Source organism: Muscardinus avellanarius (assembly GCF_963383645.1).
Source record: "Muscardinus avellanarius genome assembly, chromosome: 16".
Lineage (NCBI taxonomy): Eukaryota > Metazoa > Chordata > Mammalia > Rodentia > Gliridae > Muscardinus > Muscardinus avellanarius.
The window spans coordinates 3,989,442-4,125,399 of record NC_137802.1 but is presented as its reverse complement, the minus strand read 5'-3'; the positions used below and the strand labels follow the sequence as shown (position 1 = coordinate 4,125,399).

The following is a 135,958-nucleotide window of genomic DNA, read 5'->3' as shown; positions in this document are numbered from 1 at the left end:
CTCAGCTACTACTTAGGCCCTTTGCAGATCATTGAGACCCTGTTTCATAAATAAAGAATAAAAAATAAGGCTGGGGGAATCGTCTGGAGATAGAATGCCCTGGGGTTCCATCACCAGAACTGGGGAAAAAAAATCGGGTTGGGGGTATAGCTCAGAGGTAGGATGCCCTGGGTTTCATCCCCGGTACCGCAAAAAAGTAAACAAATAAAAAATTTAAAAAGTGTCGGGCGTGGTGGCGCACGCTTGTAGTCCCCGCGCTTGGGAGGCTGAGACGGGAGGATCGCACAGGTTCGAAGCCAGCCTCAGCTACTTAGTGAGACCCTGTTTCTAATAAAATAGAAAATAGGTCTGGTAGCATAGCCCAGAGGTAGAAGGCCTCTGGGTTCCACCCCCAGTACCACCAAAAAATAAAAAGAAACAAAAAGAAATAAATAATGCAGTCCTGGTGGCCCACACTTATAATCCCAGTACTTGGGAGGCCGAGACAAGACGATCGCAGGTTTGAGGCCAGTCCCTGCTACGTAGCGAGGCCCTCCACAACTTAGCGAGACCCTGTGAACAAATAAAATTTAAAAATAGGGTGCCCCAGGCGTGGTGGCACACGCTCGTCATCCCAGCACTCGGGAGGCTGAGACCGGAGGATCGCGGTTCGCGGACAGCCTCAGATACTCAGTGAGGCCCGGTTTCAAAATAAAGAATTAAAAATAGTGCAGGAATTGTCGTTTGGAAGTCGAATGTGCCCGTGTTCCATCCCCAGACCCGCAAAAAATTTTTTTTTTAATGGCTGGGGGTGTAACTCACAGGTAAGACATCCTCGGGTTCAGCCCTCAGTACGTTCCCCCCAAAAATGGCTCGAACTAGATATGCCCTTAGATGGAGAATAAACTTCTCACACACTAGGAACCAGTTTCACCGGCGGTTTCCAGTCCTGGGTTTTGTCGGCGTTTCCCGCCCCCTGGCGGACGGTCCTGGAGATTTTTTTCCCCAGAAGGAAGCTCCTGGCCAGCAGCGTCCGTGGCAGGGACCCCGAGTCCCGGGCTGGGATTGGAACCCCAGACAGCTTTACCAAGACCCTCGTAAGGAAGAGGCCGCGCAGGTGGCGCCGCTGTAAACCCACTGCTTAGACGGCTGAGAAAGAAGACACGGGCTCGAGCCCAGCCTCGGGGACTTAGCAAGACCCTGGTTTTTGTTTTTTGTTTTTTGTTTTTTGGGGTTTTTATTTTGCGGGTCTGGAGATGGAACCCAGGGGCATTCTACCTCCAAGCTACAGCCCCTGACATATATATATATATATATATATATATATATATATATATATATATTTTTTTTTTTTTTTAATTTATTTAATTTATTTTTTTTGGTGGTACTGGGGGTGGAACCCAGAGGCTTTCTACCTCTGGGCTATACTCCCAGACCTATTATATATTTTATTTGGAAACAGGGTCTCACTGAGTTGCTGAGAGCCTAAGTAGCTGAGGCTGGCTTCGAACCTGCGCGATCCTCCTGTCTCAGCCTCCCAAGCGCGGGGATGACAAACGTGCGCCACCACGCCCGGCTCTTATTCTTTATTTTGAAACCGGGTCTCACTGAGTTGCCGAGGACCTCACTAAGTAGCCGAGGCTGTCCGCGAACCGCGATCCTCCAGTCCCAGCCTCCCAAATGCTGGGATGACGAGCGCGCGCCCCCACGCCCGGCTGGCCTGGGCAATTTAGCAAGACCCTGTCTCACAACAAGAAATAAAAAGGGCCGGGTGTGGCTCAGCGGTCGGCACTTGCCTGGCCTGTGTGGGGCCCCGAGCACCCCAGCCCCACAGGGTTACGGGAAGGAGAGTGGGGAGAACAAGGCTAAGGTCCAGGGCAAAGTCTAGAACCCGGAGCGCTGTAGGAGAGGGTCAGGGGACAGGGCGGTGGAGAAGGCGCTAGCTCTTCCCGAGATCCTGGACCCGGCACCTGCTGACAGGGCGGCCACGCGCCCCCAGACAGGCGCTGACGGGCCTTCCCCACGCTGCGGGGCTCAAAGTCCAGGGCTGGGGAGCCACGGGTGTGACGCCCGCGCCATCCCGCTTTCCCACCAGCCAGCTGCTCCCCACCCTGGGCTCCTCCCCCAGGGGACACTGAGCCCCAACAAACCGCACGCACCCTCTCAAAGGCTCCTAGACATTCTTTACTGGGGACCCTCGACAGCCGAGCTCGGCAGACAGACTGCCAGGGGGTGGAGGGCAAGTTCTGGTCAGTAGACATCAGGCGGCGGTCAAAAAAAGCGGGTCAAAATGGACAGACCCGTCCTGGGGGGCTTGGAAGTTTTCCCGTCTTTCTTACACTCTGCAAGCGGAAGAAAAATCACCGGAAAGAACCAGATCAGCAGGGAACCCCCAAACGGCCACGACACGCCCACAGAGCCCTCCTGCGGGAGGCAGGGAGGCCAGAGTCCTCCCTCCGGGCACTGTGTTCGAGGCCCACGCGGTATCATTTGTCTGACTTCAAGTCCAGGTGTTGCGTGGGGAGGGGCGCCCACGAGGGCTGCCTGGCGGCGGCGGCCTCCTCACATGGGCGTGTAAGCGTGATCACGTGTGGGTGCCTGCTCCTCCAGCTCCAGCCCCGGGTTGCTCTCCCCGCCCAGCTGGGCCCGATTCTTCTTCTTCTTCTCTTTCTTCTCCTTCTTGTCTTTGCTGTGGGGAGCACAGGCCATGATGAGAAGCGGGCTCTTTGGCTGGACGGGCTCTCGCCTGTGCCGGGCGTGTGGCCAGGGCTTCACCGGTGGCGCGTGGGGGCCTCGCGGGAGCCTGGCCGGAGCCTGCCCAGCCGTGAGCAGCAGAAACAAGGCCCGAGCGCTCCACGGACGGAGGAGGGCCAGCCACGGAGGCCGGGTGGACGCAGGGTGGGTGGATGGGTGGATGGATGAATAGATGGATGGGTGGATGGATGAGTGAATGGGTGAATAGATGGATGGATGGGTAGATGGATGGGTGAATGGATGGATGGATGGATGATGGATGGATGGATGGATGGATGGATGGGTGGGTGGGTGGATGGATGGATGGATGGATGGATGATGGATGGATGGATGGGTGGATGGATGGATGGATGGATGGGTGGGTGGATGGGTGGGTGGATGATGGATGGATGGATGGATGGGTGGGTGGATGGGTGCTGGGCGTGGAGGAAGCCACCCCTAGGAGCACTGTTGGGTGCTGGGTCCTCCCGCACGTCCTGGAGCCCGGTGGGCTCTGAGGGAACCCCTGCCGCCCCGCGCAGGCCCAGCAGGCAGGCTGCCCCACCCCGGCCCTCCCTCTTGGTCCAGCTGGGGGCCTTGGCTCGAGATGGGATCCTGCCCCCCGCCGGAGCCGCAGCAGGGAGCCGGGAGCGAAGGCTGGGCGTCAGGGATGCCTAAGGTGACTTCAGCCCGTGGTTACGGTGAGAGAGAAGAGAAGCGGGCTAGTGAGCAGAAGGGGAAAGGCCAGGGTGGACCAGAGCAGAGACCGAAGGAGGAGGGGAGCCGCAGACGTGGGCCGGCGGTCTGATCAGAGGAAAGGGAGGCCGCCCGCCGCGAGGGCCCCCACGCCCGCTGCGCCCACCCTCGTGCCCTGGACTACCTGGGCTCCGGCTCCGGCTCCGGCTTGGAATCCCTCCTGATGGAGGCCACCTCCTCCTCGTCCTCGGCCCTGCAGACGCGGAGAAAGCAAGCGGGAGGTGAAGACGGTCAGCCCGGGCCCCTCCCTGGGCTCCCGCGGGCAGTGAGGACGGGGCGGCACCTGGGTTTGGAGCACCAGACGCGGTTGGCCAGCATGAGGACAAACACGATGAACAGGAAGACGACCACGGCCGTCAGGCCCAGGAGCCAGGGCTGCATGCGGCCCGCGGAGGCTGTCGGGGTGCGGAGGGCTGAGTGCGGAAGGCCCGGGCGCGGGCGCTCAGACAGACAGGGTCTTGGGAGAGTGGCGAGGCCCAGGGAGCCCGGGGTCCCGGGGAGGAGAGGGGCGCGGGGCGGAGGGGCTCAAGGGAGGGGCCTGGAGGCAAAGAAGGGGAGACCCAGCCTGGCGTGGAGGCGCGTCTGTAATCCCAGTATTTGGGAGGCTGAGACAGGAGGATCTCAGGCTCGTGGCCAGCCTCTTAGACTAGCTAGTGAGACCCTGTTTCGAAATAAAATAGGGCTGGGGGTGTAGCTCAGAGGTAGGATGCCCCTGGATTCAATTCCCAGTACCACAATAAAGTAAAATAAAATAAATAAGAGCTAGGCGTGGTGGCACGCACTTGTCACCCCAGTACTGGGGAGGCAGAGGCAGGAGGATCGCGGTTCGCGGACGGCCTCAGCTACTTAGCGAGGCCCTCGGCAACTCAGTGAGACCCGGTTTCAAAATAAAGAATCAAAAATAAGGATGGGGGTGGGGGTGGAGCTCGGAGGTAGGATGCCTCTGGGTTCCACCCAGTACCGCAAAAAACAAAATAACAAAATAAAATAGGGCTGAGGGTGTAGCTCAGAGGTAGAGTGCCCCTGAGTTCAATCCCCAGTGCCACCCATGTACACACACGCACACGCACGCACACGCACACGGAAATGGCTCAGATTGGAGAAGAGCCCTGGGGTGTCTGGGAAAGCCGAGAGGCTCGCAGATGAGCTTAGGATGGGGCTCAGCGAGGGGGCCCTGGGGGAACTTTGGGCCCAAGAGGGGCCTTCGCGCACCCTCAGGGTCCTCTCGGAGACCCCGGTTTCTCCTCATGGAGAAGGGGGCGAGCCCCCCACCAGCCCCTTCCCACGCCCCCTGCCGGGAGCCGGGGCGCCTACCCTCCTGGGCCCGGGCGGGCGAGAGGAGCAGGGCTGCGAGCACCACGAGGGTCCCCCGCGCGTCCATGGCGGCTAGAGAGCGCGGCCCGCGGCCCGGGGATAAGGCGGCCGGCCCCACCCTCCCTCCAGGAGGGCAGCTCAGACTCTGGACCCCGGTTAACAATTAACTCAGGGCGTCGCCCTCTGCCCCCCAGCCCGACGGCCTCGCCCGCCGGGGCCTGAACCCACGGAGGGCTCGGGCAGCGCCCTGGTCTCTGGCCCAGCGCCCGCACCTCAGGGCTATTTCCTTCTTTGACGCTGGGCAAGATGTGGCCGGCCTTGTTTTGACCCAGCCCCGCCCTCCCTTCTTCTCCCTTTTATTTGTTTGTTTGTTTGTTTTGCGGGTCTGGGGATGGAACCCAGGGGCATTCGACCTCCCAGCTACACCCCCGCCCTATTTTTCTTTTTATTATTTATCTATTTATTTATTTATTTTTGGAGGTAAGTTCTTTATACAAAGGCCATGGACACCATGGACCACAGGCATCTGCTGCAGGTTGCATGCTGGACAGCAGAGTCTGGGGAGGGGACAGCTGTCGGGGGAGACGCCGCACAGGCCCCGGGGCTCCAGCACAAACCACAGACAGAAGGCAGAGCGCACACACGATGACAGGAAGGGAAGTGGGGCTGGAAGGGCCCTGCCCTCTCCTCCGTGTCCTCCAGGAGGCCCCCGATCCTGGCGCTCAGATTCCAGCCGTCCATCCAGGAGGGCCTGTGAGTTCAGACAAGCCCAGAGTGGCTTGCTCTCTGTATATGTAAGCCGAGTCAATGAACTGCCTCAGAGTGGACAGGGCCAGCAGTGAGATGGAAATAGGACGTTTATCAAAGTACTAGACACAGCTTGGCACACAGAGGTCTTCAATAAATAGCCAAGAACATTTAGCTCAGAGAGGGACTTTCTCAGAAGGCCAAGATGTGAGATCACTTCCCAGGAAATTCTCAGGGCAAAAAATATGGAACGCTTCACGAATTTGCGTGTCATCCTTGCGCAGGGGCCATGCTGATCTTCTCTGTATCGTTCCAATTTTAATATACGTGCTGCGGAAGCGAGCACTTATTCTTTATTTTGAAACCGGGTCTCACTGAGTTGCAGAGGACCTCGCTAAGTAGCCGAGGCTGTCCGCGAACCGCGATCCTCCCGTCTCAGCCTCCCCAGGGCTGGGATGACGAGCGCCCCCACGCCCGGATTTATTTATTTTGGAACAGGGGTCTTAGTAGGTCGCTAACTCTAAGCCGCTAAGGCTGGCCTCAACCCCTCAATCCTCCAGTCTCAGTCTCCAGAGTATTGGGAGTGCAGGTGTGCCCCGCCACACACAGATCCAGCCTGAACACGTGTGTGTGTGTGTGTGTGTGTGTGTGTGTGTGTGTGTGTGGTGCTAGGGAGTGAACCCAGGGGCATTCTACCTCTGAGCTCCATCCCCAGCCCTGTTTTTTATTCTTTACTTTGAAACCGGGTCTCACTGAGTTGCGGAGGGCCTCACTAAGTAGCCGAGGCTGTCCGCGAACCGCGATCCTCCGGTCTCAGCCTCCCGAAGGCTGGGATGACCCGGCTCCAAACTGGACACTTTATACTCTTCCCCCCACCCGGCTCCTGGCCCCCGGGGCTCCCGGGCAGCTCATGGGGTCCCTGGCCGTGCCGTGCACGCCCCAGGCCCGGGTGCGCAGGTTGGCCGGGACGGGACGCCCTGGGCAGGGCGGGGCCCAGGACCTTTGACTTTGCCTCGGTTGATTAGATAGAGCGGACCCAGCTGTCACGGCCCGGGCACGTGAAATCAAGGCCTGGAGCCACCGCTCACGTGTTTATGGCGTGCCGACTGTATACCCGGCGATTCCTGTCTTCCAGGGGCCTGAGGGAGCGGCCGGGCCCATGGCCTCGGCACAGGCTGACTCGGGCTGCCTGGTCTCCGCACAAGCCGGGCCCGCCACCAGCCACGCGTGCAAACACTAAGCTCCTGCTGTGTGCAAGTCTCCAAGGGAAGGGAGCCTCCGGGGAGCCGGGGTTCTTGGTCACCTTTGGAAACCAGAATTCCCCGGCCCGTGGCCTTGTGGGGCTGGCGTTCCCGGCTCAGTCACTCAGCCGGGCTTTTGTGTGTGTGGTAACGGGACGGAACCCAGGAGCACTTGACCTCCGAGCCACACCCCCTGCCCTACTTTTCATTCTTTATTTTGAAACAGGGTCTCACTGAGTTGCCGAGGGCCTCACTAAGTAGCCGAGGCTGTCCGCGAACCGCAGTCCTCCGGTCTCAGCCTCCCGAATGCTGGGATGACGAGCGTGCGCCACCGCGCCTGGCTGCTTGGCTCATTTTATATATTTGCTGATTGATTGATACTGCCATCCTCCTGTCTCAGTCTCCAAGCACTAGGATTACAGGCATGCACATTCATTTATTTATTTGTTTATTTATTTGCACTGGGGATTGAACCTTGGGGCATTCTCCCTCTGAGCTACACCCCAGCCCCATTTTCCCCCCACCCCCATACTAGGGATGGAACCCAGGGGCATTCTACCTCCAAGCTATATCCCCAGCCCTATTTTTTATCCTTTATTCTTCTTATTATTTTGCTTTGTTTTTGTGGCACCGAGGATTGAGCCCAGGGGCACCCTACCTCCCAGCTATACCCCAGCCCTGCTTAATTTTTTTTTTTTCATTCTTTATTTGGAAACAGGGTCTCACTGAGTTGCGGAAGCCGAGGCTGGCTTCGAACCTGCGCATCCTCGCGTCTCCGCCTCCTGGGCCGCCAGCCGGCTCCAGCTCTCCCTCCCCCAGCGCCCGCAGACCCCGGCGGGGGAGCCCGTCCGGCCTGAGACCCCCCCCAGCAGGGCCAGGTCGGGGCGCCGGCCTCGCTCAGTCCTCCCTCCGGAGGGGGCCTCGCCCGGGCGGGTCCCTGAAGACCACCGAGGGCCGGCGGGGGTCGCGGGCCGGGGGCTCCGCGGGGGCGTCCTCCTCGCCGCGCCAGGCCAGCGCCAGCTGCAGGTCGAGCTCCTCCAGGTCCTCGGCGGCCAGGCTGGGGCGCAGCTCGCGGGGCGCGTCCTCCTGGTCCGGCTTGGGGCCGAAGGCCCAGTCTGCAGGGGGCGCGGCTGAGCACGGGCGCCCCCCGCCCACCCCGGGCCCTCGCGGCGCCCCCCAGCCCACCCCGGGCCCTCCCTCCCGGCGCCCCCCGCCCACCCCGGCCCTCGCGGCGCCCCCCGCCCACCCCGGGCCCTCGCGGCGCCCCCCAGCCCACCCCGGGCCCTCCCTCCCGGCGCCCCCAGCCCACCCCCGGCCCTCACGGCGCCCCCCAGCCCACCCCGGGCCCTCCCTCCCGGCGCCCCCCGCCAACCCCGGCGCCCCCCGCCCACCCCGGCCCTCGCGGCGCCCCCAGCCCCATCCGCAGAGGGCGGCGCTCACCCGCCAGGTCGTGGGCCAGGTCTTTGATGAGGTGCCCGACGATGGCGTAGGCCACGGCCAGCACCAGGATGGAGGCGATGAGCAGGTACAGCGCGTACCGCGGCAGGCGGACGGCGTCCAGCGGCGGCGGCCGGTACTCCTCGTACATGGGCGGGGCCGCGCCCCAGCCCTCCGCCTCCGCCATCGCGCCCAGGGTGACCCGCGGACGCAAGTGTCACGGGGCTTGGAGTAAGAGGATTGGGGGCCTCGGCCACCATCTGCTCGGATTACTCGGCCGCAAATCACTTCCGTCCACTGCCGCCCCCCTGGCTCCCTTCCAACCGCGGGGGGGGGGGGTCTCTCCCTGCCCCAGGGCCTTTGCACCTGCGGAGCCTGCTTCTAGAGACTCCCACCAGACTCTTCAGGCTGCTTCCCCCAGTGCATTTGTTCGCGAGTATTTACTAAGCAGCTTCTGGGACCTTCTTTCTGCTTTTTCTTTCTTTCTTTAGGTACTGGGGAGTAAACCCAGAGACGGTCTACCTCTGGGTTACCCCCCACCCCGGCCCTTTTTATCTTTGTTTTGTTTTGTGGCACTGGGGGTGGAACCCAGAGGCCTTCGACCTCCAGGCTGTGCTCCCAGACCCATTTTATATTTTATTTGGAAACAGGGTCTGAGTTGCAGAGGCTTCACTAAGAGGCTGAGGCTGGCCTCAAACTAGATCCTCCTGTCCCAGCCTCCCCCACGCTGGGATGACTGCCTGGGCCTTTGTTACTGTTTCTCTGTCCAGGCGGCGGCTGTTACTGTTGCGGCCACGCTGCTACTCTGTATCCGCAGGGAGCGCCGGGCTCTGGTCAACCCCGGGGGCGTCCCACTCTCCCGAGCAGCCTGTGCTCGGGAGGCTGAGACAGAAGGATCGCAGGTTCGAGGACAGACTTAGCAACTTAGCGAGGCCCTCGGCAACCCAGTGGGCCCCCGTTTCCAAATAAGAAATAAAATCAGGCTCAGGGTGTAGATTAAAGGTAGAGTGCCTCTGGATGCAAGCCCCAGTACCAAAAATAAAAAAATAAATAAAAACAGAAGAGTATGTGACATTGGAAGCATGTGCGCCCGGGACCCTGGTGGCTCAGCTCCAGGCCCTGAGGTCTCGGTCCTGCACCACCCGCCCGGCGAGGACGAGACTTTATTTATTTATTTGCGGTCTGGGGTGGAGCCCAGGGGCATTCTACTCTACCCCAGCCCTATTTTTTTGTTCTTTTTATTTGAAGCAAGGCCTCAGAGTTGCGGAGGGCCCCACTCCGGAGCCGAGGCTGGCCGCGGACCACCCCCGCCTGCTGGGCTGCCGAGCGGGCGCCACCCTGGGCTGGGGGGGGGCACCCAGGCAAAGGTCCAGGGAGACACCCGGGCGGGGGCCCCGGGGGCGGTGGGGCCAGGGTGGCCTCTCTGTGAACCTGCAGAGCCGAGGCCGGGGGCGCAGGGCCAAGCACAGCCCAGCAACCTGCCGACCCGCTTCAGAATGAAATAACAATGAAAACAATAATAGCAGGACCGAGGCGGCCTCCGGCAGCTCCTGCGCCCAGTCCAGTCAGGGAGGGAGGGGCGGGGGGCGGTCAGTCTACTGATGTATTTTTGCAGCACTGCGGACGGGACCCAGAGACACGCCACCTCCGAGCTACACCCTATTCTTTCTAAAATCGACATTGGGGCACTGAAGTCACGCATCGTAAGGTCAGCCCTGTTATCTTGAAACAGGGCCTCACTGACTCGCAAAGGGCCTCGCTTAAGCAGCCGCAGCTGGCCACAAACCCGGATCCTCGGCCTCGGCCTCCCGCGCGGGGATGACGAGCTGAGTGCGCGTGAGTGCGCGTGAGTGCGCGTGAGTGCGCCGCCGCCGCGCCGGCTAGGGATCGCGCTTCAGGGAGAGTGAGCTGGCCGGGCGGGGCGGCGCTTGCGACCCCCCCACCCCGCGCTCGGGAGGCGGAGACAGGAGGATCGCACGGGTTCGAAGCCAGCCTCAGCTACTTAGTGAGACCCCGTTTCCAAATAAAATATAAAAAAAGGTCTGGGAGTACAGCCCGGAGGTAGAAAGCCCCTGGGTTCCACCCCAGCACCACCAAAATAAAATTAAGTGAGCTAGCCATGGTGGTGAACGCCTGCAACCTCAGTACTTGGGAAACTGATAAAGGAGGGTCACAGGTTCAAGCCCAGCTTCAGGAACTTAGCGAGCCCCCGAGAGTCTATTAAAAAAAAAAAAAAAAAAAAAAAGGAAGAGGAGGAGGAGGAACCGGTCGCTGCCCCGCTGGTGGCGCGCGCTTGCAGTCCCGGTCCTTGGGAGGCTGAGAGGGGAGGCCTGCAGACTCCGGGCCAGCCTCAACTACTTGGTGAAGCCCTCGGCAACTTGGTGAGACCTCGTTTCAAAATAAAAGAATAAAGAACGGGGCTGTGCATAGGGTAGAACTGCCCCTGGGTTCGATCCCCAGCGCCGCTAGATAAAGTAGAACTAGGCTGTAGCTTACAAGTAAAACCCTGGCTTCAATCCCCAGCGCCCAAAGTAAATAACTGAGCTTCCAGCCCCCCCAGGCGGACCGCGCCCCGTCTCCTCATGGGCTAAAGCGGCCACGTGACCAAGGCGGCAGCCAATCCAATGGCCAGGAGGCGCAGCAGGCCCGGTGGGCCCCGGCTCTGGCTCTGGGGGGCGGCGCGGGGTGGGGGGCGCAGCATCCTCGGAGTCGGCTCGGCAACAAGGCTTTAATCCGCGCTATGGCGGCGCCCGCAGGCGCTGCAGCGCGTCGGCGTAGTGCAGGCCGGCGCCGCGCTCGTGCGCCCACACGTCCAGCGCCACCGCGCAGCTCTCCCGCACCACGCGCTCGGGGTCGGCGGCGTGCGCCCGCAGTGCGGGCAGGCAGGCGGGCCGCGCGATGGCGCCCAGCGCCTCGGCGCACTCGTGCCGCACCATGGCGCTCTCGGCCGGGCGCGCCAGCGCGGCGGCCAGCGCGGGCACCGCCGCCTCGTGCTGCAGCTGGCCCAGCACGTAGCCCACCTCGTGGCGGAGGAGCGCGCTGCCGCAGCGCAGGCCTGCGGGAGGGACGGAGGGAGGGAGGGGAGCGGGGTCAGGGCGAGGAGGGGGCGGCCGCGCCACCTCCCGCTACCCGCACCCGATCTACTTGTTACTTTTAAACAAAAAGTTGCTCAGGCTGGCCTCGCCCTGCCGTCCTCCTGTCCTGGCCTCCTGAATACCGGGACTGGAGCTTACCCGCCACAGGGGCTCCCGGGCTTTCTGAGGCCTCCGTCCCCGGGTGGCCTCCGTCCCCAGGTGGCCTCCGTCCCCGGGTGGCCTCCGTCCCCAGGTGGCCTCCGTCCCCAGGTGGCCTCCGTCCCCAGGTGGCCGGCCCTCGCTGTCCCTGGGGGCGCCGCGCCCTCCCACGGGGCCCCGGGGCCTCCTCACCCTCGGCGAGCGCCAGGGCCGCGTCCCTGCCGCCGGCGTTGCGCAGGGCGAACATGGCGCGGTAGCGGTCGAAGAGCGGCCGCGCCTCGTCCAGCAGCGCCTCCCGCAGCCGCCCCAGGTCCTGCTCGTCGGCCGGCGGGGCGGGGTCCACCGAGAGGTAGGGTCCAGCTGCCGGCTCCCCAGGGTGCTCCTGCAGCCACTCCAGCCGCCCCACGGCCAGCTGGCAGGTCTCCGCCACCTGCGGGAGGATGGCCGGAGCGCAGGGCTTGAGGGTGGGCCCGCACCCGCCCACCCCTGCCTTCAGGGCTCAGCGAGGGCGGGGGTGGGGGTGACAGGGCAGACATAGACTAGGGACAGGAGTCAGGCGGGGACGCCCCTAAGTGGAGACAGCGGGGAGACCCCTGAGCTCGGAGGGGAGCGCAGGCCAGGCCGGCGGGCTTAGGGCTCCAGGCTGCCGAGGCCGCCCAGTCCCAGGTCTGGTGGTGATGGCGGCGGTTCCGCAGATGGGCCCAGGGGCATTCTACTTGCGGGGGCTGTCCTTGGGGCCTCCCAGGTGCAGGTAGGGCCCCACGCCCTGCTAACTGGCCGCAGTTCTGACAAACGTGGCGGCCCCCTCCCTCCTGCCTGGAGCATCCCTGGATGCAGTTTCCCTGGCAACCGGGGGTCCGGTCTAGGGCTGGTCGAGGCCGGCTTACCTCCACCACGGGGTCGGTGGAATACTGCTTTAGGAGGTCCAGGACTTCCGGGTTCCCGATGGCCCCCAGGGCCTCCCCTGAGAAAGGCAGCGAGACCTCACGCTGATTGGGGGGTTAGCGCAGCCCCGCCCCTGGCAGAGCGGCAGGACCACGCGGCCCGCCCCCGGCCGAGGATGATTGGAGCAGCCGCTCACACAGGCTCCGCGCCGTCCAATCACATCCTCCTCCTCCCCAGCCCTGAGAGAGGCCGCAGTTTTGGGCCCGTGGGCCCACCCAGCCTGCGCGCCTCGGAGCTGGAGCTGTGAGAGCTGTCTAATTAATACTTGGGGACCGAGGGGAGCGCCAGGGAAGGCCTCCCTGGGGAGACACCTGGGGGGGGGGCAGGGCAGGGCGGCCGGGCAGACGACGAGGCCACACACGCCGGGCCCCGCGCGGGCGACCCGGCACTTGGAAGGGGCAGGGGGATCGCCGGTTCTGAGCAGCCTCGGCCACTTGGCAGGCCATGTCCAACTAAAAGCTAAAGGGAAGGGAGCCGGGCGTGGCGGGCACGCTGGACACCCTGGACACCGGGAGGCCGAGACCGGAGGGGCACGACCGACAGCCTCAGGGGCCTCCACAACTCAGTGAGGCCCTGTTTAACAAGTAACAAGCCGGGCGTGGTGGCGCACGCTTGTCAGCCCCGCGCTTGGGAGGCTGAGACAGGAGGACCGCACGGGTTCGAAGCCAGCCTCAGCTACTTGGTGAGGCTCTCAGCAACTTAGTGAGACCCTGTTTCCAAATAAAATATAAAATAGGTCTGGGAGTGTAGCCCGGAGGTAGAAAGCCTCTGGGTTCCAGTACCACCAAAAATAAAAATAAGATAAATAAATGAAAATAAAGAACAAAAAATAGGGTTGGAGGTGTAGCTCAGAGGTAGAATGCCCCTGGGATTCCGTCCTCAGTACCGCAAAAAAATAAAATAAAATAAAATAAAAGGCTGGAGCTGTCACGTGGAGGTCAAACACCCTGGGTTCAATCAATCCCTGATACCAAAGGGGGGAAAAAGGCCTGCCCTGGGGACACTGCAGACTGCACTCATCTTTTCAGATTTTCTCTCTTTAGGTATCGGGGATTGAACCTAGGGGGCGGTCTGCGTCTCAGTTGCACCCTCAGCCCTATTTGTTTTTTGTTTTAGAACCAGGTCTTGCCAGGTTGCAGAGGGCCTCCCTACAGGCTGAGGCTGGCCTCGAGCCCGCGGTCCTCCCGTCTCAGCCTCCCAAGTCCTGGGGACAGGCCGGCCCTAGTACTGAGGTTACAGGCCTGCACCGCCCGGGCTCAGGGGCAGCCGCGGCTGTGCCCTGTGCCCTGTGCCGTGACGGCGACGCAGGGCCAAGGGCGCGCAGGCCCGGGGCTCACCTGCCTCGTGGCGCACCATGGGCTCCTGGCTGGTGTCCTGCAGCACGCCGACCAGCACGGGGATGGCGCGGGCGTCCTGCATCTGGCCCAGGCAGTAGGCCAGCTCGTGTTTGAGCAGAGCGGAGTCGTCGCTGAAGGCCCGGCTGATCCAGGCGATGGCGCCGGGGCCGCCCAGCCCCCGCAGGGTGAAGAGCGCCCGGAAGCGGACCTGCAGGGGTTGCTTGGCGTCCACCAGCACCTGCCCGATGGCATCCAGCTCCTGCTCCGTCACCATGGCGCCCAGGTCCTCCGCAGCCTCGTCCTAGCTAAACCTGGGGGCTCAGGGGCCGAGAACCTACAACAGAGAAACGAGACCCCGGCTTAGAGCCGCAGAGGTCGGAGCCATTTGTTACACAGCTCAGGTAACTGATGGGGCATCCTTTCTGTATGCAAACTAGGCACATCTCCTCCAGGCTTAGGACCCTCCTACAGCCCCGCCTTGGGCCAGCTCCTTGCCAGCCCCCAAGGCCCTCCGTGGCGTGCCCTGACCCTCCCTGCCTCCCTCCTCCTCCTCCAGCCCTTCAAGCTCAATCCTGCCCCAGGGCCTTTGCACAGGCTGTGCCCGCCACCAGGAACACTTCCCCAAATGCCCCCCAGGTCCTGTCCCTGGGTCCCAAATATCCCCTCCACAGGAAGCCCCCGGCCGTTTACAAAGTCAACCTCTCACTTTAGTTTTCCTGCTCTGCTCCGTTTTTCTTCCAAACACATGCGAGCACTAGATACTATGGGCTTTTTGGTTCAGAACCTTATGGAAGGTCCTGGCCCTCACCAGAGCGGAGGCCGGACGGCAAGGGCTGCGGCCTGCCTGCCTCTGGTGCTGGGGATGGAACCCAGGGAGGCCGCACCTCCAACCCGCTTACTTGTTTTTATTTTTTAGTTCTGGGCACTACTACAGCCCTAGGCCTCTTTCCTTATTTTGTTTAGTTGTTGTCTTGTGGTAGTAGGGATTGAACCCCGGGGAGCTCATCTCCAAGCTACACCCCCAGCCCTGTTTTTATTCTCTATTTTAAAACAGGGTCTCACTGTGTTGCCGAGGGCCTAAGGAGCGGAGGCTGTCCACCAACCCCGATCCTGTCTCAGCCTCCCAAGCACCGGCATGGCAGGTGAGCACCACCACTCCCGGCTCCTCCCTGTTTTATAGGCAACACAGGCCTGGGTGCTTGGGCGGGGCTTGGGCCTCAGGAAGTCGCTTCAGAGTCAGGCTCTAAACCACAACCGCTCTGTGGCAGGGACAAACTGAGATGAAAGGGCTCCGCCAGCAGGCGCGGCTGGGCGCATGCCACTCGGCGACTGGGGCCGCGCGGGAGGGTCACAGGCGCCAAGCCAGCCTGGGCACGGTGGTGAGACGCCATCTCAAAATACAATGTAAAGAGCCGGCCAGGGGGTGCGCACCCACGACCCCAGGACTCGGAGGACGAGACAGGAGGGTAGGTTGGAAGCTAGCCTCGGCATCTTAGCAAGACCCTCTTTCAAAATTAAAAAGAGCCGGGCGCGGAGGCGCACGCTTGGCATCCCCGCGCTTGGGAGGCGGAGACAGGAGGACGGCGCAGGTTCGAAGCCAGCCTCGGCTACTGAGTGAGGCTCTCAGCAACTCACTGAGACCCTGTTTCCAAATAAAATAGAAGCCGGGCGTGGTGGCGCACGCTTGTAATCCCAGCGGACAGCCTCAGCTACTCAGTGAGACCCGGTTTCAAAATAAAGAATATAAAATAAGGCAGGAGGTGTGGCTCGGAGATCGAACGCCCCTGGGTTCCAGACCCATACCCGCAAAATAAATAAATAAATACATAAAATAGAAAATAGGTGGGGGAGTACAGTCTGGAGGTAGAAAAGCCCCCGGGTTCCATCCTCAGTACCACACACACACACAAAAAAAAATCTAAATAAATAAATAAAATCGGGGTCTGAGCCGGGCGTGATGGCGCAGTTTGTAATCCCAGTACTTGGGAGGCTCAGGCAGGAGGATCGCAGATTCGAGGGCAGCCTGGGCAAATAGTGGGGCTCTCACCTACCTAGAGAGGCTCTGTTCCAAAATAAAAATAAAAAATAGGGCCGGGGGTGTAGCTCGGGGCGGTAGAATGCCCCCGGGCTCCACCCCAGTACCGCAAAAATAAAAATAAAAAACCTCCGCTAACCAGACTCGCCGCCCCAAAAGGGCTGTCCCGGAGACGACGTCCTCCAGGGCCCCCAGGATCCCCTTAGCGTCGACCCCGAATCAGGGAGACTCTCCCGAACATCAAACGGCCCAGAATCCCTCGAGGTGGCCCCAGCCCCGCGCACCCCAAATTCAGGGCACCGTGAGTTCCACAAGGGGTCCCCATAATAGACGGGGCACCCTAAAGCCCGGCACGACCCCCGCCCGCCCCGCGGTGCCCACCCCGAGCCCGGCCTCACCGAGCTCCGGCCCAGCACCGGCCGGCGTCCCCGGAGCCGCCATCTTGGCGCCTCCCACGTGACCCGCTGGGCGGTACCAACGCCCCGGCGGGGGGGACGCGCCAACGTCCGCCGCGGCTGGGGGAGACCCCGACGCCCCAAGAAAGTCCAGTGACATCAGTAAAGATGAGAAAGATTCAGCAAACCCGAGAGCTTTGCTCAAGCAAGGAGAAGGGCAGCGTTTATGTCCCCCAAGGAAAGAGTCCTCCCGGCCTCCCCACCCGGCAGGAGGAGCGGGAATGGTTTGCGCCGATTCTGCGCAGAGCGAGCGAGGGCGACCGGCGAGGGACTGCGCATGCGCAGAGCCTCCTGAGGGCGTGGCCGGGCCTGGGGGCGTGGCCACCGCACCCAAGCTGAAGGAAGGCGGAAAGGAAGGGTCGCAAAACGGAAATGAGCCGGTGGCTCCTACGTTTCTTCGTTTAGGAATGAGTGGGCGCTGGAGAGCCGGCCGCCCGCCGCCTCGGCCCCGGGAGGCTCACAGTCACGGTGTGCGAGGGAGACGAGGAAATCAGAGGGAGGCTTTTGAAAAGGAGGGCTTGCACACACCCGTAATCCCGGCGCTGGAGGGCGCTGGGAGGACCGCAGGGTCCGGGCAGCCGCAGCTACTCAGCGAGGCTCTGTTTCCAAATAGAAAAGGCAGTCGGGCTGAGCTTGGAGGAAGGAAAGGTTTGGGTTCCATCAGCAGTCCCCCAAAAGGAGTGAGCAGGCATGATGGCTTGAGGGTGTGCTGGGCGAGCCCTCTCCCGGCGACATCTCCAGCCCTTTGTATTTTCATTTTTATTATGTTTTTTGGTGCTGAGGACGGAACCCAGGGGTATTCTACCTCCGAGCTACGCACAACCCAGCCCCATTCGATTTTGATTTTGAAACAGGGTCTTGATAGGTTGATGAGCGTCTCACTGCTTGCTGAGGCTGCCCTCGAACCTTCGGTCCTCCTGGCTCAGCCTCCCAAATGCTGGGATTACAACCACGCCTGGCTTCCTTTTTATTTTTCAATTAAATTTTTTTTTTTTTTTAAGCCGGGCCTTCAAAGAAGGTGGCACACGCTCGTCATCCCAGTACTGGGGAGGCTGAGGAAGGAGGACTGTAAGTCTGAGGCAAGCCTCATCAACTTAGCGACAGCCTGTCTCAAAATCAGAAATAAACTGGGCGTGATGGCGCGCCTTTGTAATCCAGGCATTCGGGAGATCGCGGTTCGCGGACAGCCTCAGCTACTTAGTGAGGCCCTCGGCAACTCAGCAAGACCCTGTTTCAAATAAAGAATAAAAAATAGGGCTGGGGGTGTAGCTCGGAGGTCGAATGCCCCTGGGTTCCATCTCCAGACCACAATAAATAAATAAATAAATAAATAAATAAATAAAAATAGGGCTTGAGGCATAGCTCAGAAGTAGAATGCCCCTGGGTTCAAACTCCAGTGCCAAAAATAAATAAATAAATAAATAAATAAAGCCAGGCATGGCTACACTTGTCTTTTGAGACAAGAATCATTCATTCCTTGCACAAGTGTTTATTCAACACCTAATGTAGCCGGGCGTGGTGGCGCACGCTTGTAATCCCAGCATTCGGGAGGCTGAGACCCGGAGGATCGCAGTTCGCCGACAGCCTCGGCTACTTAGTGAGGCCCTCTGCAACTCAGTGAGACCCGGTTTCAAAATAAAGAATAAAAAATAGGGCAGGGGGTGTAGCCCGGAGGTCAAATGCCCCTGGGTTCCATCCCCAGACCCGCAAAAAAAACCAAAAAAAAACACCTAATGTGTACTGGGCATAGTCCTCGGCACAAAACGCAACTTGCCGCAGCCCCTGTCCTGGAGGTGTGTGTGTGTGTGTGTGTGTGTGTGTGTGTGTGTGTGTGTGTGTGTGTCTGTCTGTCTGTCTGTCATTGTCTCCCCAGGCACTGGGATGTCGGGCCTGCGGCAGCGCTGACACACCTTTCCAGCTCAGGCTGATGTTTACAAAAAGCTTCGGGAAGGCCCAGGGCGGCGCAGACTCTGCGAGGCCCCTGGGCAGGGTGCCAGGTGTGCTGGGCCCCCAGGATGCCGGGAGGAGACAGGCCCAGGGGTGCAGGAAACAGATACCGGGAGCCACGCCCCAAAGCAAGGCGCTGGAAGCCTGCGTTCCCAGCCTGCAGGCCTGTGAGGCCCTGATGGCAGAAGGGAGGTCGGGGTGAGAGCCCAGCACCTGCGCCCGCGCCCCACTCCTCTGCCCACAAAGGTGCCCAGGGCCGCCCTCGCTGCAAAGGCCCTGGGAGAAGAGCCCTCCCGGGTCTTCCCGCTCCGGCGGTGGTCGGGAGCCCTGCAGGTCCCCTGGCTTGTGAAAACAACACTCCAATCTCCGTCTTTCAAAACATGCCAGTTCAGCCGGGCGTGGTGGCGCACGCTTGTCATCCCCGCGCTCGGGAGGCTGAGACAGGAGGATCGCGCGGGTTCGAAGCCAGCCTCAGCTACGTAGTGAGGCTCTCGGCAACTCAGTGAGACCCTGTTTCCAAATAAAGTATGAAATAGGGCTGGGGGTGTAGCTTGGAGATAGAATGCCCCAGGGTTCCATCCTCAGTACCGCAAAATAAGTAAATAGAAAGAATAAAAAATAGGGCAGGGGATGTAGCTCAGAGGTAGAATGCCCCTGGGTTCCATCCCCAGACCCACAAAATAATTAATAATAATAATAATAATAATAATAATAATAATAATAAAGCCGGGCGTGGTGGCGCACGCTTGAAATCCCCGCGCTTGGGAGGCTGAGACAGGAGGATCGCGCAAGTTTGAAGCCAGCCTCGGCTACTTACTGAGGCTCTCAGCAACTTAGTGAGACCCTGTTTCCTATAAAATGGGTCTGGGAGTACAGCCCGGAAGTAGAAAGCCTCTGGGTTTCACCCCCAGTACCACCAAAAAAAAAAAAAAAAATAATAATAATAATAATAATAAAATAATAATAAATATAAAATAATAAAATAGGGCTGGGGGTGTAGAGTGCCCCTAAGTTCCGTCCTCAGTACCCACTACACACACACACACACACACACACACACACACACACACACACACACAGGGCTGGGGCATAGCTTGGAGATAGAATACCCTGGACTCCAGTGTCCAGTACCAAAACAAAACCCAGTACACCGGGCGCGCCTAAGGTCACCTGCTCAGGGCGCCGAGGCCCACCGACCCCATCTCCCAGGGACCCGAGCCCAGCCTGGCCGAGGCCGGACCTGCCCAGGGTCCTGAAAGGCCCCTCGGCCTGGCTGGGCCGTGCGATGCGCACGGGCTCCGGCAGGGGGCGCGACAGCCCCCGGCGCCCGGGCTGCAACCAGGGTCCCGGCCCTCCGAGCTCTTGGGAGTGGGGAGCAGGGCCGCTGGCGTCTCCGCGGCCACCCCAAAAACAACAGCAATCAGCCGCAGGAAGAGGAACCCGGCGGCGGGTGAAACAGGTACCTGAGACGGGCCACGATGGGACTGGCCAGGGGGTCTGGGGCCTGGGGGTCGGGGAGCCCCTGGTCCAGGGGTGCCTTCCCAAGCTGAGGAGGGGCTGCCAAGCACGTGCCAGGCTGGGGAGGGGGTCCTGAGTGCTCTCGGATCAGGGACACTTTCTGAGCCGTTTTTATTTATTTTTATTTATTTATTTATTTATTTTGTTATTACTGGGGATTGAACCCAGGGGCGTTCTACCTCCTACCCTATTTTATTTATTTATTTATTTATTTTATTTATTTATTTTTTTGGTGGTACTGGGGTTCCTGGAAGCCCTTCTACCTCCGGGATACACTCCCACGGGCTACACTCCCAGACCTATTTTTTAACATTTTTATGTGGAAACAGGGTCTCTTAAACCAGTGAGGCTGGCTTCGAACCTGCGCGATCCTCCTGTCTCCGCCTCCCAAGCGCGGGGATTACAAGGGTGAGCCACCACGCCCGGCTTTTTTTTTTTATTTATTTAATTTTTGGTACTAGGGATTGAATCCAGGGGCATTCTAACTCTGAGCTGCACCCCCAGCCCTATTTCTTTTACTTTTTTTTTTTTTTAAACAGGGTCTCACTGGGTTGCTGAGGCTGGCCTCCACTCCGCATCCTCCTTTCTCAGACTCCCCAGTGGCTGGGACGACAGGCAAGCACCGCCCTGCGTGGACGTGTGTGTTTACTGCTCTGGCAGATCCCGAGGATTCCTGCTGTGTCATATGGCGGTTCTATGTTTAACTTTTTGAGAAGCTGCCAGGCTGGGCACACGGGCAGCCCGGTTTTACAATCTCACCAGCCGTGTAGGCAGGCTCCCGTTTCCCCATCACTGGCCTTGCCAGTGCTCACTCGTTTTCTTTTTACGTTTATTCTGATTTATCTTGTTTTGAATCTTAGCCATCCTAGCGGGCACGCACCGGAATCTCAGTGTGGTTTCGCTTTGCGATTTCCCAGTGTCTAGCGATGGTGTGTATCCTCACCGACCGGCTGGTTACCGGCCATCTGTGAGTCGTCTCTGGAGAAGTATCTGAAATACCTGTTTAGATCCTTTGTTCCTCCCCCTCCCTTGCCACACAAACTATTTGTTTATTCATTTATTTATTTATTTGGTGGTGCCAAGGATGGACTCCTGGCTCTTTGTATGTGTGTGTGTGGGTCTGGGGATGGAACCCAGAGACATTCTACCTCGGAGCTACACCCCCAGCCCCAATTTTTATTCTTTATTCGGAAACCGGGTCTCACCGAGTTGCAAAGGGCTGTAGCTGAGGTTGGCTGCGAACCAGGATCCTTGGCCTCAGCCTCCCAAATGCTGGGATGACAAGCGTGCGCCGCCACGCCCGGTTCTGGTTCTGTTTAGTCTTTATTTTGAGCCAGGGTCTCATTAAGCTGCGGAGGGCCTAAGTAGCAGAGGCTGGCCGTGCACCTGCGATCCAAGTGCGTGCCACCACGCCCGGCTATAGATATACGTATATATATATATATTTTTTTTTTTGAAACAAGGTTTCACTAAGTTGCTGAGGCCGGCCTTCAGCCTGAGCTCCTCCTGCCGCAGCCTACCAAGGACTGGGACCACGCCTAGCCAATCTGTGCCTTTCTAAAACCAGGGGCCGAGTCTTTATAGATTTATTTTTGCTTTCTATCTATCTGGACTGTCCCCTGCTGTACCTTTAGGGGTTGGAGGCCTCCCCAGAAGAGGGACAATAAACTGTGGTTTAAACAGTAGGGTTTGCCGGTGCTGGGGCATTCGTGTTCAGTCCGTGCTGCGACGGCACCTGGCTCCGGCGGACCCCGCCTCGCGCCCACCCTTGGGGGCCCAATTCCGCGCCTGCCCCCCGAGAGGGGCCGCGCGCGCCCCCGGGCCGGCGAGCCCGGCCTTCCCGCTCCTCGCCCGCAGGCTCGGCCCGCCGCGGGGCTCCCTCCGGCCGCGGTTGCCCTTGGCAACGCGTGGCGCCTCGCTTCCTGTATTGATTCGAATCCCGAGAGACGTCACGTCCTCCCGAGATGCCCCGCGCGCGCGCCGGCGCAGCCGCGCCGAGTGGGCGTGGCGGGGGCGTGGCGGGGGCGTGGCCGGCCCGGCGCGCCGGCGTGGGGCGCGGGGGCGTGGCCGCGGGCGGGGGCGCGCGCGGCGCTGCGGGCGCGCGCGGCCAGGGAGGGAGCCGGGAGGCCGCGGAGCTGCGAGCGCCGCCATATTAGGCACCGCGGAGCCCGGGGAGCCGTGCGCGGCGGCCGCGGCGGGCCTGGCCGAGCCTCGGGGGCCCGAGGCGGGCGCGGCGCGGCGCCGGGAGAGGCGGGGCGAGCGGCGGCCGGCGGGCGACGGGAGCGAGCCAGGTGAGCGGCCGGCGGGGGTCCCGCCCCCCGGGCCGGCGGGCCGCGACCCGCGGACCGAGCCACGGCCGGAGCCGCGGCTGCCCGAGGCCCGGGCGCCTCCGCGTCCCCGGCGCCCCCGGCCCGGCCCCTGCAGGCCCGGCCGCGCTCGCCGGCCCGCGCCCACCCTGCCCTTTACAATGTCAGCACCCCGGGGCCCGGCTCCCATCGCGCCCCCCGAGCCGCGCCGGTGACCTGTCAAGCCCTGGTCTTGCAGATTCGGCCTCTGCCAACCCAGATCGCCCCCAGCTCCAAACTGACCCCCAGAGCTGAGCCTCCTGGGGCTGCCTCTGCCCAATGAGATGCAGCCCGAGCCCTGGGGACCCCTGGGTGCCGGGACCTCGGTCGCCCCGTCGCCCGCGCGTGTTGGGTGCACCTGGCTTCCCACAGGGACCCGGAAGCGCCCTTCCCACCGGCGTGGAGGTATAGGAGGCCTGGCCCCACCCAGCCCGCCCATTTCTGCTGCCCACCCTCCCCACGGGGCAGCCAACATCAGCCACCCTCCCAGCGTCCGGTTCTGTCCTTTCAGCCCGGACCCCGCCAACACCGGAGACATCTAGTCTGTGCCCCAACACCCCCCGGCCCATCTGAACTCGGCTTTGTGTTTACCTCCAAACACAAGCCTGGCACCTCGGCTCGGCATGTCCCTGTGCCCGTACTCAGGTCCGGCTGCCCCCGCTGACACCCTGGACTTCCCTGCTTGGCGACCCGTTCCCCTGTTCCCAGGCCCAAGACCCTGCCGGGCGCAGAGGTTCAGCCTAGACCCTGTTGGGTTTTCCCACCGGAACGCAGCGCCTGGTTCTGGGCACCTCTCTGCCTGGGACACAGAGCAGCACCACCGACCCCAGTGCGCCCAGCGGTGACCTATTAGTCTCTGGCTGGTGAGGCCGCGCCCCCCACCCCCAAATCTCCGCATGCTTTGGATGAGAGCGGTTTGCCTAGTGAAAAGTCAGTGTGCGGGATACACAAGGCCACCTCGTGGGTCAGGACAGGAGGCCGGGGCTTTGAGGAACAGGGGTCACGGCCTGGTCTCTTGTGAGTGGGGCTGGGCACCCCCCGTGGAGGCTGAGGCTGGATGTCCCCCAGGGCCGACCTGGGGGGGTGTGCCATACTCCTGAGGTCAGCATCCAGGCCGGCTTTCTCCTGGGCATAGTGGCCTGTGTCTGAGTTGGCAGTGCCAGTCAGTGTGAGCAGAGGCCCCGGACGCCGTGTGGGCAGCGTTGGGCCACCGGGGTCTTGTGAGGACTTGGAACTCTCCTTCCAAAGACCAGGCCCAGTCCTCCGACGCCTGCGGGAGGGATGATGGCTCTGCCGGGGTCGGGGTATCTCAGCAGTGTTGCGCTGACCGACCCATTGCGTCTGTGACTGTTGCCCACGGGAAACCTGCAGCTCCGTGCTCCGGCCGGGAGCGGCGGTCATTTGGGGGTAGGGACAGGAGTGCCTAGAACCAGACAGGAACCCTCGGTAGGTCTTCTCGGGTGCGTCTGCGTGGACGTTCAGACCCCATCTCCTGTTTCAGTGGGAAATCTGTGCTGTTACTAGTTACTGGCGTTTCTAGCAGGCTGAGTTTTTTGTATGTGGGGGTCTTCCAGGTTTGGGGAAGTCTAATGGGTTGGCGAGGGGACCTTTATCTGGGTCACATTTTTTTGTGCGTGTGGTACTGGGGATGGAACCCAGGGGCCTTCTACAAGCTCCAGGCTACACCCTCAGACCTATTTTGTAGTTTATTTGGAAACAGGGTTTTACTAAGTTGCTCACTTAGCGGCAGAGGCTGGCTTTGAACCTGCGATCCTCCTGTCTCAGCCTCCCAAGGGCTGGGATGACAAGTGCGTCACCATGCCTTCGCTAGGTCAACTACTATTGGGGATGGACTCAGGAACACTTTACCTCTGACCTACACCTTTAGCCGCTTTGATGTATGTATGTATTTATATGCTTATTTGTGGTACTGGTGATTGGGGGGGGGGCATTCTACCTCCTAACTACGCCCACAGCCCTGTAGGGTTTTTTTGTTTTGAAACAGGGTCTTGCTAACTTGTTGGGATTTATTTTTTTATTTTGAAAGAGTCTTGCTAAATTACTAAGGCTGCCCTGGAAGCTGCCGTCCTCCTGTCTCAGCCCCCCAAGGCCCTGGGGTTACAAGTGTGTGCCCCCACCCCGGCGCTCTCGGGGTCACCCGCAGGGATGGGGTCAGAGTCCCTCTGCTTGGAGAGCCGGTGCTGGGGTCCTGGCTAAGGGGTCTGGCCTTTTAGGAACTGACCACATCACAGCGGCTGGGATGCCTTCCTCTCCCCTAGCCGGGCCAGTTCTGCCTCCAGGGGACACATGGTGCTGTGGGGGGGTGGTGGCTGTCACAGTTGGGGAGCTCCTGGCCTGGAGAGGGCGGAGGCTGAGGATGGGGCTCGGCACCCATCCCACCCCGAGGAGCTGCCAGGCTCCCGTGTCTGAGAGCCGAGGAGAGGCCCACGCTAGAGTCCAGACTGCGAGCCGCGTGCGGAGGCCGGCCCTGTCCACTCGTGTCCACTGGCTCCGCCCGGGCACGGCTCAGTGTCCCCACGTGGCTGGGACTCCCCAGTGCCGACTGAGGAGGTGGGGGAGCGCGGGTGTGGGGAGGCAGCGCCAGGGTCCCGCTTCTGCCCCCAGCAGCTCTTCTTGGTGGGTGGCTCAGCGCCTCCTACCCATCAGCTCCGCCCGTGGCCGCCCACATGCCGCCCTGGGTGGAGGAGACCTGGACGCCTGTCGGGCACGAGCCCGGGTGAGGGCCGGGAGGGGCCGCCACAGCCACAGACGCGGTTCCCGTGACCCAGCCCGGCTTCCTCGGGCCATTCAGGCATTCCGCTCAAACACTGGCTCCCCAGCCCCCCAAAATCAATTTTATTTTATTTTATTTATTTATTTATTTTTTTTGTGGGTTTGGGGATGGAACCCAGGGGCATTTGACCTCTGAGCTACATCCCCCGCCCTACTTTTTATTCTTTATTTTGAAACCGGGTCTCACTGAGTTGCAGAGGGCCTCACTAAGTAGCTGAGGCTGTCCGCGAACCGCGATCCTCCAGGTCTCAGCCTCCCGAGTGCTGGGATTACAAGCGTGCGCCACCACGCACAGCTTCCAAAATCAATTTTAGAGGTGAGCCCACCGTCTCCTGGTTTCCTGCTCAGCCTGGCGCGCCTCAGGCTCCTCCCCTGTGCCGCCTTTTTAAGTCGTGGTTTAGTTTTTATATTTTTGAGGGTAGCAGCTTTAAGCAGCTGCAGTTCTCAGGTTGGGGGCTGAGATGGGAAGAATGCGGGCTCAAGGCCAGCCCCAGCCACATAGTGAGGCCTCCGCAGCGTGACAAGACCCGGCTTCAAACTAAAAGTGGAGCCGGGCGTGGTGGGCACGCTTGTCATCCCTGCGCTTGGGAGGCGGAGACAGGAGGATGCGCAGGCTCGAGGCCAGCCGCGCTGGCTTAAGGGACGCTGTTTCCAAATAAAAATAGAAAATAGGTCTGGCAGTGTAGCCCAGAGGTAGAAAGCCTCTGGGTTCCATCCTCAGTACCACCAAAAATAAGTAAATAAAAATAAAAAGAGGACTAGGGATATAGAGATAGAGCAGCCCTGGCTCCAGGGCCCCGTTTTACCCCTTAAAGAAAAGGGGGGGCTGTACAGTTGGAGCCGGGTGTGGGGGCGCACGCTTGTGATCACAGCACTCGGGAGGCCGAGACAGAAGGGTCTCGGTGTACGGACTGTCTCAGCTACTTAGGCCCTCTGCAACTGAATGAGACCCTGTTTCAAAGTAAAGAATCAAAAATAGGGCTGGGGGTGCAGCTCAGAGGTAGAATGTCCCAGGGTCTGCCTCCAAGCTCCACCCCCAGTAGCTGAGGCTGACTGATCCTCCCGTCCCAGCCTCCCAAGTGCTGGCTTTCAGGCCCGGCCGCCCCTCTGTTTCCTCTTGCGGTGCTGGGGTGGGCCTGGGGCCGCACGTGGGCCCAGCGTGGACCACCAAGCGATCCCCACGTGCGCCTTCTGCGCTGGTCCTCTCTGCTGAGCGTGACCCCCTAGCAAGTTGGGCCTGGGGACCCCAGCGCGAGGGCAGGGAGGCGCTGGTCTCTGGCCCTGGTCAGTATCCTCTCCACCAGGGTGTCTGTCCCCTGGGGGCCGTGGCGAGGGCTGGCGTGTGGCTGTCACGACCGGGGAGCCCTGGTACAGAGCCGGGGAGGCCAGGCCAGCTCCTCGCCCTGCAGTGCGGAGAGAGCCCTGCTCAGAGCGCCGGGTGGGGGGCCTGTCACCACGCCCCAGGGCTGGGGAGGGCGGGGGTAGACATGTTGCTGGCGGGAAGGCCAGAGGGTGCGCCCCTCTGGCTCCCTGGGGCCCCGCGGCCTCCAGTGTCTGACCTCCTGGGGTGGGAGGCTGCAGTCCTTGGGGGTCTCGGTCCGAGCCTTGGCTGTGGGTGGCTGGGCTCCAGTCCTGCGACCCCTCCCCACATTTCCAGTGAACAGCTGCTGGGCCGTTGTCCCTGACCCGGAGCCTTCCGTCCTCGGGCTGGTCTTGCAGGGCAGTGCGGGAGGAGGCGGGCGTGGCGGCCTGTGGCCTCCCCGGCCGCCCATGGGTGGCCCAAGCGGGGCATCTACGTGGGGCTGTGAGAGCCGTGGCCTCTCCTCCCAGCCTCCTCCCTCAGCTGCTGCTCTGGGACACGCCTGGTGCCTGTCCATAGCCACGGGAGAGGAAGAGACGAGGTTCCCAGAGGCGGCTGCCCCCAAGGCGGCTCGAGCATCAGGGCCGTGACTCCCTGAGGGAGGGTGTGGCCCCAGCGGGTGCGAGGCGGTCTGGGGTCTCCAGCCCGCAGCCTAGGAGACGTGGCGGTCTGCGTGTGGAGGGGCCGGCAGACAGAGGGACGGGGCTGCTGGCAGGCAGAGCCGCGGCGGGCCCTGGGGCGCAGCGGCAGTGTGTCTTACAGGACCCCAGTCCTGGGCGCGGGCGTTGGGCGACTCCCCTTCCTTTGGTAGGACCGTGGCGGGCTGATGGGGAGCGCTGGGCGCCCGCTGCCCGCAGACACTGGGTGCTTCGCCGCAGCGGCTGGCGGGACGCGGGCTGCAGAGGCCCCAGCGTGGCTCTGGGCCCTGACGACTCCCTGACCAGCCACTGCTGACCCCGGGCTGAGGCTGCTGACCTCGACCCTGTCCCCAGCCAGGACCCGGCCAGCGGTGCTGCCCCCGGACGGTTAGGCTCAGGAGGCGCGGGGTGCGGCTGGGCCTCGCCTGCCCGTGTTGCCTGGGCAGCCGGTGCCACTGCAGGATTGAGACCCCCCCTCCGTGGCTCTGCCCCAGGGACATCCCCAACGGGGGGCTCCCGGCCTGGAGCGGGTGGCCTGGGACCCCCCCACACCCCGCACAGCGCACCAGGGGCCTGGTCCCGCGGGGCGGCCCCTGAGCCCGGGCCCTCCTGGGGCGCATCGCCCGCTCTTCCCCCAGGAGAGCCGGAAAATAGCAAAACACCAGGGACCAGACTTTCAAGATAAGCAGGACCTGGAGGGAGCTGGAGTTCGGCTGAGGGCCTCCGGGGCAGGGCTCCGGGAGCTCTGCGGGCGCTGGGCCCGCGCACCTGCTGTGCGTGGAGAGGGCTCTGCATCGTGGTGGCCTGGCAGGAAGGCGGGCCGCCCCAGGCCTGCTTCTTGGTGGGCGGGGGGCTCCTGTGTGCAGCATGGCCACCTCATGGGGGCTGAGCAGCACCTGGCCCCATCCCTGGGCTGGGGGCCCTCTGGGATGTGGCCCGGCACGCTCTGGGCAGAGCGGCCAGGGTGGGCACCCTGGGGTCCCGTGGATGGGGCCGAGGAGGACGGCAGCGGAGCCCTCGCCCTCCGGAGGCCAGGCGTGGTGTGCACAGGAGAGGGCCGCTGGGCAGCCAGAGGCCGGCGGAGCCCGCGGCTGCAGGCCTGGGGGAGACGGGCAGGGTCCTCCGGTCTTCACTTCAGGCCCTCGGGTGAGGAGGGGCGCAGGTGGGCACCCCGGGTGGCCCTGGCACCGCCAGACCTGGGCTGGGCCGCCCTCCGCCGGCCTCCCTCCCTCCCACGACGTCCAGCCGCCCCGTGACAGTGGCCGCGCCCCGGAATCACGCCCGGCGCTGCCGTGGTTAGGGTCTTAAACAGCTGGAGCTGAGACCGGAGGATCGCGGGCCCTCAGCCAGCCTGTTACTTAGTGAGCCCCCTCCCCCGCAACTTTGGGAGACCCTGTTTCAACATAATAACCTTTTAAAAACAGGGTTGGCGCGGGCGTGGTGGCGCATTCTTGTAATCTCAGCATTTAGGAGGCTGAGTCGGGCGGGTCATGGTTCGCGGCCAGCCTCATGCTAAAGCCCTTGCAACTCAGTGAGACCCTGTTTCAAAATAAAGAATATAAAATGGGCTGGGGGTGCAGCTCAGAGGTCGAACGCCCCTGGGTGCCATCCCCAGTACCGCAAAAGGAAAAAAAGAACCGCTCCCTCCCAGCAGAGCCCCCTCGGCCCTCACTGGCTGCTTCTCCCACCCGGTACTGAACGCACGGCGCAGGCCCCGCCGGCCTTCCTCGGCCCCTGGACCGCAGTGTCCGGCGGCCTGGCCACCGCTCAGGGGGCCAGCGGCAGCGACATCCCTGCTCACGGGCCTAACGCTCCTGCGGACAGGCCTCAGCAGCAGAAGCAAGTCGGGCTGTGCGTTTTTGCGTCCTGAAAGCAGTTCCTGGCTCTGTGGCGTTTGGGGCCGAGATGGAGCCGGGCCCTCGCTCGCACTGGGCCTGTGCTGGCCCGGCCCGCACGCCCGCCCTCGCCTTTCTGGGCTTCCAGGTGCCGAGACTCGAGTTTAGGGGCCTCTGCCTCTGAGCTGCACTCCCTGCCCTGTTCACTTTGAAGCAGGGCCTCACTAAGTTGCTGAGGCTGGCCTCCAACCTGCCATCCTCCTGTTTCAGTCTCCCACATACTGGGATTATAGGTGTCTGTCACCGTGCCCGGCTCCATTTTTTTTTTTTTTGGTACATTTTAATTATACATCACACTGAGAGCTATTTATTTATTTTGGTAGTACTAGGGACTTTCTACCTCCAGGCTACACCCTAGCCCTATTTTATTTACTTATTTATTTATTTATTTATTTATTTGGTGGTACTGGGGGTGGAACCCAGAGGCTTTTCTACCTCCAGGCTACACTCCCAGACCTATTTTATACTTTATTTTGAAACGGGGTCTCACTAAGTTGCTGAGAGCCTCACTAAGTAGCTGAGGCTGGCTTCGAACCCGCGCGATCCTCCTGTCTCCGCCTCCCAAGCGCGGGGATTACAAGTGTGCGCCACCACGCCCGGCTCTATTTTATAATTTATTTGGAAACAGGATCTCACTAAGTTGCTGAGGCTGGCCTCCAACCTGCGATCCTCCTGTCTCAGCCTCCCAAGTACTGGGATGTCGGGTGTGCAGGAGTCCTCACCTGGTTGCATGGCTCTAGCCGGCTGCATGCTCTGGGCAGGGCCCGGGTGGGGTGGACGTGGATGGCGGTAGGGGCCCAGCCCAGGGCGGGTGGCCTCCAGCAGGGCCCTGGGTGTGCAGGGCCGCACAGGGACACCTCGGACTCTGTGTGCGCTGGTGTCTGCGGTTCACACCCTCCCTGGCTCCACAGGGGTGAGGGTGGGAAGGAGCCCTCCGCCCTGGGGGCCTCAACAATAGGGTGCGGGGTGTAGCTCAGAGGTAGAAGGCCCCTGCGCTCCAGGTTCCATCCCAGTCTGTCTGTCTGTCTGTCTGTCTGTCTGTCTCTCTCTCTCTCTCTCTCTCTCTCTCACACACACACACACACACTCACACACACACGTTGGCCATCTTGGTGCTACTTGAAGAAGGAATTCGTGCTCTTGGTTCTTGGATGGAGCTTTTTAGGGGCATCCTTTGCTTTTTGACTCTCTGTGCTCAGGCGAGGGCTGATGCCAGGCAGAGGAGACCGAGGAGGGGCCAGAGGCCTCGTGTCCACCGGGGCCAGGACCCCCACCAGACGCTGCTGCTCGACACCCCACCCCGTGACCCCTGCTGTGGCGTGCACAGCAAAACTTCATGTACAAAAGCAGGGGGTCGCCAGCCGCACTCGGGGGGCCGAGACGGGAGGGTCGCGGTTTGCGGCCAGCCTCAGCTACTTAGGCCCCGGCAACTCAGGGAGACCCAGTTTCCAAATAAGAGTCAAAAATAGGGCACGGGTGTAGAAGTTTCCGTTTGCAGTACCGTGAAGGGGGAAAGACCCTGAAGCTGGGGCCTGTGGGGCCGTGCCCTCCCCGCCTCGGCCCAGCTGCCCGCCCCCTGCCGCTCTGCAGCCCGCAGAGGGCCGCGGCTCGTGGAAGTCGGTGGCCCGGCCTCGGTGGGGCTGCGCGCTGACCGCCCGCTGTCCGCCCTCCCTCCCGCAGGCCAGCCGCTGGCGGCCCGCCCCGCCCCGCCATGGACCAGGACTACGAGCGGCGGCTGCTGCGGCAGATCGTCATCCAGAACGAGAACACGATGCCCTGCGTGAGTGGCCGGCCGGCCTCCCCTGCCCAGGGCACGGCCTGGCCGCCCTTTCCCGTCTCCCCTGACTCGTTTCTCGGTCGCGGGCCGCCGGGCGCAGTGACGCCGGCCAGCAGGCCCAGCTCTGGCCTGCGCCTGCTCAGGGCGGCCCGGCCACCCCCGGTGGGAGACGGACACGCAGGACCTGGCCCCTGGCCTTGCTGGTCTGGGGGGCTCCCGGTTCTGCAGACTGTCTTGTGTTGGGGTGGTGGGGTGAGGGCCCGGGAGGCTCTGGTCACCGAGGGTGGAGAGGAGCCTCGCGTGTCTGCGGCCGCGCTCCCGGGCCCGGGGGGCCTCAGGTTGCAAGATGGAGCCCGGCGGGCCTGAGCAGCCTCGGCCTCTTCCAGGTGGCGGAGATGCGGCGCACGCTGACGCCGGCCAGCTCCCCCGTGTCCTCCCCCAGCAAGCATGGGGACCGCTTCATTCCCTCCCGAGCCGGCGCCAACTGGAGCGTCAACTTCCACCGCATCAACGTGAGGCCGGGCGGGGCCGGGCGGGTGGGGAGGGGGCGCCGACCCGGGCTGCATCCTCCGCTCTCCTCCCAGGAGAACGACAAGTCCCCCAGCCAGAACCGCAAAGCCAAGGACGCTACCTCGGACAGCGGCAAAGGTGCGGCCCGCCCCGCCCCGCCCCCTGTGGCCACGCCCAGCACCACCTCTGCGGCCACGCCACGCCCCCTGCGGCCACGCCCAGCACCACTGCGGTCACGCCCCCACTGGCCCGCCCCACCCTGGTGGCCCCGCCCCCCTGTGGCCACGCCCAGCCACAACTCTGCAGCCACGCCCACCCCTGAGGCCCTGCCCACGCGACACGCCCACATCCCACCTCTGCGGCCCCGCCCCCCGCTGACCCGCCCCTCCCATCCCCCGCGGCCCCGCCCCCGCTGACCCGCCCCGCCCATCCGACCTTGGCCCCGCCCCCCGCTGACCCGCCCCGCCCATCCCCCCGCGGCCCCGCCCCCGCTGACCCGCCCCGCCCATCCCCCCGCGGCCCCGCCCGCAGACGGCCTGGCCTACTCCGCCCTGCTGAAGAACGAGCTGCTGGGCGCCGGCATCGAGAAGGTGCAGGACCCGCAGACGGAGGACCGCCGGCTGCAGCCCTCCACCCCCGAGAAGAAGGGCCTGTTCACGGTGAGCGCGGCGGGCGGCGGCGGGCCTGGCACCCGCTCGCCTGGGCCGGCCGGGGCCCTGGGGCTCGGGCGCAGCTCACTCGAAGGTGCCCCCCAGTACTCCCTCAGCACCAAGCGCGCGAGCCCCGACGACGGCAACGACGTGTCCCCCTACTCTCTGTCCCCCGTCAGCAACAAGAGGTGAGCCGGCGGCGGGGCGGGGGTCGCCGGCGGCGGGGCGGGGGTCGGGTCGGGCAGCGGGGCGGGGGTCGGGTCAGGCGCGGGTGCACCCGGCGGGCTCTGTCTCCAGCCAGAAGCTGCTGCGGTCCCCGCGGAAGCCCACGCGCAAGATCTCCAAGATCCCCTTCAAGGTGCTGGACGCGCCCGAGCTGCAGGACGACTTCTACCTCAACCTGGTGGACTGGTCCTCGCTCAACGTGCTCAGCGTGGGGCTGGGCACCTGCGTGTACCTGTGGAGCGCCTGCACCAGCCAGGTGGGCGCCGGCGGGCGGCGGGCGGCGGGCGGCGGGCAGCGGGCGGCGGCGGCTCACCCTCGCTGTCCCCGCAGGTGACCCGGCTCTGCGACCTCTCCGTGGAGGGCGACTCGGTGACCTCCGTGGGCTGGTCTGAGCGGGTGAGTCCGGCGGCTCCCTCCAGGGGCCCGTGGGCGGCACCTGCCAGCTGCCCGCCGGGGCCACCTGGCGCGGCCTCCAGGCGCAGCCAGATGAAGAGTAAACGGCCGGGCTGGGGCGCAGCTCCCGGGGCCAGCGCCCCAGGGTGCCGTCCCTAGTGCTACAGGAGGGGGCTGGGCAGAGATGAAGCCAAGCCGCGCCTGCTGTCGCCCGCAGGGGAACCTGGTCGCGGTCGGCACGCACAAGGGCTTCGTGCAGATCTGGGACGCGGCCGCCGGGAAGAAGCTGTCCATGCTGGAGGGCCACACGGCGCGCGTGGGTGAGCAGCGCCCCCCGGCCCCGCCCCGGCCCCCCGCCCGCGCCCTCACCGCCGCCCTCTGCCCCCAGGGGCTCTGGCCTGGAACGCCGACCAGCTGTCCTCGGGCAGCCGCGACCGCGTGATCCTGCAGCGCGACATCCGCACGCCGCCCGTGCAGTCGGAGCGGCGGCTCCAGGGCCACCGGCAGGAGGTGTGCGGGCTCAAGTGGTCCACGGACCACCAGCTCCTGGCCTCGGGCGGCAACGACAACAAGGTAGGCCGGCGGCGGCGGCGGCGGGCGGGCGGGCGCCCGGGCCGGCCGGGCCTCGCCAACCCTGCCCTGCCCCCAGCTGCTGGTGTGGAGCCACGCGAGCCTGAGCCCCGTGCAGCAGTACACGGAGCACCTGGCGGCCGTGAAGGCCATCGCCTGGTCGCCGCACCAGCACGGGCTGCTGGCGTCCGGCGGCGGCACGGCCGACCGCTGCGTCCGCTTCTGGAACACGCTGACGGGGCAGCCGCTGCAGTGCGTCGACACCGGCTCCCAGGTGTGCAACCTGGCCTGGTCCAAGCACGCCAACGAGCTGGTGAGTGGGCGCCCGCGGGCGGGGGCCGGGACGCGGCGTGGTCAGCGCCCACCCACCGCCGCCCTCGCCAGGTCAGCACGCACGGCTACTCCCAGAACCAGATCCTCGTGTGGAAGTACCCGTCCCTGACGCAGGTGGCCAAGCTCACCGGGCACTCCTACCGCGTCCTCTACCTGGTGAGTGGCGCCGCGGCCGCGCTCCGCCAGGAGAACCCGCGCTCGGCCCGGCCCGGCCGCGGCGCCACGGACACGGCGGGGCTTCTGTCCTCCGCAGGCGATGTCCCCTGACGGGGAGGCCATCGTCACCGGTGCTGGGGACGAGACCCTGCGCTTCTGGAACGTCTTTAGCAAAACCCGCTCGACAAAGGTAAAGTGGGTGGGAGCCGCCCGCCGCCCGCGCCCACGGCCGCCCCCAGCCCCCAGCCCCCAGCGCCCCCCTGTCCCCGCAGGAGTCCGTGTCGGTGCTGAACCTCTTCACGCGGATCCGGTAGAGCCGGCGGCCGCCGCGCAGCTGCACGGAGCCCGCGGCGGGAGGGCGGGAGCGGGCCGGAGCCCCCGCAGTCATTAAACGCCTCGTTGTGACCTGTGCTCCGGTACTTGGGGGCCGGGCCTCCGCCGCACCTCGCCGCCGCCGGAGGACGCGGACCCGCCTGGAGGCGCCCGGCCCGCGTGCATGTGTACATATGTATTTGTGACCCTCGGGTTTGTCTCCGTGTTCTGTCACCGGGCCACAGCCGCCGAGGCTGCGGGCGGCCGCGCCTGCGGGCGGCGGCCATTGAAGTGTGCATTCAGACTGGTCCAAATCTCACTTTGGTTTAAGGGTCTTTTTTATCAAGAAAGCGAGCGTCCGTCCCCACCCAAGTTGCCCAGGTGCCCGGGGCCGGCCCGGCCACTGTGGCCTTGTTGTCTGCGGGTCGCCGCCGGGCCTGGGGCGAGGGCGGGGTGGCGCTGGCATGGCCGGCGGGGATGCTCTGAGCAGGTCGCGGGTGCGAGGAGGGGCGCGGAGGCGCGGGTCTGGCGGTGCGGCTGGAGGAGGGGGGTGGTGGGTGTCGGGAGCGAGGTGGGCAGGTGGCGGGCAGGTGGCGGGCGTCCCGCGGGCTCGGACCGGCCGGCCCCTCGTGCAGGGAGCTCCCGCGGGAGCCGAGGCCAGGTGGGGGCCTGTGGGGCCCTGGACGGGCGAGGGGGACGGGGCGGCCCGGGGGCGGCGGGCTGCGCGGCCTCTGCCCACCCGGCGGGCAGGGCCAGGTGAGCTGTGCACGGCAGGTGCTGGACGTTTACTGGGTTTGGGTTTTGTTTACTTTTTTTATCGTGGTAAAATAAACATACACTGTGCTGACGTGGTGAGCAAGTCGGTGCTTTAGTGCGTTGAGAACTACCCCAAGTTCCAGAAGGTTCTGTCATCTCAAAAGGAAGCCCCTAGGCCGGGCGTGGGGACGCGCGTTCATCCTCCCAGCATCCGGGAGGCTGAGACCGGAGGATCGCGGCTCGTGGACAGCCTCAGCTGCTTAGCGAGGCCTCCACAACTCAGTGAGACCCGGTTTCAAAATAAAGAATCAAAACTAGGCTGGGGCGTAGCTCGGGGGCTGCATGCCCCTGGGCTCCATCCCCAGCACCCCGGCCTGATGCCCAAAGCCGCCCCGGGGCCCTGGTCCCTGCCGCCCCCCACAGGCGGGGCACACGTAAGTCAAGGGGTTGGAGACCCCCTCCCAGCTCAGCAGAAGCCCGGGTGGGGACGGGCAGCCACCACCCGTTGCCGGGATGCGGGCGGCCTTTGTCGCTGTCAACAATGGCCCAGAGGCCTGGGGGCGGGCGCCCGCGGGCACCCAGAGGCAGACATGCAGGCCCTGAGGCGGGAGGCTGCCCGGCCCTGCGTCCCCCTGGGGACCCTGGAGGTGGACTTCCCGGCTCCGCTGTACAGGTGGGTCCTCCGCCCTCCCTGGCAGCCGGGCGGGTGGGACGGGGGCGCCCTTGGGCCCATCCACACCCCTGAAGGCGGCCCAGAGCAGCTCGCGGGCTCGCCAGGAGGCTCTGGACCAAACCCCAGCAGGCAGGGCAGAGCCGGCTGCTGCCCTACTCCTCTCCTCGTAAAGACGTGGCGAGCTGGCGCGGTGGGCACGCCGTGGTCCCGGCACCTGGGGGCTGAGGCCGGAGGGTCACAGGTGCGCGGCAGCCTCAGCTACGCAGTGAGGCCGCCACGGTTGGTGGGACCTCCTTTCAGTATTTTATTTCTGCGTGTGTGGTATGGGGGATGGAACCCAGGGGCATTCTAACCTTGAGCTACACCCCAGCCCTATTTTTAGTCCATTTTGGAACAGGAGGCCGGGCGTGGTGGCGCACGCTTGTCATCCCAGCATTCAGGAGGCTGAGACTGGAGGATTGCAGTTCGAGGACAGCCTCAGCTACTTAGTGAGGCTCTCAGCAACTTAGACCCCGTTTCCAAATGAAGTATAAAACATGGGTCTGGGAGTATAGCCTGGAGGTAGAAAGCCTCTGGGTTCCACCCCAGTACCACCAAAAAAAAAAAAAAAAAAAAAAAAGGAGAAAGTGGGGTAAGATAAGGGGCACACGCCCTGCCCTGCCTGCCTCGGAAGGAGGCAGAGGACAGGTGTACAGACAGCAGGAGGGAGCTCAGAGCCACCCCTGCGGTCTACACCGCGCCTGTGTCTACACTGCTGCGTGGTCTGCAGTGCGGCACTAGGGATGGAGCCCAGGGCCGCACACACCCGCTGGCGGGTGCTAAGTTCTGGGCCATAACCCAGCCCCTAATGTGTGTTTGCCGGTTTGCAGCACTGGGGTTGAACCTGGGGGTGTATGCCTCCGAGCCACACCCCCAGCCACTTTTTTATTTTTATTTTTTGCGGGTCTGGGGATGGAACCCAGGGGCATTCGACCTCCCAGCCACACCCCCAGCCCTATTTTTTATTCTTTATTTTCAAACCGGGTCTCACTGAGTTGCAGAGGGCCTCGCTAAGGAGCTGAGGCTGGCCGCGAACCGCGGTCCTCCGGTCTCAGCCTCCCGCGTGCTGGGATGACACGCATGCACCGCGCCTGGTTTTCATCTTTTGTTTTGGAACAAGGTGTCATAGGTTGCTGAGAACAGCCGCAGCTACGTAGTGAGGCCCTCTGCAACTCAGTGAGACCCTGTTTCCAAAGAATACGTAAAAGTCAGGGCTGAGGGTGTAGCTCCGAGGTCGAATGGCCCTGGGTCCAAGCCTGGGTTGCTGAAGCTGTCCTCAAACTAGGATCCTCCGTCTGAGTCCCACGTGCTGGGGGGCAGCTGTGTGCCCCACCCTGGGGCTGCCGGCAGCTGTAAGAACCGCAGGGAGATGGCGGCACTTTCCCAGCTCCTGCCGCCCCAGGGCCTTTGCACGCGCCAGGCGCCTCTTCAGGGGTCCCTAGTGCCCAGGACAGGCCTCCCCGGCGCAGGCGAGTCGCCTTTCGGGTCTCTGGGCGGGAGGTCAGCCCGGCGGAGCCCGACCCCAGGCGCAGGGTCCGCAGGACCTCGGGCCAGCGCCGGCGCCCAGGCTCAGCCCCTCCCGCCCGCAGCGATGACCACCTGTCCCTGGAGGGGCCCCGCTGGACGCCGGCCGTCAGGCAGGCCACGCGCTGGAAGTTCACGCCGTCGGGGCGCGACGCGGCCGGCCAGGCCTGGTACACCGGCCTGACCACCGCGGACCCGCGCGAGGCCTGGCCCGACCGCCCCGGCCGCGAGGCGCACGCGCGCTGGCGCGGCTGCTACGACCACCGGCGGCGGGGCCTGGCCCCGGGTGAGTGCCGCCCCGGCCCGGCCCGGCCCGGCCCGGCGGGGGGCGACGGCCCGCCCCGCCCGGCCCGACCTCCGCTCCCGCCCGCAGCCTACGCGCAGCGCCTGCGGGAGGCCGCCTGGCACGACCCCGTGCTGCCCGCACAGTACCGCAGCGCGGCCGCGCGATGGGGCAGCGCGCTGTGGAGAGACCGGCCGGTGCGCGGCCAGGAGTACGGTGAGGGGCCGGGGGAGGGACGCCGGGCCGGGGGCGGGGCATCTGGGCCGGACTGCTGAACCCATGGGGGCGGGGCTAGAGGTGGGCGGGGCTAGAGGTGGAGAGGGACTGCCGGGGTCGGTGGGCGGGGCTAGAGGTGGAGAGGGACTGCCGGGGTCGGTGGGCGGGGCTAGAGGTGGGCCGGCCGGGTTGGTGGGCGGGGCTAGGGATGGGGCGGGGCACCTGGGTCGGGCTATTGAATCCATGGGGGCGGGGCTAGAGGTGGGGTGGACCGCCTGTGTCGGGTGGGCGTGGCTAGGAAATGGGGCGGGGCACCTGGGCTGGGTTGCCGAGCCAATGGGAGCGGAGCTAGAGGTGATGGAGAGGAGTCACCAGAGCCAGAGGGAACCGAACTAGAGGAGAGGGACCGCCTGGGTCGGGTGGGCGGGGCTTGGGATGGGGCGGGGCACCTGGGCAGGGTGCCCGGGCCATGGGGGCGGGGTTAGAGGTGGGGCGGAGCTAGAGATGGAGAGGGGTCGCCAGAGCCAGTGGGGGAGGAACCACCTAATCGGGTGGGCAGAGGTAGGGGCAGGGCATCGGGTCGGGTGGGCGGGGCTGCCCGATCCAATCGCAGCGGAGCTGGACCGGTGGGGGCGGGGCCAGAGGCGGGGCGGGGCCTCCTGCTGCAGGCGGAGCTAGGGGTAGAGGCTCAGCTACCCGGGCCGGGTCCAGCTGGGAACGGAGCGGCCAGCCGAAGCCAGGGACCTGTCCGGGATCCCCTGAAGCTGGGGATGGACAGCGGGGTCACCTGTAGCTCGGGAGGGCGGCGCCCTTGACAGGGAAGTGGGGCCCCTGAAGCGAAAGCCTGGCTGGGGAGGCACCTGGGCGGGAGGGCTGCCAGGTTGTGCGCGGCGGGTCCCGCCCGCAGCCCGTGGCCGGCGGAGGGGCCTGACCCGCCGCCCCGCCCGCAGTGGTCAGCAGAGGCCGATTCCCGGCGGAGCCGCCCTGGGCCGCGTCCGACTACGTGCCGCACCTGTCGGCGCCGCAGCGCCCGCGCTACACCACGCAGAGCTACCGGCAGTGGGGCCTGGACCCCCGCCCCGCCCCCCACCAGCGGCCCCCGCCCGGCTACGCGCCCATGTACTGATAAAGGACCTGCTGCCGCCGCCCTCGGCCCGCTCCGCGGGGGGGCTGCGTTGGGGTGCGCTGGCCACGGGCGGGGAGGTCAGGTCGGGCATAAAGGGCGCTAGTGACCAAGGCCAGGGGCCCCGGGGCCCCGGACAGCGCAGCCGCACACAGGCACACGGAGCCAGGCCTCGCAGGGGGCTCTTTATTGGCCCCTCGCAGCGTCCTGAGTCCCAGGCAGCCCTGCCGCCCGCCTCGCCGGGTCCAGCCCCGCGCCCTGTTCTCCTGGTGGGGTCAGGTCAGGCTGTTCTCGGGCCCTGGCAGCACCCGGGGCCTCCTGTCCACCCCGAGGGCTGGGAATGGACTGGAGCTGGGCCCGGGTCACGGGAGCCCGGGGCCCACGCCCCTGCGCACCGGCACAGGTCAGCAGGTCCCCCACCCTCATCCTGCGGGACAGGCTGCCCCGGGCCAGCTGGGAGCGGGGGAGAGCCAGGCAGAGGGGCCTCCGGGAGCCATGGCAGGTGCGTGAAGGTGGTCCAGCGCACAGTTCCCAGAGGAGGGGTCAGGGGCGGTCTCCAGGGTCCCCTGTGAGGAAGGGCGAGGGTGGGTCAGTGGGAGGGCGCCGCCGGCCCTCCCCACCGCTCACCGGGTGCTGGGGAGGAGGGGCGTGACTCACGGTTCCGCAGGCGGATGGGCCAGACCATGAGGCTGCTCAGAGCCAGGGCGGCCGCCACCCCGACGCCACCGGTCACCGCCACCATCACCCAGTGGTAGAACTCCGTGCAGGCGCTGCAGCAGAGCTCCGAGCTGGGAGGGAGGGCAGAGCGTCAGGGGCACCTGGGGTCCCGCGGCCCAGCGGCGGGGACCACCTCCCGTCCTGGCCCTTGCAGGCCCAGGTGGGACCACTTTGTCCCCACCCACCCTTCACAGTATGTCCGGAATCAGCCGGCTCCTTCCCACCGTCAGCTCCAGCTGGTTCTAAGCCAGCATCACCCACCTGGACCAGCCCAGTCCCCTCCACCTGGCCCCAGCTCCCGCGCTCCCCCCAACAGCCGCCAGAGGGCGCGCCCAGCACCGGCGGCCTGGCCCTCAGCCCTGAGAGCCCCACCTCCCTCCAGCCAAGCCAGTACTTGGGAGGCTCACTGAGTTACAAAGGGCCTCACTGAGCAGCTGAGAATGTCCTCCCCCCGCGAGCCTCCGGTCTCACTCAGTGAGACCCTGTTTCAAAATAAAGACTAAAAAACAGGGCTGGGGGTGTAGCTCAGAGGCCAAATGCCCCTGGGTTCCACCCCCAGTACCGAAAAAAAAAAAAAAAAAGAAAAAAGAAAAATTAAAAAGAACAGCCTCAGCCGAGCAGCGAGACCTCAGCTCGCCTCCAGCCCAGCCCACGGAGAGCTGCAAACCACGGGTCACCAGAGAATCCATGTTTGTTGAACGGTCAATAACTGCCCCATGTAAGGACTGGGCAAGTCCCCCTGGCCTGTGGACCCCTCCAGGGGTGGGTCCTTGTCCTCCGCTGACCCCAACCCCTCAGTACCCGTCCCCGACACTCACGAGCAGGGGTGCAGGGTCTGCACGGTCATCACCGCCAGCCCGTTGGCCACCTTATCTGAAAAGCTCATGGCTCCGTACACGAAGGCTCCGCTGTGCTGGGGGACACGGCAGGGTCAGCGTGGGGGGCTCTGGTCACCACCGCCCGGGCCCTGCCCACCAGCCCTACCGTGTGGGCGCCGATGAGGTCGGCGGTCATGGCGAGCGAGGTGACCAGGATGGTGGCGCAGCCCGCGCCCAGCAGCACGGCGGCCCCGTACACGAGCGTGCCCAGCCGCTCGGCCAGCGCCACCCACGCCGCGAAGGCCAGGATCACCAGGAGGCCCGCGAAGTAGGTCAGCTGCAGAGGAGGAGGCGCGGCCGCGTCAGCGCCGAGCTGCCCACGCCCGGCCTGGGCCTCGGAGGGCACAGTGCCTCGGGAGCCCCGGAGCCCTGCAGAGCCCCCGCCCCGCACAGCAGCTGCCGAGATGTGGCCCCTGGCGTCCAAAAGGGGAGTCCAAGCCGGGCGTGGCGGCGCACGCTCGTCATCCCAGCATTCGGGAGGCTGAGACCGGAGGATCGCGGTTCGCGGACAGCCTCAGCTACTTAGTGAGGCCCTCTGCAACCCAGTGAGACCCGGCTTCAAAATAAAGAATAAAAAATAGGGCTGGGGGTGGAGCTTGGAGGTAGAATGCCCTGGGTTCCACCCCTACTACTGCCCTGGGTTCCATCCCTACTACTGTAAAAAAAAATTAAGAATAAGCCGGGCGTGGTGGTGCATGCTTATAATCCCAGTACTTGGGAGGCTGAGACGGGAGGATCGCAGGTTCGAAGCCAGCCTCAGCTACTTAGCAAGGCTCTCAGCAACTTAGTGAGACCCTGTTTCCAAATAAATATAAAAAAGGTCTAGGAGCATAGCCCGGAGGCAGAAAGCCTGCAGTACCACACACAAATAAATAAAAATAAAAACTAGGGCTGGGGGTGTAACTTGGAGGCAGATTGCCCCCGGGTTTTTCCCCCTACACATACTGGGCTCCTGGGACCCCCCAGGCAGTCCCAGAGCCGGGGCCCAGGGCCCGCCCGCCGCGCCCGCACTCACGTTGCGGCCCAGGCGCCTGTTGACCGGCTTCATGAAGAAGGAGGAGCAGAAGCCGCTGAGGTACATCACCAGGGGGATGGTCGCGATGAACCTCTGTGGGGAGGCAGGTCAGGCCGCGCCCGCCCCGCCCGGCCCACCCCGCCCGCGCGCTCACCTTGGGCAGGTGCAGGGAGTAGGTGAGGTACATGGCCATGTAGGTCTGCGACAGGTTCACCACCAGCCGCGTGCTCATGTACAGCAGGCCCACCTGCGGGCGACCCCCAGGCGCGGTGGTTAGAAATGGCCCTGGGGGGCGGGCCGCGGCCACGGTGGGGGAGGGCAGGGGCCAAGTCGTGTCCGCGGGAGTACCCGGTAGGGGGGGCAGGGGCCGTGTCCACGGTAGGGGGCGGGCCGTGTCCACGCTGGGGGCGGGGCCGTGTCCACGGTAAGGGGCGGGGCCGTGTCCACGGTAGGGGGCGGGGCCGTGTCCACGGTAGGGGGCGGGCCGTGTCCACGCTGGGGGTGGGGCCGTGTCCACGGTAAGGGGCGGGCCGTGTCCACGGTAAGGGGCGGGGCCTGTCCACGCTGGGGGGCGGGGCCGTGTCCACGCTGGGGGGCGGGGCCTGTCCACGGCGGGGCGGGCCTGCGGTGTGGCGGCGCACCTGGTAGAAGGCGGGCTCCCGCAGCCAGTGCCTCCAGGGCAGCGGCGGCCGCGGCTCCAGCAGGGCGCTGCGCTCGTCGGGCTCCGGCTCCGGCTCCGGCTCCGCGCGCGGCCGGCGGCCCTCCCGGGTGCCCAGGTGGAAGAGCAGCGAGAAGACGGCGCCGACGCCCACCACCAGCAGGGCCAGGTTCTGGGGGCGCGAGGGGTCAGCGCGGGCCGGGGCGCCCCGGGGGGGTCCCCGCCCGGCCCCCACTCACCCGGAACACCGGCACGTCCTGCGGCCCCAGCTGGCCGCCCGCGCCGAGGTCCGCGGAGGAGCCCTGCAGGTGCAGCAGGAGCCAGGCGGCGCCGAACACCGCGAGGTTGGCCACCACCGTGAAGGCGTACCTGGGGGCGGGGCCTCGCGTGAGACGCCGGGGCGGGGCCTCGGCGGGGCCTCGGCGGGGGCGGGGCCGCGGTGTAGCGTGTGACCCCGCAGGGCGGGGCCTCAGTGTGGGCGGGGCCATGGTGCAAGGTGGGGCCTCGGTGTGGGCGGGGATCATGGCACGGGGCGGGGCTTCGGCGTGGGCGGGGCCTCGGTGTGGATGTGACCCCAGTATGGGCGGGGCCTCAGCATAGAACGTGACCTCGGCGTGGGCGGGGATCATAGCACAGGGCGGGGCCTCCGCGTGGGCGGGGCTTCGGCGTGGGCGGGGCCTCCGCGGAGGGCTGTCTTCAGTGGGATGGGGGGGCCTTAGCCGGGTGGGCAGGCGGAAGCCCTGGGGCCACTTCCTCTGCACCCCGCGCAGGCGCCTTCAGCCCTCTCAACCTCCACAGGGGAGCCCTGCTGCCTCGGTTTCCCTTGCCAGTACCTCCCCAACCGGCTTAGAGCCCGGCTGAGGCCACGGCGGTCTAGCACCGTCTGTGTGCCTCCTGCAGGGAGCCCCTGGGTCGTGCCAGGACTCAGTTTCCTTTTCTGCAGCAGAAACAAAGCCCCCGCGGGCGTCAGGAAGCAGCTGGCAAGCCCTGGGCGTTGCTCAAGGCGGCCCGTCCTCGGCGCCCACATCAGTCTCAGGCCGCGATGGGGAACCCAGAGCCCGGGCGGGGCGGGGGACAAACAGGCCCCGGAGCCAGAGCAGGGCTCCCCGGGAAGGCGCCACTCAGGCCCCGCTTGCAACCCCAGCACGTGGGTACACGGAGACGGGAGGATCAGGGTTCACGGCCAGCCTCGGCTACTTGGTGAGCCCCCCCACCCCCGCAACTTAGTGAGGCCCTGCTTCAAAAAAGAAAGAAAAAATATGGCTGAGGGTGTAGCTCGGAGGTAAAATGCCCCTGGGTTCCATCCCAGGTACTGGAAAAAATAAAAAAATAAAAAAATAAAACCACCAGGGCCTCACTAAGCTGTGACCCTGTGACCCCCCTGTCTAAGCCTCCCAAGTACTAGGATTACAGGCTTGTGCCACCATGTCCAGCTTGAGTCCTATGGCATTAAGAAAACAAACTCCAGCTGGAGGGGGTGTTGCTTAAAACAGTTGTAGCTTGAAGGTAAAACCCCTTGGGTTCAATCCCCAGTGCACACACGCGTACACACACACACACACACACACACACACACACACACACACACCACACACACAATGAGGCCGGGCGTGGCGGCGTAAGCTTGTAATCCTAGCATCTGGGAGGCTGGAGACGGGAGGATCGGGATTCCCCGACAGTTTCAGCTACTTAGTGAGACCCTGTTTCAAAATAAAGAATAAAAAATATGGCGGTGGGGGGGGAGCTCAAAAGAAGAATGCTCCTGGGTTCCATTGTCAGTACTTCAAGAAAAGTAAATTAATCAATTAATTAAAATAAAAAGGTAGCCGGGCGTGGTGGCGCACGCTCATCATCCCCGCGCTTGGGAGGCGGAGACAGGAGGATCGCGCAGGTTCGAAGCCAGCCGCGTGTGTTGGCTTAGGAGACCCTGTTTCCAAATGAAAATGTAAAAATAGGTCTGGGAGAGTAGCCCGGAGGTAGAAGGGTTTCCAGGAACCCCAGTACCACCAAAATAATAATAATAATAATAATAATTATTATTATTATTATTATTATTATTATTATTAAATAAAAAGGTCTGGGGATGTAGCTTGGAGAGAGAACAGTAGAGTCCCCTAAGCTCCATCCTCATACCACCACTAAAAAAAAAAAAAAAGAAAAATCAAAACTTCCCCAGCAATGACAGGAGTAGGGAAGGGGACCCCAAAGGCTCAGGAGACCCGGCTCCTGCCGACCCCTGAGCAGGCCCGCTCGGCTGCGCGCTGCTCCGGGGCCACACGTTACGCGGCGGCGCTGACCGATGCACCGCGGCCGGTACCTGAGGGCCGTGAGCTCCACCTTCTCGTGGTCGCTGGTGGCCAGCTCCGGGATGAGGCTCAGGTGGGCGATCTGCGTGGCGGCCCAGCCGAACTGGAAGACCACGATGAAGGGCGCGTAGTAGAGGAGGGCGGCCCACTCGGGCGTGGCCTCCCCGCAGCCCAGGCACGGGCTGAAGATGAACGGAAAGGTCAGCAGCACGCACGCGGTGCCTGCGGAGGGCGGGAGGGAGGGCGTCACCGCACGGGTCCGGGCCTGGAAACCCCACCCCAGGCCGGCCGGCTGCGCATGCCCGTCACCCCAGCACCCGAGAGGCTGCGACCCGAGGATCGCGGTTCGCGGCCAGCCTCAGCCACTTAGTGAGCCCCTCGGCAACTCAGTGAGACCCTGTTTCAAAATAAAGAATGAAAATATACGGCTGGGGGTGTAGCTCGGAGGCAGAATGCCCCTGGGTTCCATCCCTGGTACCGCAAAAATAAATAAACAAATAAATAAATAAATAAATGCCGGACGTGGTGGCGCACGCTTGTAATCCCAGCATTCGGGAGGCTGAGACTAGAGGATCGCGGTTCGCGGCCAGCCTCAGCTACTTAGCGAGGCCCTCTGCAACTCAGTGAGACCCGGTTTCAAAATAAATAATAATAAATAGGGCAGGGGGTGTAGCTCAGAGGTGGAATGCCCCTGGGTTCCATTCCTAATACCACAAAAATAAAGAAAGAGGAAAGAAAGAAAGAAAGAAAGAAAGAAAGAAAGATGGAAGGAAGGAAAGAAACCTCTCCGACCCCCAACACACACACAAAGTCGTGTAGCAGGGTAGGGGTCAGCAGCCCCCAGGCTCCCTTGTAGCTTAGGGGGAAACAGGCAGAGAGCTAAGGTCTCCCTGAAGTCACAGAGACAAACAGGACAGAGCCGCCACCTGCTGGAGATGGGGAAACTGAGGCAAGGGAGGACGCAAGAGTCCAGAGGTCACAGACCCTGATCCCTGCAGAGGGCCAGGTCTTATCCTAGGACCAGGAGCGGGTGAGGGGCAGGAAGAGCCTGAGGTCACAGGGCCCCTCCCTGCTCCATCCACCCTCTCTCCCTCTGCTCCAACCAAGCCAACCAGGCTCCATCCTGCCCCAGGGCCTTTGCACAGGCTGCCGCCCTCTGCCTGGAATGCTCTGCGCCCTTTACATCTCTGCAAAACCAGCTCCCTTTTGCCCCTGGGCTCAGGGCGAATGTCTCCGCTTGAGGGAAGCCCTCCCTGATCAGCCCGGTGACCGCTGGGCCCTGCTCTCTCCCCTGACGGCCCTCAGCCTCAATCTCTGTGGCCCTGGCCCGCTTTCCTCCTGGTCGCTTTTGGGCAACAGAGGTGACCTCATCCCCACTGCCCACGGCCTCCTTGTGATGGGGAAATGAAACCAGACCGCCCTCGGTCCTTACAAGAAACCACCGTTTCTCTGGAACGGGTGCCTGGAAGGGGGGGACCTGGACAGATTCCTGGGGACCCGGAGGCCGCCGCTGGGCAGGACAGGAACCTCGGACTCTAGTCAAAAGAATGCGCCTCCCTGGCCAGATTCCGCCCTGCGGCTGCCCCGACTTGGGTTAACCATTGTCGGGCCGGCATGCCTGGCTGGGGGATGTCGGCAAGTGACTCTACCTCTCTGGACTCCGGCTTCCAGAACACAGAGATAACGGCAGTTCTCACCTCTTAGGGCTGCCGTGGGGGTAAGAGCCAGTGCGCGCAGCCGGGGCTCACGTGGCTTCCTGCGGCCTGGAATGCCACCGCGCCCCCGACTCCTGCTCGTCCTTCAGGACCCCAAAGCTCAGGCTCCCTCTGTCCTCTACGCCTAGCCCTAGACCACACGACGGTTCAGGTCTGGCTCGGAGAGTCCGCTGGGGTTTTGCTAGAGGAAGGGGCGGGTCCATCCCCGGCACCTGTCTGACCCACACTCACCAAATGAGTTGACACCAGAAAGGCCTGCGCTGGCTTCCTCTCCAACAAAACCCATGGTTCTTTATTTCGTTTTATTTTGCGGTACTGGGGATGGAACCCAGGGCCATTCTACCTCTGAGCTGCACCCCCTGCCCTATTTTTGATTCTTTATTTGGAAACAGGGTCTCACTGAGTTGCCGAGGGCCTCGCTAAGTAGCTGAGGCTGTCCGCGAGCCGCGTCCTCCTGTGTCAGCCTCCCCAATGCTGGGGTTACACGCGTGCGCCACACGCCTGGCTCCAGCCCTATTTTTCTTCTTTCTTTAATTAATTTTTTTGTACTGGGGATGGAACCCTTCAACCTCTGGGCTACACTGCCAGACCTATTTTATATTTTATTTGGGTCCCTTAAGCCAGCGAGGCTGGCTTTGAACCTGCGCGATCCTCCTGTCTCAGCCTCCCAAACCCGGGGATTATGAGCGTGCGCCACCACGCCCGGCATTTTATTCTTTATTTTGAAACCGGGTCTCACTGGGTTGCCGAGGGCCTCACCAAGTAGCCGAGGCTGTCCGCGAACCGCGATCCTCCGGTCTCAGCCTCCCGAGTGCCGGGATGACGAGCGTGCACTGCCATGCTCAGCTGATCTGCTACATCTTGTAAAAAATATCACTCCCAAGGGCCAGGGTCAAAAGATTGCCCCTGGGGGCAAAAAGGCTCCAACTTCACCTCACTTCCAGAAAACCACTGCCAGAATTCCAAGGACTGGACGGAGCCCTGCTGCCTTTTTTTTTTTTTTTTTTGTACTGGGGATGGAAGCTACACTCCCAGCCCCAGTTTTTATTTATTTTGAAACAGGTTCTCAGAGTCGCAGAGGGCCTCCCTAAGTAGCTGAGGCTGGCTTCAAATCAAGATCCTCGGGTCTCAGCGTCCCAAGCACTGGGATGCAAGCCAGCGCCACCATACCTGGCTATTTTATTATTATTCATTATTATGGTACTGGGGATGGAACCCAGGGGCATTCTACCTCTAAGCTACACCCTCAGCCCTATTTCTTACTCTTTATTTTGAAACAGGGTCTCACTAAGTTACAGAGGGCCTCACTAAGTAGCTGAGGGTGGCCACAAACCGCGATCCTCCAGTCTCAGCCTCCCAAGAACTGGGGTGACAAGCGTGCGCCACCTCGTCCAGCTTCCCAGCCCTATTTTTTATTCTTTATTTTGAAACAGGGTATCACTGAGTTGCAGAGGGCCTCGCTAAATAGCCGAGGCTGGCTGCGAACCTGTGATCCTCCGGTCTCAGCCTCCCAAGTACTTGAAATCACCATTGAAATCACCAGCAGGTCCTGAATGCCAGGACCGAGTCAGCAGAGACAGTCAACCGAGTCAGCAGAGACAGTCAACCGTTAATCTCCAGGCCCCTGGGGTGGGGAGAGGAGACCCAGCAGGCCGCTCCCAGAGCCTTATCAGAGCCTTATCAGAGAGCGCAGGGCAGGACCGCCAAGCCCTGAGGGCCCGGCCTCCTCCCCTCTCCTGGTGTCTCCACAGCCAGCCCCTGAGGGTCCCCACGCCTGGCCAGACCTCAGGCTGAAAGAGCACAGACCCCATCCAGCTCTCCAACCCCCAAAGCACCAGGGATGCCCCAAACAGGGCCGGACAGGGGTGCTCAGGGGAAACCGAGACACGGGGGGCTCTGGACAGCCTGAGCCCCTCCCCCAGACACAGCTGTCCTGCAAGGTCACCCATCAAGGCAGGCAGGGCGGTCAGGCGGGGTCAGACAGACAAGCAGAAAGTGCTGGGCGGCCGACCCAACCCGGAGAGGGTTTGAGATTCCCGGGGTGGGGGGGTCCGACAGGAGGATCCCGCAGACAGACGGCTGGAGGGGCCTCGCAGACAGACAGACAGATGGACGGATGCAGGATGGGGTGGAGGCTGGGACACTGGGCAGGTGATCTGACAGAGATCGGTTATGGGACCGATGGATGGGGAGGCTCGGGCCTTGGGACAGAGGATGGGGAGGCTCCGGGTCCTGGGAGAGAGGGATGGGGAGGCTCGGGCCTTGGGGCAGACGCTCCGGCCTTGAGACAGAGACGGATGGGGAGGCCCGGGCCCTTGGAGCGGAGGACAGGAGGCTCCGGGCCCTGAGGACAGAGGATGGGAGGCTCCGGCCTTGGGGCGGAGGATGGAGGCTCCGGCCATGGGGAAGAGGACTGGGGCGGAGGACGGAGGCTGGGGCCCTGCGCACAGCGGGGAGGCCGGGGCCGGCGCTTACCGACCAGGTGCCAGGCCTTGCGCGGGCCGTAGCGGACGCAGCGGCCGGCGGCGCGGTCGGCCTCGTAGCCCACCAGCGGCGTGCACAGCCCGTCGGCCACCTGGCCGAGCAGCAGCAGCAGGCCGGCGGCGCGCGAGCTGTAGGCGCGCACGGAGTGCAGGTAGAGCAGCAGGTAGGTGAACCACATGGACGCGCACAGGTCGTTGAGGAGGTGGCCCACCGCGAAGCTCAGCCGCGCGCCCAGGGGCAGCGGCGCCGGCCCCGCGCCGGCCGTCGGGGGCCCGGGGCCCATGGCGGGCGGGGAGCTGCGCGCGGGCCGGGCCGCGTCCTCCGCGCCGCCCAGGCGCCTCTGCCGCAGCCCGGCCCGCGGCCCCGCGGAAGAGGAGCGGAGCGGGCGGGAGGGCGGGGCCAGCCCGGGAGCGGCGGCCGTCTCCCCCAACCAGAACCGCGCGGCGGCACCAGGCGACCAATCACCGAGGCGCGGGGCGTGGCCTCTGCGGCCCGGCGGCCCTCGGCGCTGGGCGCCCGCGCGGTCCTAGCGCCGAGCGGACTTTCTCGGGGGCCGGCGGGGCGCTCGGCCGCGGCGGGTCGGGGGCAGATGGGGAGGCGGGGACCCCTGCCGCCCACCCGGGCGCCCGCCCGGATCTACCCCGACCTACCCGCAGTGTGACCGGGGTTAAAGCGGACCCGGGAGGACGGGGTGGGATGGAGCGCAGGTGGGCGGGCTCCGGGGTCCGGTGACTTCCTGGGCCCCAGCGAGCCAATGGGAAGCGGGGGAGACTCATTAGTGCTAATTAATTAGTTATTACGGATAATAATGGGGATCCTCGTTACTACGTCTGCGGGCTTTTAATGAGCGCTGACGGTGCCAGGCGCCGCGGGCAGGCTCGCCCGTCTTTACGAGCCGAGGAGCGCGGAGGGCGAGGTGGTGCCCGGGGCGCCGGGCGGCCACCCCGGGGTGCCCCGGCCCCGCCGGCCTCCTCCAGCCCAGGACCTGCGCCAGGACTCAGACACCAGACCTGACAGGGATTGCACTCAGAGGCGCTCGACCACTGAGCCACACCCCGGCCCTTTTTATTCATTTTTTATTTATTTTATTTGCTGTTCTGGGGCTGGAACGCAGGGGCATTCTACCTCCGAGCTACAACCCCAGCCGTATTTTTTTATTATTTTTATTATTTTTATTATTATTATTATTATTATTATTATTATTATTATTATTGTGTGTTACTAGGAGTGGAATCCAGGGGCTTTTCTACCTCCGGGCTACACTCCCAGACCTATTTTCTATTTTATTTGGAAACAGGGTCTCACTAGGTTGCTGAGAGCCTCACTCAGTAGCTGAGGCTGGCCTCGAACCTGTGATCCTCCTCTCAGCCTCACAAGTACTGGGATTACAAGCGTGTACACCCTGCCTATGGGGACCCACTTCTAAGAGCTAAAGTCCAGGCAGCCAGGGGGCGCAGAGCCCTGCCAGGAAAGAGAAGAGATAAGAAAGGGGTGATGGTAAGGAGAGATAAGAGTTTCAATTCTTTCTTCCAAAAATCAGGCTCACCCCAGACCTTTAGACATAGCCTGGCTATTAAACTGGGCGTGGTGGCGCACCTCGACATCCCAGCATTTGGAGGCTGAAACAGGAGGATCTCGGCTCGCGGCCAGCCTCAGCTACTTAGTGAGGCCCTCTGCAACTCAGTGAGACCCTGCTTCAAAATAAAGAATAAAAAACAGGGCTGTGGGTGTAGCTCGGAGGTAAAAATGCCCCTGGGTTCCATCTTCAGGAATGCAAAAAATAAGTAAATAAAGTAATAAGAAAAAATTGGCCGGGTGCAGTGGCGCACACTTGTAATCCTAGCATTCAGGAGGCTGAGATGGGAGGGTCGCGGTTCGCAGACAGCCTCAGCTACTTATTGAGGCCCTCCACAAATTTAGTGAGACCCCGTTTGAGGCTGGCTTCGAACCTGCGCCATCCTCCTGTCTCCGCCTCCAAAGTGCGGGGATTACAAGCGTGGGCCACCACGCCTGGCAAAACAAGATTTTTTAAAAATAATATATAGGCTGGGCGTGGTGGCCCACGCTTGTAATCCCAGCGCTTGGGAGGCTGAGACAGGAGGATCGCACGGGTTCGAAGCCAGCCTCAGCTACTTAGTGAGGCTCTTAGCAACCTAGTGAGATCCTGTTTCCAAATAAAATATAAAATAGGTCTGGGAGTGTAGCCCGGAGGTAGAGGGCCCCTGGGTTCCACCCCAGTACCACCAAAAAAAAAAAAATACAAAATAAATAAATAGCAGGGCTGGCGGTATAGCTCAGAGGTAGAATGCCTCTGGGTTCCATCACCAGTACTGCAAAATATAATAATAATAATAATAATAATAATAATAATAATAATAATAATAGAAATAGCCTGGCTTAGATGTGCGTGCTGGCGCACGCTTGTAATCCCAGCATGCGGGAGGCTGAGACCTGAGGATCGCGGTTCGCGGACAGCCTCAGCTACTTAGTGAGACCCTCTGCAACTCAGTGAGACCCGGTTTCAAAATAAAGAATTAGGCCGGGCGTGGTGGCGCACGCTTGTCATCCCCGCGCTTGGGAGGCGGAGACAGGAGGATTGCGCAGGTTCGAAGCCAGCCGCGCGCGCTGGCTTAGGAGACCCTGTTTCCAAATAAAAAAATGTAAAAATAGGTCTGGGAGTGTGGCCCGGAGGTAGAAGGGCTTCCAGGAACCCCAGTACCACAAAAAATAAATAAATAAATAAATAAATAAATAAATAAATAAGAATTAAAAATAGGACTGGGCGTGGAGCTCAGAGGTCAAATGCCCTTGGGTTCCATCCCCAGACCCTCAAAAAAAGAAAGAAGGAAAGAATTAAAAATAGGGCGGGGGTGTAGCTCAGAGGTCGAATGCCCCTGGGTTCCATCCCCAGTACCGCAAAAGAAAAATAAATAATAATAAAAGAGGGCTGGGGGTGTAGCTTGGAGGTAGAAGGCCCCTGGGTTCCATCCCCAGCACCACAAAACACACACACACACACACACACACACACACGGCTTCTCTACGCAGCTGAGCCCGGCCTCCAAGCTGCGACCCTCCTGTCTCAGCCTCCCCAGCACTGAGCTGAGGAGCCTGGGCCACCACACCTGCGTCTCCAGAAGTTTTCCTGGCTCGGTGGCTCCCGCCCTGGAGCCATCCTGTACCCCAAACCTGGCAACACCTGGCGACGTCTTTGGTAAGGACTGAAGGGCCCCACACGTTGGGTTGGGACCAGACAGCGGGCAGAGGTTTTCCCACCCATGGAGGCCGGCCGCTGAGGACACCCCGCGCCCTCTGTGGTGTGGGGCTGAGGCAGGGGTCTGCTGGCTGGGATTCACCGCGCTGCCTTGCAACCTTATCCCCAATCCCTGTTGTACAGAGAGGGAAACTGAGGCCCGGCGGCTTTCCTGACTTCCTGCCACTGCCAGGGTTCGATCGTGGCTGTGCCTGCGCCCAGCCGCCCTCAGATCTGAGGAAGTCCTCGGGGGGCCCCTGCCCCTCACCGTGCCCGGGTCAGAAGGGATGAAAGCGGGCGCCCTCCCCCTCGAGGCTGGACCTCGGCCACCAGGACATCCGATCGCCGGCCAGGGGAAGGGGGGCCGCGGGCTTGGCGTCGCCGGGGCCATCAAAGGCTTCCAAGCATGGCTCCCTCGTGACCCCCAAAGCCTCTGTGTCCGTCCGGTTATCTTTCCTATCCCCGGGGGCCTGGGCATTCATCCCTCCTCTGGAAGCGCCTTCTCTGATCTTTACCCCCAAAGCCAATCCTGTTTTTTTTTCTTCTTCTTCTTCTTTTTTTACCCCCAAAGCACGAGTCCCCTCCACTGGCTTCAAGAGTTTGGGCCCTTCTCCCCCTCAACTGAAGCTTTAATCTGACGCTGTCCCCCCGCGCGTGGCTGGGAATTAGATATCTTGGTGGCCCCCAGCCAGCCTCAGGTTCAGGGTGGGGGCAGCCACCCAGGCTGGCTTTGATCCTCTCTTGACCTGGACCCAGGAGGACAGGGCGGGGTGCTGGTGCCACCAGCCGGAGTTCCCCAGGGACCATGGGGCGACGTTTCGGCTCCTTACTTTTTTTTTTCCAGCACTGGGGATGGAACCCAGGGGCATTCGACCTCTGAGCTACACCCCCGCCCTAATTTTAATTCTTTCTTTCTTTCTTTTTTTCGAGGGTCTGGGGATGGAACCCAAGGGCATTGGACCTGTGAGCTACACCCCCGCCCTATTTTTCTTTCTTTATTTTTTTCGAGGGTCTAGGGATGGAACCCAGGGGCATTCGACCTCTGAGCTACACCCCCAGCCCTATTTTTTATTCTTTATTTTGAAACAGGGTCTCACTGAGTTGCAGAGGGGCTCACTAAGTAGCTGAGGCTGGCTGCGAACCGCGGTCCTCCGGTCTCAGCCTCCCAGATGCTGGGATTACAAGCGTGCGCCACCACGCCCGGCTCCCCAGCCCTATTTTTTATTCTTTTTATTTGGGGGGTGTACCGGGGATGACACCCAGGGGCATTCTACCTCTGAGCTAAACCCCCAGCCCTTGCCGGGCGTGGTGGCGCACGCTTGTCATCCCCGAGCTTGGGAGGCAGAGACAGGAGGATCGCGCAGGTTCGAAGCCAGCCGCGCTGGCTTAGGAGACCCTGTTTCCAAATAAAAATATAAAAAAAAAGTCTGGGAGTGTAGCCCAGAGGTAGAAGGACTTCCAGGAACCTCAGTACCACCAATAAATTAAATAAATAAATAAATAAATAAATAACCCCAGCCTTATTATTATTATTATTATTATTATTATTATTATTATTATTATTATTTTTGCAGGTCTGGGGATGGAACCCAGGGGCATTCTACCTCCGAGCTAAACCCCCTGCCCTATTTTTCATTCTTTACTTTGAAACAGGGTCTCACTGAGTTGCAGAGGGCCTCACTAAGTAGCCGAGGCTGTCCGCGAACCGCCATCCTCCCGTCTCAGCCTCCCGAATGCAGGGATGACGCACGCCCGGCTGAGGGCCGCAGTTTTTCTAGGCCCCGCACACATGTGCACAGACGGGTCTGTGGCTACGTAAGTGCACTTGCTGTGAAAGTTCTCATCCTCCCCAAATTCCCAGGCTGCTGACCTCGCCCTCCAGACCTCAGAATGTGACCTTATTTGGAAATAGGGTCTGTGCAGACGGAATCAGCTGTGATGATATCATTGGGGTGGGGCCTGATCTAATATGACTGGTGTCTTTATAAAAAAAAAAAAAAGGGGAAATTCAGACATACAGTCCACAGGGCGCGCCATCATGTGAAGACACAGACCAGGATGAGTGTTGCTCCCCCAGCCCCGGGACAGCTTTTTTTTTTCCCCTCCCTGTACCGGAGTTGGACACCCTAAGCCTACGCTAACCACTAAGGGGCACTCCCCAGCCAGGAAAGGTTTTGGTGGGCTTTGTGTGTGTGTGTGTGTGTGTGTGTGTGTGTGTGTGTGTGTGTGATTGGAGCCCAGGGGCATTGTACCTCTGAGCTATACCCCTAGCCCTGTTTTATTTTATTTTTTTTGGTGGTACTGGGTTTTGGTGGTACTGGGGATGGAACCCAGGGGCCTTCTACCTCTGGGCTACACTCCCAGGCCTATTTTATATTTTATTTGGAAACAGGGTCTCTTAAGCCAGCTGAGGCTGGCTTCGAACCTGTGTGTTCCTCCTGTCTCAGCCACCATGCCCGGCTTATTTTATTTTATTTTAGCAGATCAGGGGCATTGGACCTGAGCTACACTCCCAGTGAGATTATATTATATATGTATATGTATGTATATATATGTATATGTATGTATGTATTGGTGGTACTGGGGTGCCTACAAACCCTTCTACCTCCGGGCTATACTCCAGACATCTATTTTTGTACTTTTTTATTTGGAAACAGGGTATCACTCAGTAGCTGAGGCTGGCTTCGAACCTGTGCGATCCTCCTGTCTCCGCCTCCCAAGCACGGGGATTACAAGCGTGCGCCACCACGCCCGGCTTTATTCTTTATTTTGAAACGGTCTCACTGAGCTGCAGAGGGCCTCACTGCGTAGCTGAGGCTGTCTGCGAACCCGAATGCTGGGATCACAGGCATGCTATTTATTTTTTGCAGTACTGGGGATGGAGTTCAGGGGCATTGTACTTCCAAGCTACACCCCCAGCCCTATTTTTAATTTAATTAATTAATTTATTTATTTATTTTGCAGTACTGGAGATGGAACCCAGGGGCATTCTACCTCCAAGCTACACCCCAGCCCTATTTTTTATTCTTTATTTTGAAACAAGGTCTCACTGAGTTACAGAGGGCCTCGCTAAGTAGCTGAGGCTGTCCCGGAACCGCGATCCTCCAGTCTCAGCCTCCCGAATGCTGGGATTACCAGCGTGCGCCACCACACCTGGCCGTGCTATTTTTATATTATTTATGTATTTATTTATCTTTGCAAGTAGTGGGGCTGGAACACAAAGGCATTCTACCTCCGAGCTATATTCCCAGCCCTATTTTTTCTTTTTTCTTTTTATTTATTTATTTATTTATTTATTTATTTATTTTTGGTGGTACTAGGGGTGGAACCCAGAGGCTTTCTACCTCCGGGCTACACTCCCAGACCTATTTTATATTTTATTTGGAAACAGGGTCTCACTAAGTTGCTGAGAGCCTCACTAAGTAGCTGAGGCTGGCTTCGAACCTGCACCATCCTCCTGTCTCCGCCTCCCAAGCGCGGGGATTACCAGCGTGCACCACCATGCCCGGCTTTTTCTTCTTAATTTTGAAACAGAGTCTCACTGAGTTGCAAGGGGCCTCACTAAGTAGTTGAGGCTGGCTGGGAACCGCGATCCTCCTGTCTCCGCCTCCCAAGTGCTAGGATGACAGGCCTGCGCCAAGACCCCCCCGGCTGCACTATTTTTATTTTACAGGTTCACGCGTCTCTCTCACAACTCGCAAGAGCTGTCCTCAAAGTGGTCATCCTCCTGTCTCAGCCTCCCAAGCGCTGGGATTACCACGCCCGGCTTATTTTTATTTTTGAAACAGGGTCTCTCTCGATGGGTGAGACTATCACTACTTGCTGAGGCTGTCCTCCAACCTGGGATCCTCTTGTCTCCGCTCGGGATTACAGGCGTGAGCCACTACACCTCGCTCTTTTTTACAGATGTTCCCAGCCCAGCTCACAACCCCAGTCCTAGGGGAACCCAGGTCTCAGCTTCGCAGCATCCCACCCTTGGGTCTTGGACCCATTGCACAGGATGGAAAACCTCGGCCTCAGGGGAGAGTAGTCCCTGAGCACTTAAGTCCCAGACTCAGAGCCCACAGGGGCGACAGGGGCCCGAAGTTGAGTGAAGAAACAGGACAAGCCCCCTCCCTAACCTTTGGAGGATGCTAAAAACTGGTCCAGCTTGCTCTGGAACCTGAACCTGGGCCCTAGCAATCTAACCCCGTCCCCATGGCAACTGGGGCGGGGCCCGACCCACATCCTCAACCCGGATCCGGCAGGGGCGGGGAGGCTCGCCTTCAGCCCGCGAGGAGTGGGTAGCGCCGCACCTACTGGCCCTTTAAGAGGCTCCGCCCCGAGAGGCCTCCAAACGCCCCGGATTGGCGGCGCTGGGATCCGAGCGCGGCCGCGCGCAGCCGAACTTGACGCACCGCCCGAAGTCTTCCCTCCCCCACCTCCCACGCGGCTCAAGAGTTCTCACAGCCAATCACCGGCGGGCGCGCCGACCCTCATCTACATGGACACGCCCCTGCGCGAGGCCGGGCCCAATCGGACGCTGCTCCCGGGGTCTCATTAGCATACCGGGGCGGGGCGTCCGCCCGGGGCGGGCTCGGGGCGGTTGGTTGGAGCGTCGCCGCAGTCGAAAGGTCCGGGAAAGTTTCTTTGGAGGTGAAAACAGCCGCGGAACTCGGGGCGCTGCGAGGGCGCGGGGGCCCCGGGGCCGGGCCGGGGGGCCCCGGGACCGGGGGTGGGGAGCCGGCCGGCCCCTCGGGGGCGAGCGCCCAACAAAGGATCCCTGGGGCGCCCGCCCCCGGCACTCCCGCCCCGGCCCCGGGCCCGCGTCGGGTGGGCGGCCCGCCATGGGCTCCGCGCTCACGCCGCCCGCGCCCGCCTTCCAGGTCCGGCCGGCGCGGCCATGTCCCACGGCCCCAAGCAGCCCGGAGCGGCTCCCGCGTGAGTCGCCGCCCCTCGGCGGCCCCCATCGCGGCCCCCTGCGCGCCCCGCCCCGCCGCCCCCTGCGCCGAGGGTCCCTGGGGTGGGCGCGCCCGGGCGGAGGTGACCCGTGCCCCCTGCCCCAGGCCGGCGGGCGGCAGGGCTCCGGGCCCGCACGGGGCCTTCGTGGTGGCCGTCAAGCAGGAGCGCGGCGAGGGCGCCCGGGCCGGCGAGAAGGGGTCGCAGGAGGAGGAGGTGAGCGCGGGGTCCTGCAGCCAGAGGCCCCGCCCCCGGCGGGAAGCCCCGCCCCCGGCGCGGAGGCCCCGCCCAGGCCGGGTGCCTTTCCTCGCGGCTCCGCCCACAGCCCCCATTTCCACGGGGAAGCGGGGTCCCGCCCGCACCTGGCGGAGGCTCTGGCCCCGCCCACCCCGAGCGGGGCGGCACCTTCCCCACCCGAGGCCACGCCCACATCCCTGCCAGCCACGCCCCTCGCGCCTCTGATTGCTTCTCCCGGCCGGGGCCCCCTCCCCCCCACCTCCGGGGTTCGGACCCCTGACCGGGTGGAGCCTCCGGCCATCCCGCCGTCCCTAGCCCCGCCCACCGGCCCGCGCCCCGCCCACCGGCCCACGCCCCGTGCGGTCCCGCAGCCCGTGAAGAAGCGTGGCTGGCCCAAGGGCAAGAAGCGGAAGAAGGTCCTGCCCAACGGGCCCAAGGCGCCGGTGACCGGCTACGTGCGCTTCCTGAACGAGCGGCGGGAGCAGATCCGCACGCGCCACCCCGACCTCCCCTTCCCCGAGATCACCAAGATGCTGGGCGCCGAGTGGAGCAAGCTGCAGCCGGCCGAGAAGCAGGTGCGGACCGCAGGCCGCCCCCGGCCCGCCCCGGAACGCGCCGCCCCGGAGCAGCTGGCTCGCAGGTCCCAAGCTCAGGAGCAACGAGGTCTCTAAGGATGCAACAGGCGGGGCCACTTTTTTTTTTTTGCGGGTGTCGGGGTGGAACCTCCCCATTCGACCTCCCAACTACACCCCCTGCCCTCGTTTTTTTATTCTTTATTTAGAAACAGGGTCTCACTGAGTTGCCGAGGGCCGCACTCAGTAGCTGAGGCTGTCTGCGAACCCGGATCCTCCTGTCTCAGCCTCCCGAGTGCTGGGATGACCGGCGTGCGCCACCACGCCCGGCTAGAATTTTCATTTTGTTTCGTTTTTGTGAAACCTTTTGATTCCTGAATTCTGGTAATGAGTTTAAAAACTGCAGCCAGGTGTGTAATCCCAGCACTTGGGAGGCTGAGACAGGAGGACCGCAGGTTCGCGGCCAGCCTTACTTAGTATGGCCTTCCGCAACTTAAGTGAGACCCTGTTTCAAAAGAAAGAATAAAAATTGGGGCTGGGGGTACAGCTCGGAGGTAGAACGCCCTGGGCTCAAACTCTCCTCCCACAAAGATAATAAGGAACAGTAGTGCTGAGAGCCGTGCAGGGACCAGAGTGAGCCGTGGGGCTCGGGTGGCTGCCGGTGCCCAGGGCAGGGAGGGCATCCATGCGCTCCCCTCCCAGCGGTACCTGGACGAGGCGGAGCGGGACAAGCAGCAGTACATGAAGGAGCTGCGCGCCTACCAGCAGTCGGAGGCCTACAAGATGTGCGCCGAGAAGCTGCAGGAGAAGGGCGTCAAGAAGGGTGAGTCAGGACGGCCACACACTCGGCCCCAGCCGTGCGGCCAGGACGGGGGCCGCTGACCCTGCGCCCTCTCCCTCCCAGAGGACACGGGCTCCGGGCTCATGAACACCCTCCTGAACGGACACAAGGTAAGGGGGGGCGTCTGGGGGCCTCCCGGCCGAGGGCTGGCCCCCCTCCAGATGTGCAGACACCTGCAGCCCGCGGGCAGCCGCCCCAGGCTGTTAAGGGTGGACAGAACCCAGCGTTGGAAGGCTGAGACGGGAGGTTCGAGGCCGGCCTCAGCAATTGAGGTTCTGTTTCAGAATTTATAAGAGCTGAGGGTCAGCTCCGTGGTAGAAGCCCCTGGGTTCAGTCCCCAGCGCCAAAAACAGGAGGTTCCTGAGTAGGGTGTCCCCAGGAGACGCCCGGCCGGACGGCCAGGGCCAGGGCGCGCTCCCCCTTCCTCCAGGGCGGAGACTGCGACGGCTTCTCCTCCTTCGACGTCCCCATATTCACCGAGGAGTTCCTGGACCAGAACAAAGGTGGGCAGGGCGGGGCGGCCGTGGGCGGGGCGCCCCAGGAGCTGACCGCTGACCGCTGACCGGCCTGCAGCGCGCGAGGCGGAGCTGCGGCGCCTGCGCAAGATGAACGTGGCCTTCGAGGAGCAGAACGCGGTGCTGCAGCGGCACACGCAGACCATGAGCAGCGCGCGCGAGCGCCTGGAGCAGGAGCTGGCGCTGGAGGAGCGGCGCACCATGGCGCTGCAGCAGCAGCTGCAGGCCGTGCGCCAGGCGCTCACCGCCAGCTTCGCCTCGCTGCCCGTGCCGGGTGCGCGGCCCCGCCCCCCGCCGCAGGCCCCGCCCTCCCGCCGCAGGCCCCGCCCTTCCTGCCCCGACCCCGCCCCTCCTGCCGCAGGCCCCGCCCCCGACACCTCCCCTCGGCCGTGTCCAACACCCAGCTCGCTAGCCCCGCCCCGCCAGTCATGAGGCTCCGCCTCCGCGCCAGAGCCCCGCCCCGCCGCCTCCCTCCCCCGGACTTCGACTGGTGCGCTGGCCCCGCCCCTTGGCCGCCAGGCCCCGCCCCCAGCCCGCCCCGCCCGGCCCCCAGCGGCCTCTGACGCCCCCGCCCCGCAGGCACGGGCGAGACGCCGACGCTGGGCACCCTGGACTTGTACATGGCGCGGCTGCACGGCGCCATCGAGCGCGACCCCGCGCAGCACGAGCGGCTGATCGTCCGCATCAAGGAGATCCTGGCCCAGGTCGCCAGGTGCGTGGGCGCCGGGGGCGGCGCGGGGCGGGGCGGGGCGCGGGCGCGGGTCCCACCAGCCCCCTGCCCTGCAGCGAGCACCTGTGAGGAGGCGCCAGGACTGCAGGCCTCGCCGAGCCCGGAGAGAGCCGGCCGCGGGGAGCCGGACCCGAACCTGCGGCCGAGCAGGCGCCGGCGGACAGCGGCCGGCGCGGGACCGAGGCCGCCCCCCTCCCGCTCCCCCCACCCTAAAAATAAAGACCAGCGGGTTGCATTCCGAGGCGGAGCGCCGTGGCTTTGGGGCCGTGGGTGGGTGGGCGGCGTGGGACCCCAGGCCTGCCCTCTTACCTCTGATGGCCTCTGCCAGGAGGGGAAACTGAGGCCAGGCCTCGCCCCTGTTCCTGAGCAAGGTGGGGCCCACGCTCCAGGACGTGGCCGGCACACAGGGCGTCGTGGCACCAAGTCCAGGTACCTGGGAGGCCGGGACAGAAGGGTCACAGGTTTGAGGCCAGCCTCAGCTACTTAGCGAAGCCCTCTCTACCTCAGTGAGACCCTGTTTGAAATACAGAATAAAAGCCAAGCCGGGCGCGGGGGCACGCTCGTCATCCCCGCGCTTGGGAGGATCGCGCGAGCTGGCTCAGGAGACCCTGTGTCCAAATAAAACAAAAAACAGGTGTCTGGGAGTGTAGCCCCGGGTAGGAGGGCCTCCAGGAAGCCCAGTGCCGCCAAAAGAGAGTAAAAGCCCGGTGTGGGCGCACGCTGGTCATCCCAGCACTCGGGAGGCTGCGACCGGAGGATCGCGCAGGTTCGAGGCCAGCCTCAGCTTCTCAGTGAGGCTCTCGGCAACTTAGACTGTTTCCAAATAGAAAATAGGGCTGGGGGTGTAGCCCGGAGGTAGAAAAGCCCTCGGGTTCTGTCCCCAGTACCGGGGGGCTGGGGGGTCATGGCGGGACCCGGCCACTGGCACATCCTTCAACCAGTTTTCCAGACTGGGATTCCAGTCGGCTTCCGGGCCCAGCGACTTGTACCCAACATCAAACCATGTGAGCCATTTTGCCAGGTTTGGGGAGGGCGGGGGTGGGGACAGAGACGGGTCCAAGCGGGAGGGGTGTGTGTGTGCGCGTGCGTGTGTGCGCGTGCGTGTGTGCGCGCGTGTTCCCGCGTGACGCAGGGATGGGGACGGGGCTGTCGGGCTGGTGCCGTCTATAGAAAATACTGGGACGAGGCCCCGACAGCCACGCAGGGAGGAGCCTCAGATACCTAGTGAGACCGCGTTTCCAAATAAAGTATAAAATAGGGCTGGGAGTGTAACCTGGAGGTAGAAAAGCCCCTGGGTTCCACCCCCAGTGGCACAATTAAAAATTAATAAAATTAAAAGACATGTTTTTGCAGTCCTGGGGGTGGAACCCAGGGGCATTCGACCTCCGAGCTGCACCCCCTGCCCTATTTTTTATTCTTTATTTTGAAACCGGGTCTCACTGAGTCGCAGAGGCCTCACTAAGTAGCTGAGGCCGTCCGCAAACCGCGATCCTCCCGTCTCAACCTCCAAAAGCTGGGATGACAAGTGTGTGCACAACCACCCCTGACTCCCCAGCCCCTTTTTATTTTATTTTGTGGTACTGGAGATTGAACCCAGGGGGCACTCTACCTTCAAGCCACACCCCCCAGCTCGGTTTTACTTATTGTTTATTATTTATTTGTTTATTGCGTGTCTGGGGATGGAACCCAGGGGCACTCAATCTCTGAGCTACACCCCGTCCTATTTTTTTTTATTCTTTATTTTGAAACAGGGGCTGAACTTAGGGGCATTCTGCCTCTGAGCTACACTCCCAGCCCTGTTTTTACTTCTTACTTGGAAACAGGGCCTTGCTAGATTGCTGAGAGCCTGGCTAAGTAGCTGAGGCTGGCCTTGAACCTGTGACCCTGCTGTCTCAGCCTCTGCAGCACCAGGTGGCAGGCGTGTGCCAACACGCCCGGCTAATTCCAGGACCTTTCCATCGTCCTCCAAAGAAGCCCCATCCCTTTTGTCACTGTTGTGAAAGGCCCCAGTAGACTGGGCCCCATTACAGCCTGGCGCCCAGCCTCCCGCTCCCAGGGTCCGCGCTGTAAGACCTGCCCGAGCCCCTGGGGCCGCCGGGTAATTGAGCCGACTCCTGTCTGGGGGGTTGCGAGGCGCCCAGGTGCCTCCGGGATATTTTTACGCCTCCTGTCGGGTGGACGCGGGCACTCCCCCCGCACCTGAGCTCCTGCCGGGAGGACGCGGGCACTCCCCCCGCACCTGAGCTCCTGCTGGGAGGACGCGGGCACTCCCCCCCGCACCTGAGCTCCTGCCGGGAGGACGCGGGCACTCCCCCCGCACCTGAGCTCCTGCCGGGTGGACGCGGGCACTCCCCCCGCACCTGAGCGTCCCCCGGGTTCGGCTCACGGCTCCGCGAGGGGTCAGAGGACACCCGAGCGTCCCTTGTCTCCGGGGAAGCCGGTTGCCGGCGAGGGCACAGGCGTGCAAAGGGCCTGGGGCAGGGGCTGCGTCCCGGACGCAGAGAGGCCTCGGGCCGCGGAGGGCGGGGTGCGCTGACGGCACCCCTGGGTCCCGGGGCTGCGAGGAGCAGGCGCACCCGCAGAGCCGCCCTGGGGAGGGCGCACCGGCCGGCACCCGCCCCCGCCCCGCCGCCCCGCCCGCCCGCGCCGGTGTCGCCTTCCCGCTCGGCTCGGGTTCCCGGATCCCCTTACGGTGGCGGGCGGGCGGGCGGGGCGGCAGGAAGCCTGTCCGCGCGTCGTCCGCGTCCGTCCGTCCGTCCGCCGGCCATGGACGGCGCCGAGCCCCCCGCCGCCCGCGCGCGCCCGCGCCTGGTGTTCCGCACGCAGCTGGCGCACGGCAGCCCCACGGGCAGGATCGAGGGCTTCACCAACGTCCGCGAGCTCTACGCCAAGATCGCCGAGGCCTTCGGCATCGCGCCCACCGAGGTGAGCCGGCCCGGCCTGGGGGCAGGGGTCCGCAGCCCTGCGAGGCCGGACGCCCCCCCGGGGGCCGAGGGGCTAGCCACGCCTGGGGGGGTCCCCGGCCGGCCGGCATTTCCCCCGCGGGATCCTGGGGATCCTGGGCCGGGATCCGGGCTCCGGGGCAATGATGGCCCTCATTCCCCTCCCCCCTTACTTGTGTACTGGAGAGTGAGTGGGGGGGGCTTTCTGCCTCCGAATTACACCCCTGGCCCTAATTAATTTTTACTTGGAAATAGGGTCTCACAGCCGGGCTGCTGGCGCACTCCTGCGATCCCAGTTCCTGGGAGGCTGAGACCGGCCCGTCGCCAGGTCCCTTTTAACAAATAAAAATAATATGAAATATAGGTCTGGGAGTGTAGCCCGGAGGTAGAAGGGTTCCATCCCCAGTACCACCGAAAAAAAATAAAAATAAAAATAAAAATAGGGCAGGGGCCGTAGCTCAGAGGTTGAATGACTCTGGGTTCCGTCCCCATTAGCAAAACAGACAGACAAGTAAATAAATAATAGGACTGGGGGTGTAACTCAGAGGTAGAATGCCTCTGCCTCTGGGGAAAAAGAAAAAAAATAAGAAAAGGAAAAAATGAAAGGAAGAGCCGGGCGCAGTGGGCACGCTCGTCATCCCAGCCCTGGGGAGGCTGAGACCGGAGGATCGCGGTTCGCGGCCAGCCTCAGCTACTTAGTGAGGCCCTCGGCAACTCAGTGAGACCCTGTTTAAAAATAAATAAAGAATACAGCCGGGCGTGGTGGCGCACGCTTGTCATCCCCGCGCTTGGGAGGCAGAGACAGGAGGATCACGCAGGTTCAAAGCCAGCCGTGCGCGCTGGCTTAGGAGACCCTGTTTCCAAATAAAAATGTAAAAATAGGTCTGGGAGTGTAGCCCGGAGGTGGAAGGGCTTCCAGGAACCCCAGTACCACCAAAAAAAGAAAGAAAAAAAAAAGAAAAAAAAGGGCAGGGGATGTAGCTCGGAGGTCAAATGCCCCTGGGTTCCATCCCCAGTACTGAAAAAGAAAAGAAAGAAAGAAAGAGAAAAAGAGAGAAAGAAAAGGAAAAAAAGAAATAGGATTTAAAAAAAATATTTTATCTGGAAACAGGGTCTCACTGAGTTGCTGAGAGCCTCCCTAAGTAGCTGAGGCTGGCTTCGAACCCGCGCGATCCTCCCGTCTCGGCCTCCCCAGCGCGGGGATGACGAGGTGCGCCGCCACGCCCGGCTCTTTTTTGGACGGCTGCGTGCCTCGGTTTCCCCAGCAGGCCTCCATGCCATCCCCCTGGCTCTGGCACGGCCGGCAGGGGGCTCACCCCGGCCCCCCTCCCCCCCAGATTTTGTTCTGTACCCTGAACAGCCACAAAGTGGACATGCAGAAGCTCCTGGGCGGCCAGATCGGGCTGGAGGACTTCATCTTTGCCCACGTCCGCGGCGAGACCAAGGAGGTGGAGGTCACCAAGACAGAGGACGCGCTGGGGCTGACCATCACGGACAACGGCGCCGGCTACGCCTTCATCAAGGTGCGGGCCGGGCCGGGCCCGGGGCGGGAGGCGCGGGCGGCCCCGGCTGTGCGTCCGTCCGTCCTGAGCGCCCGTCCCCGCAGAGGATCAAAGAGGGCAGCATCATCAACCGCATCGAGGCCGTGCACGTGGGCGACAGCATCGAGGCCATCAACGACCACTCCATCGTGGGCTGCCGCCACTACGAGGTGGCCAGGATGCTCCGGGAGCTGCCCAAGGCCCAGCCCTTCACGCTGCGCCTGGTGCAGCCCAAGCGGGCCTTCGGTGAGGACCAGGGCCGGGAGGCTGGGGGCCCGGGGCAGGCTGGAAGGTTCTAGAGGTGGGCTGGGGTCTCGCGGGGGGCCGGGCGCCGGCCTGGGCTCAGTGTCCCATGCAGCGGCGGCAGCGGCGGCGGGGAGGGGAGTTCTCTCTGGGTTTGGTGACTCGCACCTGTCATCCTAGTACTTGGGAGGCTGAGATGGGAGGATCACGGGTTCAAAACCAGCCTCGACTGAGACAGGAGGATGGCACGTGTTCGAAGCCAACCTCAGCTACTTAGTGAGGCCCTGTTTCCAAATAAGAAATAAAAATAGGGCTGGGGATGTAGCTCAGAGGTAGAAAGCTCCTGGGTTTCAATACCCAGCACCTAAATAAATAATAAATAAATCTGGGGTTTAGTGCCAAGATCCCTGGGCTCAATCCAGAGTACAAAACAAGGTTTTGTAGCCGGGCGTGGTGGCGCAGGCTTGTCAGCCTCGCGCGTGGGAGACAGAGACAGGAGGATCCCGCAGGCTTGAGGCCAGCCGCGCTGGCATAAGAGACCCTGTTTCCAAATAAAATATAAAATAGGTCTGGGAGTGTAGCCCGGAGGTAGAAGGTTTCCATCCCCAGTACCACCAAAAAAGAAAAGGGTTTGTATTATTTATTATTATTATCATCATTGTGGTACTAGAGATGGAACGCAGGGGCCTTCTACCTCCTACTTTTTTTTTTTTGTCTTTTTTTTGGTGGTACTGGGGTTCCTGGAAGCCCTTCCACCTCCGGGCTACACTCCCAGACCTATTTTTTACATTTTCATTTTGGAAACAGGGTCTCCTACGCCAGCACGCGCGGCTGGCTTCGAACCTGTGTGATCCTCCTGTCTCCGCCTCCCAAGCGCGGGGATTACAAGAGTGCGCCACCACGCCCGGCTACCTCCTACTTTTTATTCTTTATTTTGAAACAGGGTCTCACTGAGTTGCGGAGGCCTCACTAAATAGCTGAGGCTGTCCGCGAACCGCGATCCTCTGGTCTCAGCCTCCATAATGCTGGGATGACAGGCGTGCGCCACCGCGCCTGGCTCAAAAGCAAGTTTTTTGTTTTTTTTTTTTTTTTTTTGGTACTGGGGTTCCTGGAAGCCCTTTACCTCCGGGCTACACTCCCAGACCTATTTTTATATTTTTATTTAGAAACAGGGTCTCCTAAGCCAGCGCGCGCGGCTGGCTTCGAACCTGCGCGATCCTCCTGTCTCCGCCTCCCAAGCGCGGGGATAACAAGCGTGCGCCACCACGCCCGGCTAAAAGCAAGTTTTTAGATGTATCTTGTGCACGACGGGGCTCCCACACGGTGTCAGGATGGGGTAGGATGTTTCTGGACTGTGGTAGGTGGGTTCTGGGGGTGGCGGGCGGGCACGGCACAGGGAGGTGCCCGATGCCTCGGCGCCAGCTGGGGCTTTGGCCCTGGACATGGTGAGGAGATTGTGCTAGAATTTTTTTCTTTTTCTTTTCTTTCTTTTTTTTTTGTTTTTTTGTGGGTACTGACAAATCCAAGGACATTCTTCTTCTGAGCTACATCCCAGCCCTATTTATTTATTTATTTATTATTTATTTATTTTGTGGTGGCGCTGGGGCTGGAACCCAGGGGCCTTCTACTTCTGGGCTATAATTCCCCAGCCCTATTTTATTTTTTTATTTGTAACGAGGGTCTCACTACGTCGCCAGAGCTATCCCCGAACCCGTGATCCTCCTGTCTCAACTACTTAGGGCGGCCCGTCACAATTAGTGAGAGCTTGTTGAACAAAGAAAGCAGCTGCCGGCTGTGGTGGCCGCGCTCGTCATCCCGGCTCGGGAGGCTGAGACGGGAGGATCGCGGTTCGCGGCCGGCCTCAGCTACTTCGCAACTCAGTGAGACCCTGTTTCCAAATAAAGAAGAAAAAATAGGGCCGGGGGTGTCGCTCGGAGGTCAAAGGTCTCTAGGTTCCATCCTCAGTACAGAAAAAAAAAAGACCCAGGGTTCAATCCCCGGTACTGCAAAATAAATATACATACATACATACATGCATACACACACACACACACACACACATATATATATATAATAAAAATAAGACTGGGTTTAGCTCAGAAGTAGAATGCGCCTGGGTTCAGTTCCTGATACCATAAAATAAGAGGAAGGAGGAGGATTAGGAGAAAGGAGGGGGAGGAGGAGAGGGGAGGAGGGAGGGGAGGGCAAGGGAGAAGGGGCAGGGGAGGGGTGTTGGAGGGAGGGGAGGATGAAGGGGAGGAAGAGGAGGGAGGGGAGGAGGGAGGGGAGGAGGGGGGAGGGGAGGAGGGTGAAGGGGAGGAGGGTGAAGGGGAGGAGGAGAGGGAAGGAGAAGAGAGGGGAGGAGGGAGGGGAGGAGGAAGGGGAGGAGGCAGGAAGAGGACAGAAGGGGGAGGAGGTAGGAAGGAGGGAGAGGAGGAGGAGGGAGGAGGGAGGGTGAAGGGGAGGAGGGAGGAAGAGGAGGGCAGAAGGGGGAGGAGGGAGGGAGAGGAGGAGGAGGGAGGGAGGAGGAGGAAGGGGGGAGGAGGAGGGAGGGGAGGAGGAGGAAGGGGGGGAGGAGGAGGGAGGGGAGGAGGAGGAGGGTGAAGGGGAGGAGGGAGGGGAGGACACCTACGAGCACCCAGCGCCCGGCTGGGAGGTTTACAGGTCGCGGCCCTTCGCTGTCCCCCTCTGTCCCCAGATATGATCGGCCAGAGGAGCCGGGGCGGCAAATGTCCGGCGGACGCCAAGGTGAGCAGCGGGCGGGAGACGCTGCGGCTGCGGCCCGGGGCGACGGCCACGGTGGAGGACGCGGTGAGTGGCGGAGGGCGCTGGGTGTCCCTGATGGTGAGTGGCGGAGGGCGCTGGGTGTCCCCGACGTGAGTGGCGGAGGGCGCTGGGTGTCCCCGACGTGAGTGGCGAGGGCGCTGGGTGTCCCCGACGTGAGTGGCGGAGGGCGCTGGGTGTCCCCGACGTGAGTGGCGAGGGCGCTGGGTGTCCCCGACGTGAGTGGCAGAGGGCGCTGGGTGTCCCCGACGTGAGTGGCGAGGGCGCTGGGTGTCCCCGACGTGAGTGGCGAGGGCGCTGGGTGTCCCCGACGTGAGTGGCGAGGGCGCTGGGTGTCCCCGACGTGAGTGGCGGAGGGCGCTGGGTGTCCCTGATGGTGAGTGGCGGAGGGCGCTGGGTGTCCCCGACGTGAGTGGCGAGGGCGCTGGGTGTCCCCGACGTGAGTGGCGAGGGCGCTGGGTGTCCCCGACGTGAGTGGCGGAGGGCGCTGGGTGTCCCCGCCCGGGTCCGGCCTCACGCGCGCCCCCCGCAGCCCAGCGCGTTCGAGGCGGAGGCGGCGCGCAGGGTGGACGACCTGCTGGAGAGCTACATGGGCATCCGCGACCCCGAGCTGGGTAAGGGGCCAGGGTAAGCCGGGGCCGGGGGCGGGGCCGGGGAGGGGCGGGGCTCCGGGAGGCCACGCCCTCACCCCATCCCGCTCCCCCCCAGCGACCACCATGGTGGACACGTCCAAGGAGACTGCGAGCGTCCAGGAGTTTGCGCGCTGTTTAGACTCCGTCTTGGGCGAGTTTGCCTTCCCGGACGAGTTTGTGGTGGAGGTGTGGGCCGCCATCGGAGAGTCCAGGGAGGCCTGTGGCTAGTCTGCCCCGGGGCCCAGCGCAGCCCCAGCCCGGAGCCCAGACCCCCGCCCCAGCCGCCCCAGCCCGAGCCTGAAGCCCAGCCCTGCTCCAGAGCCCGGGCCGGGTGCGAGAGCCGGCCGAGCCCAGAGGTCAAGTTCATCCCTAGCCCCCAGTCCGGTCCCGAGCACCAACCCATCTCTGCAGCCCGGCGGGGCTCCAGAGGGCAGTCCAGCTCTGAGACCAAGCCCACACTTGAGGCTAAGCCGTGCTCCAGAGCCCAGGCCCGCTGGGAGACAGAACCCCTCTCCAGATCCCAGCCAGGCGCTGAGGCCAGGCCCAGCTCCAGAACCCAGCCCAGCTCAGAAATAAAACCCTGTTCTAGAACTCAGGCCAGCTCAGAGATAGAGCCCCCCTCCAGATCACAGCTAGGCCCTGAGGCCAGGTCCAGCTCCAGAACTCAGCTCAGCTCAGAGACCAAAACTTGTTCTAGAACTCAGGCCAGCTCAGAGATAGAGCCCCCCTCCAGATCACAGCTAGGCCCTGAGGCCAGGTCCAGCTCCAGAACCCAGCTCAGCTCAGAGACCAAACCTTGTTCTAGAACTCAGGCCAGCTCAGAGACACAGCCCACCTCCAGATCACAGCCAGACGCTGAGGCTAAGCCCAGCTCCAGAACCCAGGTCGGCTCCAGAACCCAGCTCAGCTCAGAGACCAAACCCTGTTCTAGAACTCAGGCCAGCTCAGAGATAGAGCCCCCCTCCAGATCTCAGCCAGGCCCTGAGGCCACGTCCAGCTCCAGAACTCAGCTCAGCTCAGAGACCAAACCCTGTTCTAGAACTCAGGCCAGCACAGAGACACAGCCCATCTCCAGATCACAGCCAGGTGCTGAGGCCAAGCCCAGCTCCAGAACCCAGGTCAGCTCCAGAACTCAGCTCAGCACTGAGACCAAACCCTGTTCTAGAACTCAGGCCAGCTCAGAGATAGAGCCCCCCTCCAGATCACACTCAGGCCCTGAGGCTAAGCCCAGCTCCAGAACCCAGATCAGCTCAGAGACCAAACCCTGTTCTAGAACTCAGGCCAGCACAGAGGCACAGCCCACCTCCAGATCACAGCCAGGCCCTGAGGCTAGGCCCAGCTCCATAACCCAGCTCAGCTCAGAGACCAAACCATGTTCTAGAACTCAGGCCAGCTCAGAGACACAGCCCATCTCCAGATCACAGCCAGGTGCTGAGGCCAAGCCCAGCTCCAGAACCCAGGTCAGCTCCAGAACTCAGGTCAGCACTGAGACCAAACCCTGTTCTAGAACTCAGGCCAGCTCAGAGGCACAGCCTGTCTTCAGATCCTGGCCAGGCTCTGAAACCAAAGCATCTTCTAGAATTCAAGCCAGCTCAGAGATAGAGCCCCCCTCCAGATCCCAGCCAGGCCCTGAGACCAAGCCCAACTTCCGAAACCAGCTCAGTTCTGAGACCAAATCCTGTTCTAGAACTCAGGCCAGCTCAGAGAGAGAGCCCCCCTCCAGATCACAGCCAGGCCCTGAGGTCAAACTCAGCTCTGAGACCGAGCTCAGCTCCAGAACCCGGGTCAGTGCAGGGACCAAGCCCTGTACTAAAACCCAGCTCAGCGCGGAAACCAAGCCAGTCTCTGGAGCCCAGGCCAACTCTGAGACTGAGCCTGGCTCTGGACTCCAGCCGAGGCCTGAGAGCCGGCCAAGTTCTGGAACCCAGACAACGTTAAATATCCAGCCCAGTTTGAAGATCCGTCCCAGTTCTGGAACTCAGTCCAGCGCTGAGGCCAAGCCCGGCTGTAAAACCCAACTGGGCTCCAGGACTCTAGATGGCTCTGGGGCCCCGCCCCACAGAGCCACACAGCTCGGCTCTGCAAAGCCAGTTGGGTTTGGAACCCTGGCGAGATTCAAACCCAGCTATGGAGCCCCGGTAAGCTCGGGATCCACAGATGGCTCTGAAACCCGGCCCGATTCAAGAGCCCGGCCCGGCTCAGGAGGCCAGACCCACACTGACGCCCAGTCCACACCCAAGACGCAGCCTTGCTCTGAAGCCCAAGCGCTCCCAAGCACCCGCCCTCGCCCTGCATCCCAGCGCAGCCCCAGCAACGAGCCCCGCTCTAGAGAACAGGCCTCGGCCGCAGCCAGGCCCGTCTCCAGAGCACAGACCCGCTCCAAGACCTCACCAGCCCCTGGTTACGGCTCCAGAGTTCCACGAGACACAAAGCTCCGCTCTCCCTGCGGAACGCAGACCGGCTCCAGAATGCAGTCAAACTCTGGGACACAGACCGACTTCAAGACCTGGCCCAGCCCCCGAGCCCAGGACAGGTCAGGAACCCCATCTGGCCCCAGAGCTCAGCTCAGCTCCGGAGCAGGAGCAGAGAGCGATCCCGAGAAAGCATCCAGCTCCGAACCACAGTCGGCTGCCGAGATCCAGCTGAAACCCAGAAGCCAGCCTAGTTCAGGGACACGGACCATCGCGGCCACCAAGCCAGGCGTCACGACCCTGTCTAGTTCGGAGAGCCGGTCTGGCTCCAGGACCCAGGGCCCTCTAGGAACTCCACCAACCTCTGGGCCTGAGCCTGGCCCTAACACCCTCCCAGGTTCTAGACACCCGCTCCAGAACACACCCCAGGCCAGCTCTGGAAGCCCCTTTAGTCCTGGAATTGCAGCCACCAGTTCTAGAATCCAGCTCAGCTCAGAAGCCCAGCTCAGTCTGGGGCCCGAGGCTGGCCTAGCCCTGAAAGCCATCAGCTCCAGCACCCAACCAGACGCCCGGCTCCAGCCCATCCCCGAAGCCCCCCTAAATTCTGGAAACCAGCCCGTTTCTAGAAACCACACCAGCTCCAGAACGCAACTCAGCTCCAGAAACGGGCTCTGCCCACAGCCCAATCCTGAGCCCGCCCCAGCTGGGCCTCAGTCCCCAGGCACACCCCCCAGAGCCCCAGTCCCGGCCCCTAGCAAGGCCCCCAGGCCTCTGCCGCAGCCCCACGATGTGACCCAGGGGACCCAGGCCAGCCCTGGCCCTGGGCAAAGCCACCCCACCACCTACCTGGCCCCCCAGCCCCGGGGCCCCTCAACCTCCCAAAAACCAGCCCTTTTCCCTAAGCCCCAGCTGGGACCCCAGAAGGCGACGCCACCCAGGGTGCCTGTCCTTCCTGGTTCTCCCAGGACACGCACACAGCCCCGGGTGCCCCCGGCGCAGCGGCCTGGCCCCTCCGCACCCCGACCCGGCATGGGACGCTTGGACTGACATCCTCAGATCCTGCGCGCCCCCCCCCCGCCCCGCCCCAGACCCAGCAGGTGGCCTCATCCCGGCAGTGGAGGAGGAGGGCCGTGGAAAGGGATCCATTTCATTATGTCTGGCTTGGGAGGCAGGCGTAAGGAGACCCCGGGCAGGCGGGGAAGGGGCCAGGGCGCTGGCTTCTCTCCTCGAGGGTGGGCCACCATGAATAAAGGCTCCTGCACCCCCGCATCCGCGTGAGTCATTGGGGGGTCGGCGAGGGGTGCATGCTACTCCTAGGGCTCGATGTGCCCGGACTTTAGTACTTTTTAAAATTTTCGGTACTGGGGATGGAACCCGGGGGCATCCTACCTCCGAGCTACACCCCCAGCCCTATGTTTTTAATTCTTGATTTTGAAACAGGGTCTCACCAGTTTGCCCAGGCTGGCCCTGAACCTGCGATCCTCCTGGCTCAGCCTCCTGAGTCTGTGGGATGACAGGTGTGTGCCACCGCTCGCAGCGAAACATTTTTATTGATACCAATTATTTATTTATTTATGTTGGCACTGGGAATCGACCCAGGGCCGTTCTGTCCCTCGACACGCCACCAGCCCTTTTTCTTTCGAGACAGGGTCTCCCTAGATTGCTTCACGCTGGCCTCGAACCTGCGATCCTCCTGGCCCAGCCTCCCCAGTAACTGGTTTACAGGCCCGTGCTACTGAGACCAGTTCTTTTTTTCTTTATTACTTTTTTATTTTGAGACAGGTTCTGGCTCAGTTGCCCAGGCTGGACTTGAACCTGCGATCCTCCTGCCTCAGCCTCCGCGAGCTTTTTCTCAAGGGCAGAGTAGAATTAATCCCAGAGCTCCACTCAGACTTTTCAGGAGAATCCCGAGACAGACGCCCCTCTAGGGCCCCCAGCCTCCCTGCTAGGAGGCGGGGCAGCATTTGAAGACTCAGCCGGGCGCGCGGGGCGCACGCTCGTCATCCCAGCACTCGGGAGGCTGAGACCGGAGGATCGCGGTTCGCGGACAGCCTCGGCTACTTAGTGAGGCCCTCGGCAACTCAGTGAGACCCGGTTTCAAAATAAAGAATAAAAAATAGGGCAGGGGGTGTCGCTCAGAGGTCGAATGCCCCTGGGTTGCACCCCCAGTACTGCAAAACAAACAAACAAACAAAACTCCCTAGGTCCACGGGAGGAAAGTGACGGGGGGTGCGGGCTGCGAGGGTTGGGGCGGCAGTGGGTCCCCCCCACATTCCTTCCTTTCCGGGTAGCCCCTCTCCTCCCCAGGTCCGGGTCAGCTGGCGCCCTTGGGGGCCCCAGCATCGTGTCTCCGCAGGGTTCTGGAAGAATCTGGATCTTCCCCAGTCTGACACCTCGGTGATGTCACCCCAAACTCCAGGGTTGGCTGTCAGGGGTCCGGGGGTCAAGGAGGCGGCTCCCAAGGGCCCAGGACCTCAGAGACCGAGGACAGAGGGGAGGCCTGGGGGTCCCCGGGGCTGATGACAGAGTCCCCACCTGGGCTCCCCCGGCTACGGCAGCCGGGTGCCCGGGCCCCGCGGCCGCAGGGACAGCGCCCCGGGCGCGCGGAGCCGCGGGTGGAGGCGCCGCAGCACGGCGCGGCGGAACAAGATGTACACCCAGGGGTCCAGGATCTGGTTCCAGGTGGCCACGCGCAAGAAGATGAGCAGCTGGCGCTCCGTGGCGCGGGGCAGCTGCCCGCCGGGGCCCATCGCCGGCGGGGTCCGCAGCAGCGTCTGGCCGATGAAGACCTGCGAGGGCCCGGGGTCGGTGGGTGGCAGGCCCCGCGCCCGCCCGCCCGCCCCGTGACCCGGGGGTGCCCGGCCCGAGCCGCTGCTGGCAGTGAGCTGGCACCGCGCCACGCCGCCGCCGGGCACAGCGCCGGGGCGTGGAGTCAGGGCTCGGCCGGCGTCCGGATGCCCATGGGGTCCATCCCCGGTACACACGCACACACACACTGATGTCAAAATTAGGATCATGTGGCTGCATGTAACTGTACAGTATTAGATACACACTATGTAATTACATTGTGAAATAATGTCATTATTATAATGGCACAATTTGTGTAATTTTATGATTTTATGCATATTTTATATTACTTTAAATAATTTAGACTTGTTCGTGTGTGGTACTGAGGATTGAACCTAGGAACATCCACCCTGGGCCACGCTCCCAGCCCTAGTTCTTCTTATTTATTTATTTATTGGCACTGGGGATGGAAGCCAGGGGCACTCTACCTCTGAGCTACACCCCCAACACTACTTTTTAGATTTTTTTTTGTGGCATTGGGGTTTCTGGAAGCCCTTCTACCTCCGGGCTACGCTCCCAGACCTACCCATTATATATATATATATATATATATATATATATATATATATATATATATATATATATATATATTTTCTTTTCTTTCTTGCAGTACTAGGGATGAAACCCAGGGCCCTTCTACCTCTGGGCTATACCCTCAGACCTATTTCATATTTTATTTTATTTTATTTATTTATTTATTTATTTATTTATTTTTTGCAGGTCTAGGGATGGAACCCAGGGGCATTTGACCTCCGAGCTACACCCCCAGCTCTATTTTCTATTATTTATTTATTTATTTATTTATTTATTTATTTTTGGTGGTACTGGGGTTCCTGGAAGCCCTTCTACCTCTGGGCTACACTCCCAGACCTATTTTATATTTTTGGAAACAGGGTCTCTTAAGCCAGCGCGGCTGACTTCGAACCTGCGCGATCCTCCTGTCTCCACCTCCCAAGTGCGGGGATTACAGGCGTGCGCCACCACGCCCGGCTCTATTATTTATTTTGAAACAGGGTCTCACTGAGTTGCCGAGGGCCTCGCTAAGTAGCCGAGGTTGTCCGCGAACCGCGACCCTCCCATCTCAGCCTCCCGAGGGCCCAGGGCCGGGGACGCGGGGGGGACCGGGCGGCGGGCAGCACACTCACCAGCAGGGGTACCCAGCAGACACTGGCCACGACCATGATGCCCAGGAGCTGCCCCATCATCTCCAGCTCGCTGTCGCGCGGCCGCTGCGCGGCGTCCTGGCCGCGGCAGACGCGGCAGAGCTGGAGCACGCTGACAGTGTTGAGCAGGAAGGACAGGGCCAGCGAGAGGCCGCCGAGCAGCGCGAAGAGCAGCCCGAAGGCCACGTCGCCGCGCTGGGCGCCCAGCGTGAGGAAGCACCAGGAGCCGGGGTACTGCACCGAGTAACGGCCCAGGCCGAGCAGGGGCAGCAGCCCCAGGCCCAGCGCCGCCGCCCACAGCGCGGCCACGGTGGCCCGCGCCCGGCCCGGCCCCACGGGGCGCGCGAAGGGCCGCGTGATGCCCACGAAGCGCTCCGACGCCATGGCGGCACCCAGCAGCAGAGGGCACAGGCCGAAGAACACCATCACCACGCCCATGAAGCGGCACAGGCGGCAGCCCGGGTCGGCGGCGGCCCAGTCGAACAGGGCGGCGTGCTGGGAGACCACGATGGCGCCGGTGACCAGCAGCCCCAGCAGGTCGGTGAGCACCAGGCCGCCCAGGAAGGTGAGGAAGGAGGAGCGCGTGCCCCCCGGCCGCGCCCCGGCCAGCACGGCCAGCGCCAGCAGGTTGGAGGCCAGGCCCACCGCGCAGAAGGACGCGGCGAACCAGGGCGAGGCGATCAGCCGCCGCTCCTCCGGGGTGATGTTGCTGGCGCGGAAGCAGGGCCCCAGGTCGCTGCTGTTGGAGGACCACATGGCGGCCGAGGCCCCCGGGCGGGTCACCAGCCTGGCATCGGGCACGGGCCGCAGGCGGACGGGCACACCTGGGGACGGAGAAGGTCGGCGGGTCACTCACTCGGCATTTTGTAATCGGACTCTCGGGAACTCCTAAGCTACCGTCTACACCCCAGGTCAAATATCCCTCCCTCGCCGGGCGCGGTGGCGCACGCTTGTCATCCCCGTGCTTGGGAGGCCGAGACAGGAGGATCGTGCAGGTTCGAAGCCAGCCGCGCTGGCTTGAGACCCTGTTTCCAAATAAAATATAAAATAGGTCTGGGAGTGTAGCCCGGAGGTAGAAGGGCTTCCAGGAACCCCAGTACCACCAAAACAAAAACAAAAACCCAACAATATCCTTCCCTCTTTTTTTTTTTTTTCCTTTTTTTGCTATACAGGGGATAGAATGAATCCAGGGTCATTCTACCTCAGAGCTATATCCCCGGCCCTATTTTTTTATTCTTTCTTTTGAAATAGAGCCGCACTGAGTTGCCGAGGGCCCCACTAAGTAGCTGAGGCTGGCCGCGAACCGCGATCCTCCGGTCTCAGCCTCCCAAGCGCGGGGATGACGAGCGTGCGCCACCGCGCCTGGCCAGTAAAATTATCTTAAGCATCGTTCAGCGTTCCTGGGAGGCCCCTCTCGCTAGCCTGGACCTCACTCTGTCCCGGCTTGCGGCCTCAGTTTCTCTTCCGGCAATGGGGTGAGTTATTCCACAGCACCCTTTGGGGGAAACTGAGGCCCGAGAGCCAGCTAGGTGGTGAGGGCCTTCCTGTCGCCACCAGCAGTCCTGGCGTCGCCCGCGGGCGTGATCACGCTCTTGGCCATCTCTGATTTGGATTCCCCCTGGGACAGGGCGCCCCCTCCCTCGCCGGCTGGTACGCGCCGTTTCTAAACATTCCCGGACACCGGGGCGGTGCCTCGGGCCACTGGCCTGGCCTGGGCTCTGCCTGGAGCGACCGCTGGTCCCTCTGCAGTGTCAGGATGGCCGGCCCCCACCCTCGTGCGGGAACCACACTCGCCCTGGGCGCACACCAGGACCCACTCTACCTGTTTTGGTTTTTAATATTTTTGGAGTACTGGGGATGAAACCCAGGGGCATTTGACCTCCAAGCTCCACCCCCAGCCCTAATTTTATTCTCTTTTTTTTTGCGGGTCTGGGGATGGAACCCAGGGGCATTCCACCTCCGAGCTACACCCCCTGCCCTATTTTTTATTCTTTATTTTGAAACAGGATCTCACTGAGTTGCAGAGGGCCTCACTAAGTAGCTGAGGCTGTCCGTGAACCGCGATCCTCCGGTCTCAGCCTCCTGAAGGCTGGAATGACAGCCGCGTGCTGCCGCGTCCGCCCAAGGGATTCTCTTGGTCTGCCCCCCACACACACACACCTGTGTCTGGGAATAGGGCTGTGGCCCAGAGCCCTTGGCCTGGGGGGAGCCTGGAAACTGGCGCTATGTCTTTCTGGCTGTGGCTGGTGGTTTCTAGTTTCTCCTCCACCCTTCTCTACTCTGGCTTCAGGTGATAGGGGCTGTCTCGAGTTTCCCAGGTGAGTGGGGCCGCAGCAGGACGCAGCGCAGCTTCTCATGCAGGCCAGGGGTGGTGGCAGGGATCCCTACCATGGAGGAGGCCAGAAACAGTGCTGTGTGGCCCCAGGAAGAAGAGACTCCCTCTCTGGACCTCACGGAAGGCATGAACGCCAGCTTCCACCCCGATGCTTCTGATAAACTCACGATTTCTCCTCTCCCGCTGGGCGTGGTGGCGCACGCTCGTCAACCCAGCATTCGGGAGGCTGAGACCTGGAGGATTGCGGTTCGCGGACGGCCTCAGCTACTTGGTGAGGCCTCTGCGACTCAGTGAGACCCTGTTTCAAAATAAAGAACAACAACAACAACAAAAATTGGGCTGGGGTGAAGCTCGGAGGTAGAATGCCCCTGGGTTCCATCCCCAGTAACACACATGCATGCACACGCGCGCGCACACACACACAGACAGAATTTCTCCTCAGGAATGTAGAGGTTCGGAGTCAGGGACCCAGGGTCTGGAATGCTAATGAGTGAGTTGTCTGTCTCCTCTGAAATCCAGAAAGGCCTCGGGATTCTAGAATTCCAAGGGGCTGAGGGATGGGAAAGGCCGGGCTGCGGGTTCTGAGATCTGCCTCACCCGGCTTCTCTGGAGGGGCTGGAGCTCTGTCCCGTCTAGATGGGCGCTGGCGGGCCGGGGTGGCGGCGCTGGAATGTGATGTTTGGATCCCGAGGGCCAGGCCCCTCCCCTGCTGAGCATGGACCCGGCGGCCGCTCCTTCCCGGCGCCCACAACCATCCATCTCTGTACACAGCCCTCTGCTGCTCGGCCGGGCCTCAAGCCCAGGCGGCCTCAGGCCCGCTCCGGCTGCCGAGCCCCACAAGCGGCATCCCCTTGCTGAGCCTTGGTTTCCCCTCTGTGCTGCGAGGACCCGAGGGGCGCCCCCGGGCTTGCTGGCATTCTTGTGGCTCTGCCCGGCCCTGGCTGGCTGCTGCCCCAGGGCCTTTGCCCCTGCTCTGCCACAGGCTGGAGCAGAGTCCTGTAGCCAGGACCGGGTCTTCTGCATTTTCTAGGGCCTCTGAGCACCTAGGAACTGGCACCCCCCCTAGCTGAGGGCTCCCCCCAGGTGCTCCACTGCCCTGGCTTTGTATGTATGTGCGTGTGTATTTATTATTTAGTGGTACTGGGGCATTATACCTCTGAGCTGTACCCCCAAGTCCTATTTTCTCTTTCTTTCATTCATTTTGGTGGTACTGGAGACAGAACTTTTCTACCTTCCAGGGTATTCCCAGACCTATTTTATATTTTTATTTGGAAACAGGGTCCCCTTAAACCAGCGGGGCTGGCTTTGAACCTGTGCGATCCTCCTGTCTCCGCCTCCCGAGTGCGGGGATTATAAGTGTGCGCCACCACGCCCGGCTTTATTCTTAATTTTGAAACAGGGTCCCACTGAGTTGCAGAGGGCCTCACTAAGTAGCCAAGGGTGGCCTCAAATGGAAATCCTCCTGTCTCAGCCTCCCAAAAGCTGGGATGACAAGCGTGCGCCATCCGGTCCGGCCCCCTATTTTTTATTCTTTATTTTAAAGCAGGGTCTCAGTTGCAGAGGGCCTCACTAAGTAGCTGAGGCTGGCCTCCAACCTGTGCTCCTCCTGTCTCAGCCTCCCAAGGACTGGCGAGCCCAGTGTGTGCCACCACGGCAGGCTTCACACATGGGTTGGACCCAAATGCTCGCACCCGCAGCTGCGGGTCCCTGGCGACACCCAGGCGAGCTACCTCCCCGGCCCGGGGCTCGGTTTCCGGGAGCTTTTCCTGTTTGTGCCGCTTACCCAGGTGGCCCGGGCCCACGCGGAGCCTCAGTCTCCCCCTCTGTCCAATGGACCTGCTCCCCCTCCCCATCGCGGCGCAGGGGAGTGGACAGAGGGCACACAGCGGTCAGGCAGACACAGGGAGGTGCGGCCCGCTGAGGCTGCCCACAGACTCACACGCGGACACAGGACCCACCCCAGCCACACCCAGTGCCTCCACCCGGGCTCACCTGGCGCGGGGTCCCGCGGAGGAGCCGGCTCTGGGGAGGCGCCCGGCCGGGGACCCCGGGGGACATCAAGTCACGGGCGGTCCTGGGCCGTGCCTGTCTGAGTCTCCGCCGTCTCTCCAGCCCCACCCTGGCTGGCCACGCCCCTCGGGCCTGGACTGTCGGGGCCCAGGGTCGGTGTGCGCCCAGGGGGTGTTTCAGCGAGGTTGGCGGCCCCTCCCGCCGCCGGCACACAGTAGGTGCTCACTCAGTGCAGGGGCTGCCGGGCCGGCGAGGGGGGGGCTCGGGCTGCGCACTCCGGCTGCCCCCCCCAGGCTTCCCTGGCGGTGGGTGGGTGGGGCGCCCGGGGAGGAGGAGGGACGGCCCCTGGCCACCCGGGCTCCGAAGGGGATGTGGCCCTCGGCAACTCAGTGAGACCCTGCTTCAAATCAGAATACAAAATAGCACTGGGGGTGTTGGAGGAGGCGGATGCTCCTGGGCTCCATCCCCAATACTGCAAAAAATAACAGATATGAAGCGCAGGCTGGGGGTGGGGACGGCCCTCGCCCCACTGGGCTCTGGGCCAGGGTCCCGCTGTGAAGGCGGCGCTGCCTGCGCTGGGCAGTACTGTGCCCAAGAGACTCTGGCAGAGCGGCGGTGGTCTCGAGGACCCCTGTCCAGGAAGGGCCTGGGTGGCCCCAGAGACCTGGAGGGCAGGGCTGGGGCTGCAGGTGGCCATGGGTGGTTCCACCTCCATCCGCACGCAAGCCACCAGGACCTTGGACCCCCGGGCCCAGATGGCCACCAGCCTTGACCCGGGCCCTGGCTGGGGGAGGGACGCCACCGCCCTGGTGTCCGGAAGCCCCTTCCCCCACCGCCATCCCAGCCCTCCAAAGTCCCTCCCCTGCCGAGCCTCAGCCGGTTAACCCTCACCTCTCTAGCTTCCTAGGCAAGGAGACCCCGCGCCCACCCGAGCCTCCTGGCCCCTGGACTCCTCCCTCCTCTGGAGTCTCCGAGTGCTGGACTAACGTAGCCTCTGACACTGGTCCAGCCTCTCCCCTTAACCACCCACTGGCCTCGGGAGCCCCCCAGGCTGGAGGGACAGAGCTAGACACGGGTCATCCCAGCGCCTCCAAGCCAGACCTGGGCCAAAGGCAGTGCGGTGGCCTAGGGAGACCCAGAGGGGAGCCACTGAGACGTCGCAGGGGAGGCGCGTGGAACTGGGGCTTTGTGGGCCGAGTAGGAGCCCCTCGAGTGCCCAAATGTGCACGCCCTAGAGCGCGTGCCCCGGACGGCAGAGCAGGTGAGGCAGGAAGGACGTGGGCTCCAGATGGCCGCACCGGGAGGGGCCTTCCACTCGCTTCCTGTCCTCTCCTGAGCAAGGGCAGCCCCTCCTGGAAGAGCCTGGGCGGGGGCCAAAGAATAAAAAACAGGGCGCGCACCCACTCCCCAGTTGTTTTTTAGCGCTAGGAATGGAACCCAGTGGCAGGGTCTGGCCAGGCGGGCCTCGACCTTGAGGTCCTCCCACCTCAGCCTCACGCGGTGGCAGGCTTTGGCTTTCCTTGTCTGCGATGGAGGCCAGATGTCCGCTGTGGCAGGGCCACCCTCGGGAGGCTGGGATGGTGGGAACTCAGGATGCCCCCCGCGGCCGGCTTCCGGTGGGGCCAGGAGCTGCTATTCTTATCTTTGAGCAGCCAAGGGAAGGAAGAGGCGGGGGCGGGCACCCTGCCTGGAGGCGTGGAGGGCGCCTCTGCAGCTCTCCAGGAGAGTCGAGGGCCTGGCCTAGCATCAGCCAGCAGAGGCCCTGCCCTGCCCCCAGGAACCTCAGCACCCCCCCACACACACATCCTGGGCTCCTGGGGTTCTGGCCCCGCAGGCAGGAGTGTCTGCAGAGCTGACGCTGGTAAGGCATCCTTAGCATGCACCGGCAATGCACAGGCCGGCCCTCCTTGAGCAGAGCTGGGCGCAGGGCCCCAGCTGCCTCAGCCTGCCCTCCTGCTGGGGCTGAGAACGCTCTGCTCTGCTCCGCACCCAAGGGCAGCCTGGTCAGGATGTGATCAGCCTGATTGATTAGTAATGCCTGCCACAGACTCCAAATCAGACAGAAGGTGTGAGCGCTGCCTCCGGGTCCTTCATTCTGGCTGGTTCAGGCTGGACTGTGGTGTGGACAGGGTGGCCTAAGCCCCCAGCAGAGGCCAGGCGGGGGCAGTGCAGGCCCTGACCTCACTGCCCGCCCGCCTGCTCCCCACAGGGCCAGGTGCAGCAGCGCTCACTTCTGGTGCCCACTCAGCCGGGACAGCGGCCTCTAGGGAAGGGGAGGTTGACCGGCAACCTTGGGGCGCTGCGGCTGTGTTTCAAGGCCTTCCTGGCTATGACAGCCGTGCCCCGACACTAAGACGTCAGCCACAGGCCCCTGGGCACAGGTGCCAGGGCCTGTGCTATCTTTAGCATTTCTGCAAACCCGAAAGGATTCTAGAACGAGACGCTCATTAAAAACACATGCCCTCTCAGGCACAGACCACGTCAACAAAAATAAAACAAGATTTTCCCCCCCATCTAAAAAAGTCTTCTTGGAGAAACAAAGCCGGTCTGAGCAGACAGTGGGCTGCCTGGGAGCGGAGCCGGCTCGGCCGCAGGGCGGCTGCTGGTCGGGGAGGAGCGCTCGGTGGGCGAGCCGCTGCCAGGGCGGAGTCCTGGGGAAGCCCCGGTGTGGAGGCCCCTGCCAGCGGAGGCCCCGGAGGCTGGCGGCCTCCCCGCGTCTTCTGGAACACTTGTGCTGCGGGAGGGCCCGCTCCTGATCCTCAGGCCCCGCGCCGTGGGCCCGTGTCCGGCGGCCACCGGGGCTCAGCCGCACGTCACCGGCGGTAGCGGTAGCGCTTGAAGTGGAACCAGAGCTGGAAGATGCCGTTGGCGAACTGGCAGCGGAAGCCGTGGCGGTGCGAGTACTCCCACTCGCGGCTGACGATCTTGAAGGCGATGTCCTCGTAGGGCGGGCCGGCGCGGAAGCGCAGGGTGGCGAAGTCCTTGTTGTCGGCGCAGGCCTCCAGGAAGTACTCGGGCGTGGCGCGCTTGTCGATGAGGTCGGGGTAGAAGATGTTGAACTTGTAGCCCTGCACGATCTTGGGCGGCGGGTTGTCGAAGTCGTAGTGCGTCTGGTTATACTTGTTCCACTCGAAGCCCGTGTGCACGCGGTTGAAGAAGCGCGGCTTGCGCGGCCGGTACTTGTCGGCCCACAGGTAGGCCTTGCCAGCCAGCGGCATCTCCACACTGAACTGCGCCTCGTCCTGGCCCATGCCCTCCTTGGCCCGCCGGAAGAAGATGTCCTCCGCGCTCTCGCTGGCGTCGCCTGCCGGAAGCCGGGTTCCCTGGGTCCGGGGCCTCCAAGGCTGAGGCTGGCCGGACCCGTCCCCTCCCCCTGGCCCCTCCGGCCCAGCCCCGCCCAGCCCCGCGCACCTGTGACCTGGAGCTGCTGGCGGGACAGCTGCAGGCGCTGCAGGTCCTCGTCGGGCTCGAGCACGTGCGCGTCCAGCGGCAGCTCGTGCGCCGTGAGCAGCCGCGGGCTGTACCTGCCGGCGTCGTAGTCGTCCAGGCTCTGCTGGATCAGGTCCTCCTCCATGAGCACCGCCTCGCCGTCGGCCTCGCCGTCGCCATTGCCCTCTGCCGCAGTCCCCTCGGCCTCCGGCTCCCCGGCGCCGCCTTCCGCAGAGGGCCCGGGGGGCGTGGGCGCGGGCTCCTCGGGGTCCAGGCTGCGGGGAGAGGCGGCGGTGGGCGGCCAGGCGCGGGGCCTCCCCTGCGGGCAGCAGCGGCACCTACCTGCGGCTGGGCGATGTCGCCTCCTGCTTCAGGATGGGGAACAGGGGCCCGCTCTCCACGCCCTGCTCCTGCTTCAGCTTGTACAGCTTCTGGCGCAGCACGTCCTGGTGGCGCTCCCTGAGCCTGCAACGTGCGCACGGGCTAGCGCAGGCCCTGCACCCCGCCCGAGGGACCCCAAACCGCAGCAGGGGATGGAGAGGCTAGTGACCTAAGGGCCAGGCCTGACGGGGAAGGCGCGGGGCCTGCACTCGGCCCGTGGGGTGAGGACAGACAGAGGCATTTACTAAACACTGGCGCAAACGAGCGGGGCCTGGACAGTGTTTACAAGGCCGTGCCAAGCACGCGGAGCATCCACACAGCCCCAGGGCCGAGGCTGCTGTGCGGGGGTGGGGCGTGGGGAGCTGGGGGCGGAGCCGGGGGCGTGGCCTCACCTGGCCCTGGCCATGTGCGCGCGCAGCTGCTGCAGCAGGCTCTCCCAGTAGCCCATGTCCAGGTTGGGGCCGCCGGCGCGGATCTTGCCCTCAATGCCCTGGAAGATGACCTGCAGCTGGCCGTACGACTTCCCCTTGAACACCGACTGCACCTCGGAGCTGACCGACGCGTTGACGCCCTCGCGGCGCTCACCTGTGGGGGGCAGCTCAGTGGGTGCCGCAGTGCCTCCTCCCCACCCCCCAGGCCCCAGCCAGACCCTTCCTAGGCACCAGGCAGGGCCTGCAGGCAGCCGTGGCACAGACACCTGGCCGGGCCGAGTCCAGGGGCCGTCACCAGGCCTGGAGCCTCGGTGTCCAGGCCTCCTGCAGGCATGGTGGCCGAGTGTCCCAGCGGCCAAACTCCTGACACCACCCTGCGCAGAACCCCAGAATCCAGGCCGGCTCTGCCCACCCTGGCCCTACTTCCTCGAGAGGCTTGACGAGGGGCTCCGTGCCCTGCAGGCCTCCTGGGGCCCCACGCTCAGGACAGTGGAGACCGGCCGTCCCGCGGGTCAGTGTGACATCCAGCGCAGGCGGGGCTGGGCGCGCAGACCCAGTGCACCTCCGCACTCGGCCAGACCGCCCTCTGTGGGACCGACGGCAGCAGAGTCCAGGGGCCAGGGCAGGGCCTGGCTCCCTACATGCTGGGGTGCAAGGGTCGGGAGGACAGAAGCCCAGAAACCAAGGAGGCCTCTTGGTTCTGCCCATAGGGGTGAGGCGGACAGGCCCTGCTGGGGGCTCCCTGGAAGCCCAGGGCTCTGGGGAGGCGCCTGGCGCACAGGGTCCCTCTGGGGGCCGAGCTAGGAACTGCAAAGCCCCAGGAACAGGCGAGGCGGGCCAGGGCTGCCGGCGCCCCCTAGCGGCGGCGTGGGAAGGCCAGGCGGGCGGGCTACCTGGCCCCTTGGCGGAGGCCTCCAGCCTGCGGAGCTTGGAGATCTCGTCCTCCGTGATGACCGTCATGTCCCGCCAGAAGTCCGCGTTCTTGCCCTGCTCCAGCTCCATGTACACCTGTGGCGGGGCAGGGGGTGGGGTGAGGCAGGTGGGCGGGGCGGGGCCTCGGGGTGGGGCCTCGGGAGAGAGATGGGGCCTCGGGCAGCCGCACCTGGATGTCTTCCAGCAGGTCCTCCATGTCGGCCACCGTGAGCCCGTTGAGGAAGGTGTAGGGCTCGTGCATCTCCACGGCCAGGTCGTCATCCTCGGCGCTGATGTACTTAGCCAGCAGGTCGATGGGCTTCGCCCGTCCATCCCGGATGCGGATCTTGGAGCTGCCAGGACAGGGAGCTGGCATCAGAGCCTGCCCACCTCCTTCCTGAAGACCCCAGGGGGAGGAGAGGGTCGGGGCCCTGGGAGGAAGGGGTGCGGCGGGCATGCACGGCGGGCAGGGCTGAGGCAGCGGGGCAGCTCCGCCCCAGGGCCCGGGCCACTCACCGCAGCTTGGCCTGCTGCAGGTGGAAGTTGTCCTCCTGCTCCTCCCAGGTCTTAAAGTGTTCCGCCTCCTTCTCCCGCTGCAGCATCTCCAGCTCCTGCTCCCGCATGGCCTTCTCCCGCTCGCGCTCCAGCCGCAGCTGCTTCACCTGGGGGTGGGGGGCACACGGTGAGGAGCCACCCGCCTCAGGCCCCAGGGGTCTGGCTGGGCCCCAGGCGCGCCCCCTCGAATGCAGCCCAGCAGCGGGGAGCCACCCTGAAGGGCGTGTCCCAGAGACCTGTAGCCCACAGGCCCCTGCGCCAGCCCAGGGAGGCGTCCGCGCCCACCTTCTGCAGCTCCAGCCGGTTGTCCTCCTGGATCCTCTTGTTGCGCTCCTTCAGCTCCTTCTCCTCCAGGTGGCCAATGCCCTTCTTCTCCAGGGCCTGGAAGGAGCAACCGCAGCCCTGAGTGCAGCCCCCCGGCCGTACCGCCCCCCCCAGCCGGAACCCACCATCCCAGTTTTCTTTTCTGCAGTACTGGGTGGGGATGGAACCCGGGGGCGTTCCACCTCCACGCTACGCCCCCAGCACTATTTTTTATTCATTATTCTGAAACGGCCTCACTGAGTAGCTGAGGCTGGCCACAAGCCCGCAACCCTCCTGGCTCAGCCTCGCAGGCACTGGGAAGTCACGCGTGCGGCTCGCTGAGGCCCACCTCTGGTGTCCCCAAAGCCCACCAATCCAACTCAACAGTCACAGGGCCCCGACACAAGAAGAGATGCGCCACACCCTGAGGTGGCCTGCCACGGTAAGAGTGGGGACAGCACTGGGAGATGCTCTGCTGACAGTTTCCCACGGAAGCCGGGCCCAGCGCCCTGGAGGCCAGGCCTCAGAATGCCTGCGCACATGGCCAGGGCACAGGCGGCTTCGTGTGGGGCCGCGACGCAGCGAGCAGCGCCCTCGTCGGACGCAGGGTGCAGAGTGGAACCTCACTGTGGTGCCACGCAACAGCTGGGCCTGGGCCAGTAGCCCTGCGCTTTCTCAATGCCCCGCCCAGCGCCCTGAGGATGGCCGAGGGTCCCTCAGAAGCCTGCCTCCAGGCTGAACTGGCCTCACTCGCCCCCAGTGGCCCGGGGCTCCACTGCGTCTCCAGCCCTGGGGGCGCCCAGCTCTTCCTCTTTTCCGGGGCAGCACCACACAGGCCACCGCACGTTGGGGCCTGGAACGTGCCTGGGACTCAAGTGCTCAGAGCAAAGGCCAGGGCAGCTGCTGAAGAGACGGCCGCCAGCCGAGGCCTGAGGGCTGAGCAACAACAGCCGTGCGTGTGGCAGGCGCACTGGCCAGTGCACAGGCCCGGGGCCAGCATGAGCGCCTGCTGGACGTGGGTTCCCAGCCCCTCCCCGAGCTCGGGCTGGGCAAGGCAGCCCCTGCAGTCTGCGGCCCACCAGTGATGGGGGATGCTGGGGGGCCCCCGTCAGAGTCCCCCTGTCCTCACCTCCAGAGCCACGAATGAGGCTCATTAGGAAAGACACAGAGGTGCTGGTCGGGGTGGCCCAGCCAGCTGGGATGAGGCCGCCTTGCAGAGCTGGGCCTCCCCAGTGACTCGTGTTCCCACAGAAGAGGACACGGGACAGAGACCCGTGAAGGAGGAAGGGCCACAGGAGCCACGGCACGTGACCAAGGCAGAGGCTGGACCATGGCCACAAGCTGAGGCACAGAAGACGGACGAGGCGGAGGACCAAGGGGGGCCGGGGAGGCAGCGCCTTGCTGCTCAGGCGGAGGCTGGCTGGAGCACCCTGCAGCTTGGAAGCCCACCCCAGCGCGGAAGCCCTCCAGGCGCGGCGGTCGGGCTGAGATCGACCCGTGAGACGTGCTCGGCTGCGGCAAGAGCCAGATGCCGCGGCCCCTGCAGTGGACAGGGGCGCTCTCTCGGGGCGCGGGGGGCCTGGGGCTCACGGCGCAGCGTGGCGCAGCCCACCTTATTCCAGATGAAGGTGCCCAGCAGGTTGTTGTCGCCGAAGGGGTTGTCGGTGTTGGTGTAGCCCATGTACTCCTCGCCCCAGCCCATCTTCTCGCGCTTCTTGCGCTCCTTGGCCTCCTTCTTGGCCAGCCGCCGCGCGCGCTTCTCCTCGGGCGTCTCGAACGCCTTGAGCAGCTCCTCTTGCTGCTTGCGTTCCTCGCGCAGCCGCAGGCGCTCCTGTAGGCTCTGCTGCTGGCTCAGCGCCGCGGCCGCGGCCCCCGGGCTGCGGGGACCACCGGGGGAGGCCTCGCTGGACGCCGGGGAGCCCGGGGACCAAGAGCGCCGGCGCCCACGGCGGCCCCACGGGCCCCGCGCCTGCTCCTCTCCCGAGTCAGACTGTGAAGACCGGTCCCTGGAGTGCCACCGGGGGCGTGGGGAGCTCCGGCTGCGCCTCTCTGCCCGCCGCCACCGCTCCTCCTCCGAGCCCGACCTGCGGAGGCGAAATATCCAAATACCCAAGATGACAAAACCAGTTATTTAGGGGGAAATTAATTGACACCAATTCTACCGTGGCTAATGGCGACCAATTATTCCCACCACCGTTAGCATGTGTTGTGCCCCCCCCATATATATTTCCAATACTGGGGATGGAATCCAGGAGCGTTTTACCTCCAAAATACACCCCTAACTCTATTTTTCTTTATTTTGAAGCAGGGTCTCAGTGACTTACAAAGGGCCTCACTAAGTAGTAGCTGAGGCTGTCTGTGAACCGTGATCCTCCTGTCTCAGCCTCCCAAGTCCTGGGATTACCAGCGTGCGCCACCACACAAGCGGCTACAAGTGGCCGCTTCTACCTACCAAACCGCCCTCCAATCTACTCATGTCCCTGTTCTGCCCCCATCAAGGCAGAATCTGCTTCTACCGTCTACTACGGACAGCTGGACCGTCCGCGCTGGTGCCTGACACTCCCGATGACGTCCTCGGTCCCTTCTACGCCGGGAAACCCTAAGACGTTCGTAAAGGAAAGTCACGCCGTGCCGCTTTCCTAATCAGAATTCTCCCGTGGCTCCCCATTTCTCTCCCAACAATGACCAAACTCTTCACCACGCCACTGCCAAGTAGCTGAGGCTGGCTTCGAACCCGTGCAATCCTCCGGTCTCAGCCTCCCAAGTACCGGGACTACAAGTGTGCGCCAACTCTGGGCAATTCCGGACCTGGTCTCCTGCCACCAGCCCGACCTCAGCTTTTTTGTTTTGTTTTTTTCCGTACTGGAGATGAAACCCAGGGGCATTCTATCTCCGAGCTCCACCCCCAGCCCTATTATCTATGCACGCGTATACACACGTGTGTGTGTATGCATATGTATACTTTGGTACTGGGTCTAGAACCCAGGGCCTCCGCGTCTGAGCCAGACCCCCCGCCCTGCTTTTTATTCTTTATTTTGACACAGGCTCTCGCTGAGTGGCGGAGGGCCTCGCCGAGCGGCGGCGGCTGTCCTCGAACCGCGGTCCTCCGGGCCCCCCAATGCCGGATGCCAACCGCGCGCCACCCCGCCCGGCCGACTCACTCTCCGCTCGGCTGGCCGGCTAGTCGGAGCCCCAACCGCCCCTTCCTCAGGAGCCCGCCCCGACTACGCCGCGTGCGCCTCGGGGGCGCCCCGGCCCGCACCCCCAAAGGGCAGGGGCCTCCCCAGCGCCGCCCGGAGGAGTCCCTCTCACCTGCGCTCCCGACTGCGCCGCCTCCGCCCGCGTCGGCCCTCGTCCTCCCGGCGACGCCGGCTTCGCCGCCCATGGCTCCCGCTCCGGCTCCCGCTCCGGCTCCGGCTCCGGCTCCGGCTCCGACTCCGCCGTCTTCGGCCCCGGCGACCCGCGGACCGGGAGCGCGAGCGAGTGTCGCGACCCATCGGCAGCGTCGACGGCTGCGGCGCATGCGCGAGCCGCGGGGCCGGCGTCGGGGGCCTTCCTCAGGCCCGGCGCGGGGCTGCCCGGCGCGCCTGAGTGGGAGCGGCCGGGAGAGCGAGCGTCCCCGCCGCCCCAGCTCTCGAGGAATCCACGTCCTGCGGCTTCCTCTCGCTCCTGAAGCGTCGCCCCGCGTGACAGACTCCGTCGGGAGAGTCCTCTCTAGAGTGGGCGGGGTCCTTGTTCAGGCAGTTCTGGGGGGCAGCCCGAGGCGGGTCCTCGCGCCTGAGCGGGGACCTGAGGACCGGAAAGCGGGGAGAGGAGCTGTGGGCGGGGTCAGGGCGAACGAGGGCGGGGCGGGGCCTAGGAGGCGGGCCCAGATATTATACGTCACTTAGCAGGCGGGGCCGGGGCGGGGCCACAAGGCGGCGTGGGCGTGGCCAAGGGCGGTCTTTAGGGAGGCTGGCTTTGGAAACACCGGTGGCTCGTGGGTTGAAATCCACACTGCCCGAGGAAGGGTGGAACCGGGGCGTGGTGGCGAGGGTGTCTAATCCTAAAATTTAAGAGGCTGAGACAGGAATATCGCAGGTTCGGGGCCAGCCTCAGCAGTTTAGCAAACCCTCCACAATTTAATGAGACCCTGTTTCTTTCTTTTTTCTTTTTTGGTGCTAGGGATTGAACCCAGGGGCATTCTACCTCCGAACTACACCGCCCCCAATTTTTTAAAATACTTACTTTGAAACAGGGTCTCAGTAAGTATCTGAGGCTGGCCGGGAACCCGGATCCTCCTGACTCAGCCTCCCAAGTAATGGGATTACAAGCGTGTGGTGCCACGCCTGGCTCCCTAGCCCTATATTGATTGATTGATTGATTGATTGATTGAGGGACTGGGGATGGAACCCAGGGGCGTTCTACCTTCGAGCTACACCCCCAGCCCTATTTTTTATTTTTTTATTTTGAAACAGGGTCTCACTGAGTTGCAAAGGGCCTAAGTAGTAGCTGAGGCTGTATGTGAACTGCGATTCTCCTGTCGCATTCTCCCAAATGCTGGGATTACAAGTGTGTGCCACCACGCCCGGCTTCTATTTTTATTTTTGAAACAGGGTTTCCGTAGGTTACTGAGAGTATTACTACTTTCTTTCTTTCTTTCTTTCTTTTTTTTTTTTTTGAAGATTTAAAGAAGTTTATTAGAAAGATAGAAATACAGAAAATAGAAATACAGCCCCATGCCAGAGTGGCATGGAAGGGTGACTCGAATGAATACACCTGAGTCTTACTACTTTTTGAGGCTGTCCTTGAACCTACAATCCTCCTGTTTCAGCCTCCCAAATACTGGCAGTAGGACCCGATTTCAAATAAAAAATAAAATCTTGTTGGGGTTTAGCATAGAGGTAGCACATCCTGGGTTCAATCCCTAGTAACACACACACACACACACACACACACACATATAATTTTTAAAAAAATCTGATTTAGAAGACTTTTCAATGTTATCTCCTGATGAGATAATTGAGACCAAGATTGGTCTTCAGAATCCTGAGAATACACCAAGCCTGGTAGCACACACCTGTAATTCCAGTCTTGGGAGGATGAGACAGGTGGATTGTATGTTCAAAGACAGCCTCAGCAGTAATGAGACTCTCATCAACCTAGTGAGACCCCGTTACAAAATAAAAATAAAATAGGCCTGGGGTGTAGCTCAGAGTTAGAATGTTCCTGGGTCCAATCTCCAATACCACAAAACAAATGAATTTCACAAAGCTGGGCGTGGTGGCGCACGCTTGTAATCCCAGCATTTGGGAGGCTGAGATGGGAGGAGCGAGGTTCGCAGCCAGCCTCAGCTACTTAGTGAGGCGCTTTGCAATTCAGTGAGACCCTATTTCACAATTAAAAAAAAAAAGGTCTGGGGGTGTAGCTCGGAGGTAGAACACCCCTGGGTTCCATCCCCAGTACTGGGAAAAAAAAAAAAGAAAGCAAGCCAGGGTTGTAGCTCAGAGATAGAATGCCCCTGGGCTCAATCTCTAGTACCGCCCAAATAAAATAAACAAAGACAAAACTTTCCAGAGGTTTCTGAGGGTCACTGGCTCCTCCAACTCCCATCCAGACCACAGGTAATCCGCAGAGGGAAAGAGAGCAGAGCTGGTGTTTATACCCGATTTATTAGAGAGATCTCTTTAAGGTAAAAAGGGGCTGTCTATGAACATCACCTGGGGCAGCCGGGTCTCATCAGTCGGGGTCCCGGATTGTCACACACCAGATATGGGGGCTGGGGACGAGGGACCCCCCACCCCCGGCGAGAATTAAGACACAGGAGGTTCGCGGTTGTTCTGGAATCCATTTGGCCATAAAAAGACACTGGAGTGGGTTGGGAGGTGACGTTTTGAACCACCAGAGAAGAGGCCGCCTGGGGGCGCTTGTCCTGGGAGAGGCCATGGAGACAGGGCCCCGGCGGGAGGACGGCACTGAGCCAGGTGTGGGGTGGGCCGAGATGTACCGACTGCCGGGGGACGCCTGGATGCCTCTGCCCTGTGGGTCTCTGAGAACGCCTCTCGGTTTGTACAGTACGTCCTCGCCGAGACATCGTGGTCTCGGCGGTAGCAGCCGGGGGCCCCCGAGAGGCAGGCGGGAGGGGATGGCCACGAAGGTATTTACAGTCCCCTGGTTGGGGAGACAGCGCGTGAGCCCAGGGTCTTCCTCGCGGGCGGGGCCGTGAGTGTGCTAAACGGTACAAATAGGTCTTTCTTTTCCACCCCCCGGCCCTGCAGATAGGAAGCAGAGGAGCCCCTGGATACAGTCGGCAGGACCCTTTAGCACCCGCCTCACGGTCCCCCGGAAAAGGAACGAATTCTCAGCTGGCACGGGAGCGGTGGCGCCCGCTTGCCGTCCCTGCGCTTGGGAGGCTAAGACAGGAGGCCTGCAGGTTTGAGGCCGGCATCAACTACGTAGCGAGGCCCTCAGCAACTGAGAGAGGCCGGGTTTCAAAAGGAAAATAAAAAGGGCAGGAAGCGGGTGGGTAGCCCAGAGGTAGAGTGCCCTGGGTCATCCCCAGTACCACAAAAAGACAGGAAAAAGAAAGAAAGAACCATCACAACCAACATGATAAGGGTTTCCAAAGGGGTCTTCGGGGAAACGCAGTTTAAAATGGTGTCCACGGGGGCTTGCAAATCTCTCCCGCTGTGATGCCCGCTGGCCGCTCCCTCCCTGGCCACGCCACCCTGGCGGGCTCCCCTTATCCGGTGCCAGGACTCCGGGCACCTTGGCGCAGGCCTGGACACCTGGGCGTGCGATGACTGGCTGCCCAGGTCCTGATGCCCCCCTGGCCCCCACCCCAGGGGTCTGCTGGGTCCTTCAGTGTCTGCCCACCAAGGTCTACAGTGCTGCCTGCCCGGCCAGGTCCGCGTGAACAGCCCCAAGCAGGGCCACGGAGGGCGCGGCTGTGTCCTGGTGGGGACCCCAGACGGCTCCTTCCAAGGGGTCTCTGCGCCTGGCAGCAGCTGGCCCCCCAGGTCAGACGCGGGGGTGTCTTGAGGTGAACATCAACCTGGACCTTCCTGGCCGGGCGTTGGCGACGGCCGGTCCCTGCGCCAGCTCAGGCAGGACCCTTCAGAAGCTGTGGCCTCGGCTCCCAGAAGGCCGTGGGTGGACGACGGCTCCACCCTGTCCCTCTCCAGGACAGCGGTCCTCAGATCCCAGGCTTCCTCTCAGCTCAAAGCCGGGTGGGTGCTTTGCATCGAAGGGGTGAGACCCCCGCGGGGTCTTCTGGGCGCTGCGTGGCCCTGGGGGGAGGGACCCAGCATCTGTGGCGGGTGGAGGACTCGGGCTGCTGGGCTGGGCTGGAACTGGGTCCCAAGCCGAGGGGCGACCTGCTTCTGAGGAGGGGCACCCAGGTGCCACCACAGCCGGGAGGCGGCAGGACCCGCTCTCTGCAGGACGCACGCGGGGCGAGCCCCGAGCCAGGGCCCGGCACGGCGGCGCCGCTCATCCCTGGGCAGGACGCGCGCTGCTAGTCTTTTTGTGTGCGTGCCTTTTTGTTTTCCCTAAAAAAGCACCCTCGTGCTTCTTTCTGTCTCTGTGCAAAAAATAAAGACCAAAATAAATAGATGATTTGCCCTCCGGCAGCCCCGCTGCAGGTCGCGGGCGGCCCGGGTGGCCGGCGGCCGGGGCGTGGGGTGGCGGGCTTCCAGGAGGAGGACGAGGAAGGTCGGCCGGGCGTCTGCCAAGCTCCGGGACGGCTCTGGGTCGGGTCCGGGGCTGCATAGACATTACTGCAAGGGGCGAGAGGGGCAGGTGAGGGCGGCGGAGCGGGTGACCCCGCCATACTTACCCCGGGCCCCCGGCCACTTACGGTGTCGCTCTCGCCGTCGGAGGCCGGGGCCTGCGCGCTATAGTGGAGCGGGGAGTACACCCAGCTCCGGTCGTCGGTGGGCTGCGGGCGGGCAGGCGGGCGGGCGTGCAGGAGGGGCGCGCAGAGAGCGGGGTGAGGAGGCGAGACAGGCCGGGCAGGAAGGAAGAAAGACAGAGAATAAAAGAGGCAGACCCCCTGGGCAGCCGCTGCGCCCCAGCACCCCGCAGACCCCTCGCCAGACCCCGCCCCAGCCAGGGCCCCCGACGGGCGCAGCGGGCGCGAAGCTTAGTGCAGGAGGACGGCGGGGAGGGCAGGGGACGGGCGGCCGGGACAGGCGGGTGCAGCCGGGAACTCCTCCTCACCCTCCCCAGCTCCTCCTAGCCTCCCTCCTCCCCCACCCTCCTCCTCGCCCTCCGCCCGCCACTCCTCCCTCTTCTCTTCCTCTCCCTCCTCCTCCTCCTCCTCCCCTTCTCCTTCTTCCCAGCTCTCCCTCCTCCCCAGAGGCTGGAGGATCCCTGACCTCCTCTCTACTCGGCCGCTCAGCCGCCCACCCTGCCTGATGTGCGTTACCCAGGAGGGAGACCTGGGGTCTCCAGGTGGGTGCTGGGCGGCCTGGCTGCCTGGGGCTCAGGGCTTGACACCCCCGCAGCGCCGGTGTGGTGCAGTGCGGTCCACGTCCCTGCGGTGACCCACTGACCCTGCGCCTGTCCCTTCTCCCGCCACTCCAGGGGGGAGAAACCTCCCCACCCTGCCGGCCCTCCTCCTGCCCCTCCCTCGCTGTCCTGGGGAACTCTGGGTCCCTCTGCTCCTGCAGCCGCGGGTCCTCCCCAGTGCTCCCTCCGCGGCCATGGGCGACTGGCCTCTGCCGGCCCTGGCTCAGGGGCCCCACGGCGGCCACTGGGGTCTCCTCGGCCCTGCACCTCCACGCCCACGAGGTGGCCAGCGCCTCCTGGCCCCTGGGCTGCTGGCACGGGGCAGCGACCGCGCAGGAGGTCAGGGGGCCGGCGGGAGCCCTCGGGCCAGACAGCCTGACCTGGGAGGATCCAGGTCCCCAGCGTGGGGCCAGCACTGGGCCCCACCTAAGCCCCCAAGGGCCACTCTGGGAAGGCCCTCCAGGCCGCCTCAGAGCCACCTCTGGGAGGGGCTGCTTTTGGTAGGGATGCTGAGCCCTGGACACCTTGGAGTGCACTGGAAAAGGCGGCAGAGCCAGCTCCCGCCCTCCAGGGGGCTGCAGAGGTAGACCCTGGGGCTGGGCCCCAGAGCGGCTGCAGGAAGGTCAGGGCCAAGGCCGCGCCCTGCGGGTCACCTGGCCGCTCCTCCTCCCCTCCCCTCAGTCACCACACTCCAGTTTCTGTGGCCACTGCCCTTGGTCCTCACCTCTCCAGCCCAGGGACCTGCCGCGGCTGGGTCTCGAGCCCTGGACCCGTCCCCGGGGTCCCCCGCCACCGTGTCCTGTCCTCTCAGTCGGACACAGCAAGGCTGCCAGGCTAGGGAGTGATCCGCTATTCTCGGGGTCACCCCACGGAGCCCAGCACACAGTGATGCCCGGAGAGGCCGCCGACGGGGTTGGGAACAGCTTCTGAGGGGCTTCCTGCCCCCTAGTCGGATTCAAGTCCAGCTCCCCTGCTGTGCAGCTCTGGGACTGGGAGTCACCCTCTCTGAACCCTGTTTATTGCCCATAATGGCAAATAAAGGCACCCACTGAACCAGGTGGCGCACACCTGGAATCCCAGTACTTGGGAGGCTGAGACAGGGGGATCACAGGTTCAAGACCAGCCTCAGCAAGTATGAAGCCTAAGTAACCTAGTAAGATCCTATTTAAAGACAAGGAAAAAAAAAAAATAGAGCAGGGCATGGTGGTGGACAGTTGTCATCCCAGCATCTGGGAGGCTGAGATAGGAGGATCATGGTTTGAGGCCAGCCTCAGCTACTTAGCGAGGCCCTCTGCAACTTAGAAAGAGCCTGTTTTAAAATAAAGAATAAAAAATAGGGCTGGGGGTGTAGCCCGGAGGTAGAATGCCTCTGGGTTCAATCCTCAGTAGAAAAAGAAAGGAAGGAAGGAAGGAAGAAAAGAGAAGAAAGAGAGAAGCAAGCTGGGTGGTGGCACACGCCCGTGATCCCGGTACTTGGGAGGCTGAGGCGGGAGGATCGCAGGTTCTAGAGCAGCCTCAGCATGTAGTTGAGACTCTCGTCAACCTCGCAAGATCTGGTTTCAAAATAAAAAATAAAATAGGAGCCAGGTGTGGTGGCTCACGCTTATAATCTCGGTACTTGGGAGGCTGAGATGGGAGGATCGCAGGTTCGCAGCCAGCCTCAGCTACTTAGCGAGGCCCTCTGCAGTTTAGCGAGACCCTGTTTCCAAATAAGAAATAAAATCGGGCCAGGGGTTTAGCAGGGAGGTAGAATGCCCCCGGGTTCAATCCCCAGTGCCACACACACAGAAAAAGAAAGAAAGAAAGAAAGAAAGAAAGAAAGGAAGGAAGGAAGGAAGGAAGGAAGGAAGGAAGGAAGGGAGGGAGGGAGGCACACTCTGTACCACGACCAGCGGCCTCCCAGGCCCCGGGGTGGCAAGCGTCCGCTGTACGTTGGAGTCTAGGGACCTGGGCTCTGTCTAACCGGCTCCACCCTCTGTGACCAGGACTGCAGGTACCAGGGGTGCCGTCCTGCACCCGGCAGAGGCCGGGGTGAGGCGGAGCGGAGGGGTGCGGGCTGTGGGGATCCTGCCGCGGCGTGCAGGGAAGCCCGGTGACTGTGCCCGCACGCCCAGTGCCTACTGCCTGGGACCAAGATGAGCACACAGCGGTGCCCTGCCCCGGCCGAGCCCGGCCAAGTCCAGGCAGAGTCCTTCGAGAGCCACGAGGACATGGGGCGCCGTGTATCGGGCCAGGACCCGCAGCTCCCTAGTGCCCCGAGGGGGGCAAGGCCCCTTCTCCCCGGGGGGCCGGCTGCGGTCACTTACAGTCCCCGAGGAACTCAGCGTCACGGCCCGCAGTCGGCGATGACGGGGAGAATAAATCCAGTATCTCCCATCGGCGAACTGGGCGGGCCGGCGGGCCGGGCAGGGGAGAAGGAAGAGAGGACAGAGGGATGAGGCCACAGGCGGGAGAGGAGGAGAGAGGAGGGCTGCGGGGTGGGGGCCAAGCCAGGGCCGAAGCGGAGGTGGGTGGGCTCCATCGAGGCCTGCTACCTACTCCATGACCACACACTGCGAGACGCCGCCCGGGCTGCCCGGCAGGCAGCGCAGAGACCCAGCGGGGTGTGTTAGTGAAGACGCGTGCGCTGGCCCCGGCCCCCCAGCGGGGATGGTGTCTGACACTCAGTGGGGCTGGCAGCCATGACAGCCTGGCATCCAGGGCCGGGGGTCACTCGATGGACCCAGAGCCACTCCTGGCTGGGGGACGATGGTCCCGGTCCCCAAGGCCAGGGAGAGCTGGTCTCCTCCGGCAGCAGCCTGGATCCCTCCTGCCCTGGCCCGCCCCCACCCCGCCCTGCTGGCCTTACCCCCACCCACAGGAGCCTTCGGGCTGCCAAGGTCCCAGAGCTGAAGGCTGAGGGCTGGAGGATGTCAGCTGCCAGGTGGCCTGACCAGGCGCCGGTGCACGGGCCCCAGGGTCCGCTCCGGAGGCGCACAAGGCCTGGCGGGGTCGCCGGGTCAGGAGCCGCTGCCCCGGGGGTGGGGGGGGCAGCGCAGAGAGGACAGGCCCGCTCCTGTGTGCACACCGGAGGCTGTGCACCTGCGGGCCGCGGAGAGCTCTCTCCGCAGGGACTTACAAAGTAGATGTCGGTGGCGGGCGCGTCCTCCTCGTCGGAGGCCTGGCTGGCGGGCTCCGAGGCCTGGCTGGCGGTATCTACTTCCACGGAGGCGGCGGCGGCGGCGGCGGCGGCGGTGGCAGAGGATGTGGCGGCATCAACCCTGGAACAGGGGACAGAGGCAAACGTGGGACTGTTATCCACGACCTGGGAGCCCAGGACAGGCGCTAGCCTGGGCACCCCGTTTCAAGGCAGCACCAGAAGCCAGGCAGTGCAGGCCGCTGCTGACCCGCGGCCCATCTGCCCCCGTGGACGGCGGCCCAGCTCCGCCCTCGCTCCCGGTGGGGCCCGCGAGGTCGGGTCCCTTCTCCCAGCCGGGCGGCCCTGACGGGGTGAGGACCCCTCTGCCTTTCTCTTTTTCCCTGCACTGAACCTTGCGGAGCCTTCAGTGAGTTAACCCTTGGCGGGGGTGTGCTGTAGCCGTCCCTGGTTGCAGACAGGGAAACTGAGGCTGAGGGTAAAGGTGAGATGCACTGGAGGTGACCCCTGGGGCATGACACCGTCACATGGATTGTGCTGGGGACGTCCTCCCGTCATGTTACAGGGGAGGTTAAATTTGAGCGTGAGGGGTACTGGGGATGGAACCCAGGGGCATTCTACCTTTGAGCTGAACTCCCAGCCCTATCTCGTTTATCTGTTTATCTGTGTGTCTGGTGCTGAGGACTGAACCCTGGGCCTTCTACCTCTAAGCCATACCCCCCACCCTATTTTATTTTTTGTGGTACCAGGGATGGAATACAGGGGTGTTCAACCTCTGAGCTACGTTCCCAGTCCTGTTTTTTATCCTTTATTTCTATTTATTTATTTAGTGGTACTGGGGGTGGAACCCAGGGGCTTTTCTACCTCCGAGCTATACTCCCAGACCTATTTTATACTTTATTTGGAAACAGGGTCTCACTCAGTTGCTGAGAGCCTCACTAAGTAGCTGAGGCTGGCTTCGAACCTGCGCGATCCTCCTGTCTCAGCCTCCCAAGCGTGGTGATGACAAGCGTGCGCCACCATGCCCGGCTTATCATTTATTTTTGAAACAGAACCTCACTAAGTTGCTGGTTGCCAACCTGTAATTCTGTCCCAGCCTCCCGAGGACTGGGATTACAGATGTCACCACTACCTATGAGTTAACAACCCCAGCCTTACTTTTTATTTATTTATTTATTTTTGCGGTACTGGGGATGGAATCCAGGGGCATTCTAACTCCAGCTACACCCAAAGCCCTACTTTTAATTCTCTATTTTTTTGAAACAGGGTCTCACTGATTTGCAAAGGGCCCCTCACTAAATAGCTGAAGCTGTCTGCGAACCGCAATCCTCCGGTCTCAGCCTCCCAAATGCTGGGATTACAAGCGTGCACCACCACACCCTACTCAAAGAGGGATTTATTTATTTATTTTGTGGTTCTGGGGGTGGAACCCAGGGGCTTTTCTCCCTCCGGGCTATACTCCCAGACCTATTTTCTATTTATTTGGAAACAGGGTCTCACTAAGTTGCTGAGAGCCTCACTAAGTAGCTGAGGCTGGCCGCGAACCCGTGCGATCCTCCTGTCTCAGCCTCCCAAGCGCGGGGATGACAAGCGTGCGCCACCACGCCCCGCCCCTCAAAAAAGGATTTAGAAGCAAAGTCAAGAATGACGTGTGAACCTGGAAGGAGAGCCCTCGGGACCACCTCGGGCGGCCGGCTCCCCGCGGGGAGGCACTCACCCCTCGTCCTCCTCCTTGGGGGCCGTGACCTCCACGCTGCACGTGGGCCCCACCTGCACCGTAATCTGCTGCAGGTCGTCCTCGGCGGGCGGCTGCTCCTGGGGCCTGCAGGCAGAGCGCCAGCCTGTCTTCCTCCTCCCGGCCCAGGCGCCCGCCCGTGCCCACGTCCAGCCCCCGGGGGCTGCCCTCCCGAGACGGGAGCGGGCGCTGGGGCTGTGTCGTGTCCACCCTCCTGGGGGAGCTGGGCTCGGTGTCCAGACCCAAGGCCTGGCTGCTGGAGCTGAGAACTTTCTGGCAATCGGGCCTGGCATGCAGGCGGCTGTGGGCTGGTTGCAGGGGCACGAGGGGAGGGGGTCGGGGGTCTCACCGGCTATCCTGTCCCGAGGACTGTGTGCGCCGCCTACAGAGGATTGGACAGACAGCTGCTGGGAACATGGCTGCAGCCCGGGGCCCAGCAGCAGCTCAAGAGAGCCCCCTTCGGGCAGCTGAGGGAGGGCCGCCCACCTAGCCCACCCAGCCCATCTGCCCAGCGGTTTCCCACGCGGCCCCGCCCACCTACCAGGACGCCCCGCCCACCCGTGCCCCACCCACTGCTGTTGAGTGTGCCGGGATTGAACCCAGAGACATTCTACCTCTGAGCTACAACCATCAGCCTTATTTTATTTTGTTTTTTTTTAATCTGGAAACAAGGTCTAAGTTGCTGAGGCTGGCTCTGCGCATGCGATCCTTCCGTCTTAACCTCTTAAGTACGGGATTACAAGCGGCCCGCCACCATCGGCCCCACTACTGGGGCCCACGATGCCCCGCCCACCCAACTCGGCCCCGCCCACCGCACCTAGGCTGCCCCGCCCTCCTGATCTGCTCAGGAGCCCCGCCCACCGCACCAAGAAAAGCCCCGCCCACCGCACATAGAATGGCCCCTCATTAAATCACCAGAAAAGCCCCGCCCACCGCACCTAGGCTGCCCCGGCCCCGCCCACCCGGCCAGGCCCCGCCCACCTGTATCTCGGCTGCTCCGAGGTCTCGGATGGGGACCGCTCGGGGATGGACAGGGAGGTGGAGGACAGTGTTGTGGCGATGGAGGCGGTGGTGGCTTCCTCAAAGGAAGGCGGTGTGCAGGGCAGGAGGTCGGGCCGGCCTGTGGGGAAGGGCTGCTGGGCACCTCGCAGCGCCAGGGCCCCCCCTGGGGGCGCCTCCTGCCCGGACCCACCCTGGCCGCTGCTCGTCTCCCACGGATTTAATGAGGGGCCACCTTAGCCGGCGTGGCGGGCGCGCTCGTCGTCCCAGCATCGGGAGCTGAGACCAGAGGATCGTGGTTCGCGGACGGCCTCAGCTACTCGGTGAGGCCCTCTTTGAATACAACAGGCCTGGGGGTGTGGCTCGGCTCGGGGTAGAATGGCCCCGGGTTGGATACCACACACACAAAACAAAAATACAAAGTAAAAGGTCTGAGGGTGCAGCTCAGAGACAGAATGCCCCTGGGTTTAATGCCAGCACCCTCCCCCCACATGCACAAAACAGAAAATGGTTGACTTCTCCTGCTCTGTGTCTCTGGGCTCCTGCCTGCCCTCCCTCCTCCCTCTCCTGGGCTGGCTCTGTCCCCCACACCAGGCTTGGTTGTGCCCCAGGGCCTTTGCACAGGTCGCCTTCTGCCCGGGATGCGATTCCTTCAGTCTCTCCTTTCCTAGACTCCCTGACCCTAGGGATGGGGGTAGCCAGGAGGAACCTTCCAGAACTTCAGGCCTTCCATGGAGTCCTTCCTCCTCTGAGCCGCATTCCCAGTCCCGGGTGTGTGTGTGTGTGTGTGCGTGCGTATAAATGGGGATGGGACCCAGGGGCATTCTACCTGTAAGCTACACCCCCGGCCCTATTTTTTAATTCTTTACTTTGAAACAGGACTTCACTAAGTTGCGGAGGGCCTCACTAATAGCTGAGGCTGGCCGCGGACCTGCCATCCTCCTGTCTCAGCTTCCCAGTACTGGGATTACATGCGCGCACCACCACGCCTGGCATTCCCCAATTTTTTTTTTTTTTTTTTTTTTTTTGCGGGTCTGGGGATGGAACCCAGGGGCATTCGACCTCCGAGCCACACCCCCAGCCCTATTTTTAATTCTTTATTTTGAAATGGGGTCTCACTGAGTTGCAGAGGGCCTAAGTAGCTGAGGCTGACCCCGAACCGCGATCCTCTGGTCTCAGCCTCCGGAATGCTGGGATTACACGCGTGCGCCCCGCCCGGCTATTTTTAAATTTTGAAACAAGAGTCTTGCTAAGGTGCTGAGGCTGGCCTTGGCCCTGGGTCCTCCTGCCTCAACCTCCCAAGTACTGGGGTTCCAGTGCAGCGCCTTCTCTCCGCGGGCCGCCCGCTCCTGGGGGCGGCCGTCCAGCAGCTCCCCACCTGCCCACCCCTGCGCGCGGCGGACAGTCACCTTCGTCCTCCAGCGTGGGGTAGCTGCGGGCGCCCCGCAGGTCGTACTGGGCGTCTTCCCGCTCGCTGGGTATCTGGCTGGCCGAGAAGGCGGCCGTGGGCCCCAGCGGCTTGACCGCCAGCAAGGCACTGCGCCCCTTCTTGGATGGGGAGGACTTGAGGGCTGGCGGGAGGAGGGGGAAGACAGCTTGAGCTTGGGGGGCCTCCGCCGGCGCCTCCGCTCGCGAGCCTGGTCTACACCGCTGTCTCTCCCTCCTGACCCTGCCACTGGGCGCGTCCCACTTCGGCCCGGCCTGTCTGAGCCTCTCGGGTGCTGGGGGCCCCCAGATAGAGCAGCGAACGCAGCCTCCGGGGTCCCTGGAGTGGCAGGGGCCACATGGAAGCCCGGGGACGCCCGGGCAGCGGAGTCGGCCTCGGTGGCCCGGCCTCTCGGGGCACAGTGGCCTCCACGTGGCATCTGGGTTATGGGGGTCCCTGCCCCAGCTCGAGGTCCCCTTCCCCCCGTCCCTCCCGCCCCAGGGCGCTCACAGGAGTTCTTCCGAAAGACCGTAGTGCTCATGAACTTGTAGAAACGCTCCGCGTAGAAGCTGGGCCGGTGGACGGACACCGTGTCCTGGAAGAGAAGCCGGGGGCGGGTCAGCGGCTGGGACTGGGCACCTTGGCAGGTGAGGGGGTGGATGACCTGGGGACCAGGGGTAAGAGGAGTCATCCCAGGGAGCTGGGGGCAGGGACCGGGTGGGAGATCTTAATACCATCCCAGACCTGCAAAAATAGTATTTTTATAATAATAATAATAATAATAATAATAATAATTATTATTATTATTATTATTATTGTTATTTTTGCAGTACTAGGGATGGAACCCAGGGACATTCTACCTCCAAGCTACACCTCCAGCCCTATTTTTTTTTTTTTTGTGGTACTGGGTGTGGAACCCAGGGCCTTTTACCTGTGGCCTATACCCCCAGATCTATTCTATATTTTATTTGGAAACAGGGTCTCACTGAGTTGCTGAGAGCCTCACTAAGTAGCTGAGGCTGGCTTCGAACCTGCGCGATCCTCCTGTCTCAGCCTCCCAAGCGCGGGGATCACAAGTGTGTGTCGCCACGCCCGGCTCCTATTTTTTTTTCTTTGTTTTGAAACAGGGTCTCACCGAGTTGAATAGACCTAAGTCGCTGAGGCTGGCCGCGAACCCCCATCCTCACCTCTGCCTCCCAAAAGCCGGGATTACAAGCTTGTGCCAACAAGCCCAGCACCTGAGAGGTTTCCTAAGGCAGGGGTCAGCCAAATCCGCCCCGTACCCGCTTCGTAAATAAAGTTTTACTGGCACGTGACCACCCCTCTTCGGGTACTAGGCGCTCACAGCTTTGTGGCCCTGCGCATGCGCGGAGCTGAGGGGCTGCTGGGGGCCCAGGCGGCCACTACCGGGAGCTGACCGGAAGCTTCTGGGGCTCCGTGTACCCGGATGTGTGCGTAGTGACGGTATACCATGCTAAGTTTGCATGAAGCAGGGAGCCTGGTACACAGTCAATGTACCAAGAAGTGCAGGATCCTTAAGCCGGGCGTGGCCACGCTCGTCATCCCGGCATGAGGCTGAGGCCGGAGGATCGCGGTTCGCGGACAGCCTCGGCTACTTAGCGAGGCCCTCTGCAACTCAGTGAGACCCGGCTTCAAAATAAAGAATAAAAAATAGGGCAGGGGGGTAGCTCAGAGGAAGAATGTCCCTGGGTGCCATCCCCAGTACCGCCAAAGAAAAAAAAAAGGGGTGTCCTGGGCCTCCAGCCGGGCGGGTGGGGACCCAGGACGGTGCAGAATCTATCGGCCCCAGAGTACATGGTCGCGGCCTCCGGGGGCCGGCAGGCAGAGGAAGGAATGGAGGGCCTCACCCCGTCGTGGACGAGGGCCTTCCACGTGTGCTCCAGCTTCTTGATGAACCTGTGGACAGAAGGACCCCGAAGGTCGGCCGCCGCCATCCCCGCCAAGCCCCGCCCACCCCGCCAAGCCCCGCCCGCCGCCGCGCACCTGTAGGACTGCAGGATGTCGATGATGCCGATGTGCAGCAGCAGGCGCTCCCCGCGCCCGTTCACCGCGGGGATGCCGCCCATCCTGCGGGAGAGGGCGGTCAGCGAGGGCGGCCGGGGACACGGCGGGATGGCCTCCGCCCAAGCACAGGGCTGGCCGGCCCGGCGCCGCCATCCCGGACGTGCGGCGTGGACACCCGAGGACTGCGGGTTTGCAGCCAGCGCCGCAGCTGAGTGGGGCTCTCAGCAACTTAGCGAGACCTTGTTCAAAATAAAAAATAAAGCCGGGCGTGGTGGGCACGCTTGTCATCCCCGCGCTTGGGAGGCGGAGACCGCGCAGGTTCGAAGCCAGCCTCGGCTACTGAGTGAGACCCTGTTTCCAAAAAGTATAAAATAGGTCTGGGAGTATAGCCCGGAGGTAGAAAAGCCCTTGGGCTCCACTCTCAGGACCACACACAAAAAAAACCCATAGATAAATAAAAATAAATAAACAAACAAACTCGGGCTGGGGGTCCGGCTTGGAGGCAGAAAGCCCTGGATTTAATCCCCAGCCCCATAACACAAAACCAAAACCCAAACCCAAAACAGCTCAGAGCTAGAAGCCAGGTGCTGCTGGGGGGTTCTGCACACACACCTCCATGTGTGCACACGCATGCCAACACGAGGACACATGCATCTCCATGCACACTTCCACACACAGCCACATGCAAGTAAACACAGCTCCACACAAACATTTGTGTGCACACATCTCCACACATGTAAATGCAAACATATCTCCACACGTGTACTCGCACACGCATCTCCATGACACACCTCCGTGCTACATACATGACACACCTCCATACACAGGTGTGTTCATACACATCTCCACACACATGTACGTGCCCATACCTCTGTGCACATGCTGTATGCACACATCTCCATGCATACCTACATACATGCACACATTTCCCACACACATACCTATACATGCACATACTTACATTAACGCACTGGATACACACCCACATGAGTATACACACATCTCCATGTATGCTCCTACATACATGACACATCTTCATGTATGCATATCTCCATGTGCACACATCACATGCACACCTACATGGGTGCACACATGGCACACACCCTGCATGCACATACACATCTGCATATAAACCTCTACATGTGCACACACACATCTCTGCAAAAACACCTACACATATACAAAGGCATCTCCACACAATCTACATGCATGCACACACATGCCACACACATCTGCATGCGTGCACACATCTACATGTGTGCACATAGATCTCCACACACATCTACATACATGCACACACATCTCCACACACACATCTGCATGTGTGCACACATCTCCATGCACACATCTCCAGGTGTGCACACACATCTCCACGCACACATCTACATGCGTGCACACATCTCTACGCACACATCTACGTGCGTGCACACATACCTCCATGCAAGGCACATCTTCACATGTATCTCTACATATGTGCATACATATCTCTGCAAAAACCTACATGCATGCAAATGCATCTCCATGCACACCTACATACGTGCACACACATCTCCACGCACACACCTACGCACATGCACACATCTGTCTGTGTGGGCACCCACACCTCCATGTGTACACGTGCGCGCCCTGCACCCCCAGTCAGGGCCTGGCAGGCTCGGGGGCAGCCGGGGTGTTAACCAAGTTACTCAGCACCGCGTGCGATTAGTGGGGTCACGGGAGGCAGGCGAGGGCCTGAGCCGCCAGGGCCGCTCGCTCCACACCACACACCGCTCCACACCACACACCGCGGGGCTCACCTGCTCCCTGCCGGGCCCCGCGCAGACCCTACAAACGCCAAGATGGTCTGAGGGGGACGGCCACGCGACCCGCGCACGCCGCCCCTCGCCTGGCTGGCCCAGGTGCCGGCCCGCCGCCCTCGGGGGCCTAGCTCCTCGGTCCCCAGGCACCAGCTCCCGGCGCTCCTGTTACCCCGGCTGTGACCCCAACCAGCTGCCCCCAACGAAGACCCCGGTTTCTTCCCATGGAAAAGGAGGCCCCAGCCTTCTCCTCCAGGGCTGGGTGGGGGCTCAACGAGGGGGACGTGGAGCCCCTGGCTGGTTCCCTGCGCGGTCCGTGAGATGTGTCCAGGACCCGGACGCCAGCAAAGGCCCCGAGGCTGTCATGACATTTGTCTGTGTCGTCCGCTGGGGCCACCAGTGAGGTCTGGGGACAACTGTGGCTGTCATGACCGGGGGGCTCCCGGCCTGGCGTGGGTGGAGGCCTGGGGCGCTACTTAGCACCTGCAGGAACCAGGATAGACCTGCCGCAGGGAATGCAGCTGTGACCACAGGACCAGGGTTAAATTGTAAAAAGAACTGACAGCCAGGTGTGGTGGCCCACGCTTGTAATTCCAGGACTTGGGAGGTTGAGACGAGGATCCCAGGTTCAAGGCCAGCCTCAGCTACTTAGTGAGGCCCTCAGTAATGGAGCTAGACCTGCTTCAAAGTAACAAAGAAACCTGGGTGTCGTGGCGCACGCTGGTAACCCCAGTACTTGGGAGGCTGAGACAGGAGGATCGCAGGCTCGCGGACAGCCTCAGCTACTTAGTGAAGCCCTCTGCAACTCAGTGAGACCCGGTTTCAAAATAAAGGATAAAAAATAGGGCAGGGGGTGTAGCTCAAAGGTAGAATGCCCCTGGGTTCAATCCCAGTTACACACACACACACACACACTCACACACAATTAAAAAATGGGGGCTGGGGGTAGGATGCCCTGGGGGTCAATCCCTAGTACCATTAAAAAAAGAAAAAAAAAAGAATTACATCTCCTGCTCCCTGCAAACTAGGTGCTAAAATAAACTGTGATGGGGCAGGCGGTGGCAGCCAGGGCCCCCAGCTCCTAGCACTGACCTCCTCTCTCCCACCCAGTGTGTGGACTTCAACACGGCCAGCGGCCTTGGGAGGCAGATGGCCAGGGGACACGGGGTCTCTGGGGGTCCGTGAGATCCTTACCCAGGGGCTCCCAATGGCCTCGATTCTGCCCCAGGAGACCCTGCTGAGGTTTGGGGACAGCTGAGGCTTCCCACGCTCCTCCGTGACAGGGGAGCCCATGGCACAGACGGGCAGGAGCCTCGCACCCTGGAGCATGCGGGACACCGCGCCCCTGAGGACAGCCATCCAGGCCAGTCCCTGGGATCCCCAGGGCTCGCTCAGGGTTTTTTGTTGTTGTTGTTGTTTTGTGTGTTTTTTTTTTTTTTTATGGTACTGAGGTTTCTGGAAGCCCTTCTACCTCTGGGCTACATTCCCAGACCTATTTTTATTTAATATACTTTTTATTTGGAAACAGGGTCTCTTAAGCCAGCGCGGCTGGCTTCGAACCTGTGCAATCCTCCTGTCTCCGCCTCCCAAGCGCGGGGATTACAAGCGTGCCCACCATGCCCGGCTTATTCTTTATTTCGAAACCGGGTCTCACTGAGTTGCAGAGGGCCTAAGTAGCTGAGGCTGTCCTGGAACTGCGATCCTCCTGTCTCAACCTCCCCAATGCTGGGATGACAAGCGTGCGCCACCGCGCCCGGCCCACACAGGTTTTAATCCTGACCCTCTACACCCTGACCAGTCAGCGTCCATCCCTGCTGCCGCCGGCGAGGCCCACACGGCTTGCTTTGCACTGGGCGCATTCTGTCCAGCGGATGGCCAGTGGCCTCCACCTGCACGCTGTCCACACGGGACGTCAGTGTCGCGGCGTCCCACTCCCCCATAAAATCGTGTGGCGTCCGCACCGTCTCACAGACCAGGGGCCGGGACGCAGAGGGCACCCGGCCCACCCCACCCCGAGGCCCGCCCCGCGCCACCTACGTGTCGTCCGACTCGATGGCCTCCCCGCGGGCCGCCCCGCCCTGGATGGACTCCATGGCGGTGGAGTAGAGCGCCTTCTGCCCCACGGGCGGCCGCTTCTCGTCCGAGGTGCCCTGGGTGCCCTCGGCCAGCTGCTCCCGCTCCTGCTGGTCGATGTTGTGCACGCCCAGCAGCAGGCTGTAGTCCATGATCTTGAAGCTCTCCAGCACCTGGGGGGCGGGGGGGGGGGGTCAGGGACACGCGGTGCCATGGCTGGCCGCTCCTGGACACGGGGCGGAGGGGCCAGCGTCCTGCGCGCCCGCAGGTCCAAGCCCTGCAGGGTGGGCACCTGTTTTTGTTTTTCTGGTACTGGGGATGGAACTCGGGGGCATTTGACCTCCGAGCTACACCCCCAGCCCCATTTTTTCTTTATTTTTATTCTTTATTTGAAACAGGGTCTCACTGAGTTGCTGAGAGCTAAGTAGCTGAGGCCGGCTGGAGCCTGCGATCCTCCTGCCTCAGTTTCCCGGGCACTAGGATCACAAGCGTGCGCCGCCTGTGCCTGGCCGGGGGTCTCCTCCCGGGCTGGGGGCTGAGGGGGCGTCTCAGGACCAGCCTGGCCCTCACCTCTTCCCGCCCCAGCTGAGGTTGCTTCAGGCTGCGGGCCTGAGGATTGCCGCCTGGGGCTGCGGAGCTTGGGGGCGGGGCCTGTCCGGTAGGGGCGGGGCGTGAACGGATGGGGGCCAGTGTGGGCGGGGCCTGCTGGGGCAAAACTTGGGTTGGGTGGGTTCTGCGTGGGGCGGGCCTGTACGGATGAGGGTCCGCGTGGGGTGGCGCTCGTGCTGGGAGAACCCTGTTCTGGGTAAGGCCCATGTGAGAACGGTGGCCTGTGTGGGTGGGGCTGAGTTGGGGGCCAGGGCGGAGCCTATGCGCGTGGGCGGGGCAGAGCCTGCACAGGCTGGGCTAGGGTCTGGGGGCGGAGCCTGAATGAGTGGGCAGAGTCCGCACAGGATGGACCTGGGCATGGTGGGGCGGAGCCTACGTGTATGGGCGGGACTTTGTGGGGGCGGCGGGGTGTGGATGGGTGGGCCAAGGCTGCATGGGGCGGGCCAGGGCACGGTGGGGCGGAGCCTATGTGCGTGGGCGGGGCCTGTGTGGGACCGAGCCTGCACAGGCTGGACTAGGCCTGGGGCGGAGCCTATGTGCATGGGCGGGGCCTGTGTGGGGCAAGGTCTGCACAGGCTGGGCTAGAGCTGGGGGCGGGGCTTCCATAGGTGGGCGGAGCTTGCATGGTGCAGGCCAAGGCATAAGGAGGTGGAGCCTGTGTGCGTGGGCGGGGCCTGGCAGGCGGAGCCTTCTGGGGCGGAGCTTGCAGAGGGGACCGGGGGCGGGGCCTGCATGGTGGGCGGGGCCTGGCGGACGGAGCCTCCTAGGGTGGAGCTTGCAGAGGGGGCCAGGGGCGGGGCCTGCAGAGGGGGCAGGGGCGGGGCCTGCGTGGTGGGCGGGGCCCGGTGGGCGGAGCCTCCTGGGGCGGGGCTTGCAGAGGGGGCCGGGGGCGGGGCCTGCGTGGTGGGCGGGGCCTGGCGGGCGCCGTGGTAGCGCGGCCTCACCAGGCAGTCGCGCTGCAGCGTCTTGACCAGGGCGCTGAAGGTGTCGGCGTCCAGCAGCAGCCCCTCGGGCATGTCCTGCATGAAGTCCAGGTCCTTGTAGGTGGGCAGGCTCTTCTCCTTCTCCTTCCTGCTGGCCCGCCGCTTGTACGTGGAGCCCTTGAGGTCGAACTTGAGGTGCATCCTGACGGCGCGCGGCAGCACGTTGTTCATGACCACCACGCGGATGTTCTTGCCGCCCGACTGCACGCAGTACAGCCCGTAGAACTTGGGCAGCAGCGTCCGCGGGTTCTGGTTGAGGTTCTGCGGCCGCGGGGGCGACGGGCCGTCAGGCAGGGGCCGCGGACCCCACGGCCGCCCCACGGCCCCCGGCGCTCAGGGCGCCGCCATTGGGCCGGACTCTCAGAGCCGGAAGCTGCTGACCACTGAACTCTGGCCCCGGCCCCGCCCTACGCCTCACACCGTGGGGAAACCGAGGCACGGTCTGCACCAGGGAGCGGCCGGGCAGGAGCCAGCCGGGCGGGGAGGGAGCGGCCGCGGTGACTCACCGGAGGGGGCGGCGGAGGGGCCCCCCCCTCCCCAGCAGCTGGCCCCCTCTACCGCCAGCTGGCCCCGGCCCCTCCTCCCGGCCTCTGAGTCAGCCTGCGGGGCCTGGGGGCGGACGCCACAGGGGGAGGGGCTGCTGCTGCACCCTGCGAGGCCCCGCCCACCGGCCCCGCCCAGGCGCCGCGCATGCGCACACGCACCATGTAGTAGCCGGGCAGCAGCTTCTGCAGGAACTCGGCCTCCTTGTGCATGACGGTCTTGATGATGAACTCGTCGTCGCTGGTGACGTAGAAGAGGGAGCCGCTGGCGCCCGGGTTGGAGAGCTCGATGAGCGGCTCGTTGCACAGGGAGTACTGGAAGGCAGGGCGGTGAGCGGGGCGGCGGGCGGGGCCGGGCTCCCAGGCTCCCTTGCAGCTCGGCTCGGCTCCCCCCCCCCCCCCCGCCCACCGATTTCCCAGCAGAGACACTGCGGTGATGGCTGGAGCCCTGGTAGCCCTTCTGGGCCACGAAGTGACCTTCCACACGGAGCCGATGGTGGCAGAAAAAGCGGCCGCGTCTCGGAACCGCAAAAGCCCCCACCGCGCCCTGGCACTGGCTCTCCACCTCTCTTCCCGGCCTTTTTTCTTTTTCTTTTTTCTGCATTTTGGAGGATGGGGCCTGGGCCCTGCTTCCTCGCTTCGCCCTCCCCTTCGCTGTCTCCCTCCTCCCCCCGGTGGGGGCGGACGCCGAGGGCTGCGGAGCCCGGTCCAAGCCACAGCCACGCCAGGCCCGGCCATCTGTCTGTCCTTTCTGCGCCCACGGCCGGAGCCACAAATACCCAGGGAAGGCGGGGAGCCCCTGCTCCGCGGGTGGGGGCCCTTCCGGCACCCTCTCCCGGATGCACACAGCGGAGGGGCGAGGGAGACCCCTCCTGGGGCCCCCACCCACACACAGGCTGGGGAATGTCCTTTGACCCGGCCCCAGCTGAGCCCCTAGCCATTCCCTGTCTCTGTGTCCGTGCGTCCCTCTCCACTGAGGGGCACGGCGCAGTGTCCACAATGCGGGGCCTGGTGAGTGTCCCCAGACCCCTGGCGGGAGGGCGTGGGTCACTGGGACCCCAGGTCTTCCTCTATTTCCCCACTCCAGGCTCAGGGACCCGGCCGAGAAGCCCCCGGCCCACGACCCCCGGGAGCCGCTCGGTGCCTGGGCCGCTTTGTTACGCGGCCGTAGCTGACGCGTACACCTACCAGGTAATCATCCGGCCGGATCCCGAAGAGCTCGCGGAAGTAGCGGAAGGCCACGGGCGCGTAGGTCTTGAACCGGAAGTCCTGGAAGTGGTGGGCAGGGGTGAGGTTGCTGCCTTCGCTGCGGAGAGGGACCAGGGGGCATCGGTGAGGGGGGCTTCCTTGAAGCGCTGCGGCTGCCCCAGGCCGCCCCCATAACCACCCTCCATTTTCTCATTAGCCCAGGAGCCCAAGACTTTTATTATTAGTATTACTTTGCATTGCTGAGGATGGACACCAGGGCCTCGCTCAGGCTAGGCAGGCATTCTATCCCCATAATTTCAATTTTTTTTTTTTTTTTTGCAGTACTGGGGATGGGACCCAGGGGCATTCTACCTCCGAGCTACAACCCCCAGTCCTATTTTTTAGTCTTTTTTTTTTTTTAATTTCTTGAAACAGGGTCTCACTGGATCGCGAAGGGCCTCGCTAAGTAGCTGAGGCTGTCCGCGAACCACGATCCTCCTGTCTCATCCTCCCCAATGCTGGGATGACGAGCGTGCGCCACCGCGCCCGGCTACTTTCTCCCGTTTCTCGGGACTGCTTTGATACCTGGTCTCTGATTCTGCAGCGAGTACCTGACTCGTGGAGGGCGGGAGCTCACAGCCACAGAGGCAGGAGGAGCCGGCTGCAGGCAGCGCGTCGCGGGGTGAGCTGGGCGAGTGCCCGGCCCAGCCTACCTGGGGAAGAAGATGCTCTCCACCACGTAGAAGTCCTGCATGAGCACGTCGCGCTCCGGCTTGGAGCTCAGGTTGCCCACGGTGTAGCCGATGCCCAGCTGGATGGCCCCCTTCAGGGTGGAGGAGGTGGTCTGCGGGGAAGCCGCGGCGTCAGAACCCCGCCGGACAGTCCCCACGCTGCCCCAGGCATGCTGGGGGCCGGGGACCCCAGACCCGCCGGGGGAGGGGAAGAGGCCTCCCCTCTCCACTCAGCGGAGAGGGCCTTCCACGCCGGCCTCCTGGCTGGGTATAGAGGCTTCCAACACCCCAGACCACCACTCCGGCTCAGCAGGGTCAACCCAGCGCCCAGCACTAGGTTTTTTGTTTTGCCTTACTGGGGACTCAACCCATTGGCCGTCCACTACCGAGCTACACCCTCTGATCTTTCTATTTATTTTTATTTTTTTGGTACTAGGAATTGAACCCACAGGCATTCTACTGTGTGCGTGTGTGGCTACACCCCAACCCCAGCCTGTTTACTTTTTCTTCTTTCTTTTTTTCTTTTTTATTTTTGCGTGTGGTACTGGGGATTGAATTCCAGGGACATTCTACCTCCGAGCTCCACCCCCAGCCAGATTCTTTATTCTTTATTTTGAAACAGGGTCTCACTGAGTTGCGGAGGGCCTCACTAAGTAGATGAGGCTGTCCGCGAACCGCGATCCTGCTGTTTCAGCCTCCCGAATGCTGGGATGACAAGCGTGCGCCACCACGCCCGGCTCCTATTTATTTATTTTAGTGGTACTGGGGGTGGAACCCAGGGGCTTTCTACCTCCGGGCTATACTCCCAGACCTATTTTATACTTTATTTGGAAACAGGGTCTCACTGAGTTGCTGAGAGCCTCACTCAGTAGCTGAGGCTGGCTTCAAACCTGTGTGATCCTCCTGTCTCAGCCTCCCAAGCGCGGGGATTACAAGCGTGCGCCACTGCGCCCGGCAGCCCTTTTATCTTGAAACAGGCTTTTTAAAAGCTGCTAAGGCTGCACTCAAACCCATGTTCCTCCTGTCTCAGCCTCCCTAGTACTGGGATGGCAGGCGTGTGCCAGGCCCTGGGTAGGCTACTAATTTTAAAAGCGGCAGAGGCCAGGCAGGGCCCCTGCAGCCGGGCTAGGCCCTGGGGGATGGCTGTGACGGGCTCCTGCCCTAGTGGTGAAGGGACGAGAACCTTCTTGTAGGTGGTTTCTCCCGATGCGTCCACGCCTCGATGGCCCAGCTTCTTCCCGTGGCCAGGGCCCGGCTGTCCGGTCATCAGCGGGGCCTGGGGAGGAAGATGCAGAAAGCGCGTGGTGGGCGGCGGCCTCGGGGCGCCCTGGGGAGGGGTGCTGAGCAGTCTCTATTTCTACCACTCCAGGCCAGGAGCTCCAGTTGTGACGGCCATACTGTCCCCCGATATCGGCCAGTATCGTGGGGGCCCGCTCACTGACCCTTTTGTGTGTGTGTGTGTGTGTGGTACTGGGGATGGAACCCAGGGGCACTAAGTAGCTGAGGCTGTCCACGAACCACAAGTCTCCTGTCTCAGCCTCCCAAATGCTGGGATTACAAGTGTGCGCCACCACGCCCGGCTGGCACTGGCCTTCTTAAGCCCCCCCCCCCCCCCCCCCCGCCGCCCCATGCCCCACTGAGGGATCCCGCCCAGGCTCGACCTGGGCAGCCCATCTCCCGGGAGGCGCTGCCCCAGGTTCCCAGCAGGTCCCAGCGCACTGCCCCGCCGGCCACCAGGGGGCGGGCTCTCTCTGGACAAGACACCCGGGTCCCTTCAGCATCCGTGGACTCCGGGCTGATCCAAGCCCCTGGAGCTGCCGGGCTGAGGCCCTGCTGCCCCCTGAGAGTATCCTGGCCTGCCCCAAGGTGGACTTGGGGGGTGCCCCCCGCCAGGTGGACACCAGGCTCAAGCCTCACTGGCGGGTGGGCTTGGGCCAAGGGTGCAGGGTTGGGGTCACCCTTGGCCTCCTGGACAGTGGGGGTGCTCCCAGGCACGCCCCAGAGCTGGCTTCCCCTGGGATGGTGAGCGCCGGGGGCCGACATGCAGGGTGGGGTCTGCAGAGTGACGTGGGGCCCGAGTGTGTGGAGGGCCCCCACCCAGACCCGCTCAGCAGAGACTATGGAAGACAGACTGGCACCCTTGGCTCTGATGCCCCCCACCCGGGGGCCTTCAGCAGAACCTGCAGCCAGCCCACCCTGCAGGAGAGGATGTCGGTCCCTGCCAGGCTGAGCTACAATAGGGCCTTGCAGCCTGGGGGTGTGGCCTTGGCTGGAGCGATTTGCCCCTGGGGCCTTTGCAGAACACCCCAAGCCACTGAGGAAATCTGCCCCCAAACCCCACGCTGCCGCAGCGAGGCCATCTTCACCCCGCCTGCTGCCACCCAATGCTTTTGGGCCCAGAGAGGTGCAGTGGGCGGGCAGGAGACACACAGCGCTGGGGGCCTGTCCTCGGGCAGCTAGGGTGTCTGCTCCCTCAGGGTGGGGACCTTGCTCCCTTCCCCCTGCCCCAGACTCACCTCTGTCATGGCGGCCTTCTTCTGAGCCGTTCCTGAGGGGGAAAGGAGACATTTCAGCCTGCAGGTGCCCCACCGACCATCCCGCCAGGGCACCCAAGGGCGCTCCTCCGAAATGACACCCCAAAGGTTAGTTCCCCCGCAAGTCCCCGAGCCCTGGGTGAGCGAGGCCGGGGAGTCAGGTAACTGTCCCTCCCCACCTGGGCCCATCCCAGGTCATATGCACACCCAAAACCAGAGCTGGGTGGACTGGGTGGGCGCTCAGGGGACTGGGGACCACTAGGACCCGGGGCATCCCCCGACATCTGACCTCCAGAACTGACAGAATCTCTAGGGGTGCACTGGGAATTGAACTCAGGGGCGCTCTACCGCTCAGCCGCACCCCCAGCCCATTTAATTTCTAACTTTGAGCCGGGCGTGGTGGCGCACGCTCCTAATCCCAGGTCTCGGGAGGCTGAGACAGGAGGATCGCGATTCGCGGATAGCCTCAGCTACTGAGTGAGGCCCTCTGCAACTCAGTGAGACGCTGTTTCAAAATAGAGAATGAAGAATAGGGCTGGGGGTGTAACTCGGAGGTAGAATGCCCCTGGGTTCAATTCCTAGGATTGCAAAAAAAAAAAAAAAAAAATCTAACTTTGAAACGGGGCCTTCTTATCTACACCCCTCTGTGGCTTGCTGCCCCAGGGCCAGATCCCAGGCCCAAGGGACCCCCTCTTCTCCAGCACCTGGCCCAGGTGTGCAGCGGCGCTGAACCACCGCGGGTCAGGACCAGGCTGGGCACCGAGTGGGCTCCCCGGCCTGCATGGGTGCCCTGGCGAGGATGGCCCCGGGGCATCCGCATCTCCAGCAGCCAGGGAAGGTCAAGAACCTGACATGGTATTTGTCTTGGCAGAACAATCCCTGGCTTTGCGTCTTGGGTGTGGAGGAGAGGTGGCCGGCCCGCGCGGGGTGAGGCGGAATGTTCTGGGCTCCTGGGCCCCCCACCCCGGGGGCCTGGACACCGGCGCTGCCCACGGCCCCTTGGCTGGAGGCTCGTGGTCCAGTGCTCGCCTGGGGGAGCCGGTGGGGGGGGGGCTGCGACTCAGAGACCACACGACCTGCTAGCGTGACGTCAAGCTCCTCTCCGCCCAAGCCCTGCCCAATTATCTTCCAACTGAGCCGCCCCGTTTTCGAGGAAATTAAGTTTTAAAAATAGTCATGGGGGAGGAGGGGCGCGCAGCCGCAGCCCACGCCGCCAGCCAGCCAGCCTGCCCGGGCCTCCCAGGCCCCCAGGCCCGGCGGTCTGGGGGCTGCGGGCTCAGGGTGAAGCCAAGGTCACCCTGCCTCCTGAGCTCCCGGCCTGACCCCTGCTGTGTGCCCTCGGCGGGTGCCAGAGCTCTCTGAGCACCTTTCCTCTGGTCTAGAGGAGGCCGAGGCTCACCCAGTGCCCAGGGCCAGGGCTCCGGGCGGCCCCCTCCAGCAGTGACAGGAGGCTGTCGCTCAGGGGACCCCAGGGTCTTTTTTTATTTTTTTTGCAATCCTAGGAATTGAACCCAGGGGCATTCTCCCTCCGAGTTACCCCCCAGCCCTATTCTTCATTCTCTATTTAGAAACAGCGTCTCACTGAGTTGCAGAGGGCCTCACTCAGTAGCTGAGGCTGTCTGCGAACCTGTGACCCTCCTGTTTCCCAAATGCTGGGATGACAGGCGTGCGCCACAGGCCTGGCTGGGGTCACCTCCCTTCTGAACCCTGGCTCTCTCAGCCCCGGTGCCCCAGCAGTGGCCGCTGCCATCAGACCTGAAGCCAGGCCGGACGACGCCTGGGCCGGGAAGGAAGGGGAAGGAATCGGATTAGATCAAACAGAAAACGCAAGGCCGCGGCCTGACCCCCACCCCGCGGGGCTCGGGGTCGGGGTCCTAGGGAGTGCAGCCGAGGCCCCACCAAGGGTGAAGAGGAAGCCAGGGTGCTGAGCGCAGGCCGGCAGCGCCCGGGCAGAATGAGGAAGCCAGCGAGGGGGCAGGAAAAGGGGCGTCCAGAGCCGCTGCGGACCCCACGCCCAGCCCCGGAGCAGCTGGAGACCCCCACGCCCAGCCTCAGAGCAGCTAGAGACCCCAGCCTGCCCCCGGAGCTGCTGGAGACCCCACGCCCGGCCCCCAGTGCAGCTAGAGACCCCAGCCCGCCCCCGGGGCTGCTGGAGACCCCACACCCGGCCCCCAGAGCAGCTGGAGACCCCACGCCTGGGCCAGGAGCAGCTGGAGGCCCCACGCCCGGCCCCAGAGCAGCTGGAGACCCCAGCCCGGCCCCCAGGGCAGCTAGAGACCCCACGCCCGGCCCCCAGAGCAGCTGGAGACCCCACGCCCGCCCCCCCCCAGCAGCTGGAGACCCCACGCCCGACCCCGGAGCAGCTGGAGACCCCACGCCCGGCCCCTCTCCGCCCCGCGCTCCTCTGCGGGCCGTCCACTGCCAGACGGTCCAGCCCCAGGACCTCGGTGGGCCCTGCTACTGAGGGCGGGGCGGAGCCTGGCTGGGGGCGGGGGCGCTGGGGGCGGGGCCTAGCAGGCTCTTGCCTGGCGACTGTCCATCACTCTAGCCTGATCCGCAGGGATGGGATGATCCGTCCCTGGACCGGCTCTGGGGCCCTGTCCCGAGGTGGCTTCCCTCTGGGGTGGGAAGGTGCTGGGGATGACGGCGCCGGCCCAACACTGTTTACTCCTGTCTTGAGACTTTTGCCTCGGGGTTGGAGATGGGAAAGGGTAAGCATTTTAGAGTTAATAGCTAACTGGAACGGTTACTGTTTCGAAAAAACCAGGTTAAAAAGTAGCGGGCCAGCTAGGCATGGCGGCGCACACCCGTAATCCCAGTACTTGCGAGGCTGAGACAGGAGGACTGCAGACTGGAGGACAGCCTCAGCAACCTAGTGAGACCCTGTTTCCTAAGAAGGAAAAAAGGGCTGGGGTGGAGCTCGGAGGCAGAAGGCCTCTGGGTGCCATCTCTGCTAACCACCCCCACACACAACGGCTTGTCCAGCCTGGACGCAGGGGTCCAGCCGCCTGGGCCCCTGCACCGGGAGGCGCAGCCATGCCTGTGGCTCGGGTGAACTGCAGGGTAGAGCCAACTGGCCCAGGCTGCCCGGAGAAGCCACGTCCTATACACACGGACCACAGACCCGGCCCACCCCAGCGCGGAGCCCTATTCTCCCAAGAGCGCCGGGGCCGGGGGCAGAAAGCTGTCTCCTTCCTGGAGAGGCTCAGGGACCCATCCCCTGAACCACACCTCCTTAGTTCAGTTAAATCTCTTCCTAACACATCGTGATTCCCTCTTTACTCTGGCCACTAGGAAGCTCCAACTGGGGTCTACAACCCACCACAGGCTCCATGCGGCAGGACAGCACCGGGCTCTGGAGGAGACCGGCTCCTGGTGTGGCTGCCTGGGAGGGGCCTAACCCGGGCGTCTCAGCCCCCCAGGCCCGTCCCCGCCGTCAGAGAGAGAATTAAAACCGTCCACACCTTGCAGATGTGGAGAGAAGACAAGGACACACGGGAGGCGGCCGGCGCGGGGACAGCGGTCACCCCAAACACCCCCAGTGGCAAAGCTCCCAGCTTCCCAGCGCTGCCGGGGCCCGAGCCAGCCCCAGGCCGGCACCGCGGCACATGCCTGTCATCCCCAAAGAAAACCTTGAACCTATGGGCCTGTACACTCGGAACCGGTAAAGAAAGGTACGCTATGTGAATCACACCTCAATAAAACTCATATTCAAAAAGTGTTCAGGAGCCGGGCGCGGTGGCGCACGCTCGTCATCCCAGCATCCGGGAGGCCGAGACCGGAGGATCGCGGTTCGCGGACAGCCTCGGCTACTTAGCGAGGCCCTCGGCAACTCAGTGAGACCCGGTTTCAAAATAAAGAATAAAAAATAGGGCAGAGGGAGGAGCTCAGAGGTCGAATGCCCCTGGGTTCCATCCCCAGACCTGCAAAAAAAAAAAAAAAGTTTAGATGCCAGGCATAGTGGCACAGGCTCGCAATCCCAGTACTTGGGAGGCCGAGACAGGAGGATTGCGTGTTTGTGGCCCTCCACAACTTAGTGAGAACCTGTTCCAAAATAAAGAATAAAATAATAGGAGCCGGGCCGGGCGTGGTGGCGCACGCTTGTAATCCCTGCGCTTGGGAGGCAGAGACAGGAGGATGGCGCTGGTTCGAAGCCAGCCCTGCTGGCTTAAGAGACTCTTTTTCCAAAAATAAAAAAAAGTATAAAATAGGTCTAGGGGTGTAGCCCGGAGGTAGAAGGGTTTCCAGAAACCCCAGTACCACAAAAAAAAAAAAAAAAAAAAAAGGAGCCGGGCGTGGTGGAGGCTGAGACCGGAGGATCACTGCCTCAGCTACTTAGTGAGGCCCTTTGCAATTCAGTGAGACCCTGTTTCAAAATAAGTAAAAAATAGGGCTGGGGGTGTAGTTCGGAGGTGGAGGGCCCCTGGGTTCCATCCCGTGACACACACACACAGAATTTAGAGGAATTAGGTCCACGTGAGGACTAACACCTCGTCTCATGAACAGCAGTGCGTGGCGTGTGGCGGGGCTGCGCCCTGGGCCAGGACATGGGGACCCGGGTCCCGTGGGTGTGAGCGCCATGGCGCCGGGAGCCCAGAGCAGGGGGACAGGAGGAAGTGAGGAGCCAGCCCGGGAGGGGCAGGGCGCTGCGGCCATGGGACAGCAGGCGCTCTGGGGCCGGCGACAGGGGAGGCCGATGGCAGGGGAGGCCGGTGACAGGGGAGGCTGGCGTGGCTGCAGGGTTAGGGCGCCCGGGCGGGATAGGGGGACCAGCCGCGGCCCCTCAGGCCCGGCTGTGCAGGATGGCCGGGTCTCCCCGCCGCTCCCGTGGTAAACAGGAAGCCTGGCCAAGGGCGGCGTGTGTGTGTGTGTGTGTGTGTGTGTGTGTGTGTGTGTGTGTAACCTTCCAGAATCGTGCAGCACCCCCACTGGGCCAGGTCCAAAGCCCAGGTGGCCCAGCAAGAGCCCAGTGGACGCCCCAGAGCCGCGGGCACCAGGCCCGGCCTGAGTCCTGGCTCAGAGGTGGAGGAAAGGTCTCCGGGAAGGGCACCCCGCAGGCCCTGCGCTGTATCGGGGCGCCGGGCCGGGGACATGGCAGCCTTTCAACCCCCAGCTCCTCCGCGCAAGGAAGATGGATGCGGACCAGGCTGCCAGGGCCCCACACTCAGGCCCTGCACCCTTTTTTTTTTTTGGCGGGGGTGCTGGGAATTGAAGGTAGGGGCGTTCTACCTCTGACCAACACTATTTTACTTTGTTTTTTGTGGTACTGGGGATGGAACCCAGGGGCCTTCTGCCTCCAAGGTACACCCTCAGCCCTGTTTCTTATTCTCTATTTTATTTTTATTTTGGGTCTGGGGATGGAACCCAGGGGCTTTCTACCTCCGAGCTACACCCCCAGCCCTATTTTTTATTCTTTATTTTGAAACCGGGTCTCGCTGAGTTGCCAAGGGCCTCGCTAAGTAGCTGAGGCTGTCCGTGAACCGCGATCCTCCGGTCTCAGCCCCCCGAATGCTGGGATTATAAGTGTGCGCCACCACGCCTGGCCATTTTAGTTTTTTTGTTTTGGTGGTACTGGGGTTCCTGGAAGCTCTTCTTCCTCCGAGCTACACTCCCAGACCTATTTTATATATTTTTTATTTGGAAACAGGGTTCCTTAAGCCAGCAAGGCTGGCTCCGAACCAGTGTGATCCTCCTGTCTCCGCCTCCCAAGTGCGGGGATGACAAGCATGCGCCGCCACGCCTGGCCCATTTTAGTTTTATTTTGAGACAAGTCTCGGTAAGTTGCTGAGGGCCTCCTCACATTGTCGTGGCGGGCCTCAAACCTGCGATCCTCCTGCCTCAGCCTCCCGTGCACCGGGACGGCAGGCACCACTCCCTGAAAGAATCTTGCCCTGTCTGGAGTTGGTCCTGGCACGAGGTGGAGGGGTTTTCACTGAGGCAGGATTTTCCAGCTGGAATCTCGCTGTCCCTGTCCCGGGACCGCCTCCTGAATGATCCAGCCTCCCTCCGCCTCGGGACTTTCTGTGTTCCCCGCGGGGCCCCCGCGGCTGCCAGCGGACTTCAGACTCTGTTCTGTCCCTTTGCCTGCATCTTCAGGAGGACTGGACTCTCGGACACCTCGTCCAAGAGGTCAAGTAATAACAGGCTTCCAGTAAAAAAAAAAAAAAAAAAAAAAAAGCCCAGCTCTGAGCGTGGTCAGCGGGAGCCTGCAGGAGGGAGGGAGGTCATGACTGGCGACTGTCCCAGAGTCCTCCACGCCCTGCGCACCTCCCGTCCTGTCCTGTCTCCTCTGCGGGTCTGGGGATGGCACCCAGGGGCGTTCGACCTCCGAGCTACATCCCCTGCCCATTTTTTTTTTCTTTATTTGAAACCGGGTCTCACTGAGTTGCCGAGGGCCTCGCTAAGTAGCCGAGGCTGTCCGCGAACCGCGATCCTCCGGTCTCAGTCTCCCGAGTGCTGGGATTGCAGGCGTGCGCCCCCGCGCCTGGCGTCCCGCTTGTCTTGAAAACTTCTGAGCTGTTTAGAAAAACTGCCAAGAATGGTGCAGGGAAGACCCGTCCTAAGTTCCCTGGATTTAACCGGGAGCTTGTGTGTGTGTGTGTGTGTGTGTGTGTGTGTGTGTGTACGTGTGCGAATGTGCGCGTGAGATTCTGTGGGGCCACTGGAGAGCCGGCCGCCGGCGTGATCCCCCATACCTCATTCCGGATGAGCCCCGTTCTTTGCGCAATTGTGTTGTAAAAAGTTACCGCAGACACTGAGTTAGCGAAAACGGGGCCGCTGGAGCGGAAGCGCGGCTCCTCCGTCCCTGCCGGTCCCGACCCGCCCTTCCCTGGGGCAGAGCTCACGGGTCAACTCCGCTGGGGAAACCATGACCAGGACGCCAAAAATGCCAAAAATCTCCGCGCAGCACGGGTGATGCTAGTTTACAGCCTTGGAGCTGAAGGAAGGAGAGATAGCAGCCGCCCTGCTCACCCCTGTGCGCGGCGTCCCCGGCAGAAGAGGAAAACAGACGCCCACCGTTCCAGCCATCAGGGTACCAGCATGGCGGCGCGCTCCTAATCTTGGTACTGGGGAGGCTGAGTCAGGAGGATCGCGGTTCGCAGCCAGCCTCAGCAACTTAGCGAGGCCCTCAGCAACTCAGTGAGACCCTGTTTCAAAATATGAAATAAAGCCGGGCGTGGGGGCGCGCGCTCGTCATCCCGGCACTCGGGAGGCTGAGACCGGAGGATCGCGGTTCGCCGACAGCCTCGGCTACTTAGTGAGGCCCTCGGCAACTCAGTGAGACCCGGTTTCCAAATAAAGAATAAAAAATAGGGTGGGGGTGTAGCTTATTGGTAGAATGCCCCTGGGTTCCATTCCCAGGACTGCCAAAAAAAAAAAAAAAAAAAATTCCGAGTTTATGGTGCTTTGATACGCTGCGGAACCGGCCGGCCGCGCCTCAGGCCCAGAGCCTCGGGACGATCCCGCCCAGCCGTCCCCAGTGCCCTCGGCCTGCCTTCGCCCGAAACCCCAGGGCTCCCGCGTGGCCCGCGGCTAGAAGTGTCCGGGCATATCTGCGGCAGCCCACCCTGCCGATGGCAGCCTTGCCTGAGGCGTTATAAAGCGTCCTGGAATACCACAACATGGCACCTGTCTCCCAGCATGGGAGCGGGGAGCTGTCGGGCAATCCTGGCTCTGGGGGTGGGCCCATGGAGACGGCCCCGTGGCGCTGCCAGAGCCTCCCAAGAGCTGCCGCCAAAACCCCCCGCAGTAGGTGCCTCTGCTCTGGTCCCCGTGGCCACCCAGGCCTCCCACAGACAGAGGCCACCTGAGTCAGGTCGTCCCCCCTCTGCCTACAGCCCTCCATGGCTCCCACCTCCCTGACAGTCAAAGCGCAAGTCCTCCTCGCAGTCCACAGGGCTCCAGGCGACCGCCGCCCCGTCCCCCCTCCCAAGGCTCACTGCTGTGCTTCCAATATGCCAGGCTCGGTCCTGCCCCAGGGCCCTTGCACAGGCCGCGCCCTTGGCCTGCCGTGCCCTCCCACTCCTCTGCTACCTTCTTTCCTTGGGGCCTCTACAGCACCTGCTGGCAGTGCCCCCCCACAGAGCTGGCTCCCTCCCTTCCGGGGTACATCCCGTGGTCTGCACCCCCACTGAAGTAGTCCACGGCAGCGTGGACGGAGCCCCCGGCCTGCGGTGGAAGCCCGCGTGGACCGTCTCTATGCCAAGCCAAAGCTGCGCCCTAGCGCCCTCCCGCCCTGGCGCTGGCCTGGGGTCTTGAGGCTGGTCCCAGGGCTCCAGTGCCAGCCGCCCTGCAGCAGCAGGGTGGGTGCTGGGGGCCCCAGCTCACCCCCCAGGTCAGTAATCCCCGGGCAACTGGCAAATCCTCTGCGGGGTCTCGGCCTCCCCGCCAGGCGCAGCGGAGGCAGCCCGGCCAGCAGGTGGGGCCTCGGGGTCCTCATCTGTGAACGCTCAGACCTGCAGCTCCGGGGAGGGGGCTAGCAGCCCTGCTAATTCCTACCTGCTGACTCCTGGGGGCCCCCAGGGGCCCCCTTTTCAGGGGTGCAGGGGACTGGATGCAGTGGGGGCGTTCTACCGCCCAAGCTACACCCCCGGCTATTTATTTTTTGTGTGTGTGGTCTGGGGCTAGAACCCAGGGCCATTTGATCTCCAAGCTACACCCCCAGTCCTATTTTTTATTCTTTATTTTAAAACAGGGTCTCACTGAGCTGCAAGAAGCCTCAGTAGCTGAGGCTGTCCTAGAACCGCTACCTTACAGTCTCGGCCTCCCAAATGCTGGGATGACAAGCGTGTGCGCCACCACGCCCTATTTTATGTTTTTATTTGGAAACAGGGTCTCGCTGAGTTGCTGAGGGCCTCACTAAGTAGCTGAGGCTGGCCTTGAACCCGCGATCCCCCTGTCTCAGCCTCCCAAGCACAGGTGTGCACACCAAGCCCGCCGTGCCGGGCTCCTTTTGAGAGGAAACTAAGAAAGTCACAGGCCCAGAGGCGCAGGCCCCAGGTCGAGCCCCGGGCGCCCCTACGGTGGTACAGCCGGGCTCAGGCCCTCCTTCCGGGGCCATGTCCGGACCCCAGCACAGCTCCCTGGAGCTGCCGCCCTCCCGCCTGCTCCTGCCTGCTGTGCCCAGCGCAGGGCCTTGGCACCCGCCGGCTGCTCCCTCTGCCGGGAGCACTAGCGCTGTTAGGTCTTGGCTTGCCGGCCGCTGACCACAGTTCCACGGGCAGTCTGTGTGCCCGATAAAACTTTATTAACAAGAACCAGTGCAGGCAAGATGGGGAGCCACAGTCCGCGTACCCTTGACGTCAGACAGAAGGGGTGAGGACACCGTGAGGTGGGGGTGGGCAGAGGAGGGGTAGGAGGAACAGGCAGGGTCTGGGAGGCCAGGAAGGAGATATTTGAGCAAAACCTTGAAGGCTCTAAGAAAGCGAAGGGGAGCCATGGAGAGGGTTCCTGGCGCAAGGCGCAGCCGTGCAAAGGCCCCGGGGCAGGCGCAGGGGGAGTGAGGTGGAGACAGCGGGAGGAGAGGCAAGGCCCTGGAGCTGCCGGGAGGACTTGGGCTTGGACCAGTGGGAGGCTGTGGGCAGAGCGGGGATGGGACCTGAGCCAGGACCGCGGGAGGGTGCTGGTCCCGGCCAGGAAGGACGGCGGGCTGGGCCAGGTGGAAGCCGCGGAGGGGGAGGCTGCGGGCAGATCCCGGGTCGGTTTTGAGGGCAGAGCTGACATAATTTGCCACCAGATTAGATGTGGGGGTTGGGGCAGGAACGAGGCCACTGTTAGCACCAGAGAGCAGGGCCAGGTTGGGGGAAATGTCCCGGACCACAGCTTGGGTCCAAACGAGCGGGGCAGATGGCCGGCCCACAGCGGCCCAGTGGGCGCCCCCAGCCCCCCCGAGGCCGGCAGGCGCCCGGCAGCCTTTTCTGGGCCGGGCCTCGGGAGCACAGAGTCCTTTGAGTAACCGGATTCTAAACACGGGCGGGCGAGATACGGACGGCCTCCCATCAGATTGGCCGAAATCAGCGCTCACACGCGGGGCTGGCGACGGCGGCGGCGGGGAGATGGTTCCCACGGCCGGGCAGGGAAGCCCCGGCCTTTCCCGAGAGCGGCTGAACCGTCCTGTCTCTGTGCAGCCGGGGCACCCAGTGCCAGACATCAGGGGGCACCCACGGCCACGGGCCACAGGACCCCCGATGGGCACAGACCCCTCAGGGCCGATGCGGCCCGCAGGCCCAAATCCCGCTGCCTGGCATAAGCCGGCAACGGGGACAGAGCCCATTGGCAGGCGGGGACACTGAGGCTCGGGTGCAGGGGAAGTGGACGGTACCGCCGCAGCGGACCCCGGGCCGCGTCTGGGGGCGGGGTGGCTGTCCCGGCCGGGGAGCCCTGAGCGTGGAGTCGGGGCGTCTGCGAGAGTGACCCACACCTCTCGGCCCGCTCCCTCGGCCGGCGGAGTCTGGTCTCTGTGCCAGGCAGGGGCCCCCGGCCGCCGTTCTCACACTATCGGGCCCCAATCAGATGGCAGAGGCCCTGATAAGACCCACGTCTGCCTAGTGGGACTTTTCCTGCGGTCAGTAGGTCTGGGCTACTTCGTCCAGGCCTGGAGGCAGAGGACGGAGTCAGGGGCTGGGCGAGGCCGGGGCCTGGCGCGGGCTGGGGCACCGGGGGCGGCTAAGAAGGAGGGCACGGGGCTCTTGGGAATAAACGGGGTCATCTAGGCGGCTCCAGATGGCAGCCAGGGAGAGGCCAGCAGTGTCCTCCAGCGCCGGGGGGGGGGGGAGGCCTGTCCCCACCTCCAGACATCTCCCCGTGGCCAGCGACACGCGCCCCCTCTGCCGCCTGCCGAGGGGGGGCCGGGGCGGCGCAGCACGCACGGCGGGTGGGTGTCAGCGCCTGGGGGAGGGGAGCGCACCCGGTTTGCAAATCCGGAAACTTCCTACCGGGAGCCCTGACCTCGGCGGAGACGGAGGCCGGGGTGCAGCGGGGGTGCAGGGAGCCCGGGGGGGGGCACCGCCGGTCAGAGAAGAGGCCGGGCGCCCGGCCGCCCCCACCCCACCGCGAGGCCCCTTCCAGGCTCTGCATTGCACAGGGAGGTAAACTGAGGCCCGCCACGCCGGAGGCGGAGCCGGGCGGGGGACCGGGCGCCGCCAGCCCGGGGCCCCCGAGGGCGGCCGGGCCCCACGGAGCCGCGGCCCGCCGTACCTGCCGCCGCGCCGCTCTCCGCCGCCCAGGCCGCCTCCGCGGGCGCGGCCCCCGCCGCCGCGCTCTCCGCCTCGTCCGGCAGCTCCAGCTCCATGGCCGCGCGCTGCGGCCGCGCCGCGCCCGAGGCTGCGCCGCCGCCGACAACAAGCGCCGCCGCCGCCGGGCGGAGGGAGCGGCCGCGGGGGCGGGGCCGGCGTGACGCGCGGCGCCCGGAGCCAATCGGGCGCGGGCGCGGGCGGGGGCGGGGCCTGGCGGGGCGGGGCCTGAGGGCCGGCGGAGCCCGCGAGCGCCCCCGCGCGGCCGGCGGCGGAAGGACAGCGCGGGCGCCGGGCGGCCGGGGACGCTCTCTCGGGTCCCGCAGCGTCCGGCGCGGGCGGAGACGCGGACTCTTGTTGTTTCTCCCTCTGGGATGAACACCAGTGCATTTTACTGTCCACAGAGATTTAAATGGCGTTGATCTCTGCAGACATAAATAATGCACGTTTTATTGTGCGATATCCATATCGCGTAAATTACGTACGTACGATCATATATACGGGTTAATAACGACTATATATGATCGTTGCGTGTTGTATACTATGCACATAAGCAAATGTTTTTTTTTACTAATATAAATAATATAGGCCGGGGCGTGGGGGCGCGCGCTCGTCATCCCAGCATTCGGGAGGCTGAGACCTGGAGGATCGCGGTTCGCGGCCAGCCTCGGCTACTTGGCGAGGCCCTCTGCGACTCAGTGAGACCCGGTTTCAAAATAAAGAATAAAAAATAGGGCTGGGGGTGTAGCTCGGAGGTCGAATGCCCCTGGGTTCCATCCCCAGACCCGCAAAAAAAATAATAATAATAATAATATAGGCCTGGTGTGGTGGCGCAGGTGTGTCATCCCAGCATTCGGGAGGCTGAGACAGGAGGATCGCAGTTTGCGGCCATCCTCAGCTACTTAGCGAGGCCCTCTGCAACTCAGTGAGACCGTGTTTTAAAATAAAGAATAAAAGGCCGGGCGTGGTGGCACACGCTTGTAATCCCCGCGCTTGGGAGGCAGAGACAGGAGGATCGCGCAGGTTTGAAGCCAGCCATGCGCGCTGGCTTAGGAGACCCTGTTTCCAAATAAAAATGTAAAAATAGGTCTGGGAGTGTAGCCCGGAGGTAGAAGGGCTTCCAGGAACCCCAGTACCACAAAAAAAAATAAAAATAAAAAAATAAAATAAAATAAAATAAAGAATAAAAACTAGGGCTGGGGTGTTGCCTGGAGGTAGAATGCCCCTGGGTTCCATCCCCAATACTGCAAAAACAAACAAACAAACAAATAAATAAATAAATAAATAAATGCACATTTACATGTGTGTGTGTTATATTGAAAATATGTAAGCTGGGCGTGGTGGCCCATGCTTGTAATCCCAACATTTGAGAGACTGAGGCCAGAGGCTTGCCTTTCGAGGCCGGCCTCAGCAACTTAGTGAGGCCCTTTGCAACTCAGTGACCAGTAAGACCCTGATTCAAAATAAATAACAATAACTAGGGCTGTGTTTTTGGTGTGATGGTGGACACTTGTCATCCCAGCGCTCGTGAGGCTGAGGCAGGAGGATCGCGGTTCTCGAACAGCCCCAGCTACTACTTAGCGAGGCCCTCTGCAACTCAGTGAGACCCTGTTTCAAAATAAAGAATAAAAAATAGGGCAGGGGTGTAGCTCAGAGGTCGAATGCCCCTGGGTTCCATCCCCAGACCCCCCCACACACAAAAAAAAAAAAAGTCAAGGAAGAATAGTAAAGACTTGATGGCCAGTCCTGCTGGGACCTGAGACAGACACTTGGGTAAGTGGGGTTGGGGGCCCCCAATGTCACTCCACCTGTCTGTGGAGCCTCTGAATCACGCCGCAGGCGGGAGCCAGGGCAGTGGACACTCAGGCCGTCTTGGATGACAAGTGTCCACCATCACACCAAAAACACAGCCCTAGTTATGAATAAATAAATAAATAAATGTAAGCCGGGCAGGCGTGGTGGCACAGGCTTACAATCCTAGTACTTGGGAGGCTGAGACAGAGAGGATGTCAGGTTTGAGGCCGGCCTCAGCGACTTGTAAGGCCCTCCACTACTTAGCGAGACCCTGTTTCCAAATAAAGAATAAAATAGGTCTGGGGGTGTAGCTCGGAGGTAGAGTGCCCACGGGTTCCATCTCTAGTGACCCCCATACACACAAATACACACAAACAGAAACAAAAAAGGGCCGCAGTGTGGCGGAGGGGGGGGTTCTTCTGCAGGTTCAGGTCTCAGTAGCACACACACAAAAATAAAAAGAGGAAAAGAAATAAAAAGCCCAACTCAGGGGCGCGGGGACTTTGGGCCGCCGGCTTCCTCCCGGCCGGGGGCAGCCGTGGTCGGCACTGGCCTGGCCTGAGCGAGTCCGAGGTTCCATCCCCAGCTCCGGGAAGAAAAGGGGAAATTCTCGTCATGGCCGAGGATAACGCAAGGCGCGGCGCTGTCGGCGGATTCCTTCCGTGCTATTCAGAAACAGGATAATAATATTCCTTAGGTATCCTGGTGGATTTACTAATAAGGCTGGGGGCTTACCGAGACCTCAATATTCTTAAATATCGCTGTAAGCGGTTTTATTCATTAGTCAAAGTGTCTACTGCGGGATGGGTCTGCTCTCGGGAAAGGATGGAGCTGAGATTTTTGAGATTTTTTTCTTTTTTTTTTCTGTGTGTGTGCGGTACTGGGGATGGAACCCAGGGGCATTCGACCTCCGAGCTGCACCCCCTGCCCTATTTTTTATTCTTTATCCTGAAACCGGGTCTCACTGAGTTGCCGAGGGCCTCACCAAGTAGCGGAGGCTGTCCGCGAACCGCGATCCTCCGGGCTCAGCCTCCGAATGCCGGGATGACGAGCGTGCGCCGCCATGCCCGGCTAAGCTGAGATATTTTTACCCATGGCGCCTGACTCCAGAGTCTGGGGACCCCTCTCCGTCCTGGCCGCCGGAGAGGCCGGCGGGAGGCTGGGCTTGGATGGAGGGATGGGCAGCCAGGAGGCTGGGGCCGGTGCCCACCAAACCCACCCTCGAAGGATGCTCCTTGGCGGGCTCGGCGGCGCAGGCTTGGAATCCTGGCATGCGGGAGGCTGAGACCGGAGGACCGCGGTTCGCGGCCAGCCTCGGCTACTTAGCGAGGCCCTCTGCAACTCAGTGAGACCCTGGATCCAAATAAAAAATAATAATAATAAAAATAGGGCAGAGAGTGTAGCTCAGAGGTCGAATGCCCCTGGGTTCCATCCCCAGACCCAAGGGGGGAAAAAAATTCTCCTTAGCAGGGCGTGATGGCGCACGCCTGTCATCCCAGCCCTCGGGAGACTGAGATGAGACCAGGAGGATCACGGTTCGCGGACAGCCTCGGCTACTTAGCGAGGCCCTCTGCAACTCAGTGAGACCCGGTTTCAAGATAAAGAATAAAAAACAGGGCTGGGGGTGCAGCTCGGAGGTCGAATGTCCCTGGGTTCCACCCCCAGTACCACAAAAAAAGAAAGAAAGAAAAGAAAACAGGTAGGGGTGTGGCTGGAAGTAGAATATTTCTGGGTTCAATCCCCAGCACACATGCACACCCCCTAAAAAAGGAGCGTTCCTTGGACGCCGCCACGGACAGAGCTGATTTCACCCTAAAACTGTCCAGGGCAGCGGTTTTCAGAGCCGCCCCGGGAGCCCGGCTAGAAAACAGGATCCCGGGGGCGCCCCTGGGGGTGCAGAGCACTTCTGGGGGGCCCGAGCCCCCCCAGGCAGTTCGGAGGTCAGAGGAGGACCGCTGGCTTCCTGCGTCTGGAAGGGCGAGGTTACATCGCAAAGCCCATAGCCAGGAGGAAGCAAATTTTTAAAAAAACAAAAACTGGAAAATCCAGTAGTGGCATAAAAGGTACGATTTAGATACGCGGAAGTAACTGTCAAAAGGAACCCGTTAAAGAAAGGTTAATGAGAGCGGGGCGTGGCACACGCCTGCGGTCCCCCATACTTGGGAGGCTGCGACAGGAGGATGGCAGGTTGGAGGCCAGCCTCAGAGGTTTAGCAACTTAGTGAGACCCCGGGTGGTGGAGATTTGAGGTAGAATGCCCCTGGGTTTCATCGACTGTACACTAATAATAATAATAATAATAATAAATATAATTATAATATAATATATAATATTACATTATCATTATTCATTGTTTTATTTATTATTTATTATTTTATTTATTATTATTATTATTATTATTATTATTATCATTATTATTATTATTTAAAAGTTAAAACCGTTCTCTGCTCGGTCCGCAGGATTTGCAGGTTAAAAAAAAAAAAAAAAAAAAACACCTGGGGCCGCGGGCTGGTCTCCGGCGCCCCCTCGTGGCCGTCGTGGTCGTGCCCGCCCGCGGGGTCGTTCCTCGTTCCTAAGTGTACTGACATGCGCAATACACTTGCGCACGCGTGTCATCGGGAGGCTGGGACAGGAGGACCCGGGTTCGAGGACAGCCTCGGCTACTTAGCGAGGCCCTCTGCAACTCAGTGAGACCCTGCTTCAAAATAAAGAATAAAGAATAGGGCTGGGGGCGTAGCTCGGAGGTCGAATGCCCCTGGGTTCAACCCCAAACACCACAAATTTAAAAGAGGGGGACTTGCGGGGCGCGGTGGGCACGCTCGTCATCCCCGCGCTTGGGAGGCGGGGACAGGAGGATGGCGCAGGTTCGAAGCCAGCCTCGGCTGGTTTAAGAGACCCTGTTTCCAAATATATAGTATAAAATAGGTCTGGGAGTGTAGCCCGGAGGTAGAAGAGTTTCCAGGAACCCCAGTACCATCAATAATAATAATAATAATAATAATAATAATAATAATAATAATAATAATATAATAATAAATAAAAGAGGGGGAATAGATGGGCGTGGTGGCACAGGCCTGTAATCCTAGTCCTTGGGAGGCTGAGACAGGAGGATCGCAGCTTCCATGACAGCCTCAACAACTCTGACACCCTCAGCAACTTCATGAGACCCTGTTTCCAAGGGCACTTTTAATTTATTATTATTCCATTATTAAATTATTGTTGTTATTATTATTATTATTATTAATTATTGTGTGTGCATGTTACTGGGGCTGGAACTCAGCGGGCTTTTCGTTCTGGCTACACCCCCCTACCTATCTTATTTATTTATTTATTTATTTATTTATTTATTTATTTATGGTACTAGGGATGGAGCCCAGGGGCACTGTATCTCTGAACTACATCCCCAGCCCGTTTTTTTTATTCTTTATCTGGAAACTGGGTCTCACTGAGTTGCGGAGGACCTAAGTAGCTGAGGCTGGCCTCGAACCGCGATCCTCCTGTCTCAGCCTCCCGAATGCTGGGATGACGAGCGTGCACCAACACGCAGGGTTTTTTTGTTTGTTTGTTTTGTTTTTTGGGGGGGAGCAGAGAGGAGACCCTGAGCCAGTGTCTGCGGCGGGCGGACGCTCTCTGCCCAGGAATCCATGGCGGGGGACCCGCGGGCGCCCAGGCTGGGCCCTTGGGGATGTGGCCCTGAGCCAGGAGGCGGGCCCGTCATCCCTGTGGGCGCCCGGCGGGCGTCTCCTGAGCGCCCACTGTGTGCCATCGCGGGGTGGCGCAGGGTAAGGGTGCTGGTCGGACTCGGTGCCCGGCCTCTGGGCTGGCAGGGGTTAAGCCCTTGCAACACAGCCACACGCCCAGACAGCAGGGTGGCCTCTGCCACTGGGACCCGCCGCCCGCCCGGCTTCCTCTGCCAGGGCCCTGCCAGCCAGGGGCCGGCTCAGGGGAGCAGAATCGGGGTGCAGGCCGCCCCGGGGGCCCCCGCCCCGGCCCCAGTCCGGCCGGCACCCGCGTCCCGGAGCCCCAGCCGGCGCCCAGTCTGCAGCACAGGTGAGTTTCCCCGGCTGCCGCCCCGGGGCTGCGACTGAACGGGTCGGGGGGACCCCAGCCCCGGGTCCTGGGACCCCAAACTGCTCCCTCCTGCCCCCCGAGGCCCCCAGAAGCCGGAAGCCACCCTCCTCGGCCGCGACACAGCTCCTTGGGGACCGTGTGGTGACGCGCCCGCTCCTGGCAGGCTCCCAGGACGCCCTTAATAGGGTCACGGTTGGGCCAGGTGGAGGAGAGCAGGTGGGCCTGGTCCCCAGGATGGGGGACGGGCAGGGCCGAGGGTCCCCACGGAGGCCCAGGCAGGTGAGGTGGCCCCCGCCCGGCCAGTCCAGGCCTCCTGGAACTTTTTTTCTTTTTCTTTTTCTCTTTCTTTCTTTCTTTCTTTCGCAGTACTGGGGATGGAACTCAGGGGCATTCTACCTCCAAGCGACACTCCCAGCCCCAGTTTTTATTCTTTATTTTTTGTGGTACTGGGGATGGAACCCAGGGGCATCGCACCTGCCAGCTACACCCCCTCCCCAGCCCTATTTTTTAGTCTTTTTGTTTTTGAAACCGGGTCTCCCTGAGTTGCCGAGGGCCTCACTAAGGAGCTGAGGCTGGCCGCGAACCGCGATCCTCCCGTCTCAGCCTCCCGGATGCTGGGATGACGAGCGTGCGCCACCGCGCCCGGCTTTCTGGAATTCCTTAAAAGACACCCCCCCCCCCAGCGGGGGCGTGGTGACACATACCTGTCATCCCAGTCCTTGGGAGGCTGAGACAGGAGGACTGCAGATTGAGGCCAGCCTCAGCAACCTCGAGAACTGGTTCCAAAATAAAAAATAAAATAAAATAAAATGAGCTGGGGGTGTAGCTTGGAGGTGGACTGTCTCTGGGCTCCGTCCCCGGTGCCTAATGAAGAGGGAGCCCTCAGGCTGCCCCGGCCGGGTTGGCGGAGCCGTGGAGGGAGGGCGCGGGTGTGGGGTGCTGCGGCCGGAGAACAAGGTGTTCCAGCCGCCATGCCGGAGCGCGGGTGCTGTGACTGGACGAGGGACCACAGGGACAGGGCTGGGGACACAGAGCCTTTTCTGGGTCACTTGTTTCCAAACCGGGAGGACCGAGGGAACGGCTGGAGAGGGGTGTCCGGTTACAGGGCAGGTCTCTGTCCAGGGCCGCAGGCGCTCTGGGGCTCAGGGCTCCCGTCCAAGTCACCTTAGGACCTTGAGGCCCCGATGCCCGAGGTCTGGGGGGCCGGAGGGGTGCGGGGGACACAGCTCGCAATGGCCCCCGTCCTGCCCGGGCCCCGCAGAGGAAACCCACCCACCGCTGGAGATGTGGGCCTCGGCGTCCCGCTCTGCCCTGTGGGATCCTAAGATCCTCCCAGCCGGGCTGGTGGTCATCCCAGCATCCGGGAGGCTGAGACCGGAGGATGGCGGTTCGCGGCCAGCCTCAGCTCCTTAGTGAGGCCCTCTGCAACTCAGGGAGACCCGGTTTCAAAAGAAAGAACAGGCCGGGCGTGGTGGCGCACGCTTGTCATCCCCGCGCTTGGGAGGCTGAGACGGGAGGATCGCGCGGGTTCGAAGCCAGCCTCAGCTACTTAGTGAGGCTCTCAGCAACTTAGTGAGACCCTGTTTCCAAATAAGATATAAAAAAGGTCTGGGAGTCTAGCCCGGAGGTAGAAAAGCCCCTGGGTTCCACCCCCAGTACCACCAAAAATAAATAAATAATAAAAACAAAATAAAATATGGCTGGGTGTGTAACTCGGAGTAGAATGCACCTGGGTTCCATCCCCAGGATGGCAAAATAATTAATAATAATAATAATAATAATAATAATAATAATTCGAGGCCAGGCCCTCAGCCCCGGCCAGTTCCCTCTTCCGCAGAGCACAGACGTCGGCGCAGAGAGGGCAGCCCCCTCCTCAAGGCTGCACAGGGCTGCACAGTACAGTGGAGACGCCAGGTGGCCCGGATCCCACTGGCCGTGTGTGGGAGAGACGGCTGCCCTCGCCCCGGCCGGGCATCGGCCTGGCTGCCCCTCAGAGCTTCCGCCCGGCCCGGGCCGGCCGGGGAAAGTCCAGGGCGCGGGGAGTTCAGGCTTCTGTCCTGTTTGCTCAGGGTGGAGCCTGACACCCTTTGGAATGGGCCGGAGAGACACAAGGCTGGGCCTGGGGCGCCCATTTACTGAGCACCTGCTGTATGCCAGGCGCGTAGTGCCCGGGTCTTGGGGGTTATAGTGGTGAATGAGACAGGCCAGACCCTGCTTTATTTTATTTTATTTTTTCCTTTTCAGTACTGGGAATTAAATCCAGGGGCATTCTACTTCTGAGCTACACCTTAGACCTACTTTTTTTTTTTTTTTTTTTTTTTGCGGGTCTGGGAATGGAACCCAGGGGCATTGGACCTCCGAGCTACACCCCCTGCCCTATTTTTTAATTCTTTATTTTGAAACAAGGTCTCACTGAGTTGCAGAGGGCCTCACTAAGTAGCTGAGGCTGTCCGCGAACCGTGATCCTCCAGGTCTCAGCCTCCTGAATGCTGGGATTACAAGCATGCGCCACCACGCCTGGCTGGCCAATTATTTTATTTATTTAATTAATTAACTTATTTATTTATTTATTTATTTATTTATTTATTTATTTATTTTTGGTGGTACTGGGGGTGGAACCCAGGAGCTTTTCTACCTCCGGGCTAGACTCCCAGACCTATTTTATGCTTTATTTGGAAACAGGGTCTCGCTAAGTTGCCGAGAGCCTCACTAAGTAGCTGAGGCTGGCTTCGACCCCGCGCGATCCTCCCGTCCCAGCCTCCCGAATACTGGGATGCCAAGCCTGCGCCACCACGCCCGCTGCCCAATGATTTTAAGTGAAAAGGCGGGGTCACTCGTTGAGAAGGTGGAATTTGAGCAAAGACTTGAAGGACCGGAGCAGTTGGTCTATGCCATGTCGGGGGAGGGTGCTGCCAGTAGAGCCTGCAGCCCGTGCAAAGGCCCAGGGGCAGAAGAGAGTTTAGTGTCATGGAGGTGCTGTAAATGGAGGAACCGCGTGGCTGGAGCAGGGGCCCCCGGGGTGGGAGGGCAGAGGGAGGGGCGCGGCCTTGACCCCGGGGTGGGAGGGCAGAGGGAGGGGCGCGGCCTTGACCCCGGGGTGGGAGCCCCAGGGAGAGGCCGGCCTCAGGAGCGCAGCGCGCCCTCTGGTGGCCGCTCTGGGGAGCACAGGGAGTCAGAGCGCAGGTGTGCGAGCGCAGAGGCCCCTGGGTGATGAGGGAGGGTGGGGCACAGGAGGTGAAAGGTCAGGGCGGTGGGCAGGTAGGTGGAGAGCTCTGAGGGGGGCCCTCGACTGTCGACAGGAAGACTTTGGGTTTCTGATTTTGGGGGATACTACTTTTTTTCTTTTTTTGGTACTAGGGATTGAACCCAGGGCCATTCTACCTCCGCGCTACATTCCCGCCCTATTTTATTTTTATTTCTTATTTTTATTTTTTGCCGTACTGGGAATGGAACTTTTATTCTTTATTTTTATTTTTATTTTTTTGCGGCTCTGGGGATGGAACCCAGGGGCGTTTGACCTCTGAGCGACACCCCCTGCCCTATTTGTTTTATTTTTTATTTTGAAACAGGGTCCCACTAAATTGCAGGGGGGGGGGCTCACTAATAGCCAAGCCTGTCCGCGAACCGCGGTCCTCCCGGCGGGGCCTTCCTGCGGGGCTGCAGTGCCGGCGCTCGCCAGGAGGGGGCAGTGCCGAGGCGCCCTGGCTCCCCGAAGCCAGGGAACCCCGGACCATCCTCCCGCGTGCGGGAGGGGAAACTGAGGCTCGGGGTGGCCAGGGCTGGGCTGCGGCCTAGCAGCGAGCTGTGGCCACGGGAGGGGACACCTGCCTGGACAGGGGGCCGGGCCTTCCCGGCGGAGGCTGGGGTCACGCTGTGCCCCAACCGGTCTGACCGGAAGCCAGACCTGCCCAGAAGCAACCCTGCGGCCGGCGCGGGCTCATTCTTAAGGTATTTATTGAGCGCCTACTGTGTACCCAGTGCTGTAGGCCTGAAACAGATCCTGAAAAGAGAGGGACCCAACCCCCTGCCCGTTATTTTGGGGGAGGGGTACTAGGGACGGAACCCAGAGGTGTCCTACCTCCGGGCTACACTCCCAGACCTTTTTAAAATATTTTATTTGGAAACAGGGTCTCACTAAGTTGCCGAGAGCCTCACTAAGTAGCTGAGGCTGGCTTCGAACCCGGGCGAGCCTCCTGTCTCAGCCTCCCAAGCGCGGGGATGACAAGTGTGCCCACCGCGCCCGGCTTCTGAATCCCGGGTTCTAACAGGCAGTGCGGGGCAAGGTTTTGATAACATTGTCCGCCCTTGTTTTCTGGCCAAACTCTTGACCAACCTTCAGAACCCCAGCTGCAATGCCCCTAGCCCCCATAATATTCTCTCTGCCTCTCCCTTCCCACAACCAGTGCTTCGGTGCCCCTTGGCAGGCCAGGCTGGTGCGTAGGGTGGAGGCATCCCCAGGTGGACGCCGTCCTGCCCTGGTCGGTCCTTCCTCCAGGGCCTGGCAGGGTGAGGCTGGACCTTTACTCTCTAGAAACCCAGAGAATTCAGCCCTGCCCCTCGGCGGCAGAGCAGGGTGTGAAGACCAAGCCGGTGCCCAGAGCGCCTCCAGGCAGCTGCCTCTGCAGGGCAGCCTCCCGTGCCTCAGTTTCCCTCTGTGAAATGGCGAAGGCCCAGGGTCCCGGTGATGGGGTGACCGGAGAAGGACCAGAGGCTTGTGGGTCTTGATACAAGAGGCCTCCCTGGAGGAGCCTCAAAATGCGCCCTGCGGCCTGGCGGGGGGGGGGGGGCGCCTGGCATCCCGGAGGCCGGGACAGGAGAGTCGCACGTTCGCGGCCAGCATAAGCTACTTAGTGGGGTCCCCTGCAACGCAGCGAGACCCTGTTTCAAAATAAAGAATAAAAATGGGGCTGGGGGTGAGTCGGAGGTAGAATGCCCCTGGGTTCCATTCCTAGTACGGCAAAAAAAAAAAAGAAAAAAAAAAAAAAAGAAAAATTAACGCGTCCCGGGCTGACCGCCCCGCCAAGCCTCGGCTCCGCTCCGGGCCCGGGATCCGCGCCGGGTCTTCCCGCCGCCCGGGGCTCCGGCCTGCCGCGAGCGGCGGGCTGCCTGGAAAACCCGGCCCGGACCTCCGGGGCCAGGACCCGGCCCGGCCGGGGGAGCGGCGAGGCGCCTTCCCGGAGGCGTGCCGGGCGGGCGGGGCGGCGGGCCTGGAGGAGGAAGACCGGCAGGTGCCGGGCGGGCTGCGGGCGGGAGCGGGGCCCCGACCTCCCCATCTTCCTCCTCTGTCCCGGGCGAAACCCGATTGTCCGTTTCCAGGCCCCCCATGGGCCGGGGCCGCTGGAGAACCCCGGGGTAGACCATGGCGGTGAGATTCCAGGCGAGTAGCCCGCGAGGGCCGGAGGGGGAGGGGATGGGGCGGGAGCGGCGGGGCTCGGAGGACCCGGGATCCCGGAGCACCCGCTACCTACGTTAACAGGTGGGGAAACTGAGTCTCTGAGGCGCGAGGAGGCCACCCCGGGGCTGCACAGGGAGCTTGTCCACGCCCCCTAACGCTGCCTCCACCGACAGGCTGGGTTCAGAGTCTGATTTCTGCCAGCCTGTAAAACTTTTTTTCTTTTAGTATTGGGGACCGAACTCAGGGGCGTTTTTACCTCTGGGCTTCACCCCAGGTTATTTTTATTTACTTACTTTAGATTTCGAAACAGGGTCTTGCTAAGTTGCCGAGGGTCTCCCTAAGTAGCCGAGGCTGGCCTCGAACCCGCCATTCCCGCCTCAACCTCCTGCGGTGTGGCTTTGAACCCGTCCCTGACTCTCCCGGCCACCGGAGGGTTCCAGGACCAAGTGCGTTTTTTTCAAGTGCCTGTATACAGTAGGCGCTCAGTAGCGATGTTGGTGCTGGGTCCCGGGGGTGCTGGGCTAGGTGAGCTTTCCAGCCAGAGGTGGAACCCGGCGAGGGCTTCCTTTGTGGGCTGTGGTGAGGGCGCTGCATGGATTGGGCGCCTGCTGTGTACCGGGCCGATCCGGGGAGAGATGGAGAAGGGGTTTGGAGGTCCAGTTCCCCGGGACAGCAGCGGGGCGTGACCCTGGAGGGACTTCTTCAAACCACCATATTGGGGTTCCAGATCTGCCAGAAGGGGAAACTAAGGCAGGGCTGTGGCTGAGCCCAGGACACCCAGCTCCAAACTCCTGGCCCAGCTGTAGCCCCTCCCGGCAGGCGACTGTTTCCAGGCCCCCCCACCCTGTCGGCCTTTGTTCCAGGGCTGGGGGAGGGGAGGGCTGGAGGCACGTGTCCGGGCTGGGGGCGCCTCCCAGGTGTTTGTCCACCGGGGGCGGGGCTCCGGCCCTGCCGCTCACCTGGGTGGGCGGGCTCGGGCCCAGGTGCTGCGGACTCACCTGGCTGAGTCCTTCTGGAAGGAAGGGTCTTTTATTTTGCCTTTCGCCCGTTCCTCAATCACAGCCCTGGCGCCTGGGCCTGCGGGCGCCATGCTGGGGTCCCCCGTAGCCCCCCAAGTCCAAGGGGAGCCCCTGTGTGGGGTGTAGCAACCACAGCTGGAGCCCCCGGCCCACCCC

The 135,958-nt window shown here is 62.4% G+C and overlaps 10 protein-coding genes across 12 annotated transcripts; 4 read left to right on the top strand and 6 right to left on the bottom strand.

Moving 5' to 3' along the window:
* Window positions 1-7,667: 7,667 nt before the first annotated feature.
* SMIM44 (small integral membrane protein 44) lies at window positions 7,668-8,394 on the bottom strand (the record flags this gene model as incomplete). Its single annotated transcript, XM_080713916.1, has 2 exons — window positions 7,668-7,885; window positions 8,211-8,394. The coding sequence occupies 2 exons, from the start codon at window positions 8,392-8,394 to the stop codon at window positions 7,668-7,670; spliced, it is 402 nt and encodes a 133-aa protein (XP_080570042.1).
* Window positions 8,395-10,945: 2,551 nt separating this feature from the next.
* Window positions 10,946-13,996, bottom strand: DOHH (deoxyhypusine hydroxylase; the record flags this gene model as incomplete). Its single annotated transcript, XM_080713173.1, has 4 exons — window positions 10,946-11,262; window positions 11,633-11,870; window positions 12,328-12,404; window positions 13,723-13,996. 4 exons carry the CDS (start codon window positions 13,994-13,996, stop codon window positions 10,946-10,948), a joined length of 906 nt encoding a protein of 301 aa, XP_080569299.1.
* A 16,423-nt stretch (window positions 13,997-30,419) lies between these two features.
* Window positions 30,420-33,636, top strand: FZR1 (fizzy and cell division cycle 20 related 1; the record flags this gene model as incomplete). Of its 3 annotated transcripts, none has more annotated exons than XM_080712561.1 (13): window positions 30,420-30,488; window positions 30,872-30,997; window positions 31,070-31,133; window positions 31,527-31,654; window positions 31,751-31,833; window positions 31,943-32,126; window positions 32,201-32,266; window positions 32,481-32,583; window positions 32,652-32,836; window positions 32,913-33,146; window positions 33,218-33,322; window positions 33,420-33,512; window positions 33,595-33,636. In XM_080712561.1, 13 exons carry the CDS (start codon window positions 30,420-30,422, stop codon window positions 33,634-33,636), a joined length of 1,482 nt encoding a protein of 493 aa, XP_080568687.1. The 3 variants fall into 3 exon arrangements, with proteins under 3 accessions (XP_080568687.1, XP_080568686.1, XP_080568688.1); XM_080712560.1 differs by having other exon boundaries at window positions 33,420-33,521; XM_080712562.1 differs by lacking the exons at window positions 31,751-31,833; window positions 31,943-32,126.
* A 1,344-nt stretch (window positions 33,637-34,980) lies between these two features.
* TEKTIP1 (tektin bundle interacting protein 1) lies at window positions 34,981-38,758 on the top strand (the record flags this gene model as incomplete). Its single annotated transcript, XM_080713915.1, has 4 exons — window positions 34,981-35,063; window positions 36,692-37,125; window positions 38,076-38,244; window positions 38,554-38,758. The coding sequence occupies 4 exons, from the start codon at window positions 34,981-34,983 to the stop codon at window positions 38,756-38,758; spliced, it is 891 nt and encodes a 296-aa protein (XP_080570041.1).
* A 33-nt stretch (window positions 38,759-38,791) lies between these two features.
* Window positions 38,792-48,304, bottom strand: MFSD12 (major facilitator superfamily domain containing 12; the record flags this gene model as incomplete). Its single annotated transcript, XM_080713914.1, has 10 exons — window positions 38,792-38,814; window positions 38,876-39,036; window positions 39,784-39,878; window positions 39,950-40,120; window positions 40,859-40,951; window positions 41,013-41,105; window positions 41,500-41,688; window positions 41,756-41,885; window positions 43,834-44,044; window positions 48,013-48,304. The coding sequence occupies 10 exons, from the start codon at window positions 48,302-48,304 to the stop codon at window positions 38,792-38,794; spliced, it is 1,458 nt and encodes a 485-aa protein (XP_080570040.1).
* Window positions 48,305-55,832: 7,528 nt separating this feature from the next.
* On the top strand, window positions 55,833-61,471 carry HMG20B (high mobility group 20B; the record flags this gene model as incomplete). The annotated part of the gene is made up of 10 exons (XM_080713913.1): window positions 55,833-55,909; window positions 56,140-56,194; window positions 56,320-56,428; window positions 56,821-57,024; window positions 57,724-57,844; window positions 57,926-57,972; window positions 58,293-58,365; window positions 58,436-58,651; window positions 58,957-59,536; window positions 61,249-61,471. The coding sequence occupies exons 2-10, from the start codon at window positions 56,157-56,159 to the stop codon at window positions 61,469-61,471; spliced, it is 1,611 nt and encodes a 536-aa protein (XP_080570039.1). The 5' UTR covers window positions 55,833-55,909; window positions 56,140-56,156.
* Window positions 61,472-61,873: 402 nt separating this feature from the next.
* GIPC3 (GIPC PDZ domain containing family member 3) lies at window positions 61,874-67,477 on the top strand (the record flags this gene model as incomplete). The annotated part of the gene is made up of 6 exons (XM_080713912.1): window positions 61,874-62,032; window positions 63,387-63,572; window positions 63,656-63,836; window positions 66,532-66,644; window positions 67,150-67,231; window positions 67,326-67,477. 6 exons carry the CDS (start codon window positions 61,874-61,876, stop codon window positions 67,475-67,477), a joined length of 873 nt encoding a protein of 290 aa, XP_080570038.1.
* Window positions 67,478-72,209: 4,732 nt separating this feature from the next.
* TBXA2R (thromboxane A2 receptor) lies at window positions 72,210-74,426 on the bottom strand (the record flags this gene model as incomplete). The annotated part of the gene is made up of 2 exons (XM_080713911.1): window positions 72,210-72,449; window positions 73,653-74,426. 2 exons carry the CDS (start codon window positions 74,424-74,426, stop codon window positions 72,210-72,212), a joined length of 1,014 nt encoding a protein of 337 aa, XP_080570037.1.
* A 6,402-nt stretch (window positions 74,427-80,828) lies between these two features.
* Window positions 80,829-87,523, bottom strand: CACTIN (cactin, spliceosome C complex subunit; the record flags this gene model as incomplete). The annotated part of the gene is made up of 10 exons (XM_080712899.1): window positions 80,829-81,319; window positions 81,427-81,719; window positions 81,787-81,909; window positions 82,218-82,410; window positions 83,150-83,264; window positions 83,359-83,521; window positions 83,685-83,830; window positions 84,009-84,104; window positions 85,639-86,110; window positions 87,339-87,523. 10 exons carry the CDS (start codon window positions 87,521-87,523, stop codon window positions 80,829-80,831), a joined length of 2,277 nt encoding a protein of 758 aa, XP_080569025.1.
* Window positions 87,524-87,583: 60 nt separating this feature from the next.
* On the bottom strand, window positions 87,584-123,583 carry PIP5K1C (phosphatidylinositol-4-phosphate 5-kinase type 1 gamma; the record flags this gene model as incomplete). Its single annotated transcript, XM_080713910.1, has 20 exons — window positions 87,584-87,815; window positions 90,013-90,176; window positions 91,843-91,944; window positions 94,823-94,900; window positions 95,635-95,776; window positions 97,370-97,474; window positions 97,737-97,769; window positions 98,369-98,507; window positions 99,796-99,957; window positions 100,323-100,407; window positions 101,681-101,729; window positions 101,817-101,900; window positions 105,671-105,879; window positions 107,260-107,559; window positions 108,003-108,155; window positions 109,029-109,146; window positions 109,742-109,872; window positions 110,943-111,035; window positions 112,276-112,307; window positions 123,490-123,583. The coding sequence occupies 20 exons, from the start codon at window positions 123,581-123,583 to the stop codon at window positions 87,584-87,586; spliced, it is 2,505 nt and encodes an 834-aa protein (XP_080570036.1).
* Window positions 123,584-135,958: the final 12,375 nt, after the last annotated feature.